The sequence below is a fragment of the Coregonus clupeaformis genome, chromosome 23, assembly GCF_020615455.1.
Source record: "Coregonus clupeaformis isolate EN_2021a chromosome 23, ASM2061545v1, whole genome shotgun sequence".
NCBI lineage: Eukaryota > Metazoa > Chordata > Actinopteri > Salmoniformes > Salmonidae > Coregonus > Coregonus clupeaformis.
Window position 1 is genome coordinate 3,890,535 of NC_059214.1, and position 144,179 is coordinate 4,034,713.

The 144,179-nt window shown below is 44.7% G+C and overlaps 7 protein-coding genes across 8 annotated transcripts in view; 5 read left to right on the forward strand and 2 right to left on the reverse strand.

Annotated features, from left to right (window-relative positions):
- The first annotated feature begins 12,070 nt into the window (after positions 1–12,070).
- Positions 12,071–20,058, forward strand: piga (phosphatidylinositol glycan anchor biosynthesis, class A). Of its 2 annotated transcripts, none has more exons than XM_041843829.2 (7): positions 12,071–12,397; positions 12,550–13,063; positions 13,212–13,482; positions 13,630–13,762; positions 13,852–13,984; positions 18,693–18,899; positions 19,058–20,058. In XM_041843829.2, exons 2-7 carry the CDS (start codon positions 12,617–12,619, stop codon positions 19,349–19,351), a joined length of 1,485 nt encoding a protein of 494 aa, XP_041699763.1. In that variant the 5' UTR covers positions 12,071–12,397; positions 12,550–12,616; the 3' UTR covers positions 19,352–20,058. The 2 variants fall into 2 exon arrangements, with proteins under 2 accessions (XP_041699763.1, XP_041699762.1); XM_041843828.2 differs by having other exon boundaries at positions 12,073–12,184.
- A 599-nt stretch (positions 20,059–20,657) lies between these two features.
- LOC121536502 (ankyrin repeat and SOCS box protein 11) lies at positions 20,658–23,931 on the forward strand. Its single transcript, XM_041843827.2, has 6 exons — positions 20,658–21,308; positions 22,261–22,340; positions 22,453–22,560; positions 22,679–22,829; positions 22,945–23,268; positions 23,581–23,931. The coding sequence occupies exons 1-6, from the start codon at positions 21,026–21,028 to the stop codon at positions 23,703–23,705; spliced, it is 1,071 nt and encodes a 356-aa protein (XP_041699761.2). The 5' UTR covers positions 20,658–21,025; the 3' UTR covers positions 23,706–23,931.
- A 4,018-nt stretch (positions 23,932–27,949) lies between these two features.
- On the reverse strand, positions 27,950–36,445 carry LOC121536383 (gastrin-releasing peptide receptor-like). Its single transcript, XM_041843652.2, has 3 exons — positions 36,042–36,445; positions 29,744–30,089; positions 27,950–29,578 (listed from the first exon to the last, which is right to left on the reverse strand). The coding sequence occupies exons 1-3, from the start codon at positions 36,443–36,445 to the stop codon at positions 29,210–29,212; spliced, it is 1,119 nt and encodes a 372-aa protein (XP_041699586.1). The 3' UTR covers positions 27,950–29,209.
- A 12,327-nt stretch (positions 36,446–48,772) lies between these two features.
- Positions 48,773–52,193, forward strand: LOC121536381 (lanC-like protein 3). Its single transcript, XM_045206395.1, is given in 5 exon segments — positions 48,773–48,817; positions 49,891–50,012; positions 51,145–51,422; positions 51,541–51,748; positions 52,025–52,193. Coding segments are annotated over 5 exon segments (813 nt in total). The 3' UTR covers positions 52,185–52,193.
- Positions 52,194–53,585: 1,392 nt separating this feature from the next.
- Positions 53,586–76,331, forward strand: xk (X-linked Kx blood group (McLeod syndrome)). The gene is made up of 3 exons (XM_041843826.2): positions 53,586–54,034; positions 65,810–66,072; positions 75,242–76,331. The coding sequence occupies exons 1-3, from the start codon at positions 53,790–53,792 to the stop codon at positions 76,165–76,167; spliced, it is 1,434 nt and encodes a 477-aa protein (XP_041699760.2). The 5' UTR covers positions 53,586–53,789; the 3' UTR covers positions 76,168–76,331.
- Positions 76,332–85,518: 9,187 nt separating this feature from the next.
- On the reverse strand, positions 85,519–90,197 carry LOC121536500 (dynein light chain Tctex-type 3). The gene is made up of 5 exons (XM_041843825.2): positions 90,066–90,197; positions 88,883–88,924; positions 88,620–88,743; positions 88,138–88,215; positions 85,519–86,787 (listed from the first exon to the last, which is right to left on the reverse strand). The coding sequence occupies exons 1-5, from the start codon at positions 90,090–90,092 to the stop codon at positions 86,711–86,713; spliced, it is 348 nt and encodes a 115-aa protein (XP_041699759.1). The 5' UTR covers positions 90,093–90,197; the 3' UTR covers positions 85,519–86,710.
- Positions 90,198–93,142: 2,945 nt separating this feature from the next.
- The window catches only part of sytl5 (synaptotagmin-like 5), an 81,387-nt gene continuing 30,350 nt past the window's right edge, over positions 93,143–144,179 (forward strand). Inside the window, exons 1-3 of the mRNA XM_041843823.2 lie at positions 93,143–93,225; positions 142,775–143,196; positions 143,909–144,124. Of these exons, the coding sequence (XP_041699757.2) occupies positions 143,078–143,196; positions 143,909–144,124 (335 nt within the window). The 5' untranslated portion in view covers positions 93,143–93,225; positions 142,775–143,077. The remainder of the gene's footprint in view (positions 93,226–142,774; positions 143,197–143,908; positions 144,125–144,179) is intronic.

Genomic DNA, 144,179 nt, shown 5'->3' on the forward strand with positions numbered 1-144,179 from the left:
CTTCTCTGCAGATCCTTTCAAGCTCTGTCATGGATAGGGAGCATCGCTGCACAGCTATTTTCAGGTCTCTCCAGAGATGTTCGATCGGGTTCAAGTCCGGGCTCTGGCTGGGCCACTCAAGGACATTCAGAGACTTGTCCCGAAGCCACTCCTGCATTGTCTTGGCTGTGTGCTTAGGGTTGTTGTCCTGTTGGAAGGTGAACCTTCACTCCAGTCTGAGGTCCTGAGCGCTCTGTAGCAGGTTTTCATCAAGGATCTCTCTGTACTCTCCGTTCATCTTTCCATCAATCCTAACTAGTCTAGCAGTCCCTGCTGCTGAAAAACACCCCCACAGCATGATGCTGCCACCACCGTGCTTCACCGTAGGGATGGTGCCAGGTTTCCTCCAGACGTGACGCTTGGCATTCAGGCCAAAGAATTCAATCTTGGTTTTATCAGACCAGAGAATCTTGTTTCTCATGGTCTGAGAGTCCCTTAGATACCTTTTGGCAAACACCAAGCGGGTTGTCATGTACCTTTTACTGATGAGTGGCTTCCATCTGTCCACTCTACCATAAAGGCCTGATTGGTGGAGAGCTGCAGAGATGGTTGTCCTTCTGGAAGGTTCTCCCATCTCCACAGAGGAACTCTGGAGCTCTGTCAGAGTGACCATCAGGTTTTTGGTCACCTCCCTGACCAATGCCCTTCTCCCCCGATTGCTCAGTTTGACCGGGCGACCAGCTCTAGGAAGAGTCTTGGTGGTTCCAAACTTGTTCCATTTAAGAATGATGGAGGCCACTATGTTCTTGGAGACATTCAATACTGCAGAAATGTTTTGGTACCCTTCCTCAGATCTGTGCCTCGACACAATCCTGTCTCGGAGCTCTACGGAGAATTCCTTCGACCTCATGGCTTGGTTTTTGCTCTGACATGCACTGTCAACTGTGGGACCTAATATATCGAGGTGTGTGCCTTTCCAAATCATGTCCAATCAATTGAATTTACCACAGGTGGACACCAATCAAGTTGTAGAAACATCTCAAGGATGATAAATGGAAACAGGATGCACCTGAGCTCAATTTCGAGTCTCATAGCAAAGGGACTGAATACTTAAGTAAATAAGATATTTATGTTTTTTATTTTTAATACATTTGCAAAAATTTATAAAAACCTGTTTTCGCTTTGTCATTATGGGGTATTGTGTGTAGATTGATGAGGGGGAAAAATAATTTTATCCATTTTAGAATAAGGCTGTAATGTAACAAAATGTGGAAAAAGGTCAAGGGGTCTGAATACTTTCCGAATGCACTGTATATATACATTCCAGTCGTACTTTATCAAAAGCCTTTTCAAAGTCAGCTATGAATACCAGGCCTGGTATCTCAGATTTTTCATAGTGTTCTATTGTTTCCAGTACTGAGTATTATCTCCAATGTATCGTCCATTTAAAAACCTGTCTGATTAGGATGAATAATATCCAACAATACCTTTTTAATTCGATGCCCTATGCATTTTGCTAGTTTTTTGCATGACAACACTGAAGTGTAAGTGGACTCCAATTTTTTTAATGGACTGGATCTTTATATTTACCACCTGGGTCCTGTTTCAGTAATAGTGAAATCAGACCTTCTTGTTGAGTATCGGATAGTCAACCATTTTTATAGGAGTGGTCAAAACATGCGGTAACACTTTACTTGACATCTAGCGTCTTAACACGTTATGACACAGTCATAACCATGTAATAATATGTCATAACTTGTCATAACCTGTCATAATATGGTCATAACACTGTCATGACACATATATTTACACCGGTTGTTACATTGTGTGGCTGGTTATGACACCTACATAAGAGTGTCAAAACCCACAAAACCTACCACACAAGGCAAAACATTACATTACACCAAAGCCTGCTTGTCAACAGTATTTTTATGTTATATAACATTTTCTGAAATTGACCATATTAAATGATCATTGTAATTGCACACACATTGATGTCAGACATGCACCTACCCCAATGCTATGTTGCTGATGACTGGGATGAATGCAGGAACCGATTTCAGGAGCAGGACAAGACACCCTCTTTTTGACTGATGACTGACATAAGGGCATGTACGTGATAGGCCTATCTGGCTTATATGATTAGGATGGTCAAGTGTATTTTATTAGTCCAAGTAAAGTGACACAGGATGGTCATAATGCTTCATGTCAGTGTCATAAAGTGTATTTGCTTACTCCAAGTAAAGTGACACAGAATGGTCATAATGCTTCATGACAGTGTCATAAACTGTATTTTCAACAAGTTATTTAAAATATGATGGAAAAAAACATAACTGTAAATAATTAATTACAATAACAACGACAAAGGATTTAAGAAATAAACTTTCAAACGAAAGGAAACTTCTTGGCAGAGAAAAAATATTTGAATAAATATGGGTTTTGACACTTTTATGTAGGTGTCATAATCAGGCATAAAAAACTATATATGTCACAACAGGTGTAAATATATGTGTCTGACAGTGTTCTGACCATATTATGACAGGTTATGACAAGTTATGTCAGCTGTTATGACATATTATGATATGGTTATGACTGTGTCATAATGTGTTACGACGCTAGGTGTCAAGTAAAGTGTTACCAAACATGCTAATAACGGTCCTCTGAGTACATCAGGAAAAAGGTTTGATATACCTCAACTGGTATGCCATCCAGCCCTGGAGTTTTCCTGGACTTAAAGGCTTTAATTGCATCAAGAAGTGTAATTTGGCCTTCACATGAGTCTTTCTGTACAGCTGTTAATTTTACATTTTTAATGTTAATCCTTACAATTAACTTTGGTTAATGGAGATGGAGGAGACTGAAACTAAAACATATGCTTAAAGTACTTTGCTTCCTCTTTCAAAGTATAGTTTGGTGAATCATGGGTGACTGTCATTTCTAACAAGTTTCAGTAAATTCTATTTGGTAGCATTTACAGTCTGTGTTGAAGATAAAAACATAGTTTGGGGTTATTTTTCCCCATATTCCATCAACTTGCTTCAAACTTAGTTATACTTCACTGGCTGAATAGGGGAGGAACTGAAGTGGAAACAGGAAGAGCAGATGAGAGAGAGCAAAGATGAGCAGTGAAGCTTAACAAGACACATACTTTTATGTGTAAAATATGAAACATACAGTGCCTTGCAAAAGTATTGATCCCCCCTTGCCGTTTTTCCTATTTTGTTGCATTACAACCTGTAATTTAAATTGATTTTTATTTGGATTTCATGTAATGGACATACACAAAATAGTCAAAATTGGTGAAGTGAAATGAAAAAAATAACTTGTTTCAAAAAATTCTAAAAAATAAATAACGGAAAAGTGGTGCGCGCATATGTATTCACTCCCTTTGCTATGAAGCCCCTAAATAAGATCTGGTGCAACCAATTACCTTCAGAAGTCACATAATTAGTTAAATAAAGTCCACCTGTGTGCAATCTAAGTGCCACATGATCTCAGTATATATACACCTGTTCTGAAAGGCCCCAGAGTCTGCAACACCACTAAGCAACGGGCACCACCAAGCAAGCGGCACCATGAAGAGCAAGGAACTCTCCAAACAGGTTAGGGATAAAGTTGTGGAGAAGTACAGATCAGGGTTGGGTTATAAAAAAATATCAGAGACTTTGAACATCCCACGGAGCACCATTAAATCCATTATTAAAAAATGGAAAGAATATGGCACCACAACAAACCTGCCAAGAAAGAGCCGCCCACCAAAACACACAGACCAGGCAAGGAGGGCATTAATCAGAGGCAACAAAGAGACCAAAGATAACCCTGAAGGAGCTGCAAAGCTCCACAGCAGATATTGGAGTATCTGTCCATAGGATCACTTTAAGCCGTACACTCCACAGAGCTGGGCTTTACGGAAGAGGGGCCAGAAAAAAGCCATTGCTTAAAGAAAAAAATAAGCAAACACGTTTGGTGTTTGCCAAAAGGCATGTGGGAGACTCCCCAAACATATGGAAGAAGGTACTCTGGTGAGATGAGACTAAAATTGAGCTTTTTGGCCATCAAGGAAAACACTATGTCTGGCGCAAACCCAACACCTCTCATCACCCCGAGAACACCATCCCCACAGTGAAGCATGATGGTGGCAGCATCATGCTGTGGGGATGTTTTTCATCGGCAGGGACTGGGAAATTGGTCAGAATTGAAGGACTGATGGATGGCGCTAAATACAGGGAAATTCTTGAGGGAAACCTGTTTCAGTCTTCCAGAGATTTGAGACTGGGACGGAGGTTCACCTTCCAGCAGGACAATGACCCTAAGCATACTGCTAAAGCAACACTTGAGTGGTTTAAGGGGAAACATTTAAATGTCTTGGAATGGCATTGTCAAAGCCCAGACCTCAATCCAATTGAGAATCTGTGGTATGACTTAAAGATTGTTGTACACCAGCCGAACCCATCCAACTTGAAGGAGCTGGAGCAGTTTTGCCTTGAAGAATTGGCAAAAATCCCAGTGGCTACATGTGCCAAGCTTATAGAGACACACCCCAAGTGAATTGCAGCTGTAATTGTTGCAAAAGGTGGCTCTACAAAGTATTGACTTTGGGGGGTTAATAGTTATGCATGCTCAAGTTCAGTTTTTTGTCTTATTTCTTGTTTGTTTACCCCCCAAAAAATGTTGCAGCTTCAAAGTGGTAGGCATGTTGTGTAAATCAAATGATGCAAACTCCCCAAAAATCTATTTTAATTCCAGGTTGTAAGGCAACAAAATAGGGAAAATGCCAAGGGGGGTGAATACTTTCGCAAGCCACTGTATCCATGACGGCCCTCTTAATCCTCCCAGCTGTGTTTGTTTTTGCACTAGAGAGGTAAAGTGTACTGTAGCCTACAGACCACACATACCATTGTCTCTTTCATCTCTCAGGGCTGAGTATTTCAGTGAATCCTTGTTCTATGGACTTATGATAACCCTTTCCTCATTGTCATTTAATTTCATTTATCCTGACTTAACCCAAGCCATATGTATAAGGAGGGCATATGGTTCAGGTTGGTAAAGCCACAGATTATCCATTATATTGACCAGATCAGCTGTGTAGCCAGACATTTGTTTGTGGGTCGAACAACAGGCACAACTGTGATATAAATCCGAGCAACCTAAGCATTGCAAAACTTCTATTCGATCAAATAAGCCACGCGTAGCAAATAAGACATTACATTTTTTGTTAACCAAATTCGACACTCTCTCAATGACCTCCATACAAAAACTCCTCTCTAGGTGAGTGAAAAAAACTAAAAGACGCCACCTGCTGGAGAAGACAGATTTTGGGCCCAGTTATCCCTCTTGCTTGGGAAAGACTATATGGACATGCCTGGTACCCAAATCGACAGCCGGGACAGCCTCTCATAGACTAGACGTAACATAGTAAATGTAAATCTGGGACACTGAAATTATTATGATATGTTACATTTAGTATAGTTACATAAGATAGAAGGTTACTTGAGGGAGGGTGGATGGGTGGGTATATAACGCAAACATCTAGCAACCCAAAGGTTGCGTGTTCAAATCTCATCATGGACTACTTTGCAACTACTACTTTTTAGCTACTTTGCATGTTAGCTAACACTTCCCCTAACCTTAACCCTTCCCTAACCGTTTAACCTAACTCCTAACCTTAACCCTAACCTTAACCCTAACCCCTAGTGCTAGCTAACATTAGCATTAGGCACCTAGCTAATGTTAACCACAACAAATTTGAATTCATAACATACACTATATATAAATAAATATTTGGACACCCCTTCAAATTAGTAGATTAGGCTATTTCAGCCACACCCGTTGTTGACCGGCAAATAAAATCGAGCACACAACCATGCAATCTCCATAGACAAACATTGGCAGTAAAATGGCCTTACTGAAGAGCTCAGTGACTTTCAATGTGACACCGTCATAGGATGCCACCTTTCCAACAAGTCAGTTTGTCAAATTTCTGCCCTGCTAGAGCTGCCCCGGTCAACTGTAAGTGCTGTTATTGTGAAGTAGAAAAGTCTAGGAGCAACAACGGCTCAGCCACAAAGCTCACAGAACGGGACCACCGAGTGCTGAAGCGTGTAGCGCGTAAAAATAGTCTGCGCAATGCCAAGCGTCGGCTGGAGTGGTGTAAAGCTTGCTGTTATAGCAGTAAAGGGGGGACCAACTCCATATTAATGGAATGAGACGTTCGAGACGAGCAGGTGTCCACATACTTTTGGGAATGTAGTGTCATAAGTTTTTCAAATTCAAATTGCAATTTGTAACATATCATACAAATTGTAATTCATAACATATCATACGAAATGGATAATGGACATCCACAAATTAATACATAGCATACGAAACGTAACATGTGATGCTAAATTGTGTGATTCAGCTTTACATAAAGAATTATATGAAATGCTCTGAGACCAGGTTGCAGCCAGCCAATGATGTACAGTTGAAGTCGGAAGTTTACATACACCTTAGCCAAATACATTTAAACTCACTTTTTTTTTACAATTCCTGACATTTAATCCTAGTAAAAATTCCCTGTCTTAGGTCAGTTAGGATCACCACTTTATATTAAGAATGTGAAATGTCAGAATAATAGTATTTGGTAGCATTGCCTTTAAATTGTTTAACTTGGGTCAAACGTTTCGGGTAGCCTTCCACAAGCTTCCCACAATAAGTTGGGTGAATTTTGGCCCATTCCTCCTGACAGAGCTGGTGTAACTGAGTCAGGTTTGTAGGCCTCCTTGCTCGCACACGCTTTTTCAGTTCTGCCCACACATTTTCTATAGGATTGAGGTCAGGGCTTTGTGATGGCCACTCCAATACCTTGACTTTGTTGTCCTTAAGCCATTTTGCCACAACTTTGGAAGTATGCTTGGGGTCATTGTCCATTTGGAAGACCCATTTGCGACCAAGCTTTAACTTCCTGACTGATGTCTTGAGATGTTGCTTCAATATATCCACATAATTTTCCTTCCTCATGATGCCATCTATTTTGTGAAGTGCACCAGTCCCTCCTGCAGCAAAGCACCCCCACAGCATGATGCTGCCACCCCCGTGCTTCACGGTTGGGATGGTGTTCTTCGGCTTGCAAGCGGCCCCCTTTTTCCTCCAAACATAACGATGGTCATTGTGGCCAAACAGTTCTATTTTTGTTTAATCAGACCAGAGGACATTTCTCCAAAAAGTAAGATCTTTGTCCCCATTTGCAGTTGCAAACTGTAGTCTGGCTTTTTTATGGCAGTTTTGGAGCAGTGGCTTCTTCCTTGCTGAGCGGCCTTTCAGGTTATGTCGATATAGGACTTGTTTTACTGTGGATATAGATACTTTTGTACCGGTTTCCTCCAGCATCTTCACAAGGTCCTTTGCTGTTGTTCTGGGATTGTTTAGCACTTTTCACACCAAAGTACGTTCATCTCTAGGAGACAGAACGCGTCCCCTTCCTGAGCGGTATGACGGCTGCATGGTCCCATGGTGTTTATACTTGCGTACTATTGTTTGTATAGATGAACATGGTACCTTCAGGCGTTTGGAAATTGCTTGTGGAGGTCTACAATGTTTTTTCTGAGTGTCACACCCTGGCTATGGGACTCTAGTTGTTGAGCCAGGGTGTGTTTGTTCTATGTGGTGTGTTTCTATGTTGGGGGTTCTAGTTCGTCTATTTCTATGTTTTGCCTGAGTGACTCCCAATCAGAGGCAACGAGTGTCAGCTGTTGGCTGGTTGTCTCTGATTGGGAGCCATATTTAAACTGTATGTTTTCCCTTTGTGTTTGTGGGTTTTTGTTCCGTGTCGGTATTTGTTACCGTTGGACGTTACAAGTCGTTTATTGTTTTGTTCGTGCTTTATTAAATAAAGTCTAAACATGTTCGTTCAACACGCTGCGCATTGGTCTACTTCTCTCCCTGACGATCGTGACAGAAAAACCCACCAAGACTGGACCAAGCAGCGTGTCCAGGAGCCATCACCAGGGAGATCGCTAGCAGATCTCCGTGGCAACCTCGACTGGGTCAAGCCTAGTGAGGAGCAGAGAGGGTGGACTTGGGAACAGTGGAGGAGGAGCCTCGACTGGGTCAAGCCAAAGGAGGAGCAGAATGGCTGGAGTTGGAAGCAGGAGAGCGAGAGTTGGGCGAGAAATATAGAGGCCTGGCCCACGGGGAAGAGAGACCCCCAGAAATTTTTTAGGGGGGGCTAACGCCGTGGACGACGGGCCAGCAGGAGACCGCGGCAGAGCGGCCCAGCGGATTGGCAGAGGAGGCCGCCAGGTTACGGGGGCCACTGGTCGAAGAGGGGGTGGAAGATGTAGAGGCACGGCGAGAGGTACTGGCGTGTGTTGCCAGTCCGGTCCGGCCTGTTCCTGATCCCCACGTAGGGCCAGTGGTGTGTGTTCCCAGTACGGTCTGGCCTGTTCCTGCCACTCGCACCAAGTCTACGGTGCGCATCGCCAGCTCGGCCCGGCCCATTCCTGCTCCCCGCACCAAGTCTGTGGTGCGTTTCGTCAGCCCTGTCCGGCCCGTTCCTGCTCTCCGCACCAAGTCTGTGGTGCGCATCGCCAGCCCAGTCCGGCCCATTCCTGCTCCCCGCACCAAGTCTGTGGTGCGTTTCGTCAGCCCTGTCCGGCCCGTTCCTGCTCTCCGCACCAAGTCTGTGGTGCGCGTCGTCAGCCCGGCACGGCCCGTTCCTGCTCCCCGCACCAAGTCAGTGGTGTGCTTCGTCAGCCCGGTTCGGCCCGCTCCTGCTCCCCGCACCAAGTCAGTGGTGCGTTTCGTCAGCCCGGCTCGGCCCGCTCCTGCTCCCCACACCAAGCCAGTGGTGTGCGTCGTCAGTCCGGCACGGCCCGTGCCTGTTCCACCGATGGCGGGTCCGGCACCGGTCAGGTGCTGCGTCACGCCGGAGCTAGAGCAATCCGCTCCACCAGTGTTCAGTTCAGCTCTGGTCAGCAGGGCCAGACCGGACCAGGGGGTACTTTGGGGGGTTAGAGAAGGAGTGGGGGTCAAGCCCCGGAGCCAGAACCGCCGCCGAGGAGGTATGCCCACCCAGCCCTCCCCTGTTTTGCTCTTTTTTGAGGCGCGGTCGCAGTCCGCGCCTTTAGGGGAGTACTGTCACACCCTGGCTATGGGACTCTAGTTGTTGAGCCAGGGTGTGTTTGTTCTATGTGGTGTGTTTCTATGTTGGGGGTTCTAGTTCGTCTATTTCTATGTTTTGCCTGAGTGACTCCCAATCAGAGGCAACGAGTGTCAGCTGTTGGCTGGTTGTCTCTGATTGGGAGCCATATTTAAACTGTATGTTTTCCCTTTGTGTTTGTGGGTTTTTGTTCCGCGTCGGTATTTGTTACCGTTGGACGTTACGAGTCGTTTATTGTTTTGTTCGTGCTTTATTATTGGTCTACTTCTCTCCCTGACGATCGTGACACTGAGGTCTTGGCTGATATATTTTGATTTTCCCATGATGTCAAGCAAAGAGGCACTGAGTTTGAAGGTAGGCCTTGAAATACATCCACAGGTACACCTCCAATTGACTCAAATGATGTCAATTAGCCTGTCAGAAGCTTCTAAAGCCATGACATAATTTTCTGGAATTTTCCAAGCTGTTTAAAGGCACAGTCAACTTAGTGTATGTAAACTTCTGACCCACTGGAATGGTGATACAGTGAATTATAAGTTAAATAATCTGTCTGTAAACAATTGTTGGAAAAATGACTTGTGTCATGCACAAAGTAGATGGCCTAAACTATTTGTTAACAAGAAATTTGTGGAGTGGTTGAAAAACTAGTTTTAAGGACTTTTTTTAAATTTATTTTTTTAAACCTTTATTTAACTAGGCAAGTCAGTTAAGAACAAATTCTTATTTACAATGAAGGCCTACCAAAAGGCAAAAGGCCTCCTGCGGGGACGGGGGCTGGGATTAAAAATAAAAATATAGGACAAAACACACATCACGACAAGAGAGACACCACAACACTAAATTAAGAGAGACCTAAGACAACATCATAGCATGGCAGCAACACATGACAACACAGCATGGTAGCAACACCACATGACAACAACATGGTAGCAACACAACATGGCAGCAGCACAACATGGTAGCAGCACAAAACATGGTAGAAACATTATTGGGCACAGACAACAGCACAAAGGGCAAGAAGGTAGAGACAACAATGTATCATGTGAAGCAGCCACAACTGTCAGTAAGAGTGTCCATGATTGAGTCTTTGATTGAAGAGATGGAGATAAAACTGTCCAGTTTGAGTGTTTTTTGCAGGTCGTTCCAGTCACTAGCTGCAGCGAACTGAAAAGAGGAGCCACCCAGGGATGTGTGTGCTTTGGGGACCTTTAACAGAATGTGATTGGCAGAACAGGTGGAGGATGAGGGCTGCAGTAGGTATCTCAGATAGGGGGAAGTGAGGCCTAAGAGGGTTTTATAAATAAGCATCAACCAGAAGGTCTTGCGACGGGTATGCAGAGATTACCAGTTTACAGATGAGTATAGAGTGCAGTGATGTGTCCTATAAGGAGCATTGGTGGCAAATCTGATGGCCGTATGGTAAAGAACATCTAGCCGCTTGAGAGCACCCTTACCTGCCGATCTATAAATTAAGTCTCCGTAATCTATCATGGGTAGAATGGTCATCTGAATCAGGGTTAGTTTGGCACCTGGGGTGAAAGAGGAGCGATTACGATAGAGGAAACCAAGTCTAGATATAATCTTAGCCTGCAGCTTTGATATGTGCTGAGATATGGACAGTGTACAGTCTAGCCATACTCCCAAGTACTGGTACGAGGTGACTACCTCAAGCTCTAAACCCTCAGAGGTAGTAATCACACCGGTGGGGAGAGGGGCATTCTTCTTACCAAACCACATGACCTTTGTTTTCGACGTGTTCAGAACAAGGTTAAGGGCAGAGAAAGCTTGTTGGACACTAAGAAAGCTTTGTTGTAGAGCGTTTAACACAAAATCTGGGGAGTGGTCAGCTGAGTATAAGACTGTGTCATCTGCATATAGATGGATGAGAGAGCTTCCTACTGCCTGAGCTATGTTGTTGATGTAAATTGAGAAGAGTGCGGGGCCTAAGATCGAGTCTTGGGGTACTCCCTAGGTGACAGGCAGTGGCTGAGACAGCAGATGTTCTGACTTTATACAATGCACTCTTTGAGAGAGGTAGTTAGCAAACCAGGCCAAAGACCCCTCCGAGACAACAATACTCCTTAGCCGGCCCACAAGAATGGAATGGTCTACTGTATCAAAAGCTTTGGCCAAGTCAATGAAAATAGCAGCCCAACATTGCTTAGAATCAAGGGCAATGGTGACATCATTCAGTCATCCTGTTAAAGCCTTCCCAGGTAGTTTTTGCTGGCAACAACAGCAGCATGGTGCTAGTTAAAACTTGTAAAAGTTATGTTTATTTCGATGGGCGAGGCAGAAATAACTTATCTATTGGTCACCATCTGGATTTGGTCACCATGTCCAATTTCTTCCATCCCACTTGATTTTAGTTCGAGAGGATAGCAGCCTACACGAGAAATAACTTGTTATATTGGTAGTAACGATTTGGATGTCACCGTGATACCAAAGACAGTACAGTATGAAGATAAGGCAGAAACTGCTTCTCCAATAGAAATCCCATATCACGCTTGTAGGCGATGTCGATGTCATGCGGATGACACGTCTTCGGGTCCAAGGGTCTCGCGCTGAACTACGCATGTGTAGGCCGTCAAATGAAAGGCACTCCTTCGATATAAAGTTGTTTTTGACGAACATTTTAATGTGTCAGTTTGTATCTTTTACGAGGTTGGAGTAATAACATGTTCAACTACTTAAGACATTGGCTCGAATCTAGGTTGTGCCTTTAGATTTCAAGAAAATTAACATCTAAAGAATAATTGTTCACTTCTCTAATTGACTTCTCAAGCCCCAAACCCCGGCCTGGTCGGTTTGGTCTGCTTCGCAAGCGTTCCCGGAAGTCTCGCGATGTTGCGCCTTGTTGAACCAAAGACATTAAGAGGCAGTGAGGCTGTTCCTGACTAGTACAGCAGGTGGCAGCAATAACACCAGATTCTAGAAGAAGAAGACCTAAAGCGGACCAGGAAGTGACGGGGTTGTTTTGTTTGATGGAAATTGGTTGAATGAAGATGGACTGAGACAAATTGTAGATTTATATAAAACAAAAGACAATTTTACTTTGTTTTGAAGGTAAGGTCGTAGTCTCTCAAGTCCCAATCATCTAAATGTTCTCGGAAGCATCACAGCAAACACACTAGCTAGCTTACCTAGCGTCATTTCTAACTTGCTAGCCAGCTAAACTGGATAGCTAGCTACGTTAGCATGCTACCTCCAAGCCACAAATGAATCGGTTATCTTTAGGAATCGTTGTCCAAGCCACTACAAAGATGACTCCTCGACTAGGTAGCTAACTTGCAACTGCATATTCATAGATAACCTTTCCATATGCTTCATTACCAAAGTGATTTATGTAGTTCGATGAAGTCGTAGGTTAATCTGAGCAGATTGTGTGGTTGTAGCTAGCCATTGTAATGTGTATTTCATTGTTTACTCAGGTGCATGGTTGCTCTGCATTTGAGACGCCTGTATGAGTGACGCACACCACCATAGAACTCCACCACCATGGGCCAGCGAAGGAGGGGGGCAGCTGTCCATGCTCCCCCAGCCAACAGACACCCTGACGGGCTCACAGTGGCTCCCCAGGCCCCTGCCAAGAAGCACAACATATGCATGGTGTCAGACTTCTTTTACCCCAACATGGGAGGGGTGGAGAGCCACATCTACCAGCTGTCCCAGTGTCTGATAGAGAAGGGTCACAAGGTGGTGATCGCCACCCACGCCTACGGCTGCAGGAAGGGGGTCCGTTACCTGACCAACGGGCTCAAGGTGTACTATCTGCCCCTGCAGGTGATGTACAACCAGTCCACAGCTACCACCTGCTTCCACAGCCTGCCGCTGCTGCGCTGCGTGTTTGTCAGGGAGCGCATCACCGTGGTGCACGCCCACAGCTCCTTCTCCGCCATGGGCCACGATGCACTGTTCCACGCCAAGACCATGGGCCTCAACACGGTGGGTAGCAGTCTAACGGAGTGGTACACTATAGAGAATAGGGTGCCATTGCAGACGCATCCTAGAGCAAGATGGTAGCATATCAAATTCCTAAAATAGGTTTTATGTGCCCAGCTAGTATAAATAACTAAAAGTTGTCTGTTTACAGGTGTTTACAGACCACTCCCTCTTTGGTTTTGCTGATGTTAGCTCGGTGCTGACCAATAAGCTGCTGACGGTGTCTCTGTGCGACACCAATCACATTGTGTGCGTATCGTACACCAGTAAGGAGAACACAGTGCTCAGGGCAGCGCTCGACCCCGAGATCGTTTCTGTTATTCCCAACGCCGTCGACCCCACAGACTTCACCCCCGACCCTTCCCAGCGCCATGACGACAGGATCACCATTGTTGTGGTCAGCCGCCTCGTCTACCGCAAAGGTAGGTAGGGGTGAGACTATATAATGATAAATGTGGACCCCCACATAGCAAAAAATATTAACTATGTGCGCTTGTCGGTTATCAATACATAAAGCCTGTAGATATGATTGTAGGAATGTCTCAATCACTGCTTTTACACTTTTTTAGGAATAGATCTTCTGGGAGGGATCATCCCAGAGCTATGCCTCAAACATCCAGATCTACATTTCCTGATTGGGGGAGAGGGACCAAAGAGAATCGTGTTGGAAGAAGTGAGAGAGAAATACCAGCTACACGATAGGTAGAATTAAACAGTGATGTGGATGTATGTTTGTGGATGTATGTTTGTGGGTGTAGGTATGTGTCTGAGTTGCTTCTCTCTCTCCCCAGGGTGCGTCTCCTGGGGGCCCTTGAGCATAAGGATGTGCGGGGGGTCTTGGTCCAGGGACATATCTTCCTCAACACCTCCCTGACAGAGGCCTTCTGCATGGCTATAGTGGAGGGGGCCAGCTGTGGACTACAGGTCTGTTTGCCTACTGAATATTAATCCATATTCATCCTCTGTTGCCCATACCTGGACACAAACTAGAAGGTGGTTGTACCAGGGTTTCCGTTAGCCGTTAATAGCTGTCTTTCTGGCCGAACAAAAAATGTTTAGAAAAGCCAATAAATACAATTGCTGCAGGCCAATTGTCTGGCAGAAGAAGAACAAATCCCATTGAGAAATAATAATATTTAGCCTATTTATTGATTTAAATACCGGTTGATGTAAATATATTTGGCTGGTCCTGCTTATAGGTCTATAGGTTAATTTGCATAATTTAGTGGACTTAAATTGGTATTCACCCCCCCCTTGGCATTTTTCCTATTTTGTTGCCTTACAACCTGGAATTAAAATGGATGTTTGGGGGGTTTGTATCATTTGATTTACACAACATGCCTACCACTTTGAAGATGCAAAATATTTTTTCTTGTGAAACAAAGAAGAAATAAGACAAAAAACTGAACTTGAGCGTGCATAACTATTAACCCCCCAAAGTCAATACTTTGTAGAGCCACCTTTTGCAACAATTACAGCTGCAAGTCACTTGGGGTGTGTCTCTATAAGCTTGGCACATGTAGCCACTGGGATTTTTGCCAATTCTTCAAGGCAAAACTGCTCCAGCTCCTTCAAGTTGGATGGGTTCGGCTGGTGTACAACAATCTTTAAGTCATACCACAGATTCTCAATTGGATTGAGGTCTGGGCTTTGACAATGCCATTCCAAGACATTTAAATGTTTCCCCTTAAACCACTCAAGTGTTGCTTTAGCAGTATGCTTAGGGTCATTGTCCTGCTGGAAGGTGAACCTCCGTCCCAGTCTAAAATCTCTGGAAGACTGAAACAGGTTTCCCTCAAGAATTTCCCTGTATCTAGCACCATCCATCATTCCTTCAATTCTGACCAGTTTCCCAGTCCCTGCCGATGAAAAACATCCCCACAGCATGATGCTGCCAACACCATGCTTCACTGTGGGGATGGTGTTCTCGTGGTGATGAGAGGTGTTGGGTTTGCGCCAGACATAGCGTTTTCCTTGATGGCCAAAAAGCTCAATTTTAGTCTCACCTGACCAGAGTACCTTCTTCCATATGTTTGGGGAGTCTCCCACATGCCTGTTTGCTTATTTTTTTCTTTAAGCAATGGCTTTTTTCTGGCCACTCTTCCGTAAAGCCCAGCTCTGTGGAGTGTACGGCTTAAAGTGGTTCTATGGACAGATACTCCAATCTCCGCTGTGGAGCTTTGCAGCTCCTTCAGGGTTATCTTTGGTCTCTTTGTTGCCTCTGATTAATGCCCTCCTTGCCTGGTCTGTGTGTTTTGGTGGGCGGCCCTCTCTTGGCAGGTTTGTTGTGGTGCCATATTCTTTCCATTTTTTGATATGGATTTAATGATGCTCTGTGGGATGTTCAAAGTTTCTGATATTTTTTTACAACCCAACCCTGATCTGTACTTCTCCACAACTTTGTCCCTGACCTGTTTGGAGAGCTCCTTGGTCTTCATGGTGCCGCTTGCTTGGTGGTGCCCGTTGCTTAGTGGTGTTGCAGACTCTGGGGCCTTTCAGAACAGGTGTATATACAGTTGAAGTCGGAAGTTTACATACACTTAGGTTGGAGTCATTAAAACTTGTTTTTCAACCACTCCACACATTTCTTGTTAACAAACTATAGATTTGGCAAGTCGGTTAGGACATCTACTTTGTGCATGACAGTAATTTTTCCAACAATTGTTTACAGACAGATTATTTCACTTAAAATTCACTGTATCACAATTCCAGTGGGTCAGAAGTTTACATACACTAAGTTGACTGTGCCTTTAAACAGCTTGGAAAATTCCAGAAAATGATGTCATGGCTTTAGAAGCTTCTGATAGAATAATTTACATCATTTGAGTCAATTGGAGGTGTACCTGTGGATGTATTTCAAGGCCTACCTTCAAACTCAGTGCCACTTTGCTTGACATCATGGGAAAATCAAAAGAAATCAGCCAAGACCTCAGAAAACAAATTGTAGACCTCCACAAGTCTGGTTCCTCCTTGGGAGCAATTTCCAAATGCCTGAAGGTACCACGCTCATCTGTACAAACAATAGTACGCAAGTATAAACACCATGGGACCACGCAGCCGTCATACCGCTCAGGAAGGAGACTCGTTCTGTCTCCTAGAGATGAACGTACTTTGGTGAGAAAAGTGCAAATCAATCCCAGAACAACAGCAAAGGATCTTGTGGAGATGCTGGAGGAAACCGGTACAAAAGTATCTATATCCACAGTAAAACGAGTCCTATATCAACATAACCTGAAAGGCTGCTCAGCAAGGAAGAAGTCACTGCTCCAAAACCGCCATAAAAAAGCCAGATTACGGTTTGCAACTGCACATGGGGACAAAGATCGTACTTTTTGGAGAAATGTCCTCTGGTCTGATGAAACAAAAATAGAACTGTTTGGCCATAATGACCATCGTTATGTTTGGAGGAAAAAGGGGGCCGCTTGCAAGCCGAAGAACACCATCCCAACCGTGAAGCACGGGGGTGGCAGCATCATGCTGTGGGGGTGCTTTGCTGCAGGAGGGACTGGTGCACTTCACAAAATAGATGGCATTGTGAGGAAGGAAAATTATGTGGATATATTGAAGCAACATCTCAAGACGTCAGTCAGGAAGTTAAAGCTTGGTCGCAAATGGGTCTTCCAAATGGATGATGACCCCAAGCATACTTCCAAAGTTGTGGCAAAATGGCTTAAGGACAACAAAGTCAAGGTATTGGAGTGGCCATCACAAAGCCCTGACCTCAATCCTATAGAAAATGTGTGGGCAGAACTGAAAAAGTGTGTGCGAGCAAGGAGGCCTACAAACCTGACTCAGTTACACCAGCTCTGTCAGGAGGAATGGGCCAAATTCACCCAACTTATTGTTGGAAGCTTGTGGAAGGCTACCTGAAACGTTTGACCCAAGTTAAACAATTTAAAGGCAATGCTACCAAATACTAATTGAGTGTATGTAAACTTCTGACCCACTGGGAATGTGATGAAATAATTAAAAGCTGAAATAAATCATTTTCTCTACTATTATTCTGACATTTCACATTCTTAAAATAAAGGGGTGATCCTAACTGACCTAAGACAGGGAATTTTTACTAGGATTAAAGGTCAGGAATTGTGAAAAACTGTTTAATTTATTTGGCTAAGGTGTATGTAAACTTCCGACCTTCAACTGAATACTGAGATCATGTGACAGATCATGTGACACTTAGATTGCACACAGGTGGACTTTATTTAACAAATTATGTGACTTCTTAAGGTAATTGGTTGCACCAGATCTTATTTAGGGGCTTCATAGCAAAGGGGGTGTATTTTATTTGTTCGAATTTTTTGAAACAAGTTATTTTTTTCATTTCACTTCACCAATTTGGACTATTTTGTGTATGTCCATTACATGAAATCCAAATAAAAATCAATTTAAATTACAGGTTGTAATGCAACAAAATAGGAAAAACGCCAAGGGGGGTGAATACTTTTGCAAGGCACTGTATCTTATTTATCACGCATACAGCATACAGATACAGAGTCTTTGAGCAGAAAATCTGTCAGACTAAAACATCTCAAACAGCAAATGCATAGGCAACTGAAGGCAGGCTTCATAAGCGCGTCACACACCACTTTGCAATGAGCTGGAGGCAGTATCCATTTTGAAAACATATTTAATTGTTTGAAACCTGAACGTTTTACTACATATTACGAGGCATGTCTTACCTTGCTTAAAAGTAGCCTAGCCAAAATCAGAACATATCTGTGGAGGCAGTTATTTTATATCAACTTTCTTTCGTTGTCCGGTAACCAAAGGCACAATCCTAGTCATATTAGCAACCCATGCTGGTAGGTTGCGTATTAGATCTCCCCTCTTTCTAAATTTCTAATGGATATTTTCATCTGTCACATGAAACCACTCTCATGTGCGGTGCGCTTTTGACAACGCTGTTTTGCCACTAATTGCATTACAGAACCAACATTCACACCTAGTCTACTGCCTTGTGCACATAGCTGTGTTTATAATGTGAAGAAATAAGTTTATCAACATTTTAATCTAAACGTTCTCATCTGTTGCATCAGACTCATTGCTTTTTAACGTTGTTTTTATGTAGCCTAGGCCTACTGGTTGGATGGATTTGGGATCTATCTTCCCACAACTGTCCCAGAGTCGGATTGGAAGAGGCTATTTCTTTCTCGACAAGCTGACCAATAGAATAGGAAGCCTTAACGTTTCTACTATAGTAGATTGACATAGGCTAGTGATTTTGCTGTTCGTTACTGGTCTTGTTGGCTGAGGAAAAGTACATGTGGACAGTTATTCTAACATGTTCAAAGTGCGCATCAGAATTCGGGTAAGAAGGACCGCTTATCGTTGCATTCTCGACTTGCATGTTCTGTTAATATGAATTACCATATTCTAAATGTGATTTCTGTCATTCTGAGCACTGTGGGTGGACACCCTAATCGGGTTACGCACCCAATGCATGTGGGTCGGGGAATTTTGTCGAATGCCCAGTAAATTAAAATGTGGCCGGTCAAATGTCCGCCGCCACATTTTCCTAACAGAAACCCTGGTTGGTACCTGCGTGTTGCTGGTTGGATGTTAGCCTGCTTGTTATTCTTAGTATTGGCAGATTTTAGTGTGTGTGTGTGGTTAATGGACGTGTGTGTAGGTGGTAAGTACGCGTGTTGGAGGGATCCCTGAGGTTCTGCCTGAGGATCTGATCACCCTGTGTGAGCCCACCGTGCGTTCTCTTTGTGCTGGCCTGGACAGTGTCATCGCTAGGCAACGATCTGGCAGCGTCGCCTCCCCTGCCTCAATCCACGCCCACGTCCGCACCCTCTACACCTGGAGGAATGTCGCAGAGAGGACAGAGAAGGTAGGCTCATACATACATACATATATTTTGTATGTTTCTTAAATCTAGACTGTGATACACTGTCATAATACCTTTAATTGACACAGACTGAGATATTGATGCGGTCTAATTCATTGATACAAACACTGTGTGTGTGTCTCTGCTCTCTGTTCTGTCAGGTGTATGACCGTGTGGCTGGGGAGGAGGTTCTTCCTCTGGACAGACGGCTGCTCAGACTGAGAACCCACTGTGGCCCTGTGGCAGGCTCCATCTTTGCCCTCTTTGCTGTCTTCGACTTCCTCTTCCTGCTCCTTCTCCGCTGGCTCCTCCCAGACTGCCTCATAGACATTGCCATGGACGCCACGGGCCCCCAGGGGCTGTGGAGGCAGGGCTTGGGCGATAGGAAAGGAACTCACTCTAAAAGTGCCATGTTGACAAAGGAGGAGCCAGGTGGTCACAAGACCAAGCTATGATGATAAAACACAACTCCTTATCCTCAACCGTAATATAACTGCTTAAAATACTGACTTTAAAAAAATCTAACTTGACCTCTGACCCCACTACCTAATGACCTGTGGATACTGATCACTCATTGCATAATGTTTTAAGGGAAACCCTGATGTTTACAAAAGGATGAGTGTTCTTGCTCAGGTAAAGATGGTTATAGATATGTTTTATTCTTTGTAACCCCTTAATGAACCCCAAAACTGAATCACTCCTGTATTAATATTCCACTCCTAGTTTTTGTATTTTAATTTCTTTATCCATGCTTTGCACTGAATAAAGAAGGGATATAGGTTCACAGATGATTATTTTTATCAGTAAGGAGGTTGGGGGTATACCGTTATTACAAAAATGGCACAATGAATGCTACTGGTTGCCATAGACAGCAGTATGATCTTTAAGGGGACTCTGTAATAGCATAGTTTTGTATTCTAACCTCACCCACTCACCAAGTTCCCTTCCTTGTACTTTTATGCTTGAATTTTATATTTTAGTTTTAGTAGTTCTCTGCTGTTTAACTTTTTTTTACCCATATCATGCTTTGCCAATGTCTTTGTTGGGTGGTTCCTCTCCTTTCGAGATGTTTGTGGGCTCATGCTTAAGGCTGTGTAGCCTAATGATGCACTGATTACTGAACCTTGACTTATGATGGAAACTAAAGTCTGTTTCAGAATGACCTATTTTGTCCCTTTTCTACATTAGTGACACGTCACCCTTTTTTCTGACAATGTATTTTCAATAGCTAGGGCCTCAAACTTCTTCTTGTATGTCCTGGAACAAAAACATCACAGTTTTCACTGTAAACAGCTTGCCAGACAAAACACATAGCTGTGAAAGTGGAGATTGGGATGGTATTCCTTTCTTTTCAAGAACGAGGGTAGTGCACCATTCACACATCGTTAGGGCTGTAGACTGGGTAAAGAGCATCATTGTTGTCACTACAGAAACATGTTTTCTGCCTAAAGAGGTTCAGGGTATTCACGAGGCCCTAAAGTAACGAGTAGAGGACAGAGGAGCCTCTTAAAGAAGAAGTTACAGGTCTATGAGAGCCAGAAATCTTGCTTGTTTGTAGGTGACCAAATACTTATTTTCCACCATAATTTGCAAATAAATTCATAAAAAATCCTACAATGTGATTTTCTGGAAAAACATTTCTCAATTTGTCTGTCATAGTTGACGTGTACCTATGATGAAAATTACAGGCCTCTCTCATCTTTTTAAGTGGGAGAACTTGCACAATTGGTGGCTGACTAAATACTTTTTTCCCCCACTGTATGTAGGCCTTATTCAAAAACATGTTTTTTTGCGCTATGGAAAAGTTGAACTTTCAAAATACCCAACTATTCACATTCCAATGTCAATGTACTACAGGCACTACGTTTTGAACTGATGTTCTCCATGTAGAAAACATTGAACAGGACTTGAATGACGCAGACGTGCAGATAGTTGACCCTTCTACTTGCTTTTAGAAATCCCTAAACATAATTGATTTATTGAATTCAATAGCACCTTATCCACTTATTTGTTCTTACGCCATAAGGTTGTCCTCTGCGCATGTTGAAACACCATACCTTATCACCTAGATATGAGAATACACAGATGTTCCTTTTGTGTGTGTTCGTGTCCATCAGTCTATCGGTCCTATGCTTACCTCTATTGTCATGCAACAGTTCCCCCATTCCACAGAAAGGGGGGTGTTACTCCTCTCCTCAGGGTCGGGGGAGGAGGTAGCTTGGGACCTGATAAGAGGTCTGGGAAGGCCAGACAGGTTTGTGCATCCCACTCATAGCTGGTTCACTCACTGTGGAGGAGGCTGCTGTTTTTTAACCATGGCTGGTGTGCAGACGGAGATTGCCCTGTGCAGTCGGCCTTGGAGAGGACCCTTCCACATCTATGGGGGACTGGCATGCAACTCGCTCATGGCTGGTATGGATTTCTCTCTGCTGCTGCTTTGTCAAAGTCAATTCTGTTGAGTAAATTAGTGTTAGGTGAGAGCAAGAAAGCTACAATTTGTCTGTGGTATTGGTGTTGTTCAACAGAGAATGTTTGGTGTCTTGAATAAACACATTATACAGTATGTTTTCCTAAGAGTTAAGAACCAGAGTTGTTTCAGATATTTTGGGATGTTGTTTGAGGCGATGAGATAGAGAAAATGGAAAGAGAGAGCAGTTAGGTCAAGATATCTTTGTGTGTTTCTAGAAGAAGAATACTGTACTCACTGGGGGGAATGGTTGAATCAATGTTGTTTCCATGTAATTTCACCCCAAAAATTCAATGTGATGATGTTGAATCAACTCGGAAAACTGATTGGATTTGGGGGAAAAGTGAACCATGTTAGGGAATTTCGTCCCCTTTTCACCCAACTTTGAACCTACATCCAATGACATGGTGACATTTTTTTGTTGACAAACCCAACCAATTGTAAATCAAATCTAAACGTTGAACTGACGTCTGTGTCCAGTGGGTAGCCCACTGATGTGTGTCCTGAATAAATATACTGTATATCATTGTCTTAGTGAAAATAAGGGAACCAAAGTCTAGTTTCTGAATACTTCATTATGTGAGACAATGCATTTCCCTCACAATAGGCAAGTGCCTCTCATTTGCACATGAACTCTGCTGGCTGTTCCAGCAGGTTTGTCTGATGCATATTCATTTATTTCTATTGATGAGACGAGCCAGTTAGTATGACCAGCTTGGAGAGAGAGAGAGGAAGTCTGTCTGTGTGGGTGTTTAGTTCTCCCAGCTAGTGTTTTCTGTGATACTGGGGCAGGAACTGGGCTTCAGTGTCTCAGGTCCAGGAGGTTGGTTGTCTGATAGTGATGTGCTGTGTTTGGACAGGCTACAGTATGAATGATGTGTGTGTGTGTTTGCACAGACTTGTGGTCAGACAGGACTCCTCTCCACGATGCTGCCTACCAGGGTAGACTCCTGATCCTGAGGACTCTGGTCTCACAGGTACACAGTCAAAACGATGTCTTGCAGTATAAAGATGACATACACACACACACTAAACAAAACACACATATCACATACACAACATTAACTCCTCCATCTTCTCCACTCTCAGGGGTTTCCTGTGGATATGCTGACAATGGACAGGGTCTCTCCCCTCCACGAGGCCTGTCTCGGAGGACATTACGTCTGCGCCAAGTTCCTGCTGGAGAACGGGGCCAATGTAAGAATGCAATTTTCTATTACACTCAAACTAGGAAGAATCAAAGATGATAAATTATCGTTGTGTTTTACCAATAAACTAATGCCTCTTCATGTGATTGGTCCCTGTGTGTCTGCAGGGGGATATGGTATCGACTGATGGAGCCACACCCCTCTTCAATGCCTGCAGCAATGGGAGTGTTGCCTGTGTCAGACTGATTCTACAGTACAGCCCCACCACACACCCTGCCCATCACCTGGCATCACCCGTCCACCAGGCTGCAAAGAGAGGTAAGTGTGTATGTGGATGTATTTTATGTGCATTGTGACACAGAATGACCCTTTCATGCAGCATGATGGTGTAATGGTAAACATTGTACTCAGTAAACGTTGTTTCCCTCCCCAGGTCACAGGGAGTGTCTGGAGGTTTTGCTGTCCCATGGATTCCACATAGACCTGGATCTGCCTGGTGTGGGAACCCCTTTGTATGCTGCCTGTCTGGCCCAGGCCACCGACTGTGTGGAGAGACTGCTGGAATCAGGTGTTGATGTGCAGGGTGGGTGTGGTCATGACACACCATTACACGCGGCAGTGCAAGGGGGAGGAGTCAGGTTGGTGGAGCTTCTGATGGACTACGGGGCTGATGGGAGTTGTAGGAATTCAGACGGGAAGACTCCTCTGGAGCTGGCAGCTTGCGACAGGACAGTCAGAACTACAATACAGAAAAGAGGTGAAAATACTTGTTTATTAATGCATTCACCCGCACATCTATGCATACATGAGTCTACCCAAACCTCCCACTGAGAACACACTGTTTGAATCAACGTTGTTCCCACGTCATTTCAATGAAATTGCGTTGAACCAACGTGGAATAGACATTGAATTACGTCTGTGCTCAGTGGGCTGTTACAGTATGAAAGTCTATGTCTACTGATGGAATGCTATCAATATATTTTCCATGTCTGACATATGTCCTTCCTACCTTCCCCTTCTTTATTCTACCTTTTCTCTCCTCCTTACTGCCTCAACTCTTTCTCTCCAGGTCCCTGCACTCTCTCTCAGCTGTGTCGGTTCTGCATTCGGAGGAGTTTGGGACAGGCTCGTCTAGACAGAACATCAGCCCTCTACCTCCCTCACAGACTCCAGGCTTTCCTGCTTTACCAGTAACACTGGAACAGCAACCTTTTTACAAATGTTTGGTAAATTACTTTTTATACTATATAGCAATTTTAATTGACTTTTCAACCTGTTCAATGTTTTTAGCAGTGAGTTGGTGACTGAACTAATTCATGGTTTTGTTTTTCTTGGTTTAATAGAAACTGGGTTGACTGACTGTTTCGTAGCTTTTCTCAGGCTGCTGTATTTTTCTAATAAAATGATTATATTCATCATATCCAAAATAGGTTTTATTTTGTCATAAACCCGCTATGTTGATGTGGACATAAACAGTAGGGGAGCCCCGTCACACACTGTATCAACTCTCTGAACCAAAGCATAGCCATCTTCTTGACAAAAGGAAAGTTGTCTGGGCATTGCGAGTGCATCTCAACAGTCATCAGTGGCTTCCTCGCTTTGCAGCCTTTCCTTCATATGCTTTATCTGTGAGAACAAGGGGAATTAGGGAGCTGACAGACAAAGGAACAAGGAAAGAGGCATAGGAGAGTGGCGTTTGAGTGGATGGAGAGGTGTGTGTACGTACCTGGTGTGGCTTCAGGGTGTTTCCTCTCCTGTCCTCCTCCTGTGCCTGTTTAGATTGAGATTGAAAAGGTCATATCATCAAATGCCTGATGGCTAATCAGGTCTCATTAAGTTTCATTAAGGAGAGGCCTTCAGCCTACCTTCCTGAAACAGAGATCACCTATAGTTCATTGTCTCAGTTGATGGAATCACAACATCTTCACATTCTATATGACGACCTTAGGATTTGAGAAAAATAGAACCGAAAAAGAGTGAATAGTAAATAGCAGATGAATAGTCCTACATAGGGCTGTGTCCAGCCTTAAAGACACAAGGTTAAGCTGAATGAAAAGTGAAAACACCATTTGGAAGGCGCACAATACTAAAGAACATATAGCTATTATTGAAACAATCATTGCAAAACGATAATAGGAAATGCATGTCCAAGCTCCATGCCCTCATGAACACCCGAAGAACTGTGTGTGATTGCTAGTGTCTACACAGACATCTAAGGTAAGTGATGTCCATTAAATAAGAGCTTCCTTGATTGGCCATAAGTGGTTTTGTATGTTGTGTTCTGAGCTCGTAACCATGTTTCAGTAGCTCCTTGTTCAATTTATTTTTCTAGTCCAGTCCAAAGTGAGAATGTCCAGCATGCAGAATAAAGCAAGTAGTTAGAATATTGCATGTTCGCTGGAGGGACATGCTTTCAAAATAAAATCAAAGTTTATTGGTCGAATACACAGTTTAGCAGATGTTATAGCAGGTGCAGCGAAATGTTTATATTACTAGCTCCTAACAATGCAGTAAAATGTCAAACAAGTATACAAATATTCAACAACAAAAAATTACATCTTAAAATGTCTGAACGAATCCAATTAACCCAAATAGCATTGTAACAGTAATCCAAATGCAATCTATATGTATCTACACCGGATGAATTTACACAAGATATACTAAGAATGACATGTACAGCAGTAGCTATATTAGAATGAACTATGTCAAGAATACAGTGTACAAATGAATAGATGGTGTGTATAAACAGTGTAACTACAACGCAATGTACAATAGTAGAAATATTAGAATGAGCTATGTCGAGAACAGAGTATTTAAATACACAGTACAAAACCTCATGGAAAAATATACTGAACAAAAATATAAACCTAACATGGAACAATTTCAAAGATTTGACTGAGTTACAGTTCATATACAGTGAGGGAAAAAAGTATTTGATCCCCTGCTGATTTTGTACGTTTGCCCACTGACAAAGACATGATCAGTCTATAATTTTAATGGTAGGTTTATTTGAACAGTGAGAGACAGAATAACAACAACAAAATCCAGAAAGACGCATGTCAAAAATAAATTTATTTATTTATAAATTTATTTATAAATTTATTTGCATTTTAATGAGGGAAATAAGTATTACATGTGGTCTGTGGTTGTGAGACCGGTTGGATGTACTACCAAATTCTCTAAAACGACGTTGGAGAGAAATGAACATTCAGTCTCTGGCAACAACTTTGGTGGACATTACTGCAGTCAGCATGCCAATTGCACACGCCCTCAAAACATCTGTGGCATTGTATTGTTTGACAAAACTGCACATTTTAAAGTGGCCTCCTTTTATTGTCCCCAGCACAAGGTGCACCTGTGTAATGATCTGTTTAATCAGCTTCTTGATATGCCACACCTGTCAGGTGGATGCGTTATCTTGGCACAGGAGAAATGCTCACTAACAGGGATGTAAACCCATTTGTAACCTTTTTCTGTCACGCCCTGACTTATGGGACTCTAGTATGTTGAGTCAGGGTGTGGAGTTCTATGTTGTTATTTCTATGTTCTCATTCTAGGTTGTGTGTTTCTATGTTTGGCTGGGTGTGATTCCCAATCAGAGGCATCTGTCGCTCGTTGTCTCTGATTGGGGGTCATACTTAAGTAGCCTGTTGGCACTCATTAGTTGTGGGATCTTGTTCCGTGTTGAAGCTTGTATTGTGTTTAGTCTGAGGACTTCACGTTACGTTGTTTTGTTCGTGTGTTTATCTTTATAATAAACATGTATGCATTTCACGCTGCGCCTTGGTCTGACCCGTCCTTCAACGCACGTGACATTTTCTTTATTTTAAATAAGGTTTTTGTGCGTATGGAACATTTCTGTGTGTATGGACCAACACTTTACATGTTGCGTTTATATTTTTGTTCAGTGTAGATAGAATTGCAGGAATTTAGCTTCCAGACCAGTCCAGAATATACATATATACTGTATGTATGAGAATGGTGTGTATAGACAGTATGCAAAATTGAAAAGGTATGTAGAATGAAAAATGTATGCACTCACTAACTGTAAGTCGCTCTGGATAAGAGCGTCTGCTAAATTACTAAAATGTAAAATGTATGTACAGCAGCAGTTATATAGGATGAGCCATGACTAGAATACAGTATGTAAACATTCTTAAAGTGACAAGTGTTCAATGACTATGTACTGTACATAGGGCAGCAGTCTTTAAGGTGCAGGGTTGAGTGCTGGGTGATAGCCGGTTAGTGACAGTGTCTAAGGTTCAGGACAGGGGCCGGCTAGTGGTGACTATTTAACAGTCGGATGGCCTGGAGATAAAAGCTGTTTCTCAGTCTCTCTGTCCCAGCTTTGATGCACCTGTACTGTCTCTGCCTTCTAGATGTCAGTGGGGTGAACAGGCCAGATGTTGGGGAATGTGTTGAGGAAGAGTACAGGACTGCAGCGCAGGACATTGAAACACCAGACCCCACATTTTTTCAACCATTTAATCAACACTAAACATCATAGTGTAGCCTACATAAAAAACTCAATTTTACTGCTAAAAATATAGTCACTTATTTTAAAAACAAAAACACTTTGGCACTGTAAACAAGACAACACAAGCTTGTTCTACATTGCCTTGCAAAAGTATTCATCCCCCTTGGCGTTTTTCATAATTTGTTGCATTACAACCTGTAATTTAAATAGATTTTTATTTGGATTTCATGTAATGGACATACACAAAATAGTCCAAATTGCTGAAGTGAAATGAAAAAACTAATGTGTTTAAAAAAATTATAAAAAATAAATAGCGGAAAGGTGGTGCGTGCATATGTATTCACCCCCTTTGCTATGAAGCCCCTGAATAAGATCTGGTAAAACAAATTACCTTAAGAAGTCACATAATTAGTTAAATAAAGTCCACCTGCGTGCAATCTAAGTGTCACATGATTATTATTATTATTATTATTATTATCTCAGTATATATACACTTGAGTGGTTTAAGGGGAAACTTTAAATGTCTTGGAACGGCCTAGTCAAAGCCCAGACCTCAATCCAATTGAGAATCTGTGGTATGACTTAAAGATTTCTGTACACCGGCGGAACCCATCCAACTTGAAGGAGCTGGAGCAGTTTTGCCTTGAAGAATGGGCAAAAATCCCAGTGGCTAGCTGTGCCAAGCTTATAGAGACATACCCCAAGAGACTTGCAACTGTAATTGCTGCAAAAGGTGGCTCTACAAAGTATTGACTTTGGAGGGGTGAATAGTTATGCACGCTCAAGTTTTCTGTTTTTTTGTCTTATTTCTTCTTTGAATCACAAAAAAATATATTTTGCATCTTCAAAGTGGTAGGCATGTCGTGTAAAATCAAATGATACAAACCCCCCAAAAATCAATTTTAATTCCAGGTTGTAAGGCAACAAAATAGGAAAAATGCCAAGGGGGGTGAATACTTTCACAAGCCACTGTACAAATAAATTGTGATCAAATAAAATGATGGAGTGCAGAGTTGTGCTTTTACAGAGACCAGAAAATACACAAACAACAACAAAATATTCAATTAACCCATAGAGAATTACTTTTTATATTTATCGAACATTGAGAAACTTTGGACAACATCAAACTACTCTTGGACATATTTGTCCATTTTCATCTGACCCAAACAATCAGATATACTGTAGTCTGATCCATACAATGAACTGTACACAGGTATTTATATCTCTTCCACCAATGCTGAGATGTCTATGAGTTGAGATGTCTATGGGTATGTAGATAGAACGTTTCCAAGCCTTTGATGCAGGGCTGACTACTCCTGGGCAACTGTTGTTAAGGAAGTTGATCCCTCAATGTAGGGTACAGAATTCAAACACTCAACTAAACAACAATCTAATCTGTATCTTTCAAAGCACTGAAGTTGTTGGTGTTTTAGTCAGCTGGAGATATCCCTACAGAACTTTCCTTTGGGCATAGAAGTGTGTACACATTGGCAGTCGGCACAGCTCCAGTCCCCAACAGCTCCAGTAACATCCATAGGTGTCTGTTCCTCTCATCATTACCTTGTCATCAGCATCTTATTCACACCTGGCTGGGTTGTCATCTTTTCTAACTTCTCTAATGGATCAATACAGTTCCAATGAGAAACCAGAACAGAACTGCATCTCCGGAGGACTGAGACCAGTGATCTGTAACTTCGAGATTATTCTGCCACATTGGTTTACATACGTAGCAGCAGCTGTTTAGATGATACATTCTAAACTTAAAATCAGAGGTGTAAAGTAACTAATTACAACTACTCCCATTACTGTAATTAAGTAGCTTTTTTGAGTACTTGTACTACTTGTATTTTTTCTTTACTCAATTGTCTTTTTCTGAGTACTTTTTTTTTTACACCAGTAAATGTACTTCTACTTGAATAAAATGTCATTAAAGTAACAGTACTTCTAATTAAGTAGGATATTTCAGTACTCTTTCCAACCCCTGCTTAAAATAAAACACTATGTATCAATCATGGATCATGGGATGCATATACTGTAGCCCAGCATATCAACCATTTAATTCGAATGAAGTATGGTGCTACAATATCAACACTAGGAGTTAGAACACAGTCCTACTACATGGGTTACAGCCATATATTATTCTGTGATTTGATTGGGTAGCAGTATGTCAGTTTTGGAATGTCACTTTCACAAGTCTAAAGCATCATCTTTAGCACAGTCACTACACACAGCCTTCCTGACTAACATGAGCCCCATTGACGAGGCTGAAGTTAGCCAGAGACTGATTGTTGCTCCGCCCCGTGCCCTGAGCGTTACAGCTGATTGGTGGACGGCGGCGGCAGCGGAGCTGCTTGTTGAACTGCTTGTGGAAGCTGTTGCTGAGCAGGTAGAGGGCAAAGGGGTTGACGCAGGAGTTGGTAAAGGCCAGGACGCGGGCACACACGCTGGCGATGAAGTGTCCCAGGGACGTGTCCACCTGGCCGTAGTGGTAGGAGCGGTACAGGTAGATCACATGACTGGGGAGCCAGCACACAGCGAACAGACCGACAAACACCAGCACTGTCTTAGCCAGACGCTTCCTAGACTCAATCTGTGGGAATGGTAGAGAAAGCATCAATGAGTTTATGTATTCAGAAGGACTGGACACACACACAAACGCATACACACATTTCTAATTTTCCCATTTTACTATTTCCCATGTCTCATTAAATGATAAACACCTAAACATCCAGTGTCCAGACACACATTCACACACCTGTTTCTTGATGTGTAAGTGTGCCTCCACGGGCATGTCTGAGGCGCTCTGGATCAGGCTGCGTGCGATGAAGCAGTAGTACACAGAGATGATGAGGAGGGGGATGATGTAGAAGATGAGGAAGAAGGCCATGGAGTGGATCTTAGGGTGCAGTTCCCCGGCGTGGGGGTAGGGAGCGCATGTCACAAAGGTGTCGTTGGTCTGGCCGATGTTGAAGGTGTGAAGGTCGGAGAAGACCACCTCAGGAACGGCCAGGGTCATGGAGAAGAGCCATATGGCTGCTGCTCGGAAGCAGAACTTAGCTGTGGACTTCTGGATGTCCATGGGTTTGACAATGGCCTTGTACCTGGGACGAGCAGAAAACTCATTTTATTACATTTAGCAGTTTCTTAGTCATTTAGCACAAGGGTTGAAAATAGATAGGCTATTTAATAATAATTATAATTATTATAATAATGGATAAGGAAAATAAAGTCTAGAACCGATTTCCCAAATGTTACTCCGTTACCAAATATGTTTTATTATGATAATGTATATGAACCCTCAATTTAATTATACATATTCTCTTTTACAGAAAGTGAATAGATCAATTGATAGTGACAGAGCCACACATTGTATAAGATCTGCTAAAAACGACTAAAAAATATAAAATTACTTGCCAAGCAAAGTCCAATTTCTTTGACTCCTCGACTTCAGAAGGTCATAGCTTAGCTTCTGAATCTCATAGAGACAAACCAAAGATATTAATTCCCATGTGCATCAGAGTCGCGTCTTCCTCTGGCATTTTACCTCTTGTTTCTAGCCTAAAGCCCCCCTCCCCCAGATCCTTTATCTTTAAAGAAACAATTGGCTCACATGGATCAGGATTAAAAGAACCAGAGAACTCAATGAAAAGCAGCTGGTGTTGGTTAATTGAGTCTGATCATATCTATAATGAGAGAATATGGACGCAACATACATAAAGGTACTTCAGGACCATCAAAGAGTGCTAGAATGGCATTTGGTAATGAATGTATAGAAACGAACAACTCTCATAATAAAACATGGATTTCCTGAATCAAAATCCATTGATCAAATCAAATCAAATCAAATCAAATTGTATTGGCCACATGCGCCGAATACAACAGGTGCAGACATTACAGTGAAATGCTTACTTACAGCCCTTAACCAACAGTGCATTTATTTTTAACAAAAAAGTAAAAATAAAACAACAACAAAAAAAGTGTTGAGAAAAAAAAGAGCAGAAGTAAAATAAAATAACAGTAGGGAGGCTATATATACAGGGGGGTACCGGTGCGGAGTCAATGTGTGGGGGCACCGGCTAGTTGAGGTAGTTGAAGTAATATGTACATGTGGGTAGAGTTAAAGTGACTATGCATAAATAATTAACAGAGTAGCAGCAGCGTAAAAGGATGGGGTGGGGGGGCAGTGCAAATAGTCTGGGTAGCCATGATTAGCTGTTCAGGAGTCTTATGGCTTGGGGGTAGAAGCTGTTGAGAAGTCTTTTGGACCTAGACTTGGCACTCCGGTATTGCTTGCCGTGCGGTAGCAGAGAGAACAGTCTATGACTAGGGTGGCTGGAGTCTTTGACAATTTTGAGGGCCTTCCTCTGACACCGCCTGGTATAGAGGTCCTGGATGGCAGGAAGCTTGGCCCCCAGTGATGTACTGGGCCGTACGCAGTTGCCATACCAGGCGGTGATGCAACCAGTCAGGATGCTCTCGATGGTGCAGCTGTATAATTTTTTGAGGATCTGAGGACCCATGCCAAATCTTTTCAGTCTCCTGAGGGGGAATAGGCTTTGTCGTGCCCTCTTCACGACTGTCTTGGTGTGTTTGGACCATGATAGTTCGTTGGTGATGTGGACACCAAGGAACTTGAAGCTCTCAACCTGTTCCACTACAGCCCCGTCGATGAGAATGGGGGCGTGCTCAGTCCTCTTTTTTTTCCTGTAGTCCACAATCATCTCCTTTGTCTTGGTCACGTTGAGGGAGAGGTTGTTGTCCTGGCACCACACGGCCAGGTCTCTGACCTCCTCCCTATAGGCTGTCTCATCGTTGTCCGTGATCAGGCCTACCACTGTTGTGTCGTCGGCAAACTTAATGATGGTGTTGGAGTCGTGCCTGGCCATGCAGTCATGGGTGAACAGGGAGTACAGGAGGGGACTGAGCACGCACCCCTGAGGGGCCCCCGTGTTGAGGATCAGTGTGGCAGATGTGTTGTTACCTACCCTTACCACCTGGGGGCGGCCCGTCAGGAAGTCCAGGATCCAGTTGCAGAGGGAGGTGTTTAGTCCCAGGATCCTTAGCTTAGTGATGAGCTTTGAGGGCACTATGGTGTTGAATGCTGAGCTATAGTCAATGAATAGCATTCTCACGTAGGTGTTCCTCTTGTCCAGGTGGGAAAGGGCAGTGTGGAGTGCAATAGAGATTGCATCATCTGTGGATCTGTTGGGGCGGTATGCAAATTGGAGTGGGTCTAGGGTTTCTGGGATAATGCTGTTGATGTGAGCCATGACCAGCCTTTGTGGTCCTCTGTAGCTCAGCTGGTAGAGCACGGCGCTTGTAACGCCAAGGTAGTGGGTTCGATCCCCGGGACCACCTATACACAAATAAATGTATGCATGCATGACTGTAAGTCGCTTTGGATAAAAGCGTCTGCTAAATGGCATATTATATTATTATAAAGCACTTCATGGCTACAGACGTCAGTGCTACGGGTCGGTAGTCATTTAGGCAGGTTATCTTAGAGTCCTTGGGCACGGGGACTATGGTGGTCTGCTTGAAACATGTTGGTATTACAGACTCAGTCAGGGACATGTTGAAAATGTCAGTGAAGACACTTGCCAGTTGGTCAGCACATGCTCGGAGTACACGTCCTGGTAATCCGTCTGGCCCTGCGGCCTTGTGAATGTTGACCTGCTTAAAAGTCTTACTCACATCGGCTACGGAGAGCGTGATCACATAGTCATCCGGAACAGCTGGTGCTCTCATGCATGCTTCAGTGTTGCTTGCCTCAAAGCGAGCATAGAAGTGGTTTAGCTCGTCTGGTAGGCTTGTGTCACTGGGCAGCTCGCGGCTGTGCTTCCCTTTGTAGTCTGTAATAGTTTTCAAGCCCTGCCACATCCGACGAGCGTCAGAGCCAGTGTAGTACGATTCAATCTTAGTCCTGTATTGACTCTTTGCCTGTTTGATGGTTCGTCGGAGGGCATAGCGGGATTTCTTATAAGCGTCCGGGTTAGAGTCCCGCTACTTGAAAGCGGCAGCTCTATCCTTTAGCTCAGTGCGGATGTTTCCTGTAATCCATGGCTTCTGGTTGGGGTATGTACGTACGGTCACTGAGGGGACGACATCATCGATGCACTTATTGATGAAGCCAGTGACTGATGTGGTGTACTCCTCAATGCTATCTGAAGAATCCCGGAACATGTTCCAGTCTGTGCTAGCAAAACAGTCCTGTAACTTAGCATCTGCGTCATCTGACCACTTTTTATTAACCGAGTCACTGGTGCTTCCTGCTTTAGTTTTTGCTTATAAGCAGGAATCAGGAGGATAGAGTTATGGTCAGATTTGCCAAATGGAGGGCGAGGGAGAGCTTTGTATGCGTCTCTGTGTGTGGAGTAAAGGTGGTCTAGAGTTTTTTTTCCCTCTGGTTGATTATTGATTATATGGCATCAAAGTTCTGCAAATAATTAAAATAACTTTTGTTAATACAACAATATATATACACATATATATATATATATATATATATATATATATATATATATATTCAACTGTAATAATGGGTGACGGGTGAGGAATGTAAAAGTAATAGCTATTTATTTGCCTAGATTGGGTACATTATTGATATTTCCCTGACAGTCTGGTGTTTTTAAAAGCATGGGCAGGGCAGGGAACTGCAGTGACAGATAGGGTGTTAATGGGTCAGTTTTAATGTGTACGGTATTGAGTAGGTCGTCTGGGCCTATAAGAAATGAAGACAGTGATTGGACAGCTCTATGGTTGCTAATTAACCTAGATAGGCCAGTCTGCCTGTCTTCACCTCCCTAAAGGAACATTCACTCTCTCTTTCAGCTCTGACTAATTGCCTTCTTAGAACCTTTTGAATTCCAGGTTCAAATGATGAAAGAACTTTGATGGAGAAAGAACTCTGCAGGGCAAGAACAGAGATGAGAACATAGTGGAATAGAATAATAGAACAGAACAGAGCACAGCTCAGGAGGCTGCTGAGCAGTCAAACACATGTAGGGGCCGATTCATAATAATAATATGCCATTTAGCAGACGCTTTTATCCAAAGCGACTTACAGTCATGCGTGCAAACATTTTTGTGTATGGGTGGTCCCGGGGATCGAACCCACTACCCTGGCGTTACAAGCGCCGTGCTCTTCCAGCTGAGCTACAGAGGACCACAGACTTAGGAATTTATGCCATTCTTATGCACGCCTTTCCTACGCACTTTTCAGTATTTGGTATTCAGACTTACCTTATTCAGTCGTGTAAAGCGCTCTGCAGGTGTAGCTATCGGAATAAATATAATTCAACCACTGAAAACCCTTCCACTTGCTGGCTAACATATTTTCTCGTGGACTTTTCATTCAATAGGGTTGTTAGTATATGTACAGTATCTTAAGCCTTCCCTTTAAATACGGTGTACCTTTTAGTTAGAATTTTGTCGACAGACTACAATATATCGAGAGAACGGGTTCCGAATATTAAGGATCAATGAAAGAAAGACATGTAAATATACGCATATTCATCTTCATTTCAGCACCAATTGGTAGATTTAAAAATACTCTGATCTTGTAGATTATTTAGGTTTAGAAAAGTGTATATTTAAAAAACAGGTTTGGAGAGCTTTTACACAAGAAAGAAAGAAAACGGTGGTTTGATTCATTCTGAAAATTGCCACATTCTTCAACCCATGGTAATATTGGAAGATTAGTGTACATAGAATTATAATAGGGAGAATAGCGTACAATACTATACCCTGGTGGATTGCCTGCACTGACCATGGAATTGTTTGATTACATGGCCAAGTTTTGCTCCATGCGTCAGATTCAAACCGTTACTGCTTGGTCTGGGCTCCATAACGATTTAATTAGCCTACATGTCTTTTTAAAATATGATCAACTGTTACTAATAATCCTCAGCAACAACCACACAGACTTGATGGCGTTTACAGAGGAAGCAAATTAAGGTAAATGAAACAATGTAATTAAATGGAATGATAATGTAGGCTATACCAACTGAAGGGAACTAACAGTAAATTGGCAGTGTAATATGTGTGGTTATTAGGCCTACTGAAGGTGGATACTGATAGTGGATCATATTTAACATGATAGAAATAGGAAACAGAGAAAGTTGGGGTAGCCTATAATTTAGACATTTGAGAGTGCCCATCCCTGGAAATTACAGTGCATGGAGAATGGTGTGATTTCTACCGGACAAAATAAAGTAAATGCTTTTTCAAACCAGCAACCATTCGGTTACTGGCCCAACGCTCTTAACCGCTCCGCTACCTGCCTCTACCTGCCACCCCATGCTTAAGTTAAAGGTCGGAATAAGCATAGAGAGAAAAGTGCATAAAAAAGGAATTAAGTTCCATTTATGCACGCCTAACTCGGGTCGGAATCGGCCCGTTGGTCTACTGTTAAAGGCAACAGTTTTCTTTGCATCATGAGGGCAATTCTAAAGCCATTATCAACACGTGTCTCTGTGTGTCCTGACAAGGTCTCTGTGTGTCCTGACAAGTGATTGAAGGCCCATGGGCCAAAAGTGGCCATTTAAGGAGAATTTCTGCCGTTATTTCTTGAGTGGCGCCACAAATGCCACAAGGGGTGCCACATCTATTTATTTCTGTTGACTTTAAATGTTAGGATAACAGAGTTTTGAGGAGTGAATTGATGAATAGAACAACATAAACGATTGGACTTGAATTACATTAGGCCTACACAGAATGAACATGTCATGCATAAACAAGATCCCTCTTTATAGTATGTGAGCTAAACCCCAACAGTTCACTCTATTCTGTGAGTTTATCTGCAGTGAACAACATCTGCAACCAGGCTGAACGTGTAGGCTAGTGTAATAATGTGTTGCCTAATTACACGACTTGCCTGTTCGTGCTACCATGCCTGCCTGTTCATACTACAATGTAGTATTATTATTACAATGTCAAAGAATGGTTTGAAAACTTGAATGTAGGCTGTTCTTTTTATTTTTACTTGAAAAGGTTAATTTAACTTCCCGTCAGAGTGATTGAGAAAACAACACATTCGATGATAAAACCCTTACCTATCTGCAGAGAGGGCAGTGAGTGTGAAAACGGAGACCCCGACGGAGGTGAGTTGGATGAACGGGATGAGTTTGCATCCCACCCGGCCGAAGAGCCATTTGTCCGCGAGGTACCGGCTGGCGTCCACCGGAGCGCACGTGACTAGCAGCAGCAGGTCGCCGAGCGCGAGGCTGGACATGAACAGGTTAGGCACCGTCCGCATGGATTTAACAGTGATAAATGTCCTCATTAGCGTGACGTTACCAATAAGTCCAACAATGATTAGAAATCCGTAGACGGTGGCGATAGCAATACCGGGCAGCCAAATGTAGTGCTCCTGGACCTCTCTGTTGACACTGGACACCTGCGATACGTTAAACATAATGTTCTCAGGGTTTAAAACGAATGAGTCATCCAAAGACATAGTTGGTGTCTTTTTTCTAGAAAGTTTGTAAAAAATATATTTTTAAAGTTGCCTTTGGGATGGCTTGCTATTAAATGAAATGTTGTGACTCATAATTGTATTGTGTTCCCAAAACCAATTAAACATAGCCTAATAGCCATCATAAAAAGCTGCCAATCTGAAACTAAATCTTTAAATATCAGGGTTCATCTGTAAAAGAGACCTTGGTCTCAGTATGATTCCTTGATAAAATAAAGGTTAAATAAAAAAACTATATTTTGAATGATGCAAAGGGTTCTCTCATCCCTGAATCAACATCTGTGTGGGGTTATAAACTCACTGACTGCGTGCGTCACTCGCGCCCTGCCCTATTCGGTGGAAGAGTTGCGACAAGTGGATGGAGAGACTTAACTCGGGAAATCCGGTCCATCACGCAACCAATGTGCACTACTGGGATGTTTGTTTGGTGCATAGACGTAGGTTTGGTGCGCCTTATTCACCTTCATATTCCCTTTGCATTAACTCAGTCCCAACCCATACCTTAGCCTATACTCTGTCTATGCATTACATTAGCAAACTTACATGACATGCCAGCAACACTACATATCCAAGTATATCTGACCAAATTATGAAAGACAAGCATTGTAATTTTGTGAATTCCGTAAAGTAAGTGTGGAAGAGGTGAAACAATTATTATTGTCTATTAACAATGACAAACCACCGGGGTCTGACAACTTGGATGGAACATTACTGATGATAATAGCGGACGATAGTGCCACTGCTATTAGCCATATGTTCAATTTAAGCCTACTAGAAAGTGTGTGCCCTCAGGCCTGGAGGGAAGCAAAAGTTATTCCCCTACCTAAGAATAGTAAAGATTGGCTGAGAGAAATTGATGATAAAAAAGATTGTCGGAGCTGTTTTGTTATACTTCAGTGCAGCTTTTGACATTATCGATCATAGTATGTTGCTGGAAAAACGAATGTGTTATGGCTTTACACCCCCTGCTATATTGTGGATAAAGAGTTACCTGTCTAACAGAACACAGAGGGTGTTCTTTAATGGAAGCCTCTCCAACAAAATCCAGGTAGAATCAGGAATTCCCTAGGGCAGCTGTCTAGGCCCCTTACTTGTTTCAATCTTTACTAACGACATGCCACTGGCTTTGAGTAAAGCCAGTGTGTCTATGTATGTGGATGACTCAACACTATACTCGTTAGCTACCACAGCGACTGAAATGACAGCAACACTTAACAAAGAGCTGCGCTTAGTTTCAGAATGGGTGGCAAGGAATGTTAGTCCTAAATATTTCAAAAACTATAAGCATCAACTAAATCTTGTAATGAATAATGTGGAAATTGAGCAAGTTGAGGAGACCAAATTGCTTGGAGTAACCCTGGATTGTAAACTGTCATCGTCAAAACATATTGATGCAATAGTAGCAAGGGTGGGGAGAAGTCTGTCTATAATAATGCACTGCTCTGCATTCTTAACAGCACTATCAACAAGGCAGGTCCTACAGGCCCTAGTTTTGTCACACCTGGACTACTGTTCAGTCGTGTGGTCAGGTGCCACAAAGAGGGACTTAGGAAAATTGCAATTGGCTCAGAACAGGGCAGCACGGCTGGCCCTTGGATGTACGCAGAGAGCTAACATTAATAATATGCATGTCAATCTCTCCTGGCTCAAAGTGGAGGAGAGATTGACTTCATCACTACTCAATTTGTAAGTCGCTCTGGATAAGAGCGTCTGCTAAATGACGTAAATGTAAATGTAAATATTTGTGAGAGGTATTGACATGTTGAAGCACCGAGCTGTCTGTTTGAACTACTGGCACACAGCTCGGACACCCATGCATACCCCACAAGACATGCCACCAGAGGTCTCTTCACAGTCCCCAAGTCAAGAACAGACTATGGGAGGCGCACAGTACTACATAGAGCCATGACTACATGGAACTCTATTCCACATCAAGTAACTCATGCCAGCAGTAAAATTAGATTTAAAAAACAGATAAAAATACACCTTATGGAACAGCGGGGACTGTGAAGCAACACAACCATAGACACATACAAACACACAATAACATACGCACTATACACACACGTACAAATTGATTTTGTGTTATAGATATGTGGTAGTAGAGTAGAGGCCTGAGGGCACATACTTAATATGTTGTGAAATCTGTTATGAATGTATTGTAATGTTTTTAAAATGTATAACTGCCTTAATTTTGCTGGACCACAGGAAGAGTAGCTGCTGCCTTGACAGCAGCTAATTGGGATCCATAATAATTACAAATACAAATCTGACCATCAGAAACACCTTTGTCATGTATAAATGTAATTTGCTTGGGTAAAAAATACCCCAAATAAGTGTGGTTAAAAGAAACACATACATTCTATCTACTGTCTCAATAATTCACATTGTCCTCGTTTATTTTGAGCATGTAGTAAGTGTTAATGCTCTGATAATAACCCAGTCCACTGTAAATTGGTTTTGTCATGATCCTCACCAGGAGGCCAATAATTGAGCTGGAATAATGGTGGAATTGACTGAATATTCATCACACATACAATGACTAAGACGCTTTCGTGATGGACACACACTCATTTTCCCATTTCATGTTTCTCATTAAATGATAAACACTAAACGTCCAGTGTCCAGTCTCTAATGTGTATACACAACAGTGGAATTAGCTATTTTCTATGATTCACTGGCTGAAATTACAGCCCAAAAAATATGTTTTATTGTCAAATACACCAGATAGGTGCAGTAAAATGTGTTGTTTTACAAGGTCAGCCATAGTAGTACGGCACCCCATAGAACATTTGGGTTACGTGCCTTGCTCAACGACACAACGACAGATTTCTAACCTTTTCGGCTCTGATATTCAAACCAGCGACCTTTTGATTGCTGCCCCAAGGCGCTAACTGCTAAGCTACCTGCCGTGACTGATCTTTTGAAATACACTGCACTCTATGCTATGAAGACAAGGGACCGTTGAATTATAGACACACAGGATCTGAATGATAATTCACCTATGGAAATGAGCAGTAGACAACAATGTACAAATCAAATATGCTGATTTCTCAAGAGGAATTAAGCTTTTAATGGGCAGCTACTTACTTCAACCCTTACATCATCATTCCATAATGAGTGTATTAGATCTATGTGTGGCTGCATACCTGAAAGCTGCCCTAACCCATATCAGTGGAGATTGTCACGGATTCTGCCGAGGCTGCTCCTCCTCCTTGTTCGGGCAGGCTTCGGCGTTCGTCGTCCCCGGAGTACTAGCTGCCACCGTTGAATGTTTCGATGTTTGATTGCTTTTGTCTGTCTGTTGCACCTGTGTCCGTTTGTGTCTAATTATGTGTCCTATAAGTTGCCTGTTTGGTGTTGGTTAGTTTGTGTGTTGTTATTCGCCTGTCTGTTAGTGCTGCGTGTTTTCTCTGTTTATTGTTTTATAGTTTACGCACAGTCTGCGTAATCGCTCGCCTCTGTTTATTGTTGAGGCCGTTCATTGTATTGTGCTTGGGTTTGCACTAGTAAACTTTGTTGGACTAAGCTTCGGTGTCCTGCGCCTGACTCCCGCACCACATTAACCTCAGCTTTTGACAGAACAGCACACCACTCTATGGAGTCAGCAGGAGCAGCGGCGGCACCCAAGTCGCTGGAGGATCGGATCAGCGACCAAGACACCATGATACGGCAACTTGGGGCCGCCATGAACGAGGTGTCCAACACTCTGCGCCGATTGGTTACGGGAGAGGTGCCCACGCCTTCGCACACCTTACCATCACCATCGGCCAGTCCTCCTCTCCCAGCACCGGAACCCAGTGGCATTCGGCTCTCGCTCCCGAGGGCATATGATGGTTCTGCAGCCGGGTGTCAGGGGTTCCTCCTGCAGGTGGAACTCTACCTGGCCACCATACACCCGGCGCCCTCGGGATACGAGAGCGTCTCCGCCCTCATCTCCTGTCTATCCGGCAAGGCGTTGGAGTGGGCCAACGCCGAATGGAGGGGAATAGACGCCGCCACCATCACCATCATCACAGACGCTCTCCCGCCGCTTCAGGGCTGTGTTCGATCATCCACCTGAGGGGAAGGCGGCGGGGGAGCATCTGTTCCACCTCCAACAGGGGAAGAGGAGTACACAGGAGTTCGCCCTGGAGTTCCGGACTCTAGCGGCGGATGCGGGGTGGAATGAGAGGGCCCTCATCGACCATTACCGATGTAGCCTACGAGAGGACGTTCGTCGTGAGCTGGCCTGCAGGGACACCAACCTATCCTTCGACCAGTTGGTGGACATTTCCATCTGTCTCGACACCCTGCTGGCTACCCGCGGACGTCCCGAGTGGGGGTCGTCCATTCCACCCTCCAGCACCTCCGAGCCGGTTCCCATGGAGCTCGGGGGTGCTGGCACTAGGGAGAGGAGGAGAGAGAACCCGAGGGGGGCCGTCCCCTGCACCAACTGTGGCCGTGGAGGACACACTGCGGCTAGATGCTGGGGAGGGTCTCCTGGGAGAGGGGACAACAGGTCACGCACTGGGGAGTCATTTCAGGTGAGTAGGCGCCCCACTTACCCAGAGCTCTCTGTTGGTCACTTGTGTATACCTGTGAGATTTCCACAGGTGGCACCTCATTCCCAGCATAAGGCGCTAGTAAATTCAGGCGCAGCTGGGAACTTTGTTGATCGTGAATTTTGTTATAGGTTAGGAATTCCCCTTCGGCCGGTAGAAGCCCCCTTTCCTGTTCATGCCCTAGACAGCCGGCCGCTGGGGTCGGGGTTGATCAGAGAAGTCACAGCACCACTTAAGATGACGACGCAGGGGGTCATGAGGAGATCATTCAGTTTTATCTGATCGACTCTCCTGCGTATCCCGTGGTGCTGGGGCTTCCCTGGTTAAGCGCCCATGATCCTACCATTGCGTGGCAACAGAGGGCTCTTATGGAGTGGTCTGCCCAGTGTGTAGGGAGATGTCTAGGTGTTTCCTTAGGGGCGACCTCGGTGGAGAGTCCGAACCAAGTGCCCGCAATGCGCATTCCCCCTGAATATGAGGATTTAGCACTTGTGTTCAGCAAAACGAGGGCAACACGGCTACCACCTCATAGACAGGGGGATTGTGCGATAGATCTCCAAACAGGAGCGGCACTTCCGCGGAGCCGTGTGTATCCCCTGTCTCAAGAGGAGACCGCGGCTATGGAGACTTACATAGCAGAGTCCTTGGCACAGGGATACATACGGTCCTCCACTTCCCCGGTTTCCTCGAGTTTCTTCTTTGTGAAGAAGAAGGACGGGGGTTTGCGCCCGTGTATTGATTACCGTAGTCTCAATCAGATCACGGTTAAGTACAGTTACCCTCTTCCTCTGATTGCGACTATGACGGAGTCATTACGCGGAGCGCGGTTCTTCACAAAGTTAGATCTCAGGAGCGCGTACAATCTGGTGCGCATTAGGGAGGGGGATGAATGGAAAACAGCATTTAGCACCACCTCGGGTCATTACGAGTATCTCGTCATGCCATACGGGTTAATGAATGCTCCTTCAGTCTTCCAATCCTTTGTTGACGAGATTTTCCGGGACATGCATGGGCAGGGTGTGGTAGTATACATCGACGACATCCTAGTGTACTCTTCTACACGAGCCGAGCATGTAGCCCTGGTGCGCCGAGTGTTGAGGAGGCTGTTGGAGCATGACTTGTATGTCAAGGCAGAGAAATGCTTGTTTTTCCAGGAGTCCGTCTCCTTTTTGGGTTATCGATTGTCCGCGTCTGGTGTGAAGATAGAGGTTGACCGTGTGTCGGCCGTGCGTAATTGGCAAACTCCAACCACTGTAAAAGAGGTGCAGCAGTTTTTGGGTTTTGCTAATTACTACCGGAGGTTTATCCGGGGCTTTGGACAGGTGGCAGCTCCCATTACGTCCCTGCTAAAGGGGGGTCCGGTGCGTTTGCAGTGGTCAGCTGAGGCGGACAGGGCATTTGTTAAACTAAAGAACCTGTTCACTTCGGCTCCGGTGCTGGCGCATCCGGATCCCGCTTTACCATTCCAAGTTGAGGTAGACGCGTCCGAGGCCGGTATTGGGGCAGTCCTGTCGCAACGGTCCGGCACGCCACCTAAACTCCGCCCCTGTGCGTTCTATTCTAAGAAGCTCAGCTCGGCGGAGCGTAATTATGACGTAGGGGACAGGGAGCTGTTAGCTGTAGTCCAGGCCCTAAAGGTGTGGAGGCATTGGCTTGAGGGGGCTCAACACCCTTTCCTCATTCTGACTGACCACCGTAACCTGGAGTACATCCGGGCAGCTAGGAGACTAAACCCTCGTCAGGCTAGGTGGAACATGTTCCTAACCCGGTTTGTTTTTAAGATCACATACATCCCAGGGTCCCAGAACGGTAAGGCAGACGCCCTGTCCCGGCGGTATGACACAGAGGAGAGGTCCATTGAGCCTACTCCCATACTGCCGGAGTCTTGTCTGGTGGCTCCGGTAGTGTGGGAGGTAGATGCGGAGCTCGAGCGGGCACTGCGTACCGACCCTACTCCCCCAGAGTGTCCGGTGGGGCGGACGTATGTTCCACTCGAGGTTCGTGACCGCCTTATTTATTGGGCTCATACATCACCCTCCTCTGGACATCCAGGTATTGGCCGGACAGTGCACTGCCTTAGCGTGAAATACTGGTGGCCAACGTTAGCTAGGGATGTGAGGGTTTATGTCTCCTCCTGCTCGGTGTGCGCCCAGTGTAAGGCGCCTAGACATTTGCCCAGGGGAAAGTTACATCCCCTGCCCTTGCCCAGGGGAAAGTTACATCCCCTGCCCGTTCCACAACGACCATGGTCCCACCTCTCGGTGGATTTTGTGACAGACCTTCCCCCCTCCCAGGGGAATACCACCATTTTGGTCGTTGTGGATCGGTTTTCCAAGGCCTGTCGTCTCCTCCCAATGCCGGGTCTCCCTACTGCCCTACAGACCACTGAGGCCCTATTTACCCACGTTTTCCGGCACTATGGGGTGCCCGAGGATATAGTGTCTGACCGAGGTCCCCAGTTCACCTCCAGAGTCTGGGGGGCGTTCATGGAACGCTTGGGGGTCTCGGTGAGCCTTACCTCGGGTTACCACCCAGAGAGCAATGGGCAGGTAGAACGAGTCAACCAGGATGTGGGTAGGTTTCTGAGCTCCTATTGCCAGGGCCGGCCGGAGGAGTGGTCAAGTATATCCCATGGGCAGAGATGGCACAGAACTCTCTCCGCCACTCCTCCACCAATCTAACACCTTTCCAGTGTGTTTTAGGGTATCAGCCGGTTCTGGCACCATGGCACGGGAGCCAGATCGAGGCTCCTGCGGTGGATGAGTGGATTCGGCGCTCGGAGGAGACGTGGGACGCTGCACATGTCCATCTGCAGCGGGCCATCCGTCGACAGAAGGCGAGCGCCGATCGCCACCGCAGTGAGGGACCGGTATACGCACTGGGAGATCGAGTCTGGCTCTCGACTCGAAACCTGCCCCTCCGCCTGCCCTGCCGGAAGCTGGGTCGGCGGTTTGTGGGGCCCTTTAAAGTCCTGAGAAGATTGAACGAGGTGTGTTACAGGTTACAACTGCCTATTGATTATAAGAATATTAACCCCTCGTTCCATGTGTCTCTTCTCAGGCCGGTGGTAGCTGGTCCACTCCAGGAAGATGAGATAGGAGACCCCACCGCCCCCATTGGACATCGAGGGGGCTCCGGCGTACAGGGTCCGGACCATCTTGGACTCGAGACGCCGGATGAGTGGTCTCCAGTATCTCGTGGAGTGGGAGGGGTACGGTCCGGAGGAACGGTGCTGGGTGCCTAGGAGGGACATCCTAGATCCATCCCTCCTGACTGAGTTCCACCGTGGTCATCCCACGCGCCCGGGTCCGCGTCCTCCTGGCTGTCCCCGAGGCCGGGGTCGGCGCACGGCTGGTGCCGCGCGTCAAGGGGGGGGTACTGTCACGGATTCTGCCGAGGCTGCTCCTCCTCCTTGTTCGGGCAGGCTTCGGCGTTCGTCGTCCCCGGAGTACTAGCTGCCACTGTTGAATGTTTCGATGTTTGATTGCTTTTGTCTGTCTGTTGCACCTGTGTCCGTTTGTGTCTAATTATGTGTCCTATAAGTTGCCTGTTTGGTGTTGGTTAGTTTGTGTTGTTATTCGCCTGTCTGTTAGTGCTGCGTGTTTTCTCTGTTTATTGTTTTATAGTTTACGCACAGTCTGCGTAATCGCTCGCCTCTGTTTATTGTTGAGGCCGTTCATTGTATTGTGCTTGGGTTTGCACTAGTAAACTTTGTTGGACTAAGCTTCGGTGTCCTGCGCCTGACTCCCGCACCACATTAACCTCAGCTTTTGACAGAGATACTGCATGCCAACCTTGGTAGTCCCCAGTGGTCCTCCCCAGGATTGGAATATCTCTATTGCTTCTGTCTGGTTGTTTGATATTTATTGAGCACCACAATCAACTCATAGCCACAGACGGGCGGGTCCGTAATAATGAATTACATCATGAATTATCCAACACCCTCAAGAGTCCACCTGCAACTTTGCATGAATATTTGGGCAGAATTCACAGGATTCAAGGATAAAGTTGACATCAGCAGTTGATGTTAACATTCCAAGGGTACAACAGGAAATTAAGTTGCTAGTTTATATATATATGTTTGTATATGTACATGTAAAATTGAATATATGTACATAGTTTTATATTTCTACCTCATCAGTAGTAGCAGCAGTAGTATGATTATTACAGAACTGGATTAAATGGATAGACTCCCGATATGTATCTCCTGTCCCCCTATTTGAGGATGGTATAAATGCTACCATCTGGCTCTTCACATGCATTGTAGTCCACAGGCAGCTCCTGTAGCTTATACTTGCCTGACGACTCACCCTAAATTTAATTCCGCTGCTCTATCGATCGCTACATACAGTGGGGAAAAAAAGTATTTAGTCAGCCACCAATTGTGCAAGTTCTCCCACTTAAAAAGATGAGAGAGGCCTGTAATTTTCATCATAGGTACACGTCAACTATGACAGACAAATTGAGGAAAAAAAATCCAGAAAATCCCATTGTAGGATTTTTAATGAATTTATTTGCAAATTATGGTGGAAAATAAGTATTTGGTCACCTACAAACAAGCAAGATTTCTGGCTCTCACAGACCTGTAACTTCTTCTTTCAGAGGCTCCTCTGTCCTCCACTCGTTACCTGTATTAATGGCACCTGTTTGAACTTGTTATCAGTATAAAATACACCTGTCCACAACCTCAAACAGTCACACTCCAAACTTCACAATGGCCAAGACCAAAGAGCTGTCAAAGGACACCAAAAACAAAATTGTAGACCTGCACCAGGCTGGGAAGACTGAATCTGCAATAGGTAAGCAGCTTGGTTTGAAGAAATCAACTGTGGGAGCAATTATTAGGAAATGGAAGACATACAAGACCACTGATAATCTCCCTCGATCTGGGGCTCCACGCAAGATCTCACCCCGTGGGGTCAAAATGATCACAAGAACGGTGAGCAAAAATCCCAGAACCACACGGGGGGACCTAGTGAATGACCTGCAGAGAGCTGGGACCAAAGTAACAAAGCCAACCATCAGTAACACACTACGCCGCCAGGGACTCAAATCCTGCAGTGCGAGACGTGTCCCCCTGCTTAAGCCAGTACATGTCCAGGCCCGTCTGAAGTGCATTTGGATGATCCAGAAGAGGATTGGGAGAATGTCATATGGTCAGATGAAACCAAAATATAACTTTTTGGTAAAAACTCAACTCGTCATGTTTGGAGGACAAAGAATGCTGAGTTGCATCCAAAGAACACCATACCTACTGTGAAGCATGGGGTTGGAAACATCATGCTTTGGGGCTGTTTTTTCTGCAAAGGGACCAGGACGACTGATCCGTGTAAAGGAAAGAATGAATGGGGCCATGTATCGTGAGATTTTGAGTGAAACCCTCCTTCCATCAGCAAGGGCATTGAAGATGAAACGTGGCTGGGTCTTTCAGCATGACAATGATCCCAAACACACCGCCCGGGCAACGAAGGAGTGGCTTCGTAAGAAGCATTTCAAGGTCCTGGAGTGGCCTAGCCAGTCTCCAGATCTCAACCCCATAGAAAATCTTTGGAGGGAGTTGAAAGTCTGTGTTGCCCAGCGACAGCCCCAAAACATCACTGCTCTAGAGGAGATCTGCATGGAGGAATGGGCCAAAATACCAGCAACAGTGTGTGAAAACCTTGTGAAGACTTACAGAAAACGTTTGACCTGTGTCATTGCCAACAAAGGGTATATAACAAAGTATTGAGAAACTTTTGTTATTGACCAAATACTTATTTTCCACCATCATATGCCAATAAATTCATTAAAAATCCTACAATGTGATTTTCTGGATTTTTTTTTCTCATTTTGTCTGTCATAGTTGACGTGTACCTATGATGAAAATTACAGGCCTCTCTCATCTTTTTAAGTGGGAGAACTTGCACAATTGGTGGCTGACTAAATACTTTTTTTCCCCACTGTACATTCAGTCTGAATTTGCCATCCTAGAAGTTGTTTGTGTGACTTCAAAATGGGGGGAGTTGTACAAAACAAATTAATCAGCGATTGGATCATCTCTAACAAATGTGACCAATCAGAGTATCAAAGTTGATAACGTCATCATGTAGGCTGGCTCTGGCCCAACCCATCAGTTTCTGGGACCAATCAGAACGGTCAGAATGTGTTCCTATTCTAGAAATCATAGGAGAGGGAGGGAAATCTAGACTCATGGTGGAGAAGAAAGCTCAGTTTGGCCGGAGCGATGTGGATGGGTAGTCAGCCTTATGCAGCTTATCATAGAGACTGATGAAGTGAGTCTTCCCAGACGCTGGTAAATGTCACACTGCAGATGATAACCATTTTTACATACTGTAATTGTGTTTCATGTAAGCAATGTATTGTATTGCTTACAAATTCAAAGGGTAGTAGTGTGACAGTGAGTCCTGTTTTGTTGCTGGTGATTGTAGGGTAGGGGCGAAGAGGTCCATTGAACAGTAGGGGGTGACCAGTTTAGCCACTTCATTTCTCTCAGTCACGACTCCTTAGAAACTCAAATTAAAACACATGAACCGAATGACATTCATCCACTCCATTACAGCACACTAATGGTTTCCCCACTGAGAATGTTATCCACTGATTGAAGGATGTACAATAGCCCCTCATACTTGATGAAGAGCTCTCCAAAGGTCCTCAGAACTGTGCTCGGTACCCCGGACTAAAAGCAGCAGATGATGTCTCATGCCCTGCACCTCTTCAGAGAGAGCACACTAGTATCTCACTAAAATAGGTGCAATTTTCACAACTAGGCTGTGTTGGAACATCCGGTACAGTCATGTGTACCAGTCTATTTTGTAATATAGTTTGGTGTGAAATAGTCTAACATGCTGCAAAGTGCATATTGCAGACCTTAACTGATGGATCAGAAGAATATTCTAAAAACGTTAGGTCACAATCTCAAAACATTTAGGATCCAGTGTCCCAGAACATCCTCCTATGCCCAGCAGGGTAGAAACATATTATAGGAGTAGACATTGCACTAGGCAGCTGCGCCTGACCATGGTTCTACATTGGCTCTCCTGCAAGCCACAAAATTGTGTTAGCCAGCTGAAATAACTCCTAGATATTCGAATTTGAATAATCAACCACATGGGGTCTAACATTTAGTAGTTTGATATTACATGAGTAAAATCCATTGTCTGAGTGCTCTAGGATATCTGATTACCACTGAGGTCTTGTTCAAGCATTGCAAGGGCTGGAAGTTATTATTATTCATTTAAGATAAGGAGAGGGCACTGGTTTCAGAGCATTGATGACATTTAATTTTTCTAACTCAATCACAAATGACATTCAGGATCTCTCCCTGTCTTCACCAATGAAAGGGGACAGAATTTACATCAAAGTTCAGATATGGATTTCCCAGGCAAACAACGCTCCCCTCTATCGCATAGAGAACTGATTATTCGTGTCTAAAATGAACTAATCTCATCTCTATTGTTCAGTTCATTTGTTTGGAATAGACTGTGGATATCCCAGAGAGAAATCAGAATTAAAAACTATTTTTTTTGTAAGTTATTTCTAAAAGCCATCGTTTGAACGAGTCATTCACTCCTTATACAATGACCACCTCCCATAGTGTTAGAACCGCAGCAGGAGACAAATAGGAATACAAGTAATCTAAGAAATATAATAAAAAAATAATCAATTAAAAGCACTTTCCTGAACTTCGTGAACTCTCTGAACTATATTACTATTATTGATATAATGTTGTCTTTGTGCCGCTCATGGTGCCGCTCATGGTGCCGCAATGAGTTTCAGCACCACGAACAGCGACTGGTCCGACGGTCTAGCAGTAGAGGGAACCGCGAGTACATCTGTGCATTCCACCCTCATCCTCTCCCGTTTGAAGACGATTTCTCAACAGGGGGCTCCGGCCAGTTAAGGCACCCTTGCTTTGATCTGTAACACAAAAAAAACGTAACTACCGTCTGTTTATGGACATCGCGTATCACATCTAGCTGAGTCCTGTCTCCTCGCATTGCATTCAGTGATCAAAGGGGAATAGAACGTTCCCATAGGCCCATTAGGCCTATAGGCCTACTAACTATGTCCAACTTTGTTTGGTTTCAAACTAGATTTTAAAAAGTATACTTTAAAATGTGCATACAGTAGGCTATACCTACTAGGCCTATGTATAGGACCAACTCCAGAGTCATTTGAGGTTCACTGCATGATAAACAAGCCCTGCGTATACTTGTGCATATACCACCATCTACTGGTAACATGTCTGTACTTGGAAGGCATGTATGGCTGTCAGATAAGACTTTGACTGATTGCCTAGCTGGTCTGTGATTTTTCGGATCAAAAGTGGTTGGCATATTTTGCTTTAATCGATTGATTAACAAAAATAATTGTCTTCAATTGGAATATAAATAACAAATCGGAATTGATTGAGGGGGATAGAGAATGCGGTGTTGAGAATACAAGTCCCATAAATCTTAGGTAGGTTATGGTTGGTAGAATAAGACATTTCCTGGTTCCATGAAGACGCCAGATCATCACCAATATTAGGCTACTAGACATTTTATCCAAGGCCGTTTAACAGTCAGTGGTAGGATATAGGCCATTGCATTGCTTCTTTCCATCGGTGATGGAAAACCCCCGTTGCTTTGCACACCGTTTTGCCGAATACAAAGGTGTGTTTCTTGTAGGTCAAGGCGTCGAATCGGTGGTACATAAACTGGGGATAGAGGTGAGAGCCTGAGGGAAAAGAGAAAAGACCAATGACTAAAATCAAAAATGATTAGCCCTACTGACCAGGAGAAATATGACCTGAAAAATAATGTACTGGCTCTCTTGGCTCCATATTACCTGGTCTCAAACGTTACTTAAATGAAATAACACTTTTCAAATCTAATTTCACAGATTCATAGCAAGGATCAGATCCAGGCCATTTGCCAGGCTATCATAGAGTCTGGTAAACAGTATGCCAAGAGGAAGAGTATCTGGGTAAGTAGGCCTACATGTCTAGCCTACTTGGTTGATTGGCAGGAAGGGGGATGCTAATGAGTTTATATTGTCCCGAGGGCCTTAAATGACCTCTTTGTCATTTGTGTGATGCCTTAGCTCTTATCTGAAAGGACTAGATAGGTGAAAGCCTGGTAGCAGCCACAATACCCAGCCCAGGTCTTCACACATATCTTTCACTTATCCTGTCCTCTCTCTGTGATCTTGGGTCAGAAAGGTGATAAGGAAACAAGGAGACACAAAAAGAAACCACTGGTGACTATGTTTGAAACTAAGTTTGCTCATCCTTGATATTACCAGACGAAGGAGGCCATCAGAGTTGAAGACCATCAGTAGCACTCACAAAACCCATAGTAAGCAGCATAGGCTACATGGCTATATGCATGGATGCAAAATGAAGTGAAACTTTGAGGAAGTGAAAGCAAAATAAACATTCCCTAAGAACACACACACTGCACACAATTAGGTGGACTTTGCATGCCTCTCCAACAGTTAGCTTTAAGATTTGTCTGGTTCTCCATGGTTTAGAAGAACACAGTACCCAGACCTGGGTGCTGTGTTCTGTTGAGGCAGTGGGTCTGGGTACTGTGTTCTATTGAGGCGTTGGGTTCAGGTATGGGTACTGTGTTCTGCTGAGGCAGTGGGTCTGGTTACCCACCACCTCAACAGAACACAGTACCCAGACCTACTGCCTCAACAGAACATAGTACCCAGACCTACCGCCTCAACAGAACACAGTACCCAGACCTACTGCCTCAACAGAACACAGTACCCAGACCTACCGCCTCAACAGAACACAGTACCCAGACCTACTGCCTCAACAGAACACAGTACCCAGACCTACCGCCTCAACAGAACACAGTACCCATACCTGAACCCACCGCCTCAATAGAACACAGTACCCATACCCACCACCTCAACAGACCACAGTACCCAGACCCAGACCCAGACCTACTGCCTCAACAGAACACAGTACCCAGACCCACTGCCTCAACAGAACACAGTACCCAGACCTGAATCCACCGCCTCAATAGAACACAGGTGTTCCATGTGTCCAGCATTTGACCACAAGAGTCACAGAGAGCATTCTCTGATGGAATCAGAGAGGCTGTCTTTTTTAATGAATGCTGGCTATTGAATCGTGCCGTTTGTTTGTATGTGCTGCTTGCGTGTGTGTTTGTGTGTGTGTGTGGTGTGTGTGTGTGTGTGTGCACCTGTGTTTCTCTCCCCAGGTGCGGCCCATGGCCTGTCGTCGGTGCTGCAGATGCTGCTGTGTTACCAGGAGGTGCTGAGTGGAGCGGACAGGGATCTGGTCTGGCAGAGTGTGGACTTCCTCATGAACCAGGAGCAGAACTGTAACTGTTCGGCCAAGCTGGGAGCCATGACAGAGAGAGAGAATGAGCTGGTGCACTGGTGCCATGGAGCCCCAGGTACACTTTCAATCTGGCTCTTAATTGATTGATGTACTGATTTAGATAATATAGATAAGATAAAAGGTAAGTGGTTTCCCAGGTCTCCAATGTAATTGATGCTCATGCCTCTTCCCAGGTGTAGCCTACCTCTTTGCCAAAGCCTACCTGATCAATAGGAAGCCCCAGTACCTGGACACATGCATCCGCAGTGGGGAGCTGGTGTGGCAGAAGGGCCTGCTGAAGAAAGGTCCAGGGATCTGCCATGGGGTGGCAGGCAGCGCCTACTTCTTCATGTTACTGTACCGCCTCACAGGGAACTCCAAATACATCTACCGTGCTCAGAGGCATGGAGGCTCAGTTGGACAAATCATTGAGATGCAAACCTCTGTCCTGCCTCACCCTCACCAAATATACTGTATATAATGACGAGATGGTCTTGTCTCCGCCCTAACAATGGGAGTCGTTGTCCCAAAGGTGGGTCTGCTTAGTAAGCCCAATGAGCCCATAGAAACACATTGAATAACGCTGCGTGGACAGATTTTGATGGTAGTGGACCCACTCACTTCGCCTCTTCCTCTTCCTCTCTGCCCTGACACAGGTCTCCTCTTTTCTCCCAACAGGTTTGCAGAGTTCCTGTTCACGGAGTAGTTCAAGGCGGGCTCCTGCTCAGTCACCAGTGTTTACAGTCTGTTCAAGGGCCTGTCTGGAACCGTTTGCTTCCTGGTTGACCTCCTTCAGCCTGACCAGTCAGAGTTCCCACTCTTCAGTGTGTTTGTGTGATTAAGGCTACAATTGAACACTTCAGAAATGCATCCTTCCTCCCTCCTTACATTACAAGGAAGGCTCACCACAGAATCAAAGCTTAAACTGGTTATGTGATCACTGATTGTTCTTTATTATTGTGAGTGAGTGTCAAATTAAGTCAAGATAAAAATGAATTGCTATTTTGATATGTGAGGCTTATTTGATCTAATAGAAGTTTCATAGTGCTTAGGTTGTTATGAGTGTACTGATATAAGTGTGATGCACGTGACATCCCGACAACCTTTAGAAAAAAACACTTTATATCTGAGTTGTCCCTGTTAAAATTTTAGATGGTCTATGCATATTCTATGCATAGCATCTCACTCTCCATTGAATACAAGCGGTTGACTTCAACACCCCTAATCTAATATTCAAAAAAGTATTAAAATAAAGAGATGTATTCACCAATCCAAAGAGAGGAATAGGCGGGAGCTTGACAGCCCGCCGTTGCGCCCTGTGGACAACGAATCCCATTGGTAGGGCGGAGACACAAGCATCTTGAAATTATATCCAGTATCTCTGTTGACTGTGCTAATGCAGATACAAATAAGAGTAATGGCGAGCCTGTATAATACGGCATACTGATAAGTATTAGGCCTACACAGATCAACACATGGTTCACTTGAGGGTGCTGTTAAAATGACGTTAAAATAGGTCCAAATATGGTCAATAGTAATCTCCATCAACTCAAACCATTGTTTACCGCCCTGGGAACTCCTGCAACTTTATTGAAACTTTCTTAAGACACATTAAACGAAGGTTTTCACATGAGCCATATTCTTCATTGTATGGCAACAGCCGTACATTAATTTGTCCCCTGATATTTGGTGAGCTACTCTCCAACTGAAAAATTCCCAATTTCTTATGGACGCTATCTGTGATGTTACTCTCTGAACTGGCCTTACCTTACTTGAGAACACTAGATTAGACTGTATCTGTGATGCAATTTTTGGGGGGGAACTCTGTTGAGGGCATTGTCAATATGTAGATAGCCTATAGGCCTCCTGTTTTTTAATCCTCTGTAGCTCAGCTGGTAGAGCACGGCGCTTGTAACGCCAAGGTAGTGGGTTCGATCCCCGGGTCCACCCATACACAAAAAATGTATGCACACATGACTGTAAGTCGCTTTGGATAAAAGCGTCTGCTAAATGGCATATTATTATTATTATTATTATAATGTGGGCCTATTGATATTTTAATGTAAAGCCTCCTGCAATATTGTGGCCCTTTTTTCCTTAAATGTGTAATTTATTGATTTGCAAGATCATTAAAGCCTTCTAAATGTAGCATCATTACTGTTATTTTTGTTGTTGTTGAACCGGGTAAAGCGATGAGTGGGCCTCTGAATGTGTTTTTATCGTTCGTTCTCGCCACACATGAGCGCACTGCGAGCTCACTGCGCCACCTACCGGCCCTTTCCGGGACAACACCACTAGACGAGAAAACAGCCTGTCAAATAGATGAGCCCGAGCCACAGCAAGCGCCCGCCAGGAGAGCATCTCCCTCTCGGAGTCGGCTCTCGGTTAGTGCACGATGGTAGGGAGGAGCGGCCCGCCTTCCCCGATGGCTGAGTGAGTGAGAATGCGACTCCCCAGCTCCATATTTGTGTCGGTGTCTCTGTTCACAGCCGAGACCACGGCAGCCCTCTACCTCAGCTCCACATACCGCTCCGACGGCGACCAGATCTGGCAGGGGCTCACCCTCCTCTTCACCCTGGTAACGTCGGTGCTCGTGCAGCTGACGCTCACCTTCATTCACCGGGACCTTAGCAGGGACCGACCGCTGGTTCTGCTGCTTCACATCCTGCAGCTCGGACCCATCGTGAGGTAAGTGGCCGGTGGAAGAGGGGGGAGAGCGGTGCTCTCCTACTGTCTCCCGTTATTTATGTGCGCTTTACCATCACCACACCGAGCCACCTCCAGATCCGCAGTAGCATGCAGTTGTAAGTAGGCTAGTCCACCACTGCTGATCTCTAAAGTTGCCTGGCAAAGATTGTACAATATCTCGCCTTGAATTAAAAGGTTTGGTAGACAGTGACCAAACCGCGGTCGTGTGTGATTCAATGTTGTTTCAATACAATGGATATTTAAATTCCCCCACCTGTCGGGGGAATGCTCAATGTGTGGCCTCATTATAGACAACAAGATTATAGACTGACGATGGAGCATCGAAGCGCAACATGTCAGTCTTGCTGTATTTGTTGTTGTGGCCTTTTTGTCTCTTGCTACAGGCCACAACGTACACTGCGCGGTGCAGTAGGGCCTGCAGAGCCAGGGGCGGATTTAGTCATTTGGATGCCCCAGGCAGAGCCCATGTTTTACAACCTGGACTCAGGGGTAGACATAACACAGTAAACGTAAATCTGGGACACCCGAAATAGTATGATATGTTAAGTTTCGTATGGCATGTATTAAGTTGTGGATGTCCATCATCCATTTTGTATGACATGTTATGAATTACAGTACAATATGTTACAAATTGCAATTCGTACAATATGTTACGAATTTGCTAAATGTATGATATCTTACGAATTCCAATTTGTTGTGGCTAACGTTAGCATAGCTAGGTGGCTAATGTTAGCTAGGCTAGGGGTTAAAGTTAGGGTTAATGTCAGCAGAGGCTCCTCAGAGGAGGAGGGGAGGACCATCCTACTCAGCTAATTTAATAAAAATAAAAATAGTGAAACATTAAAAAAACGTTTCCTTTTTAGATAAAACTATACTAAATATATTAATGTCACCAAATAACTGATTAAAACACACTGTTTTGCAATGAAGGTCTACTGTAGCCCCAACAGCACTCTCCGGAGGACAGCTATTTTCTATCCTCCTCTGGGTACATTGACTTCAATACAAAACCTATTGACCCCCATCCATAGACTTACACAGTAATTATGATGACTTACGGAGGATGTCCTCCAACCTATCAGAGGTCTTGCAGCATGAACTGACATGTTCTCCACCCAATCAAAGGATCAGAGAATGAATCTAGTACTGAAAGCATAAGCTACAGCTACCTATCACTGCAGAGCATAAAATGTGGTGAGTAGTTGACTCAAAGAGAGAGAAAGACAATAGTTGAACAGTTTTGAACAAATTCATTTATTCAAAAATTAAGGAGAAGCAGCGAGAGAGAGAGAGAGAGAGAGAGAGATTTTTTATCTTAATTTTTTACTTTCACTTTCACTTACATAGCTAGCTAATGCAGCTAGCTAATTTAGCCTACTCAAACACCCGGCTCAAACAGAGAGAAATGCTATTTAAATTAGCTGGCTATCCAACACTACAACTCTTCCAAGTCAAGGTAAGCTTTCGGTTTTATTAATTTATTGCCACTGGGGCCCGCCGGTGTAACTGCTAAACTTCTTGCTGTACACTGTACTGCGTGACTGTAGCAGGTTTACTAACGCGTTAGTTCTAGTAGCTATGTTGACTATGACATTAGCTAATATGGTGACATTGACAACGATGTAGGCTGTGTGTAGTGGTTAGCAGTTATGGTATGAAGGTTTGGCTTGAAAATGTTTTTTCGCCTGGTCACAGACAGCTGTTGTGTTGTGCACTGAAGTCTGCAAGCAAAGGGAAAAGGTGAGAGAAGGAGAGCACGTACACTACCGGTCAGAAGTTTTAGAATACCTACTCATTCAAGGGTTTTTCTTTATTTGTACTATTTTCTACATTGTAGAATAATAGTCAAGACATCAAAACTATGAAATAACACATATAGAATCATGTAGTAACCAAAAAGTGTTAAACAAATCAAAATATATTTTATATTTGAGATTCTTCAAATAGCCACCCATTGCCTCAACCAGCTTCACCTGGAATGCTTTTCCAACAGTCTTGAAGGAGTTCCCACATATGCTGAGCACTTGTTAGCTGCTTTTCCTTCACTCTGCGGTCCGACTCATCCCAAACCATCTCAATTTGGTTTGGAGGCCATGTTATCTGGTGCAGCACTCCATCACTCTCCTTCTTGGTAAAATAGCCCTTACACAGCCCGGAGGTGTGTTTGGTCATTGTCCTGTTGAAAAACAAATGATAGTCCCACTAAGCCCAAACCAGATGGGATGGCGTATCGCTGCAGAATGCTATGGTAGCCATGCTGGTTAAATCACAGACAGTGTCGCCAGCAAAGCACCCCCACACCATAACACCTCCTCCTTCATGCTTTACGGTGGGAAATACACATGCGGAGATCATCCGTTCACCCACACCGCATCTCACAAAGACACAGTGGTTGGAACCATAAATCTCAAATTTGGACTCCAGACCAAAGGACACATATCCACCAGTCTAATGTACATTGCTCGTTATTCTTGGCCCATGCAAGTCTCTTCTTCTTATTGGTGTCCTTTAGTAGTGGTTTCTTTGCAGCAATTCAACCATGAAGGCCTGATTCACACAGTCTCCTCTGAACAGTTTATGTTGAGATGTGTCTGTTACTTGAACTCTGTGAAGCATTTATTTGGGCTGCAATTTCTGAGGCTGGTAACTCTAATGAACTTATCCTCTGCAGCAGAGGTAACTCTGGGTCTTCCATTCCTGTGGCGGTCCTCATGAGAGCCAGTTTCATCGTAGCGCTTGATGTTTTTTGCGACTGCACTTGAAGAAACTTTCAAAGTTCTTGAAATTGTCCATATTGACTGACCTTCATGTCTTAAAGTAATGATGGACTGTTGTTTCTCTTTGCTTATTTGAGTTGTTCTTACCCTAATATGGACTTGGTATTTTACCAAATAGGGCTATCTTCTGTATACCCCCCTTTGTCACAACACAACTTTGTCACAAATTAACTTTTAAGAAGGCACACCTGTTAATTGAAATGCATTCCAGGTGACTACCTCATGAAGCTGGTTGAGAGAATGCCAAGAGTGTGCAAAGCTGTCATCAAGGCAAAGGGTAGCTATTTGAAGAATCTCTAATATCAAATATATTTTGATTTGTTTAACACTTGTTTGGTTACTACATGATTCCATGTGTGTTATTTCATAGTTTTGATGTCTTCACTATTATTCTACAATGTAGAAAATAGTAAAAATAAAGAAAAACCTTTGAATGAGTAGGTGTTCTAAAACTTTTGACCGGTAGTGTAGATGCGAGAAGGAATTATACAATGAGCAAAGTGATGTTGCTATTTGTATGTGGCTGCTATGAAAGTGAACTGTGTGTGGGTGATCAGGGGTGTATTCATTCCGCCGATTCTGTTGAAAAACGTTTCTTAAAACGGAAAAAACGGGACAAACCTACCTGAATTTGTCCAATAGAAACTCTTGTTTGCAACTGTTTGAACTAATGATTACACCCTTGATCAGCTAAATGCAGGCAAGAGTGTGCAAGGCGGTATTGAATGTGTCACTGTCTGTCACCTTGGTTACTCCAATTGTCTCTCGACCTGTGCACCTACATTATAAACTTTAATTCTTAGGCTAGGTTGTAGCAACCTCATGATGGGTTTAGGGAAAATTATCATGTAGTAGCCTAAACCTATCGATGTTACATTGAGCTGGGTGAATGGAATATGAATGAGGGGGGGTGGCCTTGAGTGGAGCATGGGGGGGGCCTCAAGCGGAGAAATTATAAAAAATTAATGATTCCTAGTATTATTTGTTTTTAAATTATGCCCAGCTCACGAGACCCCTTGATGATGTGAGGCCTGAGGCAATTGCCTCTTCTGCCTAATGGTAAGTCCGCCACTGTGCAGAGCTGATCAATAGGCCTAGTCCCATGATCAATATTGCACACCGCAAACTACTGCAGCACTGCATGAACAACACACCAACCGTTTTAGCTGCATAGGGAGCCTTGATTTAAAGACCCTGGAAAGCGACCGACCATTGCCCACTCATTACTCTAATTGAATGCCCTAAATAACACATAGGCCTATCAACATACAGTAAATTAACTCTGTAGGCCCTAACTGAAAATATATCAAATTTGTCCTTGCTGTAGCTGTCTGAGCAATAATCCACAGTGCAGGCCTATTGTGAGATATGAACTTGTGTTTTGTTTACATGGCTATTGTCCATGACAGCAGCTCAGTATTCCCATGACTGGTTTTGATTTAGAGGTAATATAACACCCAGAACCATTATCTTATGCTGGTGAGTCTCTGCTGCTTAATGATTTTCTTCACCTCCCATGGCTCTGCTGTCTTTGTGTGGGAGAGCAAACCTCCAAGAACGCCTCGACAGTTCTGTCCTACTGGAAAAAAGGTATACCCAAACGCGCTTCAGACCAGCTGAAACGAAAAACAGGGGATCAGGTGCTTGACTGAGGGACTTGAAAACCCAAAGAACATTCCTTCAACTGGTGAATTTATTGACAGGGCAAACAGTTCTGTCATACTGGCATGGTCCCTGACCAATAAATAACTAAGGTGGTATAGCAGTGAATATGCAGTATGTAGCCCTGAATAACCCAAATACATATATAGCCCATAAATACCCCATAATAGGCTAGGCCCTACCCTGTCCCAGACACTTAGTTATCAGTTATCAGTAAGCCCAGTGCTGGCCTGGCCATCTGCCCTTCATGTATTCTGTAGGAATTTATACTAATCCCATCTCTAGAGAGTCACACTGACCACAGTTCCTCCTACTGGATGGATGTACCAAATAATCACAGACACGCACAGTTTTGGAATATGCAAAACCCAGAGGACTACAGAAAACACCCACACAACAGCTACAGAATACATCCACAATGGAACCCACCAGAGCCCTCTGACAGAAGGCTTTGCAACCCTCTGCAAATATGCAAATAGTAGAATCCTTGGGTATTTATTATGCAAGGCAGAAACCCTTGGACTCAAGGTGCTCAGTTGATTTGAGTTTCACTGACCAGGGCCATAACTATATATAACATAACTCCGGACCTCAGTAATCTTTTCAAATTTGATTATACACAATAAAGAAAATAATTTACGAGTCAACATCTAAATATTGCTCCCAGCGTCGATCAAAGCTCAGAACGTTTCTTTTCTTGATCTGACTGAGTTCTAATCGCACAGGTCTGCCTCTGTGCGAACAAGTGGAATCATGAACAGTGGTTTGTTTTTTATGTTTATATTTAGAAAGAGACAAACACATAGAAACGTACAACTAAAAGTCACACTTCTCGACGTCACACACACACACACACACACCACTCACCTCTGCCGATGGACACCCCCTGCTGCAGGACACAGATGTAGAGCTGCAGGGTGAGCTGGGGGGCGGAGCCCAGGAAGGCCTGGATGACAGAGGTGCGGGCGAAGGCGGCACGGTGGGTGAACAGCTTGCCCTCTGCCTGCCCAACCTGTCTCTCCACCTCCTCAGACTGGCCCCCCCTGGGCATCTGACGCTTCCGTGTGATGCTGACATACGGCTCCTCTACCCGGCCCACACTGCCGTAGATACAGAACGCCTCCAGACACCTACAGAAGCAGAGGAACACACACACATAAAGCATGATTAATGCAGTGGTGTACCCAAGGCCTTCACACACACCCAGCTGTGGAGAATACCGAACAAATGCCTCCATACACCTACAGCAGCACAAAAATACTACAATAATGAGGGGGAAGATGTGGAAGACATTATGAACACTGCTGTGCATACCAAACCCATGGAGTGTCTCAAACTCTGGAAGCATCTTAACAGTGTGCAAGGATATTGCTCCCAGCGTCGATCAAAGCTCAGAACGCTTATTTTCTTGATCTGACTGAGTTCTAATCGCACAGGTCTGCCTCTGTGCGAACAAGTGGAATCATGAACAGTGGTTTATTCTTTATGTTCGCTTGCGTCCGCCGGATTTGCCTTTTTAGCAGCACATTCACCACTCTCTCAAACGGCTAACTCAGCTCTCTCACGGCACAGGCCGTAGGCCTGAAAAGTGAAACAAACTACCCCATCTCTGAGTCGACTCAAGTAGGCAAATAGAGACCCTGCTGACATTGTGTTTGCGAGATGCCGGACAAAGGCCACTTTAAAACCGTCCCGCGACTCCTGCCGTGTTTACAGACATCCCCCCAAACAAACAAAAACCGACTCTCTGAGAATGCACAACTGGTAAATAGTCGCTTTTAGATATGTTAGTCAGTCAGGTGGCCAGCTGCCAGCAGAGACTTCTATTGCAATAACGTTGAAGGGCTCTGGCTAGTATTACTTAGCCAGCTAAGCCACTACATCACTGATATTAATACAGAATCGTAATATTCTAATAATTCATGTGAATGTGATAATACCACAGAGTTTCTAAATCCAGAGGCGCAACATCGCTGGACTTCCGGGAACGCTTGTGAAACACCTAGCAGACCAGGCCGGGGTTTGGGGTTTGAGAATTCAATGAGAGAAGTGACAAATTATTCCTTAGTTGTTCATTTTCTTGAAATCTAAAGGCACAACCTAGATTTGAGCCAATGTCTTAAGTAGTTAAACATGTTATTACTCCAACCTCGTTTACATTTTCGTCAAAAACAACTTGAAATGGAAGGAGTGCCTTTTATTTGACGGCCTGCACATCCGCAGTTCAGCGCGAGACGACCGTTAGACCCAATTACCTGTTTCTACGCATGAGTTTAGCTAGCCAACACATCGCTAGCCAACACGTCGCCAACACATCGCCAACACATCGCTAGCCAACACATCGCCAACACATCTCTAGCATCAGGAGGAGCAGTTTCTGCCTAGCATCATGCTGTACTGTCTTTGATAATACGATCATCTGTGTGCTCAATTAATGTCTGTTTGTGCAGAGCTTGATTAGTAATGGCTAGGAACACAAATGTGAGCGCTATGCAATTTGAGAAAAGAGATACAGTATCTATGTAAAGAGTTGATGATTTTTATGCAATTCATCATTACAACTGACTGAACAGTCGCTGATGCTATGTGTCAGTGTGAATAATTTCTCATATTTGACCCCTTTTAGGGGTAAAACCTTACAATTGTATAACTAATAGGCTATGTGTTTGTAGATTGACTGAGGTGAATGAACCAAGGTGATAATGGCTGGGGTCATTTTTTCTTGTTTTTGCTGTTCTCCAAATAGCATTGTAAAGTGTTTTAATTGTATAGAAATGCAGTAAATGAGCTTCAACTTTTTAAAAAATGTCCCCCCTTCCGGACCTCACTTAAACTAAAACCCTGGTTACGGCCCTGTCACTGACATGTTGTCACGATCGTTGAACGGAGTGGACCAAGGCGCAGCGTTGAAGGCAAACATACTTTATTATCTATAGTGATAACACGAACAAAACAACAAACGATACATGCAGTCCTACGGTACAAACCAAAAGGAACAAGATCCCACAACTACTGTGGGAAAACGGCCTGTTTAAATGTGGTTCCCAATCAGAGACAACCAGCAACAGCTGACACTCGTTGCCTCTGATTGAGAACCACTCTGGCCAACATAGAAATACAAAACTAGATTATTAACATAGAACACAAACACATAGAATCTACACACCCTGGCTCAACATATAGAGTCCCCAGAGCCAGGGTGTGACAGTACCACTCTGGCCAACCTAGAAATAGAACAACTAGAATAATAAACATAGAACACAAACACATAGAATCTACACACCCTGGCTCAACATATAGAGTCCCCAGAGCCAGGGTGTGACACATGTAGTCCCAGAGTTGATTTATTTGGTCATTTCTATGTCAAAGGACCCATGAGAACCAACATGTGAAGTTCATAGGAGCATGTCAAATTGGGTGTCAAATCCATGAGAACCAACATGTGAAGTTCATAGGAGCATGTCAAATTGGGTGTCAAATGAACGCTAAGAGTCTATATTTTTAAGAAATTAAGTAATGTATACATTTTCCAACCATTTTCCATCCTACAAATTAGGAATAAGCAAAAGCTTTAATTTCTGGTCAAACAGATGGAAAATGGGTCTTAGAAAACATCTACCAGAAAAATTCTTAAAATTCTTATAAATACCAAAACACAATAATGTTGAAGTAAAGACCCCTGCCAACTAATATCAACACTTATATTTAGTTTGTGCCTTGAAATTCTGTTACCAAAAACCCACATACAGTCTCTGTAACTATGAGGAAGGAGGATAATGAAAGTTCACAGCAGTAACAAGGTAGACCTATCAATTCGTTATAGTGTTTTTACTGATATACATTTTGTTTATGAATTATTACGTGATTAAAACTCTAAATTCCGTTACCAAATCGGTAACGGAATTTACAAAGAATTGTTAACGGAATGTCTGCAATTGAATTGGCTACAATGGGAAATCATAGTAGTCACAAACCACAGTTGGTTTCACAAGTTTTGACAGCACAGTACAGTACAGCACAGTAGAGTAGAGTACAGAAAATAAAAGTAGAGTATTTTAATTTTTAATTTTACCTTTATTTAACTAGGCAAGTCAGTTAAGAACAAATTCTTATTTACAATGACGGCCTACACTGGCCAAACCCGGACGATGGTGGGCCAATTGTGTATAGTTCAGTGCAGTACAGTAAAGCACAGTAGTCTACAGTACAGTAAAGAAAAGTATAGTACAGCACAGTTGAGTTCAGTACAGTACACAGTACAGCACACTAGAGTTGAGTACATTATAATGTACTGTATTGTACTGTACTGAACTATACTCTACTTTACTGTACTCTACTGTAGTTGACTACTCTACTGTATTATACTGAACTCTACTATACTCTATTGTACTGAATTCTACTGTACTGAACTCTACACTACTGTTCTGTGCTGTGCTGTACTCTACTGTACTCTATTGAGCTCTACTGTGCTGTACATTGATGTCCAAACTTGTGAAACATGGACATCTATGATTGTTTCAGATTTGGTCCGGTCCGTACCGTACCAATCAAATGTGGTCTTGTTTGGGGGTAGAGCTCATTAAAATAATAGGCAGTGTGTAGAATAAAACCCAAATATTCAAAGTAGGATATTGTATATTTATACTTTTGTGTACCTATTTAGGATACATCATCATGAAGAGAATTACATTAATATTCATAATTATACATTTCTGTGTATTACAGATCAAAGACCCATGATGAAATTCCGTTACCGCAATGCAATTCCATTATCGGGTGTAAATCCACTTCACTTACTGTAGTTCAAAAACCAAAATATTTTTTCAAAGTCAATGTGTCATGTCATAGCTGACACCCCATTCTTTCTGCAGACATTGTTGAATCTAAATTCGGAGCAGATATTTAACAGATCTTTTGGAAAACGTGGACACATAAAAAACTGAGGGAGATTTTACCGAAATTCTGTTACAAAACTTTGCATCCAATAAATTTGCTTTTGTAAAATGTTAGTTGTAAATTGTATAAAGTAGTTATTGTGCATAGAGCTGTATGGTTTTCTCAGCGCAATTCCGTTACCGTGGAATTGCCCCTATCTATAACAGTGAACACTCACTGACACTATGGCTAGCCAGGGGGTATGTGAGATGTTGTGATTCCTAGTTGAACAGATGGATGTATATGTGATGTCATACATCACTCAAAGCTGATGGTGTGTTGTTAAATTATGCTTGGCAGTAACGGCCTCTGGATATATGGCCTGCATCTCTTGAGTCTAAAATGTAATGATGGGTCTAAAAGCATGTCTCTCTGACTCGCTCCCTTGCTTCTCCACTGCACAGGCAGTTCTAAGAATAGCACGTGTTGTTGCTGCCTGGTTGTTATCTGGGATAACACAAGTGGAGGGAGGGTATCAGTCTGCACAGAAGCAGAAAGCCACATCCTGAAAACATCCAGCATACACTAGCCTGAAGATGCACCGATGTGAAGTGTGGCCAAATTACCATAGTGGAAATGTCTGCTTCTGGAATGTTTGCAAATGTTTAATTTAATCTACTTGAATTGTCTTTATTATATTTATTTGAAAGGGGCAGTGCACAGTAAACAAGTGCCACCATGTGCCAGATTTAGCCAAGAGGACAATTCCCATCGACTCCCTGGGCAGGTGGTTAAAAGCAGCTTCATCTAAATTGCTTTGTTGATGTCTTTCTCCATTAACATGATTGAGTTACCCATTTTGACTATATTTTATAGCTGCTCCAGCTAGCAAGTCTGTGATCACTTTCCTACTGTTCTAATTATGTTCTAGTGTCAGCCCCCTGCCTGCAGTCTCTAGTTACCACACATACACACACATACACACACGCACGCACACACACACACACACACACACACACACACACACACACACACACACACACACACACACACACACACACACACACACACACACACACACACACACACACACACACACACACACACACACACACACACACACACACACACACACTCACACACTCACACACACTAATTAATCATACAGGTGTAATTGAACATGCTATGCGACGCTGGGACCCCAATCCCTTAATTGCAATTTCAATAGCGCTTCATCATCTAGGTACCTAGATGACGGACTGTATGTAGTATGTAGGGCCCGAAGATTTTCCTTCCTAAGTGACCTGAACTACTCTGATTATCTATAGCCTCAGGCCTAGTGTCCTTGTCAGGGCATATGGTCAAGTAAAACACCTGGGCCTAGACGACTACGAGACGACGACGAGACGACGACTACTACTGCTACTGCTACTGCTACTACTGCTACTACTACTGCTACTACTGCTACTACTACTGCTACTACTACTACTACCACTACTACTACTACTACTACTACGACTACTACGACTACTACTACTACTACTGTATAGCATACTGATATGTGTGGCCTCTGATATTTAGCAAGTGTGCTGCTAAAGCTGTTAGGATAGGGTTAGCAGTACAGTTAGCAGTTAGCAGCGCAGCCTTTTAGCTGATGTATACTATTACCACTTTGCGTGTCACTGGGATGCTGTTTAGCCTTATAAACAGCCTGTCCCTCACTGGCCCTGTGAGCGTAAATCTCCCTGCCTAGTATTTTATTGGCACTGTGGACCAGAGCTGCTTTACCCAGCAGAGTGAATGAGTTATACTGCCCTGGCCCACAGCCCAGTTCCCACACCCGCCCGCCCGGGCCTTTAGTCTTTTTAGTGCCGCATTGGAAGATGACTGCCTGGAGTCTACTGCTCTACTGAGGAGCGTGGGTAGGTCATGTTTACTAATGAGTGGAGATGCAAGCTGCTGTGGTCACTAACTGGTCAACTCACTGATAGAGTTTGGGGTGTTACTATGGGATGTAGTAGATCCAGCTGGCTGTTGATAATGTTGCAGGTGGTGTTTATGTTAATAGTGATGATAGAGATTTTTATAGTAGTGCCATATGTGTGATGATGCTGTTGCTAAGGGAGCTCCGTATCTATGGCTGTTCATTGATGTTTGTTGTTGTTTCTATTATTGTATGTTGTCATCATAGGATTCTAGAACAATTCTTGCACACTGTTAAGATGCTTCCAGAGTTTGAGACGCTCCATGGGTTTGGTATCCACAGCAGTGTTCATAATGTCTTCCACATCTTCCCCCTCATTATTGTAGTATTTTTGTGCTGCTGTAGGTGTATGGAGGCATTTGTTCGGTATTCTCCACAGCCGGGTGTGTGTGAAGGCCTTGGGTACACCACTGCATTAATCATGCTTTATGTGTGTGTGTTCCTCTGCTTCTGTAGGTGTCTGGAGGCGTTCTGTATCTACGGCAGTGTGGGCCGGGTAGAGGAGCCGTATGTCAGCATCACGCGGAAGCGTCAGATGCCCAGGGGGGGCCAGTCTGAGGAGGTGGAGAGACAGGTTGGGCAGGCAGAGGGCAAGCTGTTCACCCACCGTGCCGCCTTCGCCCGCACCTCTGTCATCCAGGCCTTCCTGGGCTCCGCCCCCCAGCTCACCCTGCAGCTCTACATCTGTGTCCTGCAGCAGGGGGTGTCCATCGGCAGAGGTGAGTGGTGTGTGTGTGTGTGTGTGTGTGTGTTTGTGTGACGTCGAGAAGTGTGACTTTTAGTTGTACGTTTCTATGTGTTTGTCTCTTTCTATACGTGTGTTTGTGTGTGTGTGTGTGTGTGCGTACATTTTCTCTCTGTTTGATCACACTTGAGTCATCTTGAGTTCCATGCATTGAGGGATAGAGGAGGCCCCCAGCTTTCTCAGTATATAGGAACCTCTTTGAGCCTGAACATTAACATAGTTGAGTTATCTCTGCTGGTTACCCCCTATAGAGGCTCACTACAGAGACACAGTCCTTCCCCCAAATCCCTCCATCCCTCCCCCGAGGGAGCAGGCCGGTCCACAGCCCTCAGAGCACAGCTCCACTGTGGCGTGGGCTGATTAGCTAAGTGCCATGTTGGAATAAGCGGATGGTGTTTTCATGACTCAAAGTGGTATTACGCAACACTCTCTAGCACTCTGCTATCAAGGTATTTTATTTAGATCTTCAAACTAGCTGTTTGAAATAACTGATTTCATCCATCATCTGAGTCATGATTATGGATAATATAGCAAATAGGATCACAGACACATTTGAGTTATGTCACACAGTCTGCTAATACTTCCCTGTTTTATTTGCTGTTATTGAGAAATGTCATTTCAGACTGAGGAAATGCTTTGCTGTGTGAGAGTGAGTGTGACCAGAGGAAAAGCGTCAAGCTGTTTTGGGGGTAAGGCAGAATCTGACAGTTCTATGCTATCAAAGCAAAAGTGTAATGTGTTGACGACGTGAACTATGGCACTTGATATTGCAAATGATCATCTGTAAATTGATCCAGTGGATCTTGTTGCTATTGTAATGTGTGTACACATTCGAATGTCTCTCAGCCTATCACACAATGTTATGCAAATTAGTTGCTGTATGTGATGATGCTGGGGGCATGCTGAGTCGCAGTGGGTTTGGAGAGGCACTTGTGTAAGTCAGGTTAGTGCTGGGGTGTACTGTGTTCATCCAAATAAACGACAACTTGATTATTGAATGGAAAATCATCGTCCTAGACTGTTTATGCTAGTTAATAAACTACATGTGCGTTTCGGTGGCTTTACAGGCTCGTTACAAATTGGTGGCAGCGGATTTTGGGATTAACAAGTAAATTAGCTAACAGCAACTCGCTAGCTTGGCTAACATTAGCTTGCTAGCTGCGTGGGAAAATGGAGGGAGAAGTCAAACAACCCGGGAACAGCAATCAACAACCGACAGCTGGTGGTAGATCAGCCAGGTGCCATGGACAGGCGGATTGACCGGCCGGTGTTCATGCCAGAATCTTTTGAGGGGAAAGATGTCGAATGGACTGCTTGGATTGATCAGTATGAGTTAGATAGTTTGAACTTTCTCATGCTTTCACTGAGGGGAAATGTGCAGAGATTTTGCAGAACTTTACCTCAGGATACCAAGAACGATTACAACAGCGTGAAAATGGCTTTGCAGCAGCATTTTGAGCCACCGGAGCATGCTGACTGGAATCGTGATTTTTTTTCAGGACAGAAAACGTAAAGTGGGTGAGTGCATTCGTGACTTTGGGCATGATTTAAGCAGGCTAGCTTCAAAGGTTTACCCAGATTATAGCACGTGCGCACGTGATTCGCTTCCACAATACTATTTTATTACATACAATGGTTGCAGTGATCTTCGTGTGCACCTGCGCAAGGCAGTACCAAAAACGTTGGAAGAGGAAATTAGCATTGCTACAGAGCTTGATCAGATAAGGCAGCTAGAATTGCTGGAAAGCCAAGACACTGCACAATACAAAGTGAACATGTGTGGGACAAGCGAGGTTACTCTGCCTCCAGTTAGAGACATTGTCAGCGTTCCAAAATAGTTGTTTGAGTCATTGTGTGAGAGCGTTGCACAGTTGCGGACCGAGGTGCAGCATCTGGCAGAGAGGGAGCCACATCAGAGGGAGCCATACTAGAGCAGAATATAGTTTCCAGGGTCTTCTACAGCAGCAACAGGAGATCTAGGATCCCCAGGAGCGACAGAGGACGACCTACTGGTAACCATTAGCAGGGCATGCTGGCACTGTGGGTGCACAATGCACATGAAAAAAGATTGCCCTGACGTGGAAAAGGACAGCGCAGCATCGGTTTAAACTACACGCACAGCTGACCAGTCCACAGCAAGTGTTGTGGGGAGTGGGGTTTACCTTAAGTGCAAAATGGCTGACTTCGAGTGTGAGGTCATGGTGGACTCGGGGGCCCAGGTTTCCATGTTATACGAACAGGTATGGAGAAATGCTACTGGAGGTAAGCGTGGTACACTGCAACCATACCACAGCACAGTTAATGCAAATGGACAGTTTCTCTCAGTCCTGGGGAGCTGGTCCACAGTCATGAACATTGACGGTCTGAATCTGACCGAGGACTTTGTCGTCGCAAGCGACGCAGACCAGTGTGCACTGATAGCAACAGACTTCCTGGTAAAATACGGGGCAGTACTTGATTTGCAAAAGAAAACATGCTGTGTTTTGGGGAAGCAGATTACACTGATTTTCAGGGGAGAGGCATGGAGTGTGTAAAGTGGTGGTGATGAATAACACGATTATCCCCTCCAGAAGTTAAATGTATATAAGGTGAGGGTACAGTAAAAAATGACAAAACTGAGGGTCTTCTTGAGCCATGTGCTGAAGTCACTGATACAAGTAACCTGTTGGGGGCATGTTGCATTGGCAGCTCAGTGAAGGGTACACTGCCAGAGCGTGTGATGAATGTAACCCCTTAATCAAAGTTACTGAGGGAGGGCACTGAACTGGGGGGTTTCTCTATCTGGGAGAAGGGTAGTGAAGACACTATCGTTGCTAGCCTACAGGATTCTAACCAGCCGCCATACTCTCCCACCACAGCATTGTGGGACGTAGAACAGTTAATGCAAGAGTCGACATAGATTGCAGCCAGCTGAGGTGCAGCTGAGAGCTGTAAAGGAAAAGGTGGGTAGATACACTAAATATACAAAAGTATGTGAACACCCCTTCAAATTAGTGGATTCGGCTATGTTAGCCACACCCGTTGCTGACAGGTGTATAAAATCGAGCACCCAGCCATGCAGTCTCCATAGACAAACATTGGCAGTAGAATGGCCTTACTGAAGAGCTCAGTGACTTTCAACGTGACACCGTCATAGGATGCCAACTTTCCAACAAGTCAGTTTGTCAAATTTCTGCCCTGCTGAAGCTGCCCCAGTTAACTGTAATCGCTGTAATTATGAAGTGGAAACGTCTAGGAGCAACAACAGCTCAGCCGCGAAGTGGTAGGCCACACAATCTCACAGAACCGGACCACCGAGTGCTGAAGCGCGTAAGAATCGTCTGTCCTCACTACCGAGTTCCAAACTGCCTCTGGAAGCAACGTCAGCACAATAACTGTTGGTCGGGAGCTTCATGAAATGGGTTACCATGGGGCTGTTCTTCATGGTTCAGGCTAGGCCCCTTAGTTCCAGTGAAGGGAAATCTTAACGCTACAGTATACAGTCGTGGTCAAGAGTTTTGAGAATGACACAAATATAAATGTTCACAAAGTATGCTGCCTCAGTTTTGATGATGACAATTTGCATATACTCCAGAATGTCATGAAGAGTGATCAGATGAATTGCAATTAATTGGTAAGTCCCTCTTTTCCATGAAAATGAACTTAATCCCAAAAAAACATTTCCACTGCATTTCAGCCCTGCCACAAAAGGACCAGCTGACATCATGTCAGTGATTCTCTCGTTAACACAGGTGAGAGTGTTGACGAGGACAAGGCTGAAGATAACTCTGTCATGCTGATTGAGTTAGAATAACAGACTGGAAGCTTTAAAAGGAGGGTGGCGCTTGAAATCATTGTTCTTCCTCTGTTAACCATGGTTACCTGCAAGGAAACACGTGCCGTCATCATTGCTTTGCACAAAAAGGGCTTCACAGGCAAGGATATTGCTGCTAGTAAGATTGCACCTAAATCAACCATTTATCGGATCATCAAGAACTTCAAGAAGGGAGGTTCAATTGTTCTGAAGAAGGCTTCAGGGCGCCCAAGAAAGTCCAGCAAGCGCCAGAACCGTCTTCTAAAGTTGATTTAGCTGCGGGGCACCACCAGTGCAGAGCTTGCTCAGGAATGGCAGCAAGCAGGTGTGAGTGCATCTGCACGCACAGTGAGGCGAAGACTTTTGGAGGATGGCCTGGTGTCAAGAAGGGCAGCGAGGAAGCCACTTCTCTCCAGGAAAAACATCAGGGACAGACTGATATTCTGCAAAAGGTACAGGGATTGGACTGCTGAGGACTGGGGTAAAGTCATTTTCTCTGATTAATCCCATTTCCGATTGTTTGGGGCATCCTGAAAAAAGCTTGTCCGGAGAAGACAAGATGAGCGTTACCATCAGTCCTGTGTCATGCCAACAGTAAAGCATCCTGAGACCATTCATGTGTGGGGTTGCTTCTCAGCCAAGGGAGTGGGCTCACTCACAATTTTGCCTAAGAACACAGCCATGAATAAAGAATGGTACCAACACATCCTCCAAGAGCAACTTCTCCCAATCATCCAAGAACAGTTTGGTGACGAACAATGCCTTTTCCAGCATGATGGAGCACCTTGCCATAAGGCAAAAGTGATAACTAAGTGGCTCGGGGAACAAAACATAGACATTTTGGGTCCATGGCCAGGAAACTCCCCAGACCTTAATCCCATTGAGAACTTGTGGTCAATCCTCAAGAGGCGGGTGGACAAACAAAAACCCACAAATTCTGACAAACTCCAAACATTGATTATGCAAGAATGGGCTGCCATCAGTCAGGATGTGGCCCAGAAGTTAATTGACAGCATGCCAGGGCGGATTGCAGAGGTCTTGAAAAAGAAGGGTCAACACAGCAAATATTGACTCTTTGCATAAACTTAATGTAATTGTCAATAAAAGCCTTTGACACTTATGGAATGCTTGTAATTATACTTCAGTATACCATAGTAACATCTGACAAAAATGTCTAAAATCACTGAAGCAGCAAACTTTGTGAAGACCAATACTTGTCATTCTCAAAACTTTTGACTACGACTGTACAATGACATTCTAAATTTACATTTACATCATTTAGCAGATGCTCTTATCCAGAGCGACTTACAAATTGGTGCATTCAACTTATGATAGCCAGTGGGACAACCACTTTTATTTATTTTAATTTTTAATTTTTTTGGGGTGGGGGAAGAAGGATTACTTTATACTATTCCAGGTATTCCTTAAAGAGGTAGGGTTTCAAGTGTCTCCGGAAGGTGGTCAGTGCATTCAACTTATGATAGCCACAGCTAGATGATTCTGTGCTCCCAACTTTGTGGAAACAGTTTGGGGAAGGACCTTTCCTGTTTAGCATGACAATGCCATCGTGCACAAAGCCAGGTCCATACAGACATGGTTTGTCTAGATCGGTGTAGAAGAACTTGACTGACCTGCACAAGAGCCCTGACCTCAACCCCATCGAACACCTTTGAGATGAATTGGAACGCCGACTGCGAGCCAGGCCTAATCGCCCAACATCAGTGCCCAACCTCACTAATGCTCTTGTGGCTGAATGGAAGCAAATCCCCGCAGCAATGTTCCAACGTCTAGTGGAAAGCCTTCCCAGAAGAGTGGAGGCTGTTAACGCAGCAAAGGGGGGAACAACTCCATATTAATGCCCATGATTTTAGAATGAGATGCTCGACGAGCAGGTGTCCACATACTTTTGGTCATGTAGTGTATGTGGGAGAGTTTAGCACTATTGACTTTGACTTGGGCTGCACAAAACTAGTCCAGCATAAGATTAACATGGGACACCAGGCCTATCAAACAAGCATTGAGGCGGGTGCCTGTTCATCTGCAAGCAGAGTTTGACAAGCATTTGCAGGACATGTTAGAAAGGGGAATAGTTAACCCATCCAGCAGTCCATGGGCAGCACCAGTGATGTTAGTAAGAAACAAGGACGGCTTAATCAGGTTCTGTGTGAATTACAGAAGGTTAAACGAGAACACTGTAAAAGATGCATATCCACTTCCTAGGACAGATGAGACCTTGGACTTGCTTGCCGGTGCTCAGTAGTTTTCCACTTTAGACTTAGATGCACCCTGTGGGTCGTAACAAAACTGCTTTTGTGACCAAGAGAGGGCTTTTTCGAATTCCAGGTTTGGGTTGACAGCTTCCAGCGTCTCATGGACCTGGTGTTGGCTGACTTACAGTGGACAACATGTCTTAGACGACATCATAGTGTTTGGTTGTACATTCCAAGAGCGTGTGAAGCGCTTAGACAAGATTTTCAGCAGATTGGAACAGGCAGGATTTAAGGTGAAACCATCTAAGTGCCATTTGTTCAGGTCACAGGTGAGCTACCTGGGACACATCATCTCGGCTGAGGGAGTGTCCACTGACCCCATGAAAACAGTCAGGTCATGGCCTAGCCCCAAAAACAGTCAGGTCATGGCCTAGCCCCAAAAACAGTCAGGTCATGGCCTAGCCCCAAAAACAGTCAGGTCATGGCCTAGCCCCAAAAACAGTCAGGTCATGGCCTAGCCCCAAAAACAGTCAGGTCATGGCCTAGCCCCAAAAACAGTCAGGTCATGGCCTAGCCCCAAGTCACTGACAAATAGGCTGGCATTATACTACAGGAGGTTGATAACAGATTTTGCAGCTAAGGAGGAGCCTTTGTACAGATTGACAGATAAGGGGAAAACGTTTGAGTGGAATGCAGTGTGTGAAGTGGCCTTTAATGAACTAAAGTCCAAGCTTACCACATCCCCCATACTTGCTTTCCCTGACCCAAATCTAGATTTCATAATGGATACTGACACATGTGACACAGGCATAAGTGCAGTCCTCTCCCAGAAACACAAGGGTAGGGAGAGAGTAGTAGCATATGCCAGTGTAACCGGTGTGAAATGGCTAGCTAGTTAGCGGTGCGCACTAGTAGCATTTCAATCGGTGACATCACTCGCTCTGAGACCTTGAAGTAGTTGTTTCCCTTGCTCTGCAAGGGCCGCGGCTTTTGTGGAGCGACGGGTAACGGTGCTTCAAGGGTGACTGTTGTCGATGTGTGCAGAGGGTCCCTGGTTCAAGCCCAGGTTGGGGCGAGGAGAGGGACGGGAGCAACACTGTTACACCAGTCGGGTACTGTCAAAACAGGAGAGGAAGTACTCAACTACCAAGAAGAAGCTTCTTGCTGTGGTAGTTTCTTGAACATTTCAGACACTTTTTGCTGGGGAGGAAATGTCTACTGAGAACTGATCACAGCTCACTGAGGTGCCTGAGTAACTTCAAACAACCTGAGGGACAGTTAGCTAGATGGCTAGAGAAACTGGATCAGTATGACTATGATATTGTCCACAGGCCAGGGAGACTGCACAGTAATGCAGATGGTGTGTCATGCCGACACACAGACATAGAGTGTAGACACAGCCGAATCACAGGAGGCCACTGTCAATCTGAGAGCCTCAGGATGTCACTATTGAGCCTGCACTCAGAGCTCAAACAAGCCAGTCAGTCCCCACAAATGCAGCTTTCCTTTTGGAAGCACAGGATAGAGACCCAATGGTCTCCCAGTTAAAGAAATGGAAAAAAAGAGGGTAGAGAAGAGCTGCAATCTGAGCCAACGTTCAAGCGCTTCAAACAAGTGTGGGGGGCATTACATGTGAAGAATGGGGTGTTATGCCTTGAGAGTCAAAACTATGAGACAGATGACGCCATCTGGAGAGGGGTTGTACCAGATGAGCTCGTACATGACATACTTTCCTTTATTCACAATGATAGAACAGCAGGCCATTTAGGAGTTGATATACTCACCAGTAAAATCAGAGCAAGATGTTATTGGCCAGGCTGGCAGAGAGCCATAAAGCAGTGGTGTAAGGGCTGTGTGGCATGCGCTGCATACAAATTACAGGGTCCAGCCCCCAGAGCACCCATGACAAGTTCTGTCACAGGCCGCTCTTTCCAGAGGATAGTTGTAGACTTAATGGGTCCATTTACAGAGACTGGACGAGGTAACAAGCACATTATGGTAGTGTCAGATTACTTTACTAGGTGGTCAGGGGCCATACCCAATCAGGAAGCAGTAACAGAGGACAAGAAACTGGTAGAGGAATTTGTGTTGAAGCTAGGCGTTCCTCGCTCAATCTATAGCGATCAAGGGCGAAATGTTTTATCTACTCTTTTTAGAGAGATGTGCAATCTTTTACAAATGAACAAAACAACAACTACTCTGTACAGCCCACAATCTGATGGTTTAGTGGAAAGAATGAACAGAACTCTGATCAACATGCTGTCACTTTTTGTTGATGACAATCAAAGAAATCGGTATGAGATTCTCCCATATGTGATGATGTCATACAGGAGTAGTGTTCAATCTTCCACGGGGTTCACACCGTACAAGGTGCTGTTCGGTACTGAAATGACTACCTGTTGATGTGGTTATAGGAACACAACAAAATGAAGGGAAACAGTATGTTTCTCAGTATGTGCAAAAGGTACAAGGGTATTTAAGCACTGTAAGGGCCACAGGTAAACAAAATCAATACTTTGGTCTAAAGGTGACACCCCAGAGGAATGAGAAAAATGAACATGTGTGGCTTAGGGACTACCAGAGGAAAATGGAGTTGTCACCCAAACTAAGAAAGAAATTCAAGGGTCCCTTCAACATTGCAAAGAAACTGTCAGATGTGCCATATGAAGTAGTACAGTGTAATGGACCTTATCATGCCGTGGTACACTACAACAGGCTCAAATCTTACTTTGGGGTTGTTTCAGAGCATGGGGTCACTGGCACGGGACGAGCACTGACTGATTTGTGCTTAGTCAGATATACTACCCCTCAAGGAAACGGGGTGCTCCGAGGAAAAAGCAACCAATGTTGCCCTTCAGGAGAAGGGGGGGGGGGGGTATCTAGTCAGTTGCACAACTGAATGCATTCAACTGACATGTGTCTTCTGTATTTCACCCAACCCCTCTGAATCAGAGAGGTGCTGCTAGTTAACAAACTACGTGTGAGCTTCGGTGGCCTTACAGGCTCGTTACACTATGTACAGTTAGTGAATGAATGAACAGTCATATTAATTAAGAGCTCAGCCTCAAATGACAACAATATTGAATGGAATATTCTGAATGGTCTCTCTCTCTCTCTCTCTCTCTCTCACTCACTTCTAGGCACCCTCATGGTGATCTCCCTGCTGTCCATCGTATATGGTGCCCTGCGCTGCAACATCCTGGCCATCAAGATCAAGTATGACGACTACGAGGTGGACGTGCGTCCCGCCGCCTACCTCTGCATCTTCCTGTGGCGCAGCTTCGAGATCGCCACGCGCGTCACCGTCCTGGTGCTCTTCAGCTCGGTACTGCAGCTCTGGATCCTCCCCGTGGTGCTGCTCAACTTCTTCCTCTTCTTCCTCTACCCCTGGGTGCTGTTCTGGCAGAGCCACTCGCCCTTCCCGGAGAACATCGAGAAAACCCTAACCCGGGTGGGCACCACCATCGTCCTCTGTCTCCTCACGTTCCTCTACGCAGGCATCAACATGTTCTGCTGGTCGGCGGTGCAGCTGAAGCTCAACGACCCAGACCTGATCAACAAGTCTCAGAACTGGTACCGCATGGCCGTGTACTACATGCTGAGGTTCGTGGAGAACGCCTCTCTGCTGCTGCTGTGGTACGTCTACAAGACAGACTTCTATAGGTTCATCTGTGCTCCGTTATTAGTGCTGCAGCTGCTGGTGGCCTACACCATGGCCATCTTCTTCATGCTGGTCTTCTATCAGTTCTGCCACCCCTGTAGGAAGCTCTTCTCCTCCAATATGTCCCAGGGCCTGTGGGACTGCTCCGCCCTGCTCTGTCTAGTCTGCTACGCCCCTGACGGGGACGTCGTCCGGCCAATAGAGAAGTCTGTTCTGGACCCTCTGGCCCCCGACCCCACCCCCCACAAGGAGTCAGCCAATGACACGTCATATGATGTGGCCAATGACACAGCATACACCATGCCCAATGACACAATGACCTATGACATGCCCAATGACACGACTCATGAAGTGTTGAGCGAGATGAACGGCGACGTGAGCCACAGTCTGTCCAGCAACGCTTAAAGAGCCGTGATTGGTTGTGTGTAGGGTAGGGCGGCTCTAATTGCGATTTTTGGACCAAATATTGCGATTGTGATTTGACTTGCGATATAGATACAAAACCCTTGGCTGAACTGTTGGAATCATTGAAATAGAATGACTTATATTAAGAAGCAAAGTGGAAAGTATCATTGGCCTTGTTCGGAACTATCTGTTGACTGCATTTGACCTAACAGAACAGCATGCAAATGTATAGTGAATCTAACAGCGAGGAGGAGGAACTGCGCTGCTTGATTGACCAAGGCCGGGGCTTGGTGTGTGTTTGAAGCAGCCCCAAGAGAAGAGGGAGAGAGACGACAAACAGAGTCAACTATAAAAACAGACGATACACACAGCTTAGTGCCGTTTCAAAATAATGCTTGAGATATGGCTTTTACACATGTCAATATTGTGATTTCGATGTGAATTCAATTAATTATGCAGCTCTAGTATAGGGTCAGGAGTTTTCCTAAACTTGTGACTGTACCAGGAAGAGGTTTTCCTGTTCAGGTCATGTGGTCTGGAAATACTCCTGGTCCTAGTTATGTGCCATTCAGAGGAAGGTGGACGCAGAGAGCAACATTTGCTGTACTGTCGCCTTCTGTAATCCTTTAAGTGCCATATGAACCCCTCTGCCCTTTCAGTTAAATTTACACTGAACTAGGGTTGCAAAATTCCGGTAACTTTCCCAAAATTCCCTGTTTTTCCAGAAATCCTGGTTGGAGGAATACCCTATTTCCTGCTTATTCCCTTAGAATTGCAGGAATCTTCCAACCAGGACTTCTGGAAAAACAGGGAATTTTGGGAAAGTTACCGGAATTTTGCAACCCTACTCTGAACCATAATCTGAACCGTAATCTGAACCATACACTGAACCATACTCTGAACCATACACTGAACCATACTCTGAACCATACACTGAACCATAACCTGAACCATACTCTGAACCATACACTGAACCATACACTGAACCATACTCTGAACCGTAATCTGAACCATACACTGAACCATAACCTGAACCATACACTGAACCATACACTGAACCATACTCTGAACCGTAATCTGAACCATACACTGAACCATACTCTGAACCATACACTGAACCATACACTGAACCATACACTGAACCATAACCTGAACCATACTCTGAACCATACACTGAACCATACTCTGAACCATACTCTGAACCGTAATCTGAACCATACACTGAACCATACTCTGAACCATACACTGAACCATACACTGAACCATACACTGAACCATAACCTGAACCATACACTGAACCATACACTGAACCATACACTGAACCATACTCTGAACCGTAATCTGAACCATACACTGAACCATACTCTGAACCATACACTGAACCATACACTGAACCATACACTGAACCATAACCTGAACCATACACTGAACCATACACTGAACCATACACTGAACCATACTCTGAACCGTAATCTGAACCATACACTGAACCATACTCTGAACCATACACTGAACCATACACTGAACCATACACTGAACCATAACCTGAACCATACACTGAACCATACACTGAACCATACACTGAACCATACTCTGAACCGTAATCTGAACCATACACTGAACCATACTCTGAACCATACACTGAACCATACACTGAACCATAACCTGAACCATACTCTGAACCATACACTGAACCATACTCTGAACCATACACTGAACCATAACCTGAACCATAATCTGAACCATACACTGAACCCTATGATCTTAACCCCATACCCATAACCTTATTCTACTGTATGTCCCTAACCAAATAACTTGAATGCTATCATTCTGTTGCACCCTTAACCCCCAGTTCTGTTACCAAACCCCCTAACTGTAACCCCTTACTCCCCTGACCAATGCTGCAAAGGCAGTGTCCTCTTGCCATGGAGAGAGACTACAGTTGAACATTGCTGTGTTGACAGCTTCACCGTTAGTGGAAGAACAGGCAATGTATGATATGGTCCACCAGCTGGCTCTCTCTGAATTTAGCCAGGGGATGAGGTTAGTGATGCTGAGGAAGTAGTTCTTGTGAGAATGTCCTTATGCAGTCCGTGAAGTTTATTCTCCCCAGCCAGTATTACAGACCAACTACAGACAAATCATTGGATGTGGTGATTCTTCAGCAACGGACTTAACTACTGACATAGTATCAATGTTTCAGTGTTGAACAGACTTTCCAACAACCAGAATGTGACTGTCTGCAGCCTTTTCTATGGAGGTCAAGTCCTGGCGGTATGGACAGATCACTCCACTCAGACAGATTCAATCGGTCCGAAGTGAGCCTGCCACAATAGCTTTTCAAATGAGGTTTCCTAATTTGGTTACGCATTTCATAGAACTAAATACTCGTCCATACAGTCATTCACTCACACACACACTCACTCACATCAATCAATCAATCAATCAATCAATCAATCAAATGTATTTATAAAGCCCTTTTTACATCAGCAGATGTCACAAAGTGCTTATACAGCTTAAAACCCCAAACAGCAAGCAATGCAGATGTAGAAGCACGGTGGCTAGGGAAAAACTCCCTAGAAAGGCAAGAACCTAGGAAGAAACCTAGAGAAGAACTAGGCTCTGAGGGGTGGCCAGTCCTCTTCCAATGGACTTATACGTTGCATTACTACATTACTCATCAAAACTTACCAAGTATTGGGGGAATTAGTGTATTTACAGTGTTTCACATTGGCATGGGGGTGTGCATGTACTGAACTGGACCCATCACCCACCACATACTCATTTTAGAGCTTTGTGTTGTATAATGTAAATATTGGGTTGGGTTTACTGGTTTGTTCCTTAGTACTCTCTACTCTTACGGCTGCGACCAACGCTGCTTTTATACTTCCTTGAAAAAGAGCTTTATCAATGATGTGAGTGCTGCTTCTGTGGTGTGTTTTTATGCGCTTGTGTCAAGAGCGACAGTGATTTCTAAGCCAGCACTAGTGTTCATGTAAAGAGACCCATCTCTCATCAAACAGACAAACACATAACTGTATTTCAGACAGGAAACGCCACGTGTTTGTTTAACCATTTATTAGAAAACATTACAATACGTTAGTCTTGGCGTTAGAGGCTCTGCTCCTTTGGGGTAGCTCACTGCCAGAGCATGCATACTGTTAAGATCATAATAATTACAGGCAGAGAGCAAGGTATGCTGTACCAATCCCCCTGCAGGAAGGAAACAGAACCAAACAGGTGGACACGGGTGGGAAAGCAGAAAACAGACATGCATGGCGAGTAACGCATGTTACAGCAATAGCATGTCACCAAGAACACCAGTGCATAGCTTGCGTGCGGCAGCCATCAGAGAAAGTGTGTGTAGAGCCTGGTGGGCTAAATAGACCGCCATATTAATGTAGAGTGATGAATCTAATTGGTGCAATATCAGCTGCTGACGCAACACTCAGGTTTCCTGTCTGATCCGGCTGCGCTTGATGTACTGAACCCACCATATAACCAAGGCCACCAACGGACTATCTGGGCGCGTTCCAGCGGATCACTTTTGTCAAGTCGGTGACCATCTTCACCACTTTTCAAAGTGTGTTGCATTTTAGGGATAAGAATTGTCCGACTTGCATGAACTTTACAACAACCATGTGATCAAAGGTCATGAAGTTTCGACTGCAGTCGACTTCAATTTTCTGCAGTTGCTCCTTACCAGCTGCAACTTGCAGCCATCGCCTGCATTGTTGGAGGCACTATTTGTCAACCAATCATGAGTCTTTTTGTTTGACCCACGCGAACGGGACCACAGACGTGACTAAACAGGAAGCAACTTTGCCACGATTCATATGTATACAGTGGATATGTACAAATTAATGTGATATTTGAGGCTCTCGCACCAATTGATAGTACATACATATATTTACAGTTTGTGAGTGTGTGATATGGTGGTTGGAGACATGTTTATTTTGATATTACAAAGAAAAACTTTTATAAACAATGGCAATACTGCCATGTTGTACTGAGCCTCGCTGTTGGAAAACCACATCAGTGTCCGACTTTCAGCTGTAGCAGATGCACCTCCCCCGACTTCACTCCTCGACTTTCGTCTGCAGTCGGTTGCTTCAGCCTTACCACTCACTGTCTCACGCTTTTGCACGTTTCCAGCATGTTTCAAGCACGCTTTGAAAGGGCAATAGTCAGCAGAAGCTGTTGTATATCTCTGAGTCTGTCTGGTGTTTCATTATGTATGGTAATATACACACAGACTTGCACAATATCTATTTGAAAAGTGTTTAATATTTGTAATGGTAAAAAGTGTCTTTGCTTAGCTTGAATCTTACATGTATTAATGTGTGTGTTGTATATTTGATATGCATCTTTATTTGCACTAGCTCTTCTTTTGCAATGCAGTTGCACAGGGCTTGACAACATTTAGTATCACATGAATGCTCCATATAGTTTGTATTAAAAAGACAATATTTGAAGCCAAACAGAAATTGTGAATCAATTTCACAGAGAATAGGATTATTAAAAGTGGTATTTTAAAGTTGAAATTCAAACATTATGTGAAGTACATTTATATTTATACGTGACTTATTGAGTGATTGTTGTGTCATCGTCGGACTCCATATACTGACTTATACTGACCCCTAGTGGCACAATACACAAAGCCGACTCACTGTGTAAATCTCATCCATCAAGACCAGAAAGGATGACAGAAAGATGTTGTGGTGGAAAAAGTACCCAATTATCATACTTGAGTAAAAGTAAAGATACCTTCATAGAAAATGACTCAAGTGAAAGTCACCCAGTAAAATACTACTTGAGTAAAAGTCAAAGTATTTGGTTTTAAATATACTTAAGTATCAAAAGTAAATGCAATTGCAAAAATATACTTAAGTATCAAAAGTAAAAGTATAAATCATTTAAAATTGCTTATATTAAGCAAACGTCACAATGTTCTTATTTAAACAAAAAAAAATTGGATAGCCAGGGGCACACTCCAACACTCAATCATTTACAAAGGAAGCATTTGTGTTTAGTGAGTGCGCCAGATCAGAGGCAGTAGGGATGACCAGGGGTGTTCTCTTGACAAGTGTGAATTTGACAATTTTCCTGTCCTGCTCTTAATATGTAACGAGTACTTTTGGGTGTCAGGGAAAATGTATGGAGTAAAAAGTACATTATTTTCTTTAGGAATATAGTGAAGTAAAAGTAAAACTTGCAAAAAAGTATATATATAGTAAAGTACAGATACCCAAAAAAACAACTTAAGTAGTACTTTAAAGTATTTTTACTTAAGTACTTTACACCACTGGTTGTGGCCTTGGCTGTGACCCTGATGTAAGCAGACGTGTGAACAGTGACAGGGACTGTATCATTTCCCACAACAAATCCTTAAGGAGAGCATTCTGACGGCTTGTAGGAATCAGTCTTTTCTTCACCCCTTCATTTCCAACTCCCTTACAAACTCCTTTCCCTTTGAAATGTTCATCATTTCACTTTCACTTATCAAGTATTTTCAGATCAGGGCAGATTAGAGGTAGCAAGTTTTCTGAATGGAATCTAGCCAAGGATATTCCTCTAGTTTGTTAGGCCGGGATCAAATTCTTTACAAATCCATTTCTCCTTCTCTCCATCCTTGAAATAATTGATCTGCCAAGTTTTGCTTGGTGAACAGAATAGAATAGAAACAGCTTTCACTTTTACAATCAATGATTACCTCAAGTGAGGTACAAAACAATGCTTAAAACAGGGCCACAATCATCCAACTGAGGCAATAATTTTCAGATGATTTCTGAGGTAAACTTTTAGTTTCACCAGCCATAACCTCACTCATCATCAGGCTCAGAATAGCTTTCTTCATCAGACCTATACAGACAGATTCTCAGGTGTCGGCCTCTTTTCATGCTCAACATTTGCCTTAACGTAAAATTAATAAACTCTTTGAGACAAGCTTGTTATGTGAGTTTTAATAGATGAGGTGTGTCTGTGTATGTTTAGACATTAAAGGCTTAAAGAAGAGTTGCTCATTTTAAACATCTGTGATTAGTAAGCATCCTAATTCCTCTTGATCTTATTTTAAAATCCCATCTGGTACATAGAATTGATTAGAAGAACAAACAATGCAGCAAATACAGTACCAGTCAAAAGTTTGGACACACCTACTCATTCAAGGTTTCTTCTTTCTTTTTACGTTCTAGAATAATAGTGAATACATCAAAACTATGAAATAACACATGGAATCATGTAGTAACCAAAAAAGTGTTAAACAAATAAAAATATATTTTATATTTGAGATTCTTCAAATAGCTACCGTTTGCCTTGATAACAGCTTTGCACACTCTTGGCATTCTCTCAACCAGCTTCAATATATTTCAATTACCAGGTGTGCCTTCTTAAAAAGTTAATTTGTGGAATTTCTTTCCTTCTTAATGTGTTTGAGCCAATCAGTTGTGTTGTGACGAGGTGGGGGGGTATACAGAAGATACAGTGGGGGAAAAAAGTATTTAGTCAGCCACCAATTGTGCAAAAAATCCAGAAAATCACATTGTAGGATTTTTAATGAATTTATTTGCAAATTATGGTGGAAAATAAGTATTTGGTCAATAACAAAGGTTTCTCAATACTTTGTTATATACCCTTTGTTGGCAATGACACTGGTCAAACGTTTTCCGTAAGTCTTCACAAGGTTTTCACACACTGTTGCTGGTATTTTGGCCCATTCCTCCATGCAGATCTCCTCTAGAGCAGTGATGTTTTGGGGCTGTCGCTGGGCAACACGGACTTTCAACTCCTCCAAAGATTTTCTATGGGGTTGAGATCTGGAGACTGGCTAGGCCACTCCAGGACCTTGAAATGCTTCTTACGAAGCCACTCCTTCGTTGCCCGGGCGGTGTGTTTGGGATCATTGTCATGCTGAAAGACCCAGCCACGTTTCATCTTCAATGCCCTTGCTGACGGAAGGAGGTTTGCACTCAAAATCTCACGATACATGGCCCCATTCATTCTTTCCTTTACACGGATCAGTCGTCCTGGTCCCTTTGCAGAAAAACAGCCCCAAAGCATGATGTTTCCACCCCCATGCTTCACAGTAGGTATGGTGTTCTTTGGATGCAACTCAGCATTCTTTGTCCTCCCAAACACGAAGAGTTGAGTTTTTACCAAAAAGTTCTATTTTGGTTTCATCTGACCATATGACATTCTCCCAATCCTCTTCTGGATCATCCAAATGCACTCTAGCAAACTTCAGACGGGCCTGGACATGTACTGGCTTAAGCAGGGGGACACGTCTGGCACTGCAGGATTTGAGTCCCTGGCGGTGTAGTGTGTTACTGATGGTAGGCTTTGTTACTTTGGTCCCAGCTCTCTGCAGGTCATTCACTAGGTCCCCCTGTGGTTCTGGGATTTTTGCTTGTGATCATTTTGACCCCACGGGGTGAGATCTTGCGTGGAGCCCCAGATCGAGGGGAGATTATCAGTGGTCTTGTATGTCTTCCATTTCCTAATAATTGCTCCCCACAGTTGATTTCTTCAAACCAAGCTGCTTACCTATTGCAGATTCAGTCTTCCCAGCCTGGTGCAGGTCTACAATTTTGTTTCTGGTGTCCTTTGACAGCTCTTTGGTCTTGGCCATAGTGGAGTTTGGAGTGTGACTGTTTGAGGTTGTGGACAGGTGTCTTTTATACTGATAACAAGTTCAAACAGGTGCCATTAATACAGGTAACAAGTGGAAGACAGAGGAGCCTCTTAAAGAAGAAGTTACAGGTCTGTGAGAGCCAGAAATCTTGCTTGTTTGTAGGTGACCAAATACTTATTTTCCACCATAATTTGCAAACAAATTCATAAAAAATCCTACAATGTGATTTTCTGGTAAAAAATTCTCAATTTGTCTGTCATAGTTGACGTGTACCTATGATGAAAATTACAGGCCTCTCTCATCTTTTTAAGTGGGAGAACTTGCACAATTGGTGGCTGACTAAATACTTTTTTTCCCCACTGTAGCCCTATTTGGTAAAATACCAAGTCCATATTATGGCAGCTCAAATAAGCAAAGAGAAACGACAGTCCATCATTACTTTAAAACATGAAGGTCAGTCAATATGGAACATTTCAAGAACTTTGAACGTTTCTTCAAGTTCAGTCGCAGAAACCATCAAGCGCTATGATAAAACTGGCTCTCGTGAGGACCGCCACAGGAATGGAAGACCCAGAGTTACCTCTGCTGCAGAGGATAAGTTCATTAGAGTTACCAGCCTCAGAAATTGCAGCCCAAATAAATGCTTAACAGAGTTCAAGTCACAGACACATCTCAACATCAACTGTTCAGAGGGGAATGTGTGAATCAGGCCTTCATGGTTGAATCGCTGCAAAGAAACCACTACTAAAGGACACCAATAATAAGAAGAGACCTGCTTGGGCCAAGAAACAAAAGCAATGGACATTAGACTGGTGAAGTAAAAGTAAAAGTTGGTTCCAACCGCTGTGGCTTTGTGAGACGCGGTGTGGGTGAACGGAAGATCTCTGCATGTGTAGTTCCCAACGTAAAGCATGGAGCATGGAGGAGGAGGTGTTATGGTGTGGAGGTGCTTTGCTGGTGACACTGATTTATTTAGAATTCAAGGCACACTTAACCAGCATGGCTACCACAGCATTCTGCAGCGATATGCCATCCCATCTGGTTTGGACTTAGTGGGACTATCATTTGTTTTTCAACAGGACAATGACCCAACACACCTCCAGGCTGGTTAAGTGCTATTTTACCAAGAAGGAGAGTGATGGAGTGCTGCACCAGATAACCTGGCCTCCAAAATCCCCCGACCTCAACCAAATTGAGATGGTTTGGGATGAGTCGGACCGCAGAGTGAAGGAAAAGCAGCTAACAAGTGCTCAGCATATATGGGAACTCCTTCAAGACTGTTGGAAAAGCATTCCAGGTGAAGTTGGTTGAGAGAATGCCAAGTGTGCAAATCTGTCATCAAGGCAAAGGGTGGCTATTTGAAGAATCTCAAATATAAAATATATTTTGATTTGTTTAACACTTTTTTAGTTACTACATGATTCCATATGTTATTTCATCGTTTTGATGTCTTCACTTATATTCTACAATGTAGAAAATTGTAAAAATAAAGAAAAACCCTTGAATGAGTTGGTGTGTCCAAACTTTTGACTTGTATTGTAGAATTACCTTTTGTTGTTACAAATTGTCTAACGTAACTACTACCTCAACTACCACAACCCCCAGGAATGTGTGCAAGGTAAGAAACCAGCAGCTTGTTTCACCCCATCCTAAACCTCACTAGCTATTCTGTCAACCTGCTTTACTGGTGAGACATCTCAAATAAACACCAGGAAATCATGTGACGTTAGTTAAATAATACATTTAATGAATGAAAGGTCAATGGACAAACACATCAGTCACAAGTCATACTTATAGTGTCATGAGTAGTTGAAACAAAAAGCATTTTCAGTCAATTTAATATCACAAATGATATAAGGGTTAGTGAGGTAAATGTGATACAACATGCAGGACAGCTACAACTTCAACAATCTAGAGGGAATGTGATACAACATGCAGGACAGCTACAAATTCAACAATCTAGAGGCAATGTGATACAACATGCAGGACAGCTACAACTTCAACAATCTAGAGGGAATGTGATACAACATGCAGGACAGCTACAACTTCAACAATATAGAGGGAATGTGATACAACATGCAGGACAGCTACAACTTCAACAATCTAGATGGAATGTGATACAACATGCAGGACAGCTACAACTTCAACAATCTAGAGGGAATGGTATTCGAATAAATACAAATGGTCTTACACATATTCTTAAATAAAAGGTACACTGTCATAAACCTACAATGCTCCAATGGAAACTCCAATATGTCTCTCTCTGCACTCTGTTAGGAATGTATTGAACCTGATCTCTCTGCTATGAGACTCCGATTTTATTTTTTGTGATAGTGGTACGACACACTATTGAAACTGTAATTGGGATGTATTGATTTAGTTAATACTATTATTCCATGAAGATGTTCTGTAATTATTATTTATTTTTTAGTCATTTAGCAGACGCTCTTATCCAGAGCGACTTACAGGAGCAATTAGGGTTAAGTGCCTTGCTCAAGGCACATCGACAGATGTTTCACCTAGTCGGCTCGGGGATTAGAACCAGCGACCTTTCGGTTACTGGCACAATGCTCTTAACCACTAAGCTACCTGCCGCCCAGAATCTTTACCAGTGTGGGTAGTTCCATTTCCTAAGTCCATGCTGAGCATATCTCTATAACTACTGGTCTATATTTACATTTGCACACAGACAACACTATGCATCCACCACATATTGCAACATCACTGAATTCCCATCCTATGGTTCCCATTGGGAGTGGTCAAAGTTTGTGGGTGTTGTTGTACAACAGACATTTATTTGTATGGGTAATCAGCATAGGATCTTCAAGGTTTGGTGGTGCTGGTGCATGCCAGGTTGTGTTCAGCTCAGTGCGAGAAAGGGGGATTGTGGGAAGGGGAACAGAGGGCCCCACGTTAACAGGTCACGGCCACGGCGAAAACACTCACCACACAGTACATGGTGCGGTTCTCCCACCTGACCGTGCAGCTTCCTGTGGGAGGACACCACAAAGACCAATCAGGTCAACCCACTAGATCTCAACCAATCAGAGGGAACACAACATCAGAACCAATTTGGACACACAAAATACTGTCCAACACATGTGGCTTCTTCAGTGGAGAGCAACGTTTCAAAACATATACAGATAGAAACAGAGCATGACCAGATTCCTGTTCTCAGAAAATCACAGGGAATCATGTAAGTCCAATACAATACCTCTCTATTAGAGCCCGACCTATATGTTTTTTTTGGGTCCAATACCAATTCCGATTTTGGGGGGGAGAAAACGTACCAATATATCTGCCGACATACTATTTTACAGTGGGAAAATGACACAATAATGAAACTAGGGCTGAACCCATTTAGTCGACTGGTCGATTGTTTGGTCGATAGGCTGTTGGTCGACTGAGATTTCTTTAGTCGAGCAGTAGCAATAAAAAATTAAAATAATAATCATGGTGTACAAGACTGATTGGCTCCTGTCTGAGTGGACTGATCCACTGTGGAGGCCGTTGGGATGGCACAGTCCATCGGTCTAAGACGTGCTACTGAAAATGTAATATGGTAATATTATGTAACAACAACGGTACAACACAAATAACAATTATAATATTTTATAACAAGGGCGCTTTCTGCTGCGTTGGATAGTGGTCGCTGTCTGTGGTTCTGAAACACATCAGTGCGCTGTTAAATTGGCGCATTTTCCTAGACCATGTTGCTATGTGCATAAGCATACATGTGTCATGTAAAGAGAGCAAGGGTTGAGGGAATAGGGAATGTTTTTCCTAAACAAATTAGGGATTTTGGCAACATCACCTTTCAGTCAGAAATGGCTGTAATTATGTTGCAGCTTCAGCAACACAGACAGCGCTGTACACACTGATGTTCTGTGGTGGACATCAAACAGTTCGCTTAAAGCATCAGACAAGCTCAGTGCATATAGTTGATTTCATTAAAACACATATTGATTTGATTGAAACTCTATATGGAAAAATACACGTTTTAAAATGTTGACCAATCGATTGGTCAAAAGAACAGACGACTCTTGGTCAACCAAGATTTTTTTCAGTCGGGGCCAGCCCTAAATGAAACATCATGAGAATGGACTCAAGTGTTCAGATAAGAATGAGATTCCCTTTTTTCATCCTATTTATTAAATATCGGTTATCGGTGGAATTATCGCCTATACAGATATAGCGCTAATAAGCCAATATCGGTCGGGCTCTACTTTGTTGCACCCTTCTGAATAAGCCAAAATATAATACCCTGTTCATCAGCACAACAAAAGCAAATGCCTGTTCAAAGGTTAGTACAGTATGCGTGGGGTTTTCCTCTCTCTCACCATCAGTAGCAGTGTCCCAGTAGCAGGAGTTAGCCGTGTGGAGACCAGCACCACTCTTCTGCATGATGGCACAGTTCACTGGAACACAAGACAATGTTGAAGATACATTTCCTGCTGTAAGCATTCTGTCATGCACAGGGCCTTGCTCCTGGTCACAAAAGGCTATCATACAGCTGTCATACAGATATTATCCTCTATCATTCAGCTTTCATACCACTGTCATACAGCTATCATACTGCTATTATAAAGCTTTTATACAGCCCTTTGCGACCGGGAGCACGCACAGGGCCCATCATCCAGCTTGTTAAGGGTGGAGTAGAGAAGCCTTCTTCTAATGGATAACAACAACTTCAACTTTTAGTGCATCTATGTTCTCTCACCACTTCGATGTGACTAATTTTTTACTGACTCTTGTAATACCATAGCTTCCTTGTGTTATATCATCATTATATAATTTACATTTAAGTCATTTAGCATCATACCTATGAACTTGAATGGTCTCCCTTGCTTGACCAGCTGGGTGAGAGAGTGCTCCACGATGCTGGCAGTCCACTGGTTCACTTTGTTCTGGTTGTAGTCTATTCCTCCAATGATACCTTCGATACACTGAGACAACGACACCAGACAGTCAGCAAGGGAAACAACACAGTCAAGCAGCTATGAAGGGATAATCACAGTGGTTTTGATCATCTTTACCTACCAAGAAATAAGACTGTTGAGAAACATGTTTCAAAGATCCCCTTACCTCTTTAACAGAGACACTGGCCTCATCTGCGTTGAAGGACACCTGTGATTCCAAACGATATCAAAAATATATAAAAATAGCAATTATGAAAAACATTTAACATGAAAACAAGAGGGGATTACTTTGTTATGATATAACTCAAAACAAAAGCTTGTGCTGTTGGGCATTCATTCACACAAAAGGAGCTGGAGCTGACCTAGTTTCTCCTGGCTACTTGCACAACAAATCAGGGTACACAGACAGACAGCCAGTCCACTCTGTGAGATCTTAGTCAACACTATAGCTGTCAAGACTGGATATCAAAGGCTTTCAGGCAAGCCCCGGGAGGAAGGGCTGCTACAATAAACTCATAGCTAACTGTTGATAGGATCTTCAGAATAACTTGCACTGAGATTATGGGTATTGCAGCCTGCTGCTGTATAAACAGGGTAGTGATTTCTGGAAGATTTCTAGCTAAGTAGATTCAACGATACATATATACACTCTTAGAAAAAAAGGTGCTATCTAGAACCTAAACGGTTATTCGGCTGTCCCTATAGATTACACATGGAACCCAAAAGAGTTCAACCTGGAACCAAAAATAGTTATCCTATGGGGACAGCCGAATAACCCTTTTTTCTATGACTGTACACACCGGGTTACTTCAGCTGCATTATACTGTAGATATGCCTATGCTGAATGTTGACAGATGCTCGCGCGCTACTAATCAAGTCCTGCCCAGCCCAGTCTCAATGATTGGACCACACCCAGCTAGATGGTCCTCTGTAGCTCAATTGGAAGAGCATGGCGCTTGTAACGCCAGGGTAGTGGGTTCGATCCCCGGGATCACCCATACGTAAAAATGTATGCGCACATGACTGTAAGTCACTTTGGATAAAAGCGCCTGCTAAATGGCTTATTATTATTATAGCTAGCTGCTAAACTTATCAATTTCCCACATGCAATAATATGACATAATTTGCATGACAAATGTTTACAAGGTGTATATTATCGTTAGTTTCATTTGACTACTTAAATACTCATGTCCTCGCTAGTGACGTTTTCTAAGCCAGCACCCTCAATGCAGTGCATGCTAACGTTAGCTAGCTAGCTAGCTGACCATTCATCTAGCTAACTCGGCCGATTGATATCAGGGTCAAAGTCTGAAATAATACATATATATCTAGCTTAATGCACAATCTACCTCCTCTCCGGAATTGTACTCCTCCATTGCTTTAAAAGCTAAATTCTCCAAGGTTTTTCACCGACTCTGCTGTTGTTTCTGATTAGCTGTCACCGAGATGGAGATAATCAAAGACAGCGACTCAGTGAGCCAAGACACACCCACAACGACTGCAAGTGAGAGCAGTAGATTATATTTACTGCCACCTGGCGGTGAGAGGTGTAATCGGGATTTTCTGGAAGCAAACGGAAGAAGTGGATCATAACTAGGCTGTAAAGAATCAATAATTGTTTTATCCACAGAGATCCTATAATTCATTGGTGGTGATATAGTGGTAAACAATGTTATATGTACTTTTTTATTTTATTGTAATGTTTGTTTATTGTTATTATTTGATTGGTATGTTTTTGTGTGTTTTATATTGTGTTGTTCACCGAGGTTGGGGATTGTGTGGAGCCGCCAGGGGCAGTGTTGCCAACTAACTTTCAGGGGAAGTTGCTAGAGGCAGGTCGATTTGTTGCTAAAAGTTGCTACATGACATTGCGCGATGACGTCATTATGTAATAACGTAAAACTGCGTCATTACGTAGAATACACAATAACGTTACTCAAATTGACTGGACATCTCGGCGAAAAAAAATATTTGACATTTGTTAGTTTAGATTTGTTTGTTTATTATCACATATTTTTATTTGTAAAAGTAGTATAAACACAACACATTTTATATGATCAGATATTTTTATTTTTAAACACAACACATTGAATTGTTGAACAAGTACACATTACACATTATTGAACAATTACATTTTATTTATTTTCTTATTAACTAGTAAACCTACACATCCTGAACAATTATAGCAGTGTATTGGTATTTAGTTAACATGCTACCTAACTGATCAACAATTATAGATACAAGCTAATAACAAGCTCTCCAGCTCTCTCCGGGTTGTTGTGCTGCTTGGCTGGCCTGCTGCTTCCTGTGCATGAGCTGAGCGCCTGCTGCTGACGTCACTCACAATGCACTTTTGCAGCCAGGCACGTGTGTTGTGACTGAGTGTGTGACAGAGAAAATCGTTGTTGTGTCATTTAGAGTGGAACATGTGTGCATTTAAGCGTTTGAGTCACTTTTCAAAAGTTGCTAAAAGTACAAAATACATTTTTTAAAGTAGCTAAATTTGTTGCTAGTTGCGGTTTGAAAAAAAAGTCTGGTAGTCTGAAAAGTTGCTAAATCTAGCAACAAAATTGCAAAGTTGACATCACTGTACTAGTGGTGCGTTTGTGATGGAGGGTGGGGTGGGAGGGGGGGTTGTTTAAAAAATATATAATTTTTATATAGATTTTTTAAATTGATCTAATAAAAACAATTGTTCACAAAAATGAGATCATATAATTCAGTGTTCTATGTAATTCTATAATTTTATCCCCGGAACAGCTAAGGGTAGAACTAGGGTACGCTACCACAATCTGACCCGATCTGGACAACTTCTACCTCAAGCTTTTAACACACACACACGCACAAAGAAATACACATAGGCTACATGCACACACAGAGAGAAAAAAAGGGGGGAAAGAAACAGAGAGAGAGAGAGAGTTGAGAGAGAGAGAGAGAGAGAGAGAGAGAGAGAGAGAGAGAGAGAGAGAGAGAGAGTTGAGAGAGAGAGAGAGAGAGAGAGAGAGGGTTATAGAACCCATTGCCTTTATGGTTGTGAGGTCTGGGGTCCGCTCACCAACCAAGAATTCACAAAATGGGACAAACACCAAACTGAGACTGCATGCAGAATTCTGCAAAAATATCCTCCATGTACAACGAAAAACACAAAATAATGCATGCAGAACAGAATTATGCCAATACCTGCTAATTATCAAAATCCAGAAAAGAGCCGTTAAATTCTACAACCACTTAAGAGGAAGCGATTCTCAAACCTTCCATAACAAAGCCATCACCTACAGAGAGATGAACTTGGAGAAGAGTCTCCTAAGAAAGCTGGTCCTGGGGCTCGGTTCACAAACACAAACAGACCCCACAGAGCCCCAGGACAACAACAGAATTAGACCCAACCAAATCATGAGAAAACAAAAAGAGAATTACTTGACACATTGGAAAGAATTAACAAAAAAACTGAGCAAACTAGAATGCTATTTGGCCCTAAACAGAGAGTACACAGTGGCAGAATACCTGACCACTGTGACTGACCCAAACTTAAGGAAAGCTTTGACTACTCAGTGAGCATAGCCTTGCTATTGAGAAAGGCCGCCGTATGCAGACCTGGCTCTCAAGAGAAGACAGGCTATGTGCACACTGCCCACAAAATGAGGTGGAAACTGAGCTGCACTTCCTAACCTCCTGCCAAATGTATGACCATATTAGAGACACATTTTTCCCTCAGATTACACAGATCCACAAAGAATTCGAAAACAAACCCAATTTTGATAAACTCCCTTATCTACTGGGTGAAATACCACAGTGTGCCATCACAGCAGCAAGATTTGTGACCTGTTGCCACAAGAAAAGGGCAACCAGTGAAGAACAAACACCATTTTAAATACAACCCATATTTATGTTTATTTATTTTCCCATTTATACTTTAACTATTTGCACATTGTTACAACACTGTATATATATATACATAATATGACATTTGAAATGTCTTTATTCTTTTGGAACTTCTAAGTGTAATGTTTATTGTTAATATTTATTGTTTATTTCACTTTTGTTTACTATATACTTCACTTGCTTTGGCAATGTTAACATACGTTTCCCATGCCAATAAAGCCCTTAAATTGAAAATGGAAATTGAGAGAGAGAGAGAGAGAGAGAGAGAGAGAGAGCGAGAGAGAGAGAGAGAGAGATAAATCTGAACAAATCATTTGATACTGCAGCATGACTTATTGAGTCAATAGGAAATGATTAGGATATTCAATATCACGGTACATTGCCACTGGAGAAATAAAAGCCTTAATGGGGTTAATCGATAGACAGCAGAGAAGCTGCCCCAGCTGTCTCTCCGAAACCGTGACCACGCCCCCTACACACGGGAGCACCGGGCTGCAGCGCGGAGCAGGGCTGTTGATACCACAGCTGTGGTCAAAAGCCACAGAGGCGCGCCAAGAGACGGACTGACTGCACAGGCTCCTCCACCAGCCACTCTCACGACACCACTTGCTGTAGTGCAATTCTCAGGTAAGAGGTGTTTTCTTTTGCAATCCTTAAAGAAACGTTGTAATTTTCTGATGGTGGTTGTGTGAAACATGCACTGCGGTGTCCCATAATGACTCTGAGAAGGGAATTCCCGACGAAGAGGTAACAAGCGACAGAGACCACAGCCATTCCCAACGCGATAGCATTATCATAGTGGTTAAAACTGATAGGATAGACTACACTACAGGCAGTTTTTGCTACTAATTGCGGTAAGACTATATTCATTGATTTCATATTGTAACTGTTACAAACATTCAAAATAATTTTATGATGGAATATTCATTTAATAATATAGTCATTATAAAATTATACGTTTCAGTTCAAGTGAGGTCTCAACTAACCTACATCCGCATGTAAAGTTAGCAGCGTTTCTTTGGACAGGTGCAATGCAGCAAAATGTTTTTTTTGTGTGCTGTCCACCCACGTGAAAAAGACTATAGTATACTATGGTATAAATACTGTAGTATTACTATATTTATATACTATAGTATTCACTGTAGCCTAGTGTTTTTTAAAAACTTTACTGTAGGATTAACCTAACGTAGCAGGGGTAAAAGAAATGCCTGAAACTAGAACCTGTACATACTGGTCTTGACAAGAACAAAAAATACTGTCGGGAAAGGTTCTCTTCTGCACTGTTCAACCAATCCAGGAAAATGTGAAAGAAGAGTTAAGATGGAGTGTCGCCTTGTTAACGTCCAAAAGCTGAAGTTGCTCCCTTTCTATTTCCCCTGATAACCGGAACATCCGGTTGTTAGGGACTCGGCAGAGGCTACTGTAGTATTTTTGCGCAAGAACACTTAAAAAAAGAAAGAGAAAGATAAATGTTGTTTTGTCACATACACTGGATAGGTGCAGTAAAATGTGTTGTTTTAAAGGGTCAGCCATAAAGTGCCCCTGGAACAAATTAAGGTTAAACGTCTTGGTCAGAGGCACATCGACACATTTTTCACCTTGCGTATACTGTATGTGGTTTCAATGAAATACAGTAGACTGCCTTTGTGTGGGTGGATATTCACGTGGCAGTTATCTTTCTAAGGAAATTAAATTAAATATGATTAGACTATAGTTTACTACAGTGTCTGTAAATAAATATTCATAATGGAAAGAAGTGGAGGGCGCTCAACCAACGTGAGTCGAGGTGCAATATATATATTTTTTATCATCATCGAAAAGGAAAAAGTGCAACGCGCGCATAGGTCACCATGGTGAGCGAGCCTTTTCATTTTCAATGGTGGAAAAGGACACAGGTGTCGTACTTGAGTAAAAGTAAAGATACCTTAATAGAAAATGACTCAAGTGAAAGTGAAAGTCACCCAGTAAAATACAACTTGACTAAAAGGCTATAAGTATTTGGTTTTAAAAATAATTAAGTATCAAAAGTAAATTGAATTTCTAAAATATACTTAAGTATCAAAAGTAAAAGTATAAATTATTTTAAATTCCTCATATTAAGCAAACCAGACAGCACCATTTTCTTGTTTTTTAAATTTAGGGATAGCCATGGGCAAACTTCAACACATAATTTACAAAGGAAGCATTTGTGTTTAGTGAGTCAGCCAGATCAGAGGCAGTAGGGATGACCAGGGGTGTTCTTTTGAAAGTGTGTGAATTTGACAATTTTCCTGTCCTGCTAAGCATTCAAAAGTATGCGTAATGAGTACTTTTGGGTGTCAGGGAAATGTATGGAGTAAAAAGTACATTATTTTCTTTAGGAATGTAGTGAAGTAAAAGTAAAAGTAGTCAAAAATATAAATAGTAAAGTATTTTACACCACTGAAATATTGATTACCCATTTATATGTTAGCCATTTATATGTCTCCGCCTGAAAGTCATCCTACTAGTCCCGTGTAGCTCAGTTGGTAGAGCATGGTACTTGCAACGGCAGGGTTGTGGGTTCGATTCCCACGGTGGGCCAGTATATATATATTTTGTTTTTTTATGTATGCACTCACTAACTGTAAGTCGCTCTGGATAAGAGTGTCTGCTAAATGAGTAAAATGTAAATGTACTAAAAGGTAGGCTATATCCTATATGCAAAATGTAGCTCAAGACAAAGTGCAGGTGTCCACTCTCATCATTCTTGCTGCTTCAAGTTCAGTAGCCAGATGTGTTAGATCAGGTGCACGTGTGGTCTCAATTAAAATAGTAGGCTATAGCCTATGTATGGGCGGAGGAAGATGGGGCAGTTATATTTCCAAGTAAATGTACTTCCTAAATAGTACTTCCTAAAAAATTGACGATGGTCAATTTATCAGACATTTTTTTTTGTCTAGACAGAGTTGTAGACTTCTAGGCTAATTATATATATTTTTTAAATGCTTACAAAAAATATGCCCATGACAAATGTATTTTTATCAGCAAATTTTCCTTTCAATGGGCTATTATTGGGCTACTTTGAAACAACAACTCACACATTTTGCCTATATGAACCTTTAGCGTCTTTCTGTGTAGCTCAGTTAGTAGAGCATGGCGCTTGCAATGCTCAAGGTTGTGGGTTCGATCCCCACGGTGGGCCAGTATGAAAAAATAAATAAAAAATAATACACTACCTGTAAGTCGCTCTGGATAAGAGCGTCTGCTAAATGACGTGAATGTAAAATGTATCTTCCGGCCGGGGGAGTTTTGCTAAGAGCCATCGCTTGCAGTACAGTTTTCGAAACATATGGAATTATCTTTCATACCAGCGAGAAAAAAAAAAAAAACCTAAAGGTTAAATTGCTATACACCTTTATAGGGTTCCCACACAGCCATATCTCCATGTTACAGCGCTTGTTTACGGAAGACAGAAGGAAAACAGAGACGACCACCTGTGCTAATTAGCTATCTAGCGTGCTCAAACACCTGTGTGGAAGCGTAACTGGGGAGGAAGTGTAGTGGAAGTGTAGTTAGTCGGCTGGAGGGACACATCCATATGGATCTGACCTGCTACAGTAAGTGTATCTTTTTTATTTGAAAGATTATTTCTCGCTGATATGAAAGATAATTCCATATGTTTTGAAAACCGTATTGCAAGCGATGATTATTGAAGTTTCTAAACATTAAAACAGAGCGTTGGGATTGTAGTTCACATGATCCCACTGGTAAGTGGTGCTTATAGATGAGAAACCTTGGGATAAAACAGAATGCCTTCTTAATTACATTTTATGCCTTGGGTTCTCGAGAGCAAGTAGGTCTACTAACCTAGTAATTAGTAGGCTGCAGGGACCATTCTTGCATTTAATGCAATAGCATGAACTGAACCTATCAAAATGTTTCATATTCACTTAGCACGTCTTAAACTTACATTACTTCAAAGTTACATGGCCACAGGCAAGTGTGACAGTCATTTTAATTGAATAGATTCTACTTGATCATTTGTAGCGCCTAGTCTAGTGGATTTTTCAAAACCAACGAGAGCGAATTTGACAGCGCAATGCAAGCTTGTCAAGCGAAAGCTTTGTGCTCCTCACGCAGGATGGAGAGGAATGGAAGTGGCATCCAAGGAGATGATCAATTAACCATCAAAAAGACAAATAGTTTTCCCGTGTTTTCACCATCCTCCATCTATTCTTTGTTCAGATACCCATGTGACATTGGTTAGAATAATCCGGTTTTAGAATTATAGTAGCTCTATTTTCCACTTTATAAAAACATCCAATTAGGAGAGGGGGAGGCAGGAGAGATGGAGAGAGGGAGGCAGGAGAGAAGGAGAGGGGGAGGCAGGAGAGAAGGGGAGGCAGGAGAGAAGGAGAGGGGGAGGCAGGAGAGAAGGGGAGGCAGGAGAGAAGGGGAGATTGAGGCAGGAGAGAAGGAGAGAGGGAGGCAGGAGAGAGGGAGGCAGGAGAGAAGGAGAGAGGGAGGCAGGAGAGAAGGAGAGAGGGAGGCAGGAGAGAAGGAGAGGGGAGGCAGGAGAGAAGGAGAGGGGGAGGCAGGAGAGAAGGAGAGGGAGAGGCAGGAGAGGGGGATGCAGGGGAGGGGGAGGCAGGAGAGGGGGAGGCAGGAGAGGGGCAGACAGAGAGCTCATCCATCAGAGAATCCAGTCACAGGGAATTAGACATCAGCCTTTGCGGAGCTGTCTGGGAGACCAGGGAATGTAGGACTGAACACACAGGGAGGTGTGCGTGTGGCTCTAGGTGTATGTGTGTATGTATGTGTGTGTGTGTCAGTATTTGTTCCGAGACTGCCTCATAAACCTCCTATGATACTATTCCCATGGCTCCTCCAGCCAGCAGCTACTTGGCCAGTGAGCCTGGATTGGGGCCTGTGCTGGGGTCAGGTTTGTGCCATTCAAATGATGTGGTTTTCTGTATGCAACTGGGAGTAGGGGTGAACTTGTGCCCTGACAAAGACATGAAAGGGTTACGGTAATTAAGTCTTATTAATGCCATGAGGGATTAATAAAGTCTTATTAAATTAAATTCCTTTGAATTGAATTGCTGCCATGTGCTTTGCTAAACCGTGCAGTGCATTGTGTCCAAGCTGTGCTACACGTTTCCAGACTGTTTTAGAATGTTCTGGAGTAATGTTGTGTTGGACTCTGCTGTGTTGTACTGCAATTAATACACCACGCTGGTGGTGAAATGCTGCGTAGAGCTGTGCCTGTGATGTGCTGTGTTGTTGTGCCGTGCTGGGTTTCCCTCCCTCCCACTCGCTGGCTTTGATCCCTGCTACGCCGCTACTCCGCTGCCTTTTGGTATGAAGTGTGGAGCCCTGAGTCGTGGGCTCAGAAGACTGTGGCGGTCTCCGTTCAATCGCAGCCAGCCAGCAAAGGCAATCAGGGAGAACCCCGCTTCAGCAGGACCAACTACTGAACCAAACAGCCTTGAAGAAGCTGCAGCAGCAGGGGGAGAACAATGCAGAGGACAAGTGACTGGACTGGATAATAGATTGCCAATCACGATGCACTGCCCTGCCATGCACCCCTCTCTCAGCTCCCTCCCCATGTGTACACCTCTACCTGTGACCCCCCCCTCTCCCCTCTCCCTACCACCGCCCATCCCGCATAGAAGCACACAGGGGAAGGGATGAGAAGGGAGGGGTGTAGAGAGGAATGGAGGAGGGGAGTCTTCTGTCTAGTAATTACCTGGTGAATGACATGACGCTGAACTCTACAGTTCTTTAATGATATCTCTCACACACACACACGTGCACATGCGCGCACACACACACACACACACACACACACACACACACACCTCAACGGGATTCCCTGCTCAGGCTCAGCCCTGCTCAGTTATTCAGCAGCCAGCCTCGTCTTTGAGAAGCAGAAGTACATTTAAAAGCAGCAGTGAAACTGAAATGGGTTCTATGAAATATTCAGTCTGGTGCTTTCTGCCGGAGGCGGAGGAGGAGAAGGAGAAGGAGGAGGCTGTTTACGTCTCCAGCCTCTCTCAGTTCTCAGTGAGACAGCAGCACTCCTGAATCTGGGTTAATAGGATGGACTCATCTTTATCCAGCACAGCATCTCTCTGTTCTGTTCTAAGCGCTCCACACACAGCAACACTATAAAGCCATCATTAACCACTGCAGTAAAGAACAAAGGGTTCTTGCATCCTAATCTTAGCAGGGGAGGTGTCATGTCTGATACATCTTGAAGATCAGATATGTAACTTAATCCCTCTTGCTTCGTCACAGTTCTGTCAGATTGAATAATCCATCTGTGATTCTAGCTAATCTAGCTCAGGCCAGGGTTCCCAGTTGTATTCTCACTTTTTGTTTTGAACTGCTGAAAGTTTCTAAAGAAGCTTCCCAATGGGCACTCAATTTTGTTTCCACTGTGTTTACAAAAAAGTTCAACGTGATAATGTATAAACATAGGAAAAGTTAGAGATGCCAAAAGTCATCACCAAACACGATTATCATCTTATTTGAACTCAATCTTAAATCAAAATGAAACAATGTGTCTTGGTGTTTCCTGACTTCACAATGAATTCACGTTAGTCGACAATTCGATGACATCTCTCAAAACTGGACGTTGATGTCTGTGCCCAGTGGGTGATTATTAAATAATGATCTGATAAACTGATAAAGTGTTCACCTCTGGACCACAGATGACAGATTCTGGAACCCAGCTTCTCACCACTTCTTGTCATGACTCTGAGGGGAAGGATAGAAACAGCACAGCCATAACTGAGTTCCTTTCAACAGACTGTTTCACTGGCCCCCACTGTATTCATTACATTGATCTGCTGGTGAGGAGTGGTCACTCTCTCTGTGCCTGGGTTTCCCTCCCTCCCACTCGCTGGCAGCCACTGGACAGGAGGTGTGCTGAGGTCCTTAATCTGTGTCTGTCACTTAGCACAGCCATATTAGCCAGGCCCTGATTAGGTTAGTAATTAGATGGATTATCGTCACCCAGAGCTGATAGGTAATTGCTTTGAGAACAGCAGAAGAGTTGGAAAGGTGGAGGAGAGGGCTTCTAAGTACAAGTGTTGATTTCAGTGTTACTTGTGTAGCATTTTGAACAAAGACTCAGTATCTTAGGAGTAGAAGAAAGTATTCAAAGAAAGCTGTGTTTGGCTGTTTAACAAACTATAATCTCTCTTTGACTGTGACTCAACCAGCATGATGACTCCGTGTAGCAACATGTCATGATAGATATGACGGTGAAAACACAATCATTGTTTGATAATGATATCATCCCGTTGTGTTTTGTTCTCAGCATGGCTTGGCTTATTTCTGTCTCATCGCGTTGCCAAGGCTTCTCCTCAAGGACTCCTAACCAATCCCTCCATGACATTCACAATGTCACAGAATATGACACGTACACTCTTAGAAAAAAGGGTTCTAAAAGGGTTCTTCAGCTGTCCCCATAGGAGAACCCTTTTTGGTTCCAGGTAAAACCCTTTTTGGATCCAGGTAGAACCAGTTTGGGCTCCATATAGAACCCTCTGTGGAAAGGTTTTACTTAGAACCAAAAAAGTTATACCTGGAACCAACAAGAGATCTTCAAAGGGTTCTCCTATGGGGACAGTTGAAGAATGCTTTTAGGTTCTAGATAGCACCTTTTTCTAAGAGTGTACAATAATACAATCAATGATAAAGGTCAAAGGTGATTTCTTTCTACCGTTCTCTCCTCTCCCCACCGCTCTTGTAATTCCTTTATTTTCTTATCTTACCTCTCTCTCTCTCTCTCTCTCTCTCTCTCTCTCTCGCTCTCTCTCTCTCTCTTTCTCTCTATCCCCCCTCTCTCCCTCATCCTCCTGCCTGTTCTCTCTCTGTGGGTGTGTGTTTGATTGAAGGGGACTGTCATCTCTGTGGATAGGCTTAGTGTTTCCATGCTAATCTTGGCCTGTGCATGCTGGCATCTCTCATTTAGAGGACAAAAGACACACGCAGGTCATTAACAGCATTGACGAGGAGATGCATTCCTTCAGGGGCAGTAGGAGAGCAGATAACAAGAGAGGACAGGAGGAGGGAGATGGAGGAAGCCAAAGAGAGTGATGAGAGGGAAAGGGGGAAAGGAGAGGGGGAGATGAAGAATAGAGAGATGAGAGGAGGGGAGTGATGAGGAATGGAGAGGACAGGTTGGAGAGGAAAGGAGGGGAGGAGTGATGAGGAATGGAGAGGACAGGTGCCAGTACAACGGAGGAGGGGGGAGTCTATAGAGACAAAGGCTCAGATGGCTTCATCTATTTTTCCAATTTTCTGCTCCATTGAGCCCCACAGGAAGTTGCAGTGGCCTTGGACATGGTTTGGTACTCAGACTCGGTATGATGGGTTGTAGCAAAATTGCTGCAGGGCAATGACGTTGAATTGTTACTGCTGTATGTGTGTCCTTTATTACATACATATAACATATTTGTTGGGCAAGTGAACCTATCCAGACCAGTGTGTGTGTGTGTGTGTTGTAGGACTCTTTATTTGTCCCCCTGTCCCAGCGTGTGTCAAATGAATTGAAGCAGCAGATCACAATAGGGGACCTGCCTATGGGTAGAACCCCGCCGAACACACAGATGTAGAATCGGCGTACTACCCCCCAATCCTAATTGTTAATATAGGGGAGGAAAACTCAAGACTGGTCTAAGATTAGCGTCTAGGGGGAAACTTCATCCTACGCCACTTGCAGTTATTCCATCACAAAATGGCGCCGTATGTGGACTGTGTGTTTTTGGAATGTCAGCGTCGCATGATGACTGAAACATAATTTGAATGTATAACTATACTATATATTTTTCTACAAATAGAATTAGAATGTTGTACCTTTTATCATTGGTTTCCAACATATCCTCTGTCTTAGTATAGCACCATGGTTATTTCTCTCAGACATTTTCCAGTGATTGTCAAGCTTAAATGGGATTGTGATTGGCATTAACTAATTAGCAGTATTTCTCAACAGGTATTGGCATGCGTGTCTAACAGCAGGAGGGAGTGAGATTGATAGGTATGTAATACTATTCTTAGATTTTCTAGACTGATTGGTAGCAAGGAGAATGTGACTGACAGGTCTGAGATGGTCATTAGTTCACTCTGCTAACTCTGCTATCTGCCTCGGGGCAGTGTGTGTGTGTTAAATCGGAGTGTGTGTGAGTGTCTAGTTGTGAATTTGGAGTTTGTGTGTGAGAGTGCCTAGTTGTGAAGTTGGAGTGAGTGAGTGCCTAGTTGCTAAATTGGAGTGTGTGAGTGACTACTTGTGAAGTCGACACAGGCAAGGACCATTCCGCTCGGTCAGACACGTCACATATCATTGGGTCTCGCGGTGCTCCCTCCTCCATACCCAACAAGCATTTAATCCCAGAAACATTCCCAATCTCCCTGCAGCATGCCAGGTCTTATCTCTGGCTGGCTGTAAACAGGCCGGCTGGCCATCGATTGCACCTCGCTGTACAAAGAGACTGATATCCTACCTCAGGAAGTGGATTATATGCAGTAAGATAGACAGCAGAGATAGAAGAATTTTCGAAGAAATTAGATTTCCCTGTAAGTTCAGAAAAGTTATATTAAGTGCTGGTGTGTCTTTCTAGAGGCCTTTTAGAAGAAGGTTAACATATTAAGTCTAAAGGTTAGGTTTCATTGAGGAGCAATCACATTAAATATAACTAGTTATTCTCAGTAGTGGCCATGCTTGGCACAATAACTGGAAATGTCCCAAGGCTAAAACATCCAGAAATAGTCATTACAGCCAACCTACGTACAAATCAAATCAAATTTTATTGGTCGCATACACATATTTAGCAGATGTTATTGCGGGTGTAGTGAAATGCTTGTGTTCCTAGCTACAACAGTGCAGTAGTATCTAACAATTCACAACAATACTGTCACGATCGTTGACGAACGAGAAGAACCAAGGCGCAGCGTGATAAGCATACATGTTTATTTAAACGAATAAACACACGACAAAACAACAAAGGAAACGTGAAGTCCAAGGTAGCATACAAAACATACCTCACACGGAACAAGATCCCACAAAAGGCTGCCTAAGGATGGTCCCCAATCAGAGACAACGAGCAACAGCTGCCTCTGATTGGGAACCACACAGGCCAACATAGATCTTAAACATAGAACATCGACATAGCAAACACAACACAGAATATACACACCCTGACTCAACAAATACGAGTCCCTAGAGTCAGGGCGTGACAGTACCCCCCCCCCAAAGGTGCGGACTCCGACCGCGCCACATAAACATAACAGGGTAGGGGCCGGGTGGGCATTCCGCCTCGGAGGCGGATCCAGCTCCGGGCGTGACCACCACTTACTCTCCACCTCCCTGTTGTGCCCCTGGTCTGGTCTGGACCTCGGCGCGCTGCTTCCCCTCTCCTTCCTCCCACGACGTACCAAGCCCTGTCTGGACCCTGGTGTGGGAGACCCCGAACCTGGAGAGGGACTGACGTCTGGGTCTGGACTGGAACCGCTGACTGGAGCTGGACCCGACGACGGTGGATCGAACTGCTCTGGCTCCGGAGTGGAGCCGCTGACCGGAGCTGGATCAGGCACCGGTGGAGCGGATTGCTCTGGCTCCGGAGTGGAGCAGCTGACCGGAGCTGGACCGGATCCCGGTGGAGCGGATTGCTCTGGCTCCGGAGTGGAGCCGCTGACCGGAGCTGGACTGGACCCCGGTGGAGCGGATTGATCTGGCTCCGGAGTGGAGCAGCTGACCGGTGCCGGACCAGGCACCGGTGGAACAGGCACGGGCCGTGCCGGACTGGACACACGCACCACTGGCCTGGTGCGGGGAGCAGGAACGGGCCGGACCGGGCTGACGACGCGCACCACTGGCTTGGTGCGGGGAGCGGGAACAGGCCGGACCGGGCTGGCGACGCGCACCACTGGCTTAGTGCGAGGGTCAGGAACAGGCCGGACCGGGCTGGCGACGCGCACCACTGGCTTGGTGCGAGGGGCAGGAACAGGCCGGGCCGGGCTGGCGACGCGCACCACTGCCTTGGTGCGAGGGACAGGAACAGGCCGGACCGGGCTGGCGATGCGCACCACTGGCTTGGTGCGAGGGACAGGAACAGGCCGGGCCGGCGACGCGCACCACTGGCTTGGTGCGAGGGACAGGAACAGGCCGGACCGGGCTGGCGACGCGCACCACTGGCTTGGTGCGAGGGGCAGGAACAGGCCGGGCCAGGCCAGGCTGGCGACGCGCACCACTGACTTGGTGCGAGGGACAGGAACAGGCCGGACCGGGCTGGCGACGCGCACCACTGGCTTGGTGCGAGGGGCAGGAACAGGCCGGACCGGGCTGGCGACGCGCACCACTGGTTTGGTGCGAGGGGCAGGAACAGGTCGGGCCGGGCTGGCGACGCGCACCACCGGTTTGGTGCGAGGGGCAGGAACAGGCCGGGCCGGGCTGGCGACGCGCACCACCGGTTTGGTGCGAGGGACAGGAACAGGCCGGACCGGGCTGGCGACGCGCACCACTGGCTAAGTGCGGGGAGCAGGAACGGGTCGGGCCGTACTGGGAACACACACCACTGGCTTAGTGCGGGGAGCAGGAACGGGCCGGACCGTACTGGGAACACACACCACTGGCTTAGTGCGGGGAGCAGGAACGGGTCGGGCCGTACTGGGAACACGCACCACTGGCTTAGTGTGGGGAGCAGGAACGGGCCGGACCGTACTGGGAACACACACCACTGGCCTTGTGCAGGAAGCAGGAATGGGTCTGGCCGTACTGGGAACACGCACCACTGGCTTAGTGCATTTCCCAGTCTTACACATAGTAGAGAGATCCCAGAGGATGACAAATCCCTTCCTACCTCTCCCTTCATTAATAATAGTGTATAGATTTAGACAGTAGGGGTTAAACAGCTCTGCCAGCTCAGACCTCTAGCCCCTAGGTACAAGATACCCAAACCCTGAGAACTAGCTGGATATACTAGCCTAGATATATTCATATCACTGTACCAGATAGGGATCTACTCAGTGGCGTACTGCAGTTTTTTGCCATGGGGCAGAGATAGAAAGATGTCCAGTTTTATAGCTAATCTCATGCTATTCTACAAATGTTTCAATGAGGCTGACAGTATTTTGAATTTTTAAAGCTAATTTCCTGATATTCTACACATTTTGCCATTATGACGTGTTCATATGCTATCTGGGGAGAGGGGGGTACCTCCTTTTTTGGGGTTGGGGGCCCTCAGAGCCTGTGGGCCCCCCGCCTTATGGGGGTAGCGGGGGTGTGTGGTACGCCAGTGGATCTATTTTATTCTGTTTGCAGGTGTTTGTGTGTGCCTAATTGTGCAGTGACTGTACGTACCTGTTTGTCTGTAATGTACAGCAGCTCCCAACACAGCCACATCAGCATTAACTAAACCACAGCATCCGATGTCCGTCAGTTTGACATATAGCAGCCTTTGGCGTGGTGGTAACACATTCATAAAACACACTGACTGGCTGACTCGCGCATAGACACCATTCCAGTCATGTTGACACAGTGTCACAGCCTTCCATCTCAAATAACTCTGAGCTTTATGTGTTCTGTTCCAATAACTCAAGCCATCTCCTGTGTTCTGTACTCGGAGTCACCTTGGTTAGAGAGGGGAGATATGTGGTGTTGTACTCTTTCAAGGTCTCTTCCAATCTCAGTGTCAGTTTGCAACGACCCAATGATTTATGGGTTTCTTCTCACCTGCAAGTCAAGTCTACACTACCGGTCAAAAGTTTTAGAACACCTACTCATTCAAGGGTTTTTCTTTATTTGTAAAAATTTTTACATTGTAGAATAATAGTGAAGACATCAACACTATGAAATGACACATATGGAATCATGTAGTAACCAAAAAAGTGTTAAACAAATGAAAATATATTTTATATTTGAGATTCTTAAAATAGCCACCCTTTCACTTGATGACAGCTTTGCACACTCTTGGCATTCTCTCAACCAGCTTCACCTGGAATGCTTTTCCAACAGTCTTGAAGGAGTTCCCACATATGCTGAGCACTTTTTGGCTGCTTTTCCTTCTCTCTGCGGTCCGACTCATCCCAAACCATCTCAATTTGAGGTCGGGGGATTGTGGAGGCCAGGTAATCTGATGCAGCACTCCATCACTCTCCTTCTTGGTAAAATATCCCTTACACAGCCTGGAGGTGTGTTGGGTCATTGTCCTGTTGAAAAACAAATGATAGTCCCACTAAGCCCAAACCAGATGGGATGGCGTATCGCTGCAGAATGCTGTGGTAGCCATGCTGGTTAAGTGTGCCTTGAATTCTAAATACATCACAGACAGTGTCACCAGCAAAGCACCCCCACACCATAACACCTAATCCTCCATGCTTTACAGTGGGAACTACACATGTGGAGATCATCCGTTCACCCACACTGCGTCTCACAAAGACACAGCGGTTGGAACCAAAAATCTCAGATTTGGACTCCTGACCAAAGGACAAATTTCCACCGGTCTAATGTCCATTGCTTGTGTTTCTTGGCCCAAGCAAGTATTTTCTTCTTATTGGTGTCCTTTAGTAGTGTTTTTTTTCTTTAGCAATTCGACCATGAAGATAAAGCCATAACACTTATGTGTTATGGCTTTACTCCACCTGCTATATTGTGGATACAGATTTACCTGTCTAACAGAATGCAGAGGGTGTTCTTTAATGGAAGCCTCTCCAACATAATCCAGGTAGAATCAGGAATTCCCCAGGGCAGCTGTCTAGGCCCATTACTTTTTTCAATCTTTACTAATGACATGCCACTGGCTTTGAGTAAAGCTACTACAGCGACTGAAATGAATGCAACACTTAAGTTAGTTTCAGAGTGGGTGGCAAGGAATCAGTTAGTCCTAAATATTTCTAAAAATACAAATACAAAATTCCCACATTCTCCTCTGAACAGTTGATGTTGAGATGTGTCTGTTACTTGAACTCTGTGAAGCATTTATTTGGGCTGCAATTTCTGAGGCTGGTAACTCTAATTAACTTATCCTCTGTAGCAGAGGTAACTCTGGGTCTTCCATTCCTGTGGCAGTCCTCATGAGAGCCAGTTTCATCATAGCGCTTGATGGTTTTTGCGACTGCACTTTAAGAAACTTTCACAACACAACTGATTGGCTCAAACGCATTAAGAAGGAAAGAAATTCCACAAATTAACTTTTAAGAAGGCACACCTGTTAATTAAAATTCATTCCAGGTGACTACCTCATGAAGCTGGTTGAGAGAATGCCAAGAGTGTGCAAAGCTGACATCAAGGCAAAGGGTGGCTATTTGAAGAACCTCAAATATAAAATATATTTTGATTTGTTTAACACTTTTTTGGTTACTACATGATTCCATATGTGTTATTTCATAGTTTTGATGTCTTCACTATTATTCTACAATGTAGAAAATAGTAAAAATAAAGAAAAACCCTTGAATGAGTAGGTGTTCTAAAACTTTTGACCGGTAGTGTATAGTCACAACTGTATACAAATGTTTAGCTTTTCAGGCTTTATACATTTTTTTACATAATGTGATTTCTGTCACTACTCTGAGCTGAGGTTGTGTGCTTCTCTGGCTCTTTTCAACAGGATTAGAATATCTGACATAGAACTCTATGGATCTATCCTTAGACCAGAAATAATTCAGTAGGAAATTGTTATGCTGCACAATTAAATTATACCCTAACCATTGTTGCGCATGATTCCAAATCTCTCTGTGTGTAATAGTCTGTGGTACCATCCACTGTTGCAGGAGATTCTATCCATACAGAATGCTGTTTTCTCTGCAGTGTAATGTAGTGTTGGTTAAGTGGTGGCCCCCTGCTGTTTATTGCTCTCCTGGGGTGTCGTTGGGTTGAGATCTCTGACATTCACCATTCACCTGTGTCCATGTCAGAGCTGCATTAAACATTTAGAGACACAGCCTGGACATTCCCACCACACACACAGAGGATGTATTGCATTTTAACAGCACAGAATGCAACGGAGCGGAGCAGTAGATTATTGTAACACTACACATCACAGTAGGACTGGGCGATATATCGTATTTTAAGGTATACCGGCATAGATCCACATACCGGGTATTTTTACAATACTGTCGATATTATAAAAATATTTTTATGCAGTGCTAAATAAATCAAAACTTCTACAAATTAGACTTCTTAACTGTCAGTTTTGTCCTAGTTTGGGTGAGTATAAAACCATCAGAATGGAGTAAGCCCATTAAAACCACTTAGAATTCATCTATTGCAATCCTAGGGTCATGCACTACTTGTTAAACATGCAGTATTTACATTTGTTATTATTAATTAACATAAAATACTGTCAAATACCACCATACCGGGAAAATTGAGAAAATATTGTGATATGATGTTTTGGCCTTCAGTTAAGTGTTAATTCCCAAGAAGCCGGTGTTTGGAGGATATATTGACTTCGTCTCAGGCCTAACAACACCCGTGCCAATATATCTGTAATGACGCTCCAGGAGAGTGAGGATCCATTTGCAGTTTTATTACAATCTGGGTCGTACAAACAGGGTCAATCGCCAGCAGACACAACAGTAGGGATAAGGCAACTCGTAATCCAGGTACAGGCATAAGGTCAGGGCAGGCAGCAAGCTTACAAAAATCAGTCCAGTAAAGAATATAGTCCAGGGCAGGCAGCAAAGAATCAAGGAGGGAAAACAGTCCAGAGTAAATCCACGGGCAGACAGACACAGGCGAAAACGCTCAGAAATGATCACCAGGGTAAACAAGACTTCGCAAAGAGAGAGAGTTTGAGAGCACCTAAATAGTCTACTGATGGGAGTCAGGTGCAACGGTAATCAGAGCCAGGTATGTGGGAAATGTAGTTCAGGGGTTTAATACTCAGGAGAGGGTTCCCTCTGGTGGTGAGCAGGAGGAACAGCGGGAGTCTCGTTTGTGACAGAGCCCCCCCCCTGCGAGCGGCTCCTGACGCGAAGAGGCGAACGACGCCGGGGTCTTCCTCGAGGTCGGGGGGCCGGTTTCTCCGGGTGCGTCCTATGGAACTCAGTCATGAGTGCGGGGTCGAGTATGTCCTCTGTATTAACCCAGGATCGCTCTTCCGGTCCGTACCCTCCCAATCCACCAGATATTGGAGGAGCCTGCCCCGGCGTCTGGAATCGAGTAGATCTCGAACCTGATATGCCTCCTCGCCGTCCACCAAGATGGGTGGGGGGCCCTGATCACTGGTCTGCTCCTCCTCCTCCGCTCTCGGACCACCAGCGGGTTTGAGAAGTGATACATGAAAAGTGGGAGAGATACGATAATTAGAGGGTAATGCCAAACGGAAGGAAACTGGTGTAATCTGTTTAACAATTTGGAAGGGACCTACATACCTGGGACTGAGTTTCTTGCAAGGAAGTCTGAGGCGTAGGTCTCGAGTGGATAGCCAGACCCATTGACCTGGAGTATATTCGGGATTGGGGCGACGGTGACGATTGGCCTGCAACTTCTGTTTCCTGACAGCACGTAGCAAGTGGGTGTGAGCCTGACTCCAGATGTCCTCGCTTCTCTGGAGCCAGTCGTTGACAGAGGGTACCTCGGTGGGTTCCCCTGACCATGGAAATAGGGGAGGTTGGAAGCCCATGACACATTGGAATGGAGTTAGACCGGTGGAGGGTTTCTGGAGTGAGTTCTGTGCATACTCCGCCCACATGAGGAATCGACTCCAGTCTGCTTGGTTCTGATGACAGTAGGCTCTGAGAAACCGGGTGATCTCCTGATTGAGGCGTTCTGTCTGACCATTAGATTGTGGGTGATATCCTGAAGTGAGGCTAATGTTGATGTTGAGTTGTTGGAAGAATGCTGACCATACTCTGGATGTGAATTGGGGCCCCCGGTCCGACACGATGTCCTCAGGCAGGCCATAGAAGCGAAACACAAGGTTGCACATGAGTTCGGCTGTTTCCAATGCTGTGGGCAGTTTGGGAAGTGGAATCAACCGGCAGGCCTTGGAGAAGCGATCTATGACAGTGAGTATTGTGGTGTTCCCATTGGACTTGGGAAGATCGGTAATAAAGTCTATGGCAAGATGGGACCATGGTCGGTGGGGAACTGGCAGTGGTTGCAGTAGGCCCGATGGTAGTTGTCTGAGATGTTTGCTTGTGTTACAGGTGGTGCATTCGTTAATGAATTTTATTGTGTCTGCCCCGCAAGGTTGGCCACCAAAAGCTGTTCTGAAGCAGGTGAACAGTGGCAGCGATTCCAGGATGACCGGAGCTGAGTACGGAGTGAACTTGCTGTAGCACTTTCTGACAGAGATCCTGAGGTACAAAAGTTTTGTTAGGGGGCATTCGGGAGGAGGGGTCTTTTGTGAATTGGCCTGGGTGAGCTCTGTCATGATGTCCCACTGAATAGGGGCCACGATTAATGACTCAGGAAGCAGGGTTTCCTTGGATTCAGTGGGAACTACACCGTCGTGTTGGCGTGATAATGCGTCTGCTTTGGTGTTCTTTGAACCGGGACGATAGGTAACGGTGAAGTCAAATCGTGTAAAGAAGAGAGCCCACCTCGCTTGTCTGGGATTCAGTCTCTTGGCAGATCGCAAGTATTCCAGATTCTTGTGGTCAGTTAGAATCACAAACGGGTGCTTAGCTCCCTCCAGCCAATGACGCCACTCCTCCATAGCTGCTTTCATGGCCAACAGTTCTCGGTTTCCGACGTCATAGTTCTGTTCGGCTGGACTAAGTTTACGGGAGTAATAGGCGCACGGATAGAGCTTGAGTGGGGATCCGTGCCGCTGTGAGAGGATGGCTCCAATGCCCGTATTAGAAGCGTCCACCTCAACTGTAAACGGGATTTCAGGATTAGGGTGGTGGAGGATGGGGGCAGATGTGAAACGTGACTTGAGTTCTGCGAAAGCCTCCTGTGCTGTAGTTGACCAGGTGAGGTGTGGTGCATTTCTCTTAGTCATAGAGGTTAAGGGAGAGGCTACCGAGCTGAAATTCCTGATGAAGCGTCGGTAGAAGTTCGCAAATCCCAAGAAGCGTTGTAACTCCTTTAAGGTTACTGGCAGTGGCCAGTCTAGAACGGCCTTGACCTTCTTCTCGTCCATGGCGACTCCCTCCTGGTTGATGATGTAGCCCAAGAAAGACGTGGAAGTCTGGTGAAATTCGCACTTCTCTGCTTTGGCGTATAATTGGTGATCAATGAGTCGTTGTAATACTGTTCTCACGTGTTGCACGTGTTCCTCATAGGTGTTGGAATAGACGCGAATGTCATCAATGTAAACAATTACCCAACGATTAAGCATGTCCCGAAAGACGTCATTGATAAACGACTGAAATACGGACGGACTATTGGACAGCCCGAAAGGCATCACCAAATACTCATAGTGCCCAGTGCTGGTAGAGAAGGCTGTCTTCCATTCATCACCGTCCCGGATGCGAATGAGATTGTAGGCGCTGCGGAGGTCCAGTTTGGAGAAGTACTTGGCTTTGCGGAGTTGTTCTAGGGCAGCTGGTACCAGCGGTAAAGGATATCGAAACTTGACGGTGATGTCGTTGAGACCCCGGTAGTCGATACAGGGGCGTAGGCCACCGTCTTTTTTTTAACAAAGAAGAAGCCAGAGGCTGCAGGTGATGTCGACGTTCTAATGAACCCCTTCGAAAGTTCCTCCTCGATGTAGTTGTTCATGGCTTCTGATTCGGGTTGTGATAGGGGGAAGATTCGGCCCTTAGGTGGTGTTGTGCCTGGTAATAGTTCGATGGAACAGTCGCTTGATCGGTGGGGGGGGGAGTTCCATCGCCTTGGTCTTGCTAAAAGCTTCGATGAGGTCAGAGTATTCAATGGGAAGAGTGGGGAAAAGGACCGGCTCGTCCTTTAGCGTGACGGTCTGAATGGAGAGTGAAGGGCTGCCAGTTAAGCAGTTGGAGTGACATGACGGGTCCCATTTGATGATACGACCCTCCTCCATGAGATGAGGGGATTATGTTGACGTAGCCAGGGGAGTCCAAGAATAACCGGGTTATGAGGTGATGAGATGACGAGAAACGAATTACCTCAGTGTGAAGGGTACCGGTCTGTAGTTGAAGGTCCACGGTGGTGTGCAGGACCCTCCCATCGCCGAGAGGCCGTCCATCTAGCGCCTCCACTGCTAATTGAGAGTTACAGGAGATTAATGGGAGTTGTTGTTGTTGGGCAAACTCGTGAGACATAAAGTTCCCGGCTGCTCCTGAGTCTAATAGAGCTGATGTGGATATATGATTGCCCTCTAGAGATAATACTATAGGTACTTTGATGCAAGAACTGGAATGATGTGCTTGAACACAAGGACTCACCGAAGAGGGATTACGAGGAGGTGGTCTTGTGGGGCAAAACGCCCTCAGATGGCCCGGTTGACCACAATAGAGGCAGAGATGTTGACGTATGCGGCGTTCTCGTTCTTCCGGAGTCAGGTGAGTATATCCGAGCTGCATGGGTTCAGTTTGAGACAGAGTGACCGGGTATTGTGTGCTGGTGGGTACCGTTCTGAGTGGACGACGTGAACGAATCAGATTGTCAATCTGAATGGTTAGTTCGATGAATTGATTCAGCGATTTCCCTTCATCTCGGCAGGCCAGTTCGGATTGCAACTCCAAGCTGAGTCCCTTGCGAAAGAGCAGTTTAAGTGTGCTCTCCACCCAGTCGGTTTGAGCTGCTAGAGTGCGAAATGTCAAAGCATATTCTGCTGCGGTATTCCTGCCCTGGCTCAACGCAAGTAGTCGGTCATCAGCTCTCATACCTCCCTCCGGGTGTTCAAATATTTCCGGAAGCGTTGAAGAAAGGTACCAAACGATGGAAAAGCAGTGCCATCCTCTCTCCAAACCGCCGTCACCCACTCTAACGCCTTGTCAGCGAGGAGTGAGCATACCAAGGAAATCTTGCTGGCATCGGTGACATACATAGCTGGTTGTTGATCAATGAATAATGAACATTGCAGTAGAAATCCCTTACTTTTAGTTGGGTTGCCGTCGAACTTATCAGGGAGAGCCAGACGTGGGTTAACTGTGAGTGACGGTGGTGGAGAAGCGCCCACACTCGCGTTCGGTGGAGGAGGGGCTGGGTTCGGGTGCGACACCGGCAACCTCTGTAGCGCCCTGACGAGTTCCTCTGTTACTGTAGTTAAATGGGTTAGCTGCTGTTGATGAATGGCGAGTTGGTGAGCTTGAGTGGAGATCTCCGTGGACATCTGAACCAGAGCTGCTGGATCGTGTGTTGGCGAAGTCTTCTGTAATGACGCTCCAGGAGAGTGAGGATCCATTTGCAGTTTTATTACAATCTGGGTCGTACAAACAGGGTCAATCGCCAGCAGACACAACAGTAGGGATAAGGCAACTCGTAATCCAGGTACAGGCATAAGGTCAGGGCAGGCAGCAAGCTTACAAAAATCAGTCCAGTAAAGAATATAGTCCAGGGCAGGCAGCAAAGAATCAAGGAGGGAAAACAGTCCAGAGTAAATCCACGGGCAGACAGACACAGGCGAAAACGCTCAGAAATGATCACCAGGGTAAACAAGACTTCGCAAAGAGAGAGAGTTTGAGAGCACCTAAATAGTCTACTGATGGGAGTCAGGTGCAACGGTAATCAGAGCCAGGTATGTGGGAAATGTAGTTCAGGGGTTTAATACTCAGGAGAGGGTTCCCTCTGGTGGTGAGCAGGAGGAACAGCGGGAGTCTCGTTTGTGACAATATCCTCCAAACACCGGCTTCGAGGGCATTATCACTTTTATACAACGGGTTACCAACACATTCAAATAATGATTGACATATTTTCATTAAAAACGTTATTTTGATGATTTTATTCATACTATTTCAACCTTCCACAAGATATAGATAGTCCCGACACTAGCCAACAACACATCTAACACGATCACTTCAAACTGAAGCTGGAAAGACTGTAAACTAAATGCACGTTGTTTCGTTTGACCTTTTTTCAATTGACATTTCTTTGTATATATCCATAAAAAGTATGCCAGCTGATTCATAATTTCGACTGGCTGAGAAACGCTGCCTGCCTGTATGTCTCGTCCAGAATCTTGACACGTTCATTACTATGGGACAGCTGGAGATCGAATTTGAATACTGAAACAATGTTGCAAATCTCGGAGAGACAGACAGCAAGGTTTATACAAATCTCTGCTGTTGAAAACTAAGTGTTAGTCTAAAAGAAATGTGAGATAATGTCTAGATGCTTTTATAGTTGTCATGCTCGTTCAATGACGGGACGGACCAAGGCGCAGCGTGATATACGTACATGTTTATTTACACTGAATAAACACAACGACAAAACAACAAACTAAACGAAACGTGAAGTCCAAGGTAGCGCGCACACACAACATACCTTACACAGAACAAGATCCCACAACCCACTAGTGCCAATAGGCTGCCTAAGTATGATCCCCAATCAGAGACAACGAGCGACAGCTGCCTCTGATTGGGAACCACACCGGCCAACATAGAAATATACATAATAGATCGAAACATAGAAAACATACAACAAAGAATATACACACCCTGACTCAACATTTAAGCGTCCCCTGAGTCAGGGCGTGACAATAGTGGAGATCAAGTTTATAAATTGCCTGGCAGTGCTGAAGAGACGGTTGATTGCGCAGTCAGATGGAATAGAGTAAATAGGCATTTTAACGTCATAGATTTAGCCGGTGGTAACTTGTGGAATTGACACACCGGCTGGAATGCAGTTTTAACTAATCAGCATTCAGGATTAGAACCACCCGTTGTATAATACAGTACAGCCATACAGTCAGACAATGATTGTCTTACACGTTAAATAGAGTTATGACAGTTATACATTTAGAACAAAAGCTAATAACAAAAGAACAACAATAGAATCCACCTATAAGAACATAATCCAGTCATATGTTAGGTATAAAATAGACCTACTACATTAAGAACTGATGACAGTTGTTGTATATATTAACCACAGTCCATCGACATCAATAGATTCCAGCTTTGCATTATTAGCAGAATCCATCTTTACATTAACAGCAGGAAAGAGCAGAGTTCTGCATTAAGAAGAGAAGAATGAGACAGACAGGCATGGCCCCCAAACTGCTCTTCATAAACCCTTAGGCATAGGCCGTACCCCGAGAATTACATGTTACATCTCAGTATGTTCACAGGGAAATTATCTGGTAAGGTACTGTATATCTGCTTCTCTAGAGATGAATGGAGAAAGATCTGTGAGCTGAAATATATTAATTTAAGGCCAAAGAAAGTCTCCAAAGTATGAGAAATATGTGCTGATCTTAGCTGAAATAATGAGGCTGAGACACTGAGGCCTCTGGGGGATCTGCTGTGTTTTCCATGGGATTCATGGGAAGGCGATACAGGGTGGCCTACATACACACATATACTGTAGAGGGGCATTTCCATTGAAAAGGACCCACCAACATGTGAAGTTCATAGGAACATATCAAATTGGGTGTCAAATGAAAGCTAATTGTGATGAGGTGATTTCGAAGGAGTCAGGCGTAGGAGGGTAAATCACAGAATAACAGGATTTATTCTGAAACACCAAGTTACGCAGTAATGCGATACAAAATACACGGAGCTCCACCGAGCTTCTCTATCCTCCACAATAAACAATCACACACAAAGACAAGGGGGCAGAGGGAACACTTATACAGGTACTGATGAGGGCATATGAACCAGGTGTGTGTAATAAACAAGACAAAACAAATGGAATGATGAGATGAGGAGCGGCAGTGGCTAGAAGGCCGGTGACAACGAACACCGAAGCCTGCCCGAACAAGGAGAGGTGGCAGCTTCGGAGGAAGTCGTGACACTAATAGTTTATATTTTTGTGGAATTAAGGCATATATACACTGCTCAAAAAAATAAAGGGAACACTTAAACAACACAATGTAACTCCAAGTCAATCACACTTCTGTGAAATCAAACTGTCCACTTAGGAAGCAACACTGATTGACAATAAATTTCACATGCTGTTGTGCAAATGGAATAGACATCAGGGGGAAATTATAGGCAATTAGCAAGACACCCCCAATAAAGGACTGGTTTTGCAGCTGGTGACTCTCAGTTCCTATGCTTCCTGGCTGATGTTTTGGTCACTTTTGAATGCTGGTGGTGCTTTCACTCTAGTGGTAGCATGAGACGGAGTCTACAACCCACACAAGTGGCTCAGGTAGTGCAGCACATCCAGGATGGCACATCAATGCGAGCTGTGGCAAGAAGGTTTGCTGTGTCTGTCAGCGTAGTGTCCAGAGCATGGAGGCGCTACCAGGAGACAGGCCAGTACATCAGGAGACGTGGAGGAGGGCAACAACCCAGCAGCAGGACTGCTACCTCCGCCTTTGTGCAAGGAGAAGCAGGAGGAGCACTGCCAGAGCCCTGCAAAATGACCTCCAGCAGGCCACAAATGTGCATGTGTCTGCTCAAACGGTCAGAAACAGACTCCATGAGGGTGGTATGAGGGCCCGACGTCCACAGGTGGGGGTTGTGCTTACAGCCCAACACCGTGCAGGACGTTGGCATTTGCCAGAGAACACCAAGATTGGCAAATTCGCCACTGGCGCCCTGTGCTCTTCACAGATGAAAGCAGGTTCACACTGAGCACGTGACAGACGTGACAGAGTCTGGAGACGCCGTGGAGAACGTTCTGCTGCCTGCAACATCCTCCAGAATGACCGGTTTGGCCGTGGGTCAGTCATGGTGTGGGGTGGCATTTCTTTGGGGGGCCGCACAGCCCTCCATGTGCTCGCCAGAGGTAGCCTGACTGCCATTAGGTACCGAGATGAGATCCTCAGACCCCTTGTGAGACCATATGCTGGTGCGGTTGGCCCTGGTTTCCTCCTAATGCAAGACAATGCTAGACCTCATGTGGCTGGAGTGTGTCAGCAGTTCCTGCAAGAGGAAGGCATTGATGCTATGGACTGGCCCGCCCGTTCCCCAGACCTGAATCCAATTGAGCACATCTGGGACATCATGTCTCGCTCCATCCACCAACGCCACGTTGCACCACAGACTGTCCAGGAGTTGGCGGATGCTTTAGTCCAGGTCTGGGAGGAGATCCCTCAGGAGACCATCCGCCACCTCATCAGGAGCATGCCCAGGCGTTGTAGGGAGGTCATACAGGCACGTGGAGGCCACACACACTACTTAGCCTCATTTTGACTTGTTTTAAGGACATTACATCAAAGTTGGATCAGCCTGTAGTGTGGTTTTCCACTTTAATTTTGAGGGGGACTCCAAATCCAGACCTCCATGGGTTGATAAATTTGATTTCCATTGATAATCTTTGTGTGATTTTGTTGTCAGCACATTCAACTATGTAAAGAAAAAAGTATTTAATAAGATTATTTAATTCATTCAGATCTAGGATGTGTTATTTGAGTGTTCCCTTTATTTTTTTGAGCAGTGTACATTTTTCAACCATTTTCCCTCTTAAAAGTTAGGCATAAGTAAAAGCTTTGATTTCTGGTCAACCAGATGGAAAACGGGTCTTAGAAAACATCTACCAGAAGAAATCTTTAAAGGTATCAGAAATACATCAAATAATAACAATAATGTTGACGTAAAGACCTATGCCAACTAATAGCAACACATATTTATTTTTGGAGAAATTGTTTACCTCTTGTAAGTTTAAGAAATATTGCCTTGTGCCATGTAATTCCATTACCAAAAACTCACCTATTATATAGGGTGTCCAATCAAAAACTCGTCTTTTGACCATTGGGTAAAATGTTAATTGTGTACATAATCCTCTAAAAAAGACAATGGGCCAAACCTCATGTCTCTCTCACAATCCGTTCATGTCTCTCTCACAATACCCTTGTAGGATGGTCAGAATTAGGGTGACTAAATCAATGGAGGCCAGAGAAAAAACATGGTAAAATAAATCTGAGTGGGTAGACACCCTATATCTATAAGATATTTTCTAATTTCTCTCCCTCATGGGGAAGGAGGATAATGAAAGTTCACAGAAGTATGATATGATATGATATGATATGCCATTTAGCAGACGCTTTTATCCAAAGCGACTTACAGTCGTGCATGCATACATTTTTGTGTATGGGTGGTCCCGGGGATCGAACCCACTACCTTGGCGTTACAAGCGCCGTGCTCTACCAGCTGAGCTACAGAGGACCACAAGTAACAAGTAATCACCAATTAGTTATAGTGATTTTACTGATATCAATTTTGTTTATGAATTATTAAGTGATTAAAACTCAGAATTCCATTAACAAATTGGTAACGGAATTACCAAAATGTGTGATTCATAATAGTCACAAACCACAGTTATGTTCAGCTCAATACTGTTTTATTTGTCTTTCTGTCATCTGGTGGTCAAACCAAGAGTGTTAAAACAGTCTGAGTCTGGACAAAACCTCACTCTCTCTCTTCCTCTCTCTCTCGCTGCCTTTCTCAATATCCAGTTAATGTCACCTCTCCCAGCTCTTACTGACTCTACCCATGAGCCCACTCTCTTTCAATTCACTTTAACCAGCATCCTCACCCACTGAGCACCGATCAACACCGGACGTCTATGGACGTTGAAAAGTAGTTGAAATTTGGTCAGTCCACCCTGGCCTTGATGTTAATGTCCACAGACAAACCGCACTGGACCAAATCTGAACCTATCATAGATGTATGTTTCACAAGTTTGGATAGCACAGTACAGCACAGTGAGTACAGCATAGTAGAGTGTAGACCAATAAGTAAAAGACAGTACAGTACTGAGTACAGTACAGTAAAGAAAAGTATAATATAGTAGAGTACAGTATATTGTACTATATCGTATGCTTCACAAGTGTGGATAGTACAGTACAGTACTGTGTACAGTACAGTAAAGAAAAGTATAGTATAGTACAGTACTGTACTGTACAGTTAGTAGAGTACAGTACAATGCAATACAGCACAGTAAAGAAAAGTAGAGTACAGTATATTGTACTGTATTCTACTGTAGTGAACTATACTCTACTTTACTGTACTGAACTCTACTGTACTTTTGTATTGTGGATATGTAGTGGTGTAATAATGTTGTATGATGTACTGTTTTATCTTTTGTTTTATATGTAATGTAAGTGCTTTAATATGTTTGGACCCCATGAAGAGTAGCTGCTGCCTAAATACAAATACAAAATACTCTACTGTGCTCTACTTGCACTGTACTGAACTCTACTCTACCCTACTCTGCTCTGCTCTGCTGTGTTGTACTCTACTGTGCTCTACTGTGCTGCACTGTGATGTCCAAACCTGTGATTATGCATTTCTGTGTAGTCAGTGTTGGAAAGCTACTCTGAAAATATGGTTTACCAAGCTACCAATTAGGCTACACTAAAGCTACCCTTAAGACACATATAGTTTACTTACCTAAAGTTACTTAGAAAAACTACTTTGTGAAAAATTATTATATCTAAATCTGAAATGTCATAGGCCACACATTGCAAGTACAGATCACTCTGGAGTCAGATGTTAACATAATGTGTAATTTAGCCTATTAAACACAAAAACTATGTTTCAAGTGAGAATTAGGCAGGTCTGATACCGAAAAAGAAAGGAAATCTTGCCTACTTTACCCATGTAGTTAGCTACACCACTACAAAGTGGTAAGTAATTTCCTGGTTGCTAAAACAAAATGGACAGCGCTTTCTAAGGTGATGATTAATTAAAAACACCCATACACATATTAGAGCTTATGCATATGCATAGGTATATGAGTCGAAGCACCCCCCCCCCAAAAAAAACCTGAATTAAAATTATGATTATGCCATTATACAATACATAGCCTACCACATTACCACGGCAGAAAAAAATAAGACAAAACTGATTTAAGATGTCTTTGGTACAGTGGCTTGCGAAAGTATTCACCCCCCTTGGCATTTTTCCTATTTTGTTGCCTTACAACCTGAAATTAAAATTGATTTTTTGGGGGGATTGTATCATTTTATTTATACAACATGCCTACCACTTTTAAGATGCATACCATTTTTTATTGTGAAACAAATAAGAAATAAGACAAAAAAAAACAGAAAACTTGAGCGTGCATAACTATTCACCCCCCCCAAAGTCAATACTTTGTAGAGCCACATTTTGCAGCAATTACAGCTGCAAGTCTCTTGGGGTATGTCTCTATAAGCTTGGCACATCCAGCCACTGGGATTTTTGCACATTCTTCAAGGCAAAACTGCTCCAGCTCCTTCAAGTTGGATGGGTTCTACTGGTGTACAGCAATCTTTAAGTCATACCACAGATTCTCAACTGGATTGAGGTCTGGGCTTTGACTAGGCCATTCCAAGACATGTAAATGTTTCCCCTTAAACCACTTGAGTGTTGCTTAAGCAGTATGCTTAGGGTCATTGTCCTGCTGGAAGGTGAACCTCCGTCCCAGTCTCAAATCTCTGGAAGACTGAAACAGGTTTCCCTCAAGACTTTCCCTGTATTTAGCACCATCCATCATTCCTTCAATTCTGACCAGTTTCCCAGTCCCTGCCGATGAAAAACATCCCCACAGCATGATGCTGCCACCACCATGCTTCACTGTGGGGATGGTGTTCTCGGGGTGATGAGAGGTGTTGGGATTGCACCAGACATAGCGTTTTCCTTGATGGCCAAAAAGCTCAATTTTAGTCTCATCTGACCAGAGTACCTTCTTCCATATGTTTGGGGAGTCTCCCACATGCCTTTTGGCAAACACCAAACGTGTTTGCTTATTTTCTTCTTTAAGCAATGGCTTTTTTCTGGCCACTCTTCCGTAAAGCCCAGCTCTGTGGAGTGTACTGCTTAAAGTGGTCCTATGGACAGATACTCCAATCTCCGCTGTGGAGCTTTGCAGCTCCTTCAGGGTTATCTTTGGTCTCTTTGTTGCCTCTCTGTCACGCCCTGGCTCTGGGGACTCTTATATGTTGAGCCAGGGTGTGAATTTTCTATGTGTCATTTTCTATGTCATGATCTAGTTCGTGTAGATCTATGTTGGCCAGGGTGGTTCCCAATCAGAGGCAGCTGATTCTCGTTGTCTCTGATTGGCAGCCAGTTGGCACTAGTTATTTGTGGGATCTTGTTCCGTAAGGTTTGTTTTGGTGTATTTACCTAGGACTTCACGTATCGTTTGGTTTGTTGTTTTGTTCGTGTGTGTACTTAATAAAAGATGTACGCATATCACGCTGCGCCTTGGTCCGCTGTTTATAACGATCGTGACAGAAGATCCCACCTCGACTGGATCAAGCAGCGTGACGAGGAGAGAGGATGGACCTGGGAGGAGATGAGTGAGAGTCTGGCAAGAGGGATGGAGGCCCTGAGCACGGGGGAGAGACAAGCCCAAAAACATTTTAGGGGGGGGGGCTCACGCCGTGGACGACGAGGCAGCAGGAGGCCGCGATAGAGCGGTTCAGCCGGTTAGCAGAGGAGGCCGCTAGGTTACGGGGGTCACTGGTCACGAGGGAGAAGGAGAGTGTGGAGGCACGGCGAGAGGAACTGAGTAGGCAGCAGAGGGAGCGGAGGTTTATGAGGAAACCCAGTCCCGCTCCTCGCACCAAGCAAGTGGTGTGTGTCACCAGTCCGGTCCGGCCCGTTCCTGATTCCCGCACAAGGCCAGTGGTGTGTGTTCCCAGTACGGTCAGGCCCGTTCCTGCTCCCCGCACTAAGCCTGTGGTGCGTGTCGCCAGCCCGGTCCGGCCTGTTCCTGCTCCCCGCACCAAGCCAGTGGTGCGCGTCGCCAGCCCGGTCCAGCCTGTTCCTGCTCCCCGCACCAAGCCAGTGGTGCGAGGAGCCAGCCCGGTCCGGCCTGTTCCTGCTCCCCGCACCAAGCCAGTGGTGCGTGTCGCCAGCCCGGTCCGGCCCGTTCCTGCTCCCCCCACCAAGCCAGTGGTGCGCGTCGTCAGCCCGGTCAGGCCCGTTCCTGCTCCCCGCACTAAGCCTGTGGTGCGTGTCGCCAGCCCGGTCCGGCCTGTTCCTGCTCCCCGCACCAAGCCAGTGGTGCGCGTCGCCAGCCCGGTCCAGCCTGTTCCTGCTCCCCGCACCAAGCCAGTGGTGCGAGGAGCCAGCCCGGTCCGGCCTGTTCCTGCTCCCCGCACCAAGCCAGTGGTGCGTGTCGCCAGCCCGGTCCGGCCCGTTCCTGCTCCCCGCACCAAGCCAGTGGTGCGCGTCGTCAGTCCGGCACGGTCCGTGCCTGTTCCACCGGTGCCTGTTCCGGCACCGGTCAGCTGCTCCACACCGGAGCCAAAGCAATCCGCTCCACCGATGTCCAGTCCAGCTCCGGCCAGCGGGGCCAGACCAGACCAGGGGCGCTACGGGGGGGTAGAGAGAGAGTGGTGGTCACGCCCGGAGCCGGATCCGCCTCCGAGGCGGAATGCCCATCCGGCCCCTACCCTCTTGTGTTTGGTTGGCGCGGTCGCAGTCCGCGCCTTTGGGGGGGTACTGTCACGCCCTGGCTCTGGGGACTCTTATATGTTGAGCCAGGGTGTGAATTTTCTATGTGTCATTTTCTATGTCATGATCTAGTTCGTGTAGATCTATGTTGGCCAGGGTGGTTCCCAATCAGAGGCAGCTGATTCTCATTGTCTCTGATTGGGAACCATACTTAGGCAGCCAGTTGGCACTAGTTATTTGTGGGATCTTGTTCCGTAAGGTTTGTTTTGGTGTATTTACCTAGGACTTCACGTATCGTTTGGTTTGTTGTTTTGTTCGTGTGTGTACTTAATAAAAGATGTACGCATATCACGCTGCGCCTTGGTCCGCTGTTTATAACGATTGTGACACTCTCTGATTAATGCCCTCCTTGCCTGGTCCGTGAGTTTTGGTGGGCGGCCCTCTCTTGGCAGGTTTGTTGTGGTGCCATATTCTTTCTATTTTTTAATAATGGATTTAATGGTGCTCTGTGGGATTTTTTTATAAGCCAACCCTGATCTGTACTTCTCCACAACTTTGTACCTGACCTGTTTGGAGATCTCCTTGGTCTTCATGGTGCCGCTTGCTTGGTGGTGCCCCATGCTTAGTGGTGTTGCAGACTCTGGGGCCTTTCAGAACAGGTGTATATATACTGAGATCATGTGACACTTAGATTGCACACAGGTGGACTTTATTTAACTAATTATGTGACTTCTGAAGGTAATTGTTTGCACCAGATCTTATTTAGGGGCTTCATAGCAAAGGGGGTGAATACATATGCACGCACCACTTTTCCGTTATTTATTTTTTAGAATTTTTTTTAACAAGTTATTTTTTTCATTTCACCAATTTGGTCTATTTTGTGTATGTCCATTACATGAAATCCAAAAAAAAATCAATTTAAATTACAGGTTGTAATGCAACACAATAGGAAAAACGCCAAGGGGGGTGAATACTTTTGCAAGGCACTGTACATAATTGGTCTAGCCTTAGAGTGTGGACTGTATTATTATGCATACTGGATGGACTGGTTACCTTATGCTACTCTCCAAAATGTACTCTCTATCCATGAGTTTGGGAGAGAACGTGCAGTGCATTCGGAAAGTATTCAGACCCCTTGACGTTGTCCACATTTTGTTACATTACAGCCTTATTCTAATATTGATTAAATTAATTTTTTTCCTCATCAATCTACACACAATACCCCATAATGACAAAGTGAAAACAGGCTTTTAGAAATGTTTGCAAATGTATTAAAAATAAAAAACAGAGATACCTTATTTACATAAGTATTCATACCCTTTGCTATGAGACTCGAAATTGAGCTCAGGTGCATCCTGTTTCCATTGATCATCCTTGAGATGTTTCTACAACCTTGATTGGAGTCCACCTGTGGTAAATGCAATTGATTGGACATGATTTGGAAAGGCACACACCTGTCTATATAAGGTCCCACAGTTGACAGTGCATGTCAGAGCAAAAACCAAGCTATGAGGTCGAAGGAATTATCAGTAGAGAGACAGGATTGTGTCAAGAGTACCAAAAAATGTCTGCAGCATTGAAGGTCCCCAAGAACACAGTGGCCTCCATCATTCTTAAATGGAAAAAGTTTGGAACTACCAAGACTCTTCCTAGAGCTGGCCGCCTGGCCAAACTGAGCAATCGGGGGAGAAGGGCCTTGGTCAGGGAGGTGACCAAGAACCCGATGGTCACTCTGACAGAGCTCCAGAGTTCCTCTGTGGAGATGGGAGAACCTACCAGAAGGACAACCATCTCTGCAGCATTCCACCAATCAGGCCTTCATGGTAGAGTGGACAGACGGAAGCCACTCCTCAGTAAAAGGCACATGACAGCCCGCTTGGAGTTTGCCAAAAGGCACCTAAAGGACTCTCAGACCATGAGAAACAAGATTCTCTGGTCTGACGAAACCAAGATTGAACTCTTTGGCCTGAATACCAAGCGTCACGTCTGGAGGAAACCTGCTACCATCCCTACGGTGAAGCATGGTGGTGGCAGCATCATGCTGTGGGGATGTGTTTCAGCAGCAGGGATTTGGAGACTAGTCAGGATCGAGGGAAAGATGAACGGAGCAAAGCACATAGAGATCCTTGATGAAAACCTACTCCAGATTGCTCAGGACCTCAGACTGGGGCGAAGGTTCACCTTCCAACAGGACAATGTCCCTAAGCACACAGCCAAGACAACGCAGGAGTGGCTTCGTGACAAGTCTCTGAATGTCCTTGAGTGGCCCAGCCAGAGCCCGGACTTGAACCCGATCTAACATCTCTGGAGAGACCTGAAAATAGCTGTGCAGCGAAACTCCCCATCCAACCTGACAAAGCTTGAGAGGATCTGCAGAGAAGAATGGGAGAAACTCCCCAAATACAGGTGCCAAGCTTGTAGCATCATACCCAAGAAGACTCAAGGCTGTAATTGCTGCCAAAGGTGCTTCAACAAAGTACTGAGTAAAGGGTCTGAATACTTATGTAAATGTGATATTTAGATTTATACAAATCTGGTTTTGCTTTTTCATTATGGGGTATTGTGTGTATATTGATGAGGGGAAAAAATCATTTTAGAATAAGGCTGTAGCGTAAGAAAATATGGAAAAGGTCAAGGGGTCTGAAGATTTTCAAGGGGTCTGAATATTTTCCCAATGCACAGGGCAGCAGGTAGCTTAGTGGTTAAGAACGTTGCGCCAGTAACCGAAAGGTTGCTGGTTCTAATCCCCGAGCCGACTAGGTGAAAAATCTGTTGATGTGCCCTTGAGCAAGGCACTTAACCCTAATTGCTCCTGTAAGTTGCTCTGGATAAGAGTGTCTGCTAAATGACTTAAATGTATAGCCCTAGGCGATACTGTTGGTTAATTGATTGTGCAGTGCGGCTAACAGTTAGCCTACAATTAGTGAATTTGATTTTGAATAGCCTTATATTTATTTCTTGTAGTTGGCCACCAGGTTTGCACACATCTCAGGAGGGATTTTGTCCCACTCCTCTTTGCAGATCTTCTCCAAGTCCTTAAGGTTTCGAGGCTGACGTTTGGCAACTCGAATAGGGAATATTTTATATTTTCATAATTAATTGGGTGACACATTATCTTTAGCTATACAAAATATCTCACCACCATGCGTTTCCATCTCCTCTCTCTCCTTTAATATTTTCTCGAGAGCGCAGAGGGCTGTCAGTAGTTTATTGAAATATGTTTCATTGCAATGTTCCCGAACATATTTCACTTGGTTTCCCAAATTAAGCACTGGGTAGCTGCCGAAACAAGATTGAAGAGCCCATGGCATACAGAGTTTGGGCGGAATATCACCTGTCGGGCAGTGCGAGCATACTCCTCAAACAGTGGTTGATGCATGGCGTGAAATAAGTGTTCTTATATTTATTTCTCAGCTGCTCATATTAAGCACACTATAAAACGGAAGTAGCCTTCAAAACGACCACCGGGAAAGTGCGCTGCCTCCTTTCACTATTCAAGTGCATACAGATGACATGTTTTTTCCCCTGCCCCTGTTCCTGCCCATTTGATAATGGGCCATTCTAAATCGAAACTAATTTTACATATTAGTAAAGACAAGATGAAATTGAGAATAGTCTGATGGGTGAAAATCACTTGATGAGAGAACAGCTGTGCAGCCTGAGGCAAGGAACAGAGCAAGCTTTTTTTGCTTCTTTCTCAAATCATCAATAGCCTATAGTCACATCATACAGTCCATATATATTTTGATTCTAAGATATTCTAAGGTTTGTATCATTTACAACTAAAGTTGCCAAATAACTCTAAATCTAGCATATAGGACCGGTTTCAAATGATCACTTTTACGCTCAACATTTCATATTTAATATGCGCACTCGCAGCATAATGGGAAAAATATAATTTCAATTTTTTTCAATCTAGCATATCTTGTCAGCTAAATGAACAAGCCTACAGCCTATGGCATGGAGCAGAGCCAGATAACATATAGTAGGCCAACTCAAATTCTGTTCTTCTGAAATACATTTTCTTCATACAGTGCATTCGGAAAGTATTCAGACCCCTTGACTTTTTTAAATGTAGATGTTCCAAAGGCATGCATCAGCAGCTTGTATGCTGGAAGCCTGGAGATACTAAACGTGTTTATGTTAATTACCGGTCAATCACTGTGAGACCGGCAGACTTTTGCATAAATAACGGCTGACAAAATTTCATGACAACCACAGCCCTAGTACCGACAACCTGGATGGTAAATTGCTGAGGTTGGTTGAGGAATACATTGTGACTCCTGTTTGCCACATCTTCAATTTAAGCCTAGAAGACGGTGTGTACCCTCAGACATGGAGGGAGGCAAAGGTCATTCAGCTACCCAAGAATAGCAGAGCACCCTTTAATGGTTAAATCAGCTGACCAATCAGCCTGGTGCATAGCAAACTTTTGGAACATTTTTTTACAGAAAACAAATTAACAATACTTTTAGCATGCTTATAGAGAAGGGCACTCAACATGCTCGGCACTGACACAAATGACTGATGATTGGCTGAAATAAATTGATAGTAAGAAGATTGTGGGAGCTATTCTGTTAGACTTCAGCGCAGCGTTTGATGTCATTGATTATAACCTATTGCTGACAAAACGTAGGTGTTATGGATTTGCATCCTCTGCCTTATTATGGATTGAGAGTTACCTATCTAATAGAACACAGAGGGTTTTCGTTAACGGAAGCCTCTCTCATGCAAATTCAGTTGAGTGTGGTGTACCGCAGGGCAGCCGGCTAGGGCTATTGTTGTTTTCTGTTTTTACTAATGACCTTCCACTGACCTTGAATAAAGCCTGTGTGTCTATTTACGCTGACGACTCAACAGTATACACGTCGGCTGCAACAGTAAAATAAATAACTGACACCCTTAACATAGAGCTCCAGTCAGTTTTAGAATGGGTAACTAGCAATAGGCTGGTGCTAAATATCTCAAAAACAAAAAGCATAATTTTTGGGACAAATCACTAGCTCAATGCTAAACCTAATTTAGATATATTACTGAATAATGTAGCAATTGAGCAAGTTGAGGAGACTAAACTACTGGGTGTAACCCTAGATAGCAAGCTGTCATGGTCAAAACATATAGACTCAATGGTTACTAAAATGGGAAGAGGTCTGTCCATGGTATGGCGTTGCTATGCTTTCTTGACATCTCAGTCAACCAGACAGATCCTACAGGCCCTAGTTTTGTCACACCTGGACTACTGCCTAGCTGTGTGGTCATGTGCGGCAAAGAGGGACATAGGTAAATTGCAGTTGGTCCAGAACAAAGCATAATGTATCGCACGTAGATGTACATGCATGTCAATCTCTTCTGGAAAGATTGAGTGCATCACTATTAGTCTTTGTGCGAGGTATTGATGTGTTGAAGGTACCAAACTGTCTGTTCAAGTAGTTGGCACACAGTTCGGACACTCATCGGTACAACACAAGACATGCAACCAGAGGTCTCTTCACAGTCCCCAGGTCTAGAACAGAGGCTGGGAAACGCACAGTATTAAATAGAGCTATGACTACACGGAACTCTCTGCCACCCCGGGTAACTCAAGCTAGCAATAAAATAAGATTTAAATAACAGATAAAAGAATACTTACTGCACAAAGGGGACTGTGAAGAGACACAGCCATTTTAAATAGCTTGTATTGTAATTGTTATCTTAATTCGGAGCAGACACACTATACAGTGAGGGGAAAAAAGTATTTGATCCCCTGTTGATTTTGTTTGCCCACTTACAAAGACATGATCAGTCTATAATTTTAATGGTAGGTTTATTAGAACAGTGAGAGACAGAATAACAACAAAAAAATCCAGAAAAACGCATGTCAAAAATGTTATAAATTGATTTGCATTTTAATGAGGGAAATAGGTATTTGACCCCTCTGCAAAACATGACTTAGTACTTGGTGGCAATCACAGAGGTCAGACATTTCTTGTAGTTGGCCACCAGGTTTGCACACATCTCAGGAGGGATTTTGTCCCACTCCTCTTTGCAGATCTTCTCCAAGTCCTTAAGGTTTCGAGGCTGACGTTTGGCAACTCGAACCTTCAGCTCCCTCCACAGATTTTCTATGGGATTAAGGTCTGGAGACTGGCTAGGCCACTCCAGGACCTTAATGTGCTTCTTCTTGAGCCACTCCTTTGTTGCCTTGGCCGTGTGTTTTGAGTCATTGTCATGCTGGAATACCCATCCACGACCCATTTTCAATGCCCTGGCTGAGGGAAGGAGGTTCTCACCCAAGATTTGACGGTACATGGCCCCGTCCATTGTCCCTTTGCTGCGGTGAAGTTGTCCTGTCCCCTTAGCAGAAAAACACCCCGAAAGCATAATGTTTCCACCTCCATGTTTGACGGTGGGGATGGTGTTCTTGGGGTCATAGGCAGCATTCCTCCTCCTCCAAACACGGCGAGTTGAGTTGATGCCAAATACCTTGATTTTGGTCTCATCTGACCACAACACTTTCACCCAGTTCTCCTCTGAATCATTCAGATGTTCATTGGCAAACTTCAGACGGGCCTGTATATGTGCTTTCTTGAGCAGGGGGACCATGCGGGCGCTGCAGGATTTCAGTCCTTCGCGACGTAGTGTGTTACCAATTGTTTTCTTGGTGACTATGGTCCCAGCTTGTCACGGTTTACTATGCCAGAACCCAGAAGCAGACAAGGACAAGGTACGTTGAGAGAAAGGGGAGTGTTTATTTAGTAGATTCCGAGTGAGGCTGAATAATCCAGGGAACAGAGCGGGTGGCGTGGATGGGTTGTTGAGGGTGCAGTGGTTGGTCCGGTACTGGCTCGGCAGCCGCCGACCATCAGGCAGAGGTTGGGTGAAGGTTCCGGGTGAGAGACTGCAGACAGAACAAAAACGGAGGTCAGTACACAGCAAGTAACAAGGTGCAAAACAACAAAACTAACTAAGGGCTCAGAGGCTGACACGCTGACAAACATACTGTTCATAGCTAACGATCCGGCAGGAACTGGATGTTCGGCCAGAGCCTAAGAAGGGTGATGATCAGGACCAGGTGTGCAGATTGCTGATGGGATGCAGGTGCGGAAAACCAGAGCGCTCCCCGGAGCGTTCCCGAACCCTCGGGAAACTGGAGATTACGAACAGGAAAAACTAGTCACCAGACAGGACCCGACTCAGACAGCCGGGATCGTTACAGTACCCCCCCTCCGACGAACGCCACCGGGCGGACTCCCCGGAGCGCCAGGATGGAGGCGGTAGAAGTCACTGATGAGGTCCGCATCAAGGACCTGTCGCCGCGGAATCCAACTCCTCTCCTCAGGGCCATACCCCTCCCAGTCCACGAGATACTGGAAACCCCGGCCCCGCCGTCTGGAATCCATGATGCGACGCACCGTGTAGGCAGGACCACCTCCGATCATCCGAGGAGGAGGAGGAGGAGGCGGAGGAGGCAACAGAGGACTGAGGAAGACAGGCTTGAGGCAGGAGACATGAAAGGTGGGATGGACTCTGAGCGTCCTCGGTAGTTTGAGTCGAACTGCCACTGGATTGATCACCTTCTCCACCACAAACGGACCAATGAACTTCGGTAACAACTTCCTAGACTCAGTCCGTAACGGAAGATCCCGTGTGGCCAACCAAACCCTATCTCCGATGGTATAGGTGGGAGCGGGGATCCGGCGACGATTCGCCTGGAGCTGATACCGGTCCGAAACTCTAAGGAGTGCCTTTCTGGCCCGATGCCAGGTCCGGTGGCAACGCACGAATATGGGCCTGAACAGAAGGCACTGAGAGCTCCTTCTCCTGAGAAGGAAACAGGGGAGGTTGGTAGCCATACAGGCACTGGAAGGAGACATCCCAGTGGCAGATGTAGGAAGAGTATTGTGGGCATACTCAACCCAAGGCAACTGAGAGACCCAGGAGGTGGGGTTGGAAGAGACCAGACAGCGTAGCGTGGATTCCATCTTCTGGTTGGCTCTCTCCGCCTGACCATTGGATTGGGGGTGAAAACCAGATGTGAGACTGACTGTAGCTCCAATGGCCAAACAGAAGGACTTCCAGACAGCAGAGGTAAACTGAGGGCCACGGTCGGAAACGATATCACTGGGCAAACCGTGGACCCTGAAAACCTCCCTAACCAGGATCTCGGACGTCTCCGAGGCAGAGGGAAGCTTGGCAATTGGCACAAAGTGGGCGAACTTGCTGAATCTGTCCACGATAGTCAGAACGACCGTGTTCCCCTCAGAAGCGGGCAACCCAGTGACGAAGTCCAGGGCCAGATGCGACCATGGTCGCCGGGGAATGGGAAGGGGGGTGAAGTAGTCCAGAGCTGGGCCGATTGGTACTCTTATTCTGCGCACACACTGGACAGGCAGCAACAAACCCCCGAGTATCCTCGGCCATGGCAGGCCACCAAAACGTCTGCGAAGAAACGCCATTGTCCGAGCCACGCCAGGGTGACAAGCCATCTTGCTGGCGTGGGACCATTTGAGGACAGCCGGACGAACCGACTCAGGCACAAACAACCGACCGGGTGGACCGTTACGGGACCGGGCTGAGTCCGAAGGGCCGCCAGCACCTCCTCCTCAATCTTCCACATAACTGCTCCCACGACGCAGTTCCGGGGAGAATTGTCTCGGTCTTGGACCCACTCTCCTCCGTCTTGGAGAACATCCGGGACAAGGCGTCCGCCTTGCCGTTCTTAGATCCAGGTCGGAACGTCAGGGCAAACTTGAATCGTCCGAAAAAACAACGCCCACCTGGCCTGACGGGAGTTGAGACGTTTAGCCGATTGCACGTAAGCAAGATTCTTGTGGTCAGTCCAGACAATAAACGGTTGCTCCGCCCCTCCAACCAGTGGCGCCACTCCTCCAAGGCAAGTTTCACCGCGAGAAGCTCCCGGTTACCCACATCGTAATTCCTCTCCGCAGGCGAAAGGCGACGAGAGTAGTAGGCGCAGGGATGGAGTTTACTGTCCGTGGAGCATCGCTGCGACAGGATGGCGCCAACTCCCACATCAGACGCGCCCACTTCAACGACGAACTGACGGGCCGTGTCCGGTTGAGAGAGAATCGGTGCGTTGGTGAATCGCCTCTTCAAATCCAGAAACGCTCGATCCGCCTCCGGATTCCACTTGAAGGTCCTGATACTGGAAGTCAAGGCAGTTAACGGAGCGGCCACACGGCTGTAATCCCGGATGAATCTGCGGTAGAAATTCGCAAACCCCAAAAATCTCTGGAGCTGCAATCTCGTACCGGGCTGGGCCCACTCCAGAACCGCTCTAACCTTCTCCTGGTCCATCCTAATCTCTCCCCTGGAGATGATGTACCCGAGAAAGGATGTCGTGTGGGCGTGAAACTCGCACTTCTCGGCCTTCACGAACAGGCGATTCTCCAACAATCGCTGCAGAACCTGCCGGACATGCTGGACGTGGTCGGAAGGTTCCTTCGAGAAGATCAGAATGTCATCCAGGTAAACAAACACAAAGAGACCGATCATATCTCTCAGGACGTCGTTCACCATACTCTGGAATACCGCTGGAGCATTGGTCAGTCCAAACGGCATCACCTGATACTCAAGTGACCCATCGGTGTATTGAAACCCGTCAACCACTCGTCCCCCTCTCTGATCCGGACCAGGTGATACGCATTGCGTAGGTCTAGCTTGGTGAACACCGTAGCACCCTGTAAGGAGTCGAAGGCAGAACTCATCAAGGGCAGGGGATACTTGTTCTTGACCGTGATGTCATTCAACCCCCGATAATCAATACACGGTCGAAGAGAGCCATCCTTCTTACCCACAAAGAAGAATCCTGCCCCCAGGGGGTGATGACGAGGGACGAACGAGACCAGCAGCTAGGGACTCCTTGATGTAGGTCTCCAACGCCTCACGTTCAGGTCGGGAGATACTGTATAACCTTCCCCTTGGGGTAGACAGCTCCAGGGACCAGGTTGATGGCACAATCATATGGTCGGTGGGGAGGGAGTGACAGAGCCTTCTGCTTACTGAAAACTTCCCCCAAATCGTGATATGTCTCGGGAACCAGGGACAAATCTGGGGGTTTAGCCTCAATCACCTGACTGGGAACCGAATGGGGGCAGGCAGTCTTGAGACAGTTAGCATGACAATCAAGGCTCCAACTCGTTACCTTGCCCGTCACCCAATCGAACGTGGGATTGTGTTCCTTCAGCCAGGGGTATCCAAGGACCAGAGGAACATGGGAAGACGGCAGAATGAAGAATGAAATCATCTCAGAATGATTCCCCGACAACCGCATCTTAACCGGTTCAGTCCTCATCGTGATACGTGCCAGACTACTGCCGTTCAGAGTGGTCGCTTCAATGGCTTCCGGCAATTGCTCCTTGGAAAGCCCCAGCTGTTCCACCAACTCGGCATCAAGAAAGCTTCCATCGGCACCTGAATCGATAAAAGCGTTAAGCGCTAAGCTCTGATTCCTGTTCACAAGGGTAGCCGGGAAACGGGGTCTGACAGAGGTACTGAGAGGTTGGAAACTGGCTCGCTAAAAGTCCTCCCAACTTTAGCGAGCCGGGCAGTTTGACGACCGCCGGGAACAAGTGGAGATGTAATGTCCCGAGCTACCACAGTAGAGGCAGCAGTTGGTCTTACGTCTATGTTGACGCTCCTCCTTGGTTAACCCGTGCCGCCCCACTTGCATGGGTTCAGAATCGGAGAGAGGACCTCTCCACTAATCCATTGTGGTGGAGAATGATCGACGTGTTCTGGTCCACCACCCGACCCGACTGGGAACTGAGAAGCTGATCGATTGGACGGACCCCATTGCTTCTCCCTCCTTCGCTCTCGGACTCGATTATCCACCCGAATAGACAAGGCTACCAAGCTGTCCAGGTCACTAGGGCTCCGGATAGGAGATCAACTCATCCTTGAGCTGCTCCGACAGACCCTGGTAAAGGCCGCTTGCAGCGACTCCTCGTTCCACCCACTCTCCACAGCCAACGTCTTGAACTCGATCACGAAGTCGGCCACGCTGCGAGTTCCTTGGCGAGCGAAAACAGGCGCCTAGCTGCGTCCCTCCCTCGGACGGAATGGTCGAAGAGCTTCCTCATCTCGGCCGTGAACCCCTGGTATGAAGCCATGCAGGGATCCTGTCGCTCCCAAACGGCTGAAGCCCACTCCAGCGCTCGACCACGCAGCAACTCAATCACAAAGGCTATCCTAGCCTTGTCTGTGGCATAAGAGTAGGGCTGTAGATCGAACACTAATCCACACTGCATAAGGAAGGAACGGCATCTTCCCAGCTCCCCCTCATATTTATCCGGCGTCGGAACCTTGGGCTCACGGATGGACACAGCTTCAGAAGCGGCAGGCGAGATGGGTGAAACCGGTAGTGGATCCTCCACCGGACACTTACGTTGGTTCTGGACCTCCGCCAGACCGGTAGAAAGGTTCCGAACTGACAACGCGATCTCCTGTAGTACCGTGCTATGATGGCCCAACATCTTCTCCTGCTGGGTAATAGCATGGCGGAACGGAGTCCAGGTCCGCTGGGTTCATTACTGGCCGGATCGTTCTGTCACGGTTTACTATGCCAGAACCCAGAAGCAGACAAGGACAAGGTACGTTGAGAGAAAGGGGAGTGTTTATTTAGTAGATTCCGAGTGAGGCTGAATAATCCAGGGAACAGAGCGGGTGGCGTGGATGGGTTGTTGAGGGTGCAGTGGTTGGTCCGGTACTGGCTCGGCAGCCGCCGACCATCAGGCAGAGGTTGGGTGAAGGTTCCGGGTGAGAGACTGCAGACAGAACAAAAACGGAGGTCAGTACACAGCAAGTAACAAGGTGCAAAACAACAAAACTAACTAAGGGCTCAGAGGCTGACACGCTGACAAACATACTGTTCATAGCTAACGATCCGGCAGGAACTGGATGTTCGGCCAGAGCCTAAGAAGGGTGATGATCAGGACCAGGTGTGCAGATTGCTGATGGGATGCAGGTGCGGAAAACCAGAGCGCTCCCCGGAGCGTTCCCGAACCCTCGGGAAACTGGAGATTACGAACAGGAAAAACTAGTCACCAGACAGGACCCGACTCAGACAGCCGGGATCGTTACACAGCTGCCTTGATATCATTGACAATATCCTCCCGTGTAGTTCTGGGCTGATTCCTCACCGTTCTCATTATCATTGCAACTCCACGAGGTGAGATCTTGCATGGAGCCCCAGGCCGAGGGAGATTGACAGTTCTTTTGTGTTTCTTCCATTTGCGAATAATCACACCAACTGTTGTCACCTTCTCACCAAGCTGCTTGGTGATGGTCTTGTAGCCCATTCCAGCCTTGTGTAGGTCTACAATCTTGTCCCTGACATCCTTGGAGAGCTCTTTGGTCTTGGCCATGGTGGAGAGTTTGGAATCTGATTGATTGATTGCTTCTGTGGACAGGGCTCTTTTATACAGGTAACAAGCTGAGATTAGGAGCACTCCCTTTAAGAGTGTGCTCCTAATCTCAGCTCGTTACCTGTATAAAAGACACCTGGGAGCCAGAAATCTTTCTGATTGAGAGGGGGTCAAATACTTATTTCCCTCATTAAAATGCAAATCAATTTATAACATTTTTAACATGCGTTTTTCTGGATTTTTTGTTGTTGTTATTCTGTCTCTCACTGTTCAAATAAACCTACCATTAAAATTATAGACTGATCATTTCTTTGTCAGTGGGCAAACGTACAAAATCAACAGGGGATCAAATACTTTTTTCCCTCACTGTATATACAGAAGTATGTGGACGCCCCTTCAAATGAGTGGATTCGGCTATTTCAGCCACACCTGTTGCTGCCAGGTGTATAAAATCGAGCACACAGCCATGCAATCTCCATAGACAAACATTGTCATTAGAATGGCTTTACTGAAGAACTTAGTGACTTTTAACGTGGCACCGTCATAGGATGCCACCTTTCCAACAAGTCAGTTTGTCAAATATTCTGCCCTTCTAGAGCTGCCCCGGTCAACTGTAAGTGTTGTTATTGTGAATTGGAAATGTCTAGGAGCAACAACGGCTCAGCCGCGAAGTGGTAGGCCACACAAGCTCACAGAACTGGACTGTGCTGAAGTGCGTAACGCGTAAAAATCAGCTGTTCTCATTTGCAACACTCTCTACCGAGTTCCAAACTGCCTCTGGAAGCAATGTCAGCACAATAACTGTTCGTCGGGAGCTTCATGAAATGGGTTTCCATGGCCGAGCAGCCGCACACAAGCCTAAGATCACCCTGCGCAATGCGAAGCGTTGGCTGGAGTGGTATAAAGCACATCGCCATTGGACTCTGGAGCAGTGGAAACATGTTCTCTGGAGTGATGAATCACGCTTCACCATCTGGCAGTCTGACGGACTAATCTGGGTTTGGCGAATGCCAGGAGAACGCTACATGCCCCAATGCATAGCGCCAACTGTAAAGTTTGGTGGAGGAGGAATAATGGTCTGGGGCTGTTTTTCATGGTTCGGGCTAGGCCCCTTAGTTCCAGTGAAGGGAAATCTTAACGCTACAGCATACAATGACATTCTAGACGATTCTGTGCTTCCAACTTTGTGGCAACAGTTTGGGGAAGGCCCTTTCCTGTTTCAGCATGACAATGCCCCCGTGCACAAAGCGAGGTCCATACAGAAATTGTTTGTCGAGATCGGTGTGGAAGAACCTGACTGGCCTGCACAAAGCCCTGACCTCAACCCCATCAAACACCTTTGGGATGAATTGGAACGCTGACCTCACTAATGCTCTTGTGGCTGAATGGAAGCAAGTCCCCGCAGCAATGTTCCAACATCTAGTGGAAAGCCTTCCCAGAAGAGTGGAGGCTGTTATAGCAACAAAGGGGGGACCAACTCCATATTAATGCCCATGATTTTGGAATGAGATGTTTGACGAACATGTGTCCACATACTTTTGGTCATGTAGTGTATTTTACAGAGTGTTTTTTTGTTGCATATATTTTAAAGTTAAAAGAAATTAGTCAAAGCGTAATCCTGTTATCGTGGATTCCCCAGAGTACACACACAGGCACACAGTTGCATTGCGCACATGCACAGACATGTATGCACAAACACACAGGCACACATGCGTACACTGACACATACACAGTACACAAACACATGCACACACATAGAGAAGAGCACTGGAGCACTGCTCCTCGCTCTAGAGCTCTACACTACAGCACTGTGCCCAGAGGCTGTCAGGGGATATTGAAGTAGAAATGGCAGACGAAGAGCTGAGAGAGCGGGGGAAGAGGGTGTGGGGGTGAAATGCTCTTCGAAAAGCTCATTACATTTGAAGGAGAATTGTTTGTCTACCATAATGGGTTTTATAGTTTTTGTATTGTTTTAGTCGTTTGTGTTTGTTCGTGTGTGTGTGGTTCGTGTGTGTGGTTATAATAATAATAATATAATAATATGCCATTTAGCAGACGCTTTTATCCAAAGCGACTTACAGTCATGCGTGCATACATTTTTTGTGTATGGGTGGTCCCAGGGATCGAACCCACTACCTTGGCGTTACAAGCGCCGTGCTCTACCAGCTGAGCTACAGAGGACCTTTTGGTTCGTGTGTGGTTTGTGTGTGTGTTGGTTCATGTGTGTGTTTGTTCGTGTGTGTGTGGTTTGTGTGTGTGTGATTCGCGTGTGTTATAATGTACTAGATGTACTCATTTATCTTCTCATTGATAGTCGGCTTGTTATCACTCTACACATAATATAATTTGGTTCTTGTGCTTCTTGCCAGCTGGGACATGGCCCCTCTCCCTGGCACTCCTGTGGTAGGTAATAGATATATGGATGCACCTGTCTGCACTTGCACCTGCTGCAGTGAGCCAAAATGTCTTCCGGGTATCCATAGTCCATTCCCTCAGATAGAAATGTAGTTGTAAACCATATAACGGAACCAAAAGGAACGGAAACTTCATACCCTTGGCTCAAAGTCACACTGTGATAGGCCCAGCTGATAGGTGATATGTGGTGGGTGAGCAGTCTGGCGCTCACAAGGCTGCCGTGCGTCACCTATGCAGATGAGATGCTACACATTGGTAGGGAAGGAGGTGACCCACCTTTAACTTTAAATGGCAGAGCCCTCCGAAAACTGCTACATTAATCCAATCCATCAGCAGCTTCCTAGTCAGGTATCAACGGGCCTTTCCCTATGATGTAAATGCAGTCATAACCCACATAATGAAACAAGCAAGACAGGACACCTCCCTTCCACATACTGAAGCCACAGACGTTATGGTGACTCATGCCTTTCTGCCTACCTACAGTGGTATGGAAGCTATATTGACAAACCATTAGTCAGACCATGAACTGTAGCCTTGTACCACATAATGCTGTAACAAGGGACGAAACTCCCTCGACTTCCACTCCCACACTAAACCAGGAAATCTCTGTATTTATCGTATGTCTTGACCCAGAGGTATTCAGATCCGGGTCTGCAACATTGCGCTGATGATTTCTATCCTTCCCCTCTAATCAGGTACTGATTCAGACCTGGGACCTTGGGTGAATGGCCAATCAATGACATTAAACAATTAGTTAACGATCAGAGAGAGAAGTCAGAGAAACAGAACTGAAGAGATCAAAGAAGAGGAGACGAGGGAAGCAACAGTACCGTAGACCTCAAGAACCGGATTTGAAAGGCTTTGTCCTAACCCTTTATCGGTTGAGTGCAGAGTGCGATGCTTCTGGTTAGAGGCTGAGGTTTAGACCTTCCTGGACATTGTATTTGCTCAGGGCAGAGACAACTTCAGAGAGGATGTTACAGATGTAGGATTTTTATTTGAGCCAGTTTGCTACAGCAGGAAAATTATCCTGCAGCAATAGGAAATGTGAATTATTATGTGGATTATAATTAATGTACATTTTTGTAGGGGTTGATTTAGATTTTTGTATGGAAAATTGTCAGGAATTTCAAAGTGGAAATTACAAACTTTAGAAGCTACTTTAAACCTCAAATACACTACAAGTGTTACATTTCCTGCATTTCAGGAAAGTTCTCCTGAAACTGGGTGATCAAGTTAAGATCCTACATCTGTAGTGTGTGTAGCTGTGTACTGAAGGAGGGCTCCCACTCCCACACAATACCATAGCTGCTGCTCTAACAACAGTCTGGCGTAAAGAGACAGAGACTATAGACACAGTAATGCACCACAATACCAGAATGAATGGCACCAAGTCAAATCAAATAAAAACATGTATTGAGTCAATAGACATTGTTGTTCAAGGCTGCTAACATGAGTCACCTCTCACACGCCATAGATCAAAGTGTTTTGGTCGTGTATGCATATTTAGCAGATGTTAACGCGGGTGTAGCGAAATGCTCCTAGCTTCAACAGTACAGTAATACCTGACAATACAAAACAATACACGTTAATCCAAAAAATCTAAAGAAAGGGATTTAGAAATATAGAAATATTAGAACGAGCAATGTCATCGTCCGGAATATAAATATATATGTACTGTATATAATGGTGTGTATACTATAGACAGTATGGGCAGTATATGAATAGAACAGGTGTGGACAGCAGTAGTTATATAGGATAGGCCTTGACTAGAATACAGTATATACATAGGAATTGAGTAAAACAGCATGTAAACATTATTAAAGTGTACATAGGGCAACAGTCTCTAAGGTGCAGGGTTGCGTACAGGGTGGTAGCCGGCTAGAACAGTGACTAAGGTTCAGGGCAGGGTACTGGGCGGAGACCGCCTAGTGGTGACTGTTTAACAGTCTGATGGCCTGGAGATATAAGCAGTTTTTCAGTCTCTCGGTCCTAGCTTTTATGCACCTGCACTGTCTCCGCCTTCTAGATGGTAGCGGGGTGAACAGGCTGTGGCTCGGGTGGCTGAGGTCCTTGATGATCTTCTTTGCCTTCCTGTGACACCAGGTGCTGTAGATATCCTGGAGGGCAGGCAGTGTGCTGCCGGTGATGCGTTGGGCTGACCGCACCACCCTCTGGAGAGCCCTGCCGTTGAGGGCGGTGCAGTTGCCGTACCAGACGGTGATACAGCCCGACAGGATTCTCTCAATAGTGCATTGTAGAAGTTCGTGAGGGTCTTAAGGGCCAAGCAGAATTTCTTCAGCCTCCTGAGGTCGAAGAGGTGCTGTTGCGCCTTCTTCACCACACTATCTGTGTGGATGGACCATTTCAGGTTGTCCTGCACGCTGAGGAACTTGAAGCTTTTCACCCTCTCCACTGCGGCCACATCGATGTGGATGGGGGTGTGCTCCTACCTTGTGTTGTTTACATTGCAGGTAAAGTGTAACTACAGGTTGCATAAGACGAGGACCTTAGAGACATATACTGTGTGTGTATATGTGTATGTGTGTGTTGTGAAGTCTGAGCATAAACTCACACAGAGCAGAGCGTGTAATGACGATTGTATTTGCTTCTGTTCCCTCTGAGTCAGAGAGAAACAAAGGCACAGTGCTACCCAAGTCCTACCGCAAAAGGGTGTGCACAGACTGCACACACAACAGTGCACGTACAGACACACATACACACACACACACCTTGTTTCCGCGTCATTTCAACAAAACAATTCAATGTGATGATGTTGAATCAACGTGGAAAACTGATTGGATTTGCAAAACGTCATCAACGTAAGGGAATTTCATATATCTTTTTTTTTACCTAAATCCAATGTCATGGTGACATTTTGGGGTGATTTCACATTTAATTCACCTTAGTTGACAACTCAACCTAATGTAAATCCAAAAACAGACGTTGAACTGACGTCTGTGCCAGGTGTGACACACACATACACTCTCACTTATCCACAAAGTTGGAATGCACTCACATTTACATAAACAAGACTTTCCAGACTTAATCTTGGTGGAAAACATTTGAAGCAGGAAATGCTAGCTCATGTTGTAGAGTAGACTGTGAAGTGTGTATGTTCTCAGAATGCAGGACTCTGGAGAAATGCTTCAGTGCAGTGTGCTGTTTGATACTCAGATCGACTCAAACCAAAGGTAAACCTTGTTGATGTTCACTGTCTGTCGCTTAACCAAACAGCCATTTAGTGTCTCTGGCTGTTGATTCATCTGTCAGTTGTTGTGGAGGAGCAGCACAGCACCACTTGATATGCTAATCACAAACACCCCAGTGTCTCCTGGGCTGAGACAGAGGTGGCTGTGCCTCTTCATTAGCTTCTGGTTTATGTAAAGAGGGGGAGTGGAGAGGGGAGGAGTGAGAGAAGACAGGATGAAATAGACCGGTATAAATGGAGGGATGGATGGCGTGTGTTCTTCCATACAGGACCATTGACACACACCCTTCTCTTTTCACTCCCTCTCCTCTCACTTTCATCTCATCTCTCACTCCAATAACAAATCTAACAATACAAAACAATACATGCAAATGTATTTTATTTTTTATTTATTTAACCTTTATTTAACTAGGCAAGTCGGTTAAGAACAAATTCTTATTTACAATGACGGCCTACTTGTAAAGCCCCCCCCGCCGACAAACCCTCCCCTAACCCGGTCGACGCTGGGTCAATTGTGCGCCGCCCTATGCGTCACTACAGACCCGGGATTGAACCCGGGTCTGTAGTGACGCGTCTAGCACTGTGATGCAGTGCCTTAGACCGCTGCGCACAATTGACCGCTGCGCAAATCTAAAAAAATAAAAAGAAAGGTGCAGTTGCCATACCAGGCGGTGGTACAGCCCGACAGGATGCTCTCAACTGCGTGGCCACGCAGTCATGGGTGAACAGGGAGTACAGGAGGAGGCTGAGTACACACCCTTGTGGGGCCCCCGTGTTAAGGATCAGCGTAGCGGAGGTGTTGTTGCCTACCTTCACCACCTGGGGTCGGCCTGTCAGGAAGTCCTCCTTCTCCCTCTCACAGACAAACGCACACACACACACACACACGCACACACACACATATACACACACACACACACACACACACAAAGTGAACCCACTCTCTTCCTACACACCTAGCACACACACACACACAGTGAACCCACTCACTCTACACACCTAGCATACACACACACACACACAATGAACCCACTCACTCTACACACACCTAGCACACACACAGTGGATGTGTGTTGATTTGTTTTCATAATGTGATTTAAGTGTTTTACACGGTACAAATAATAAACAACCAGGGAGCTTGTCTAGATAAATCACTAGCAGACACTTATTGGTGTTTATGCCTCTGGTGAGGCAATGCATCACTGCTGTCTCTATGATGACTTCATCTGTAAATGTGCTTCTATTATGCTCATGTCTCATTTGCATAAAGGCATACATCATTTTTGGGCATCAGAAACCCCAGTCTTTCACACCTGTGCAATCATGTTTAGTCTTGCTTGATATGATACCATGTCCATTTTGCTTCTATTTCCATGGTCTTCACAGACAGAAGACCTACGTTTTCTAACCTCTCCCTCACTTGCTCTCTTCCTTTCTCCTTGTCCTTGTTTTGTTCCCCACTTTATCTCTCCTCCCATTCCTTTCAGTCTGTCTGCCCCCTGATTCATTCCTCTTCTTCTATCTCAATCACTCTCTGTCTTTCTCGCCCTCTGTCCTTCCGCCTCTTCTCTGACCTGTCTCTCCTGTGTTATTTTAGCCCTCTATCACCCTCTCTAGCTCTCTGTGTCAGCCACTTCAAAAGCTGAATCATAATTACAGGACGAACCGATGTCACTTCAGTCCTTATTATTCCCCGGTGTTATTCAGATTATTCTCCGGTGTTATTCAGATTATTTTCCGGTGTTATTCAGATTATTCTCCAGTGTTATTCAGAGAACGATCAAAGCGGAACATCTGAAAACAAAACCATTACATTGTATTTATTTCTGTTTCTCTCTCACTCCAGTAGGGGAGGGTGCATATAGATTAGACAATTAACTATTGATCAAGGCTGCTTAAACATATTGGGAAATCACTCATATTCTTCTAAACCACAGATAGCACAGCTGGTGTATAGACAAAAATGTTTGTGTACTTTTGCTTTTAGAACTAATCAAAGAAGACCATCCAGTGTGTATGTGTGTGTGTGTCTTTGAAATAACAGTGTAACAGTGTTGCTCCCGTCCCTCTCCTCGCCCCTACCTGGGCTTGAACCAGGGACCCTCTGCACACATCGACAACAGTCACCCTCGAAGCACCGTTACCCGTCGCTCCACAAAAGCCGCGGACCTTGCAGAGCAAGGGAAACAACTACTTCAAGGTCTCAGAGCGAGTGACGTCACCGATTGAAATGCTACTAGCGCGCACCGCTAACTAGCTAGCCATTTCACACCGGTTACAACAGCAGTACTCATTGTTGACAGTGGCATGCAGTAATGAACCAGTTAGCATTCCCATGGTGCACTGCAGCTGGAGACGGCCTGACATTTGCACCGCTGCTGAAGGCCAAGTACCCAGTGGACTTATTATCGGTTAAGAGGACAGGTGCATACTGTGTGTGTGTGTCTGTGTCCAAGTGCGTGCGTGTGTAGCCGTTAGGGGCGTATTAAATAAGATTGGCAGCTATTAATTAGACTAATTTGGCAGGTAATTTGATACGGTTAACTGGTGTAGAGTGATAGCTGTATAAAGGTGATGGCGTGTGTTAAGCCTGGGGTGTGAGATGTTCAGACTGATTGGGTGATGGTGGGATTGTCAGGGGCTGTTAGACTGTAGTAGTTACCATGGTAATCCTCCTGACAATCAATATCAACTGTCTGTTCATTAGAGCTTCAACACTGTGGCAATGTGATTAGACCAGCAGATTAACTATGATCTCAATAGGTTGTTAGACCAGACATCAAGGTTCAGCTGCAGACTGTAACTTCAGAGATCCCTAACAACAGTTTGTGTTGCGTTGTGTTTTGAACAGGATCAGGTTTAGGATGGCTGTGGACCAGTCTCTGGGGACACAGTAACTGTTGTGTGATTGGTGGTTTGTCTGAGACACCAGAGAGAAACAAGATAAGAAGAACATACTAGAGGAACATTGGGAAATCTGGAGAACGTCCTGCTTTACACACAGAGACCATGATAACGCTAACAGAACACTAACGGAAACTTAACAGAATGCTGAGTGAGGTCATGTAGCTGCCCTCTGACCGCCCTGCATGTGACCACGCCTTCTGCGTCACCTCGGCTTTTCTGATTGTGTGGTTTGGAGAGCAACGTACCAATGGAGAAGAGTGCTGAGGAGCTGAACCTCTCATTCCTGATGGAGCATGAGCGAGAGATGATCCTCAGTGTCCTGCAGAAGGACGAGAAACTGAGGAAACTAGAGGAGAAGAGGATACGGTGAGGGCGGAATAAGTCATCATCATCATCACAGTACAATACACTACAATGATACATCTACTACTACAACTTCCTTGATGTTGATGATTATTTTTTTATCGTAATCATCATCCTTATTCATTCCTCTACAATCACAATATGACCACAACAACTACTACAATCACAATACGACCACAACATCACAACAACTACTACAATCACAATACGACCACAACATCACAACAACTACTACAATCACAATACGACCACAACATCACAACTACAATCACAATATGACCACAACATCACAACAACCACTACAATCACAATACGATCACAACAACTACTACAATCACAATATGACCACAACATCACAACAACTACTACAACCACAATACGACCACAACATCACAACTACAATCACAATATGACCACAACATCACAACAACCACTACAATCACAATACGATCACAACAACTACTACAATCACAATACGACCACAACATCACAACAACTACTACAATCACAAAACGACTACAACATCACAACAACTACTACAACCACAATACGACCACAACATCACAACAACTACTACAACCATGGTCATAACAATTAGTTACAATAACAAACATGATAAGTGTTGGGTCAAATGCAGAAGACACATTTCAGTTGAATGCATTCAGTTGTACAACTGACAAGGTATCCCCCTTTCTTCTGTTTCTCTCTGCTGTAGGAAGCTGAAGAATGAGCTGGTGGAGATCAGGCGTAAGGGTTCGCGGCGCCCCCAGGAGGTTGGGGAGCGTCAGTGCGCCCGTTGCCTGAAGGGCCTGGGCCTGATCTTCGACCGCGGGGAGCTCTGTGAGCAGTGTCTACAGCGCGTCTGCAGCGACTGTCGCGTGATGGCCCCTAAAGGAAAGCATTGGAAGTGTTCCATCTGCGCCAAGGTCTTGTGAGTCTGGGCAAAGGCATCAGGGGACAGGCCATGGTTTAGCACCACTAACAGT

Bases quoted from the DNA above. Each gene is read 5' to 3' on its own strand.
- piga (XM_041843829.2), top strand. From the start codon at position 12,617: ATGGGCCAGCGAAGGAGGGGGGCAGCTGTCCATGCTCCCCCAGCCAAC. The intron at 13,064-13,211 runs GTGGGTAGCAGT...GTCTGTTTACAG, and splicing joins AGACCATGGGCCTCAACACG to GTGTTTACAGACCACTCCCT. The intron at 13,763-13,851 runs GTAGAATTAAAC...CTCTCTCCCCAG, and splicing joins AAATACCAGCTACACGATAG to GGTGCGTCTCCTGGGGGCCC.
- LOC121536502 (XM_041843827.2), top strand. From the start codon at position 21,026: ATGCTTACCTCTATTGTCATGCAACAGTTCCCCCATTCCACAGAAAGG. The intron at 22,341-22,452 runs GTACACAGTCAA...CTCCACTCTCAG, and splicing joins TGAGGACTCTGGTCTCACAG to GGGTTTCCTGTGGATATGCT. The intron at 22,830-22,944 runs GTAAGTGTGTAT...TTCCCTCCCCAG, and splicing joins CCACCAGGCTGCAAAGAGAG to GTCACAGGGAGTGTCTGGAG.
- LOC121536383 (XM_041843652.2), bottom strand. From the start codon at position 36,445: ATGTCTTTGGATGACTCATTCGTTTTAAACCCTGAGAACATTATGTTT. The intron at 30,090-36,041 runs GTAAGGGTTTTA...TGCTCGTCCCAG, and splicing joins ACTGCCCTCTCTGCAGATAG to GTACAAGGCCATTGTCAAAC. The intron at 29,579-29,743 runs GTGTGTGAATGT...CCATTCCCACAG, and splicing joins ACTTACACATCAAGAAACAG to ATTGAGTCTAGGAAGCGTCT.
- xk (XM_041843826.2), top strand. From the start codon at position 53,790: ATGCGACTCCCCAGCTCCATATTTGTGTCGGTGTCTCTGTTCACAGCC. The intron at 54,035-65,809 runs GTAAGTGGCCGG...CTGCTTCTGTAG, and splicing joins CAGCTCGGACCCATCGTGAG to GTGTCTGGAGGCGTTCTGTA. The intron at 66,073-75,241 runs GTGAGTGGTGTG...ACTCACTTCTAG, and splicing joins GGGGGTGTCCATCGGCAGAG to GCACCCTCATGGTGATCTCC.
- LOC121536500 (XM_041843825.2), bottom strand. From the start codon at position 90,092: ATGGAGGAGTACAATTCCGGAGAGGAG. The intron at 88,925-90,065 runs GTAGATTGTGCA...TTGGAATCACAG, and splicing joins AGTACAATTCCGGAGAGGAG to GTGTCCTTCAACGCAGATGA. The intron at 88,744-88,882 runs GTAAGGGGATCT...TCGTTGTCTCAG, and splicing joins CCAGTGTCTCTGTTAAAGAG to TGTATCGAAGGTATCATTGG.